The 124,516-nt window shown below is 46.9% G+C and overlaps 6 protein-coding genes across 12 annotated transcripts; 4 read left to right on the top strand and 2 right to left on the bottom strand.

Moving 5' to 3' along the window:
• The first annotated feature begins 9,462 nt into the window (after positions 1-9,462).
• VPS72 (vacuolar protein sorting 72 homolog) lies at positions 9,463-34,119 on the top strand. Of its 2 annotated transcripts, XM_007530640.3 has the most exons (6): positions 9,463-9,634; positions 19,182-19,334; positions 19,491-19,605; positions 20,725-20,901; positions 30,218-30,362; positions 33,534-34,119. In XM_007530640.3, the coding sequence occupies exons 1-6, from the start codon at positions 9,518-9,520 to the stop codon at positions 33,919-33,921; spliced, it is 1,095 nt and encodes a 364-aa protein (XP_007530702.1). In that variant the 5' UTR covers positions 9,463-9,517; the 3' UTR covers positions 33,922-34,119. The 2 variants fall into 2 exon arrangements, with proteins under 2 accessions (XP_007530702.1, XP_060057684.1); XM_060201701.1 differs by lacking the exon at positions 30,218-30,362 and having other exon boundaries at positions 33,534-33,848.
• A 3,531-nt stretch (positions 34,120-37,650) lies between these two features.
• Positions 37,651-51,093, top strand: TMOD4 (tropomodulin 4). 4 transcript variants are annotated; one of them, XM_060201726.1, is made up of 10 exons: positions 37,651-37,827; positions 40,476-40,640; positions 40,814-40,958; positions 41,627-41,743; positions 45,986-46,075; positions 46,221-46,351; positions 46,430-46,537; positions 47,326-47,469; positions 50,025-50,169; positions 50,981-51,093. In XM_060201726.1, exons 2-10 carry the CDS (start codon positions 40,518-40,520, stop codon positions 51,001-51,003), a joined length of 1,026 nt encoding a protein of 341 aa, XP_060057709.1. In that variant the 5' UTR covers positions 37,651-37,827; positions 40,476-40,517; the 3' UTR covers positions 51,004-51,093. The 4 variants fall into 4 exon arrangements, with proteins under 4 accessions (XP_060057709.1, XP_007530742.1, XP_060057707.1 ...); XM_007530680.3 differs by having other exon boundaries at positions 37,654-37,827; positions 40,814-40,970; XM_060201724.1 differs by having other exon boundaries at positions 37,676-37,803; positions 40,814-40,970.
• Positions 51,094-51,577: 484 nt separating this feature from the next.
• SCNM1 (sodium channel modifier 1) lies at positions 51,578-58,175 on the bottom strand. Its single transcript, XM_007530679.3, has 7 exons — positions 58,032-58,175; positions 57,726-57,796; positions 57,488-57,576; positions 57,306-57,403; positions 57,113-57,201; positions 54,727-54,933; positions 51,578-51,743 (listed from the first exon to the last, which is right to left on the bottom strand). The coding sequence occupies exons 1-7, from the start codon at positions 58,080-58,082 to the stop codon at positions 51,644-51,646; spliced, it is 705 nt and encodes a 234-aa protein (XP_007530741.1). The 5' UTR covers positions 58,083-58,175; the 3' UTR covers positions 51,578-51,643.
• A 160-nt stretch (positions 58,176-58,335) lies between these two features.
• On the top strand, positions 58,336-72,140 carry LYSMD1 (LysM domain containing 1). Its single transcript, XM_007530639.3, has 3 exons — positions 58,336-59,066; positions 70,327-70,682; positions 71,416-72,140. The coding sequence occupies exons 1-3, from the start codon at positions 58,887-58,889 to the stop codon at positions 71,552-71,554; spliced, it is 675 nt and encodes a 224-aa protein (XP_007530701.1). The 5' UTR covers positions 58,336-58,886; the 3' UTR covers positions 71,555-72,140.
• Positions 72,141-72,915: 775 nt separating this feature from the next.
• On the bottom strand, positions 72,916-77,356 carry TNFAIP8L2 (TNF alpha induced protein 8 like 2). Its single transcript, XM_007530638.3, has 2 exons — positions 77,282-77,356; positions 72,916-73,900 (listed from the first exon to the last, which is right to left on the bottom strand). Exon 2 carries the CDS (start codon positions 73,865-73,867, stop codon positions 73,313-73,315), a length of 555 nt encoding a protein of 184 aa, XP_007530700.1. The 5' UTR covers positions 73,868-73,900; positions 77,282-77,356; the 3' UTR covers positions 72,916-73,312.
• Positions 77,357-103,629: 26,273 nt separating this feature from the next.
• On the top strand, positions 103,630-120,604 carry SEMA6C (semaphorin 6C). 3 transcript variants are annotated; one of them, XM_060201702.1, is made up of 20 exons: positions 103,630-103,720; positions 105,653-105,702; positions 107,363-107,528; positions 111,046-111,160; positions 111,439-111,496; positions 112,285-112,341; positions 112,647-112,748; positions 112,853-112,943; positions 113,101-113,220; positions 113,369-113,457; positions 113,634-113,851; positions 114,078-114,209; positions 114,461-114,613; positions 114,782-114,955; positions 115,168-115,314; positions 115,601-115,678; positions 117,965-118,020; positions 118,154-118,198; positions 118,632-118,727; positions 118,959-120,604. In XM_060201702.1, exons 3-20 carry the CDS (start codon positions 107,417-107,419, stop codon positions 119,948-119,950), a joined length of 2,835 nt encoding a protein of 944 aa, XP_060057685.1. In that variant the 5' UTR covers positions 103,630-103,720; positions 105,653-105,702; positions 107,363-107,416; the 3' UTR covers positions 119,951-120,604. The 3 variants fall into 3 exon arrangements, with proteins under 3 accessions (XP_060057685.1, XP_060057686.1, XP_060057687.1); XM_060201703.1 differs by lacking the exon at positions 118,632-118,727; XM_060201704.1 differs by lacking the exons at positions 103,630-103,720; positions 105,653-105,702; positions 107,363-107,528 and adding an exon at positions 108,297-108,319.
• The last annotated feature ends 3,912 nt before the right edge of the window (positions 120,605-124,516 follow it).

A 124,516-nucleotide genomic window follows, 5' to 3' on the forward strand; every position in this document is an offset into this window, starting at 1 on the left:
TCAATGTAAGTTGAGAGGGCCAGGGCTTGTTCGCAGGTAGATCTTCCTGGGCGGAAACCAGCTTGGGCGGGTGATAGGAATTTCTCTGTAAGAGGAGAAATTCGTGATAGAAGCAGCCTCTCAAGGAGTTTGTAACACACGGAGAGGAGAGAAATTGGTCTATAGCTGGCGGCCAGTGTTGGGTCTTTCTTTGGTTTCAAAACTGCTATTATCTTCGCAGAACGCCAAATTTTGGGCATAGATTCGGATTCCAAGATGTGGGACAGGAATGTAGTGAGCCACTTCTTTGCCGCGGGCCCAAGTTAAGAATGAGTTCTGGGGTGATATTATCATAGCCAGCAGCTGTTCCCGGTTTAACCCTCTTCAAAGTGTCTTCCAGTTCAGACAGTGTAAAGGAAGAGGGTTTTGGAGATGGACAAGATAAATGGATGTGGGATGACCACTCATGGGAAATTTCTCTTTTCCAGACTGGGTCTTCTTGCTGAGGAACGGAAGCATGGCCAGGTAGCCCAGCAGGGCGAGGATGCCCAAGAAGCGCAGCAGCCTGAGCCATCCTGCAACCCTGAGGCGGGCGAATCCAGACAGGCTGTCGGGCAGTGGCAGCCGCTTCAGGTAGGTGGGCAGCTGCACCTTGACCACAAGCGCCACGCTCACCATCCAGCCGCAGCTCGGGGACCGCCTTCTCCTTTTTTTCCCCCTTCTAATCTTTATTAGATAGGACAGAAAGAAATTGAGAGAAGAGGGGGAGGTAGATAGTGAGAGAATGGCGGGGCTAGATAGCATAATGGTTAATCAAAGAGAATCTCATGTCCCGAGTTCCAAAGTCTCAAGTTCAATGTTCCAAAGTCTCAAGTTCAATATCCCCTGTACCACCATAAGGTAGAATTGAGCAGTGCTCTGGTAAGAATAAATAAGTAGGGGAGTCGGGCTGTAGTGCAGCAGGTTAAGCGCAAGTGGCACAAAGCGCAAAGGATCCTGGTTCCAGCCAGGTTCCCCACCTGCAGGGGAGTCGCTTCACAAGCGGTGAAGCAGGTCTGCAGGTGTCTATCTTTCTCTCCCCCTCTCTGTCTTCCCCTCCTCTCTCCATTTCTCTCTGTGCTACCCAACAATGACGACAACAATAATAACCACAACAATAAAACAAGGGCAATGAAAGAGAATAAATAAATAAATAATTTTTTAAAAAAGGAAAAAAAAATTTTTTGTTGTTCTTGTTTTTGTTTGTTTTGTTTTGTTTGCTAGGAAAAGAGAGGCAATGAGAGAAAGTGAAAGAGAAAACATTGCACCAAAGCAAAGCACTCTTGGGAGGGAGGGGGAGGAAGAAGAAGGAGAAAACTTTTGGGCCTGGTACATAATGAAATTGTATATATATGCCAATGGATGCACTGTAAAGCATTAACCCCTTCAATAAAGGAGGAGGAGAGTGGAAGGGAGGAGAGGAGAGAAGGGAGGGGAGGGGAGGGCATAGGAGGGGAGGAAAAACAGCATCAAAGCTTCTTCTAAGGCGGAAGGGAGCAGAGCTGGAAACTGGGTTGTATGCATGGCAAAGCAGCGCACTATCCATGTGAGTTATTTTGCCCTATTTTGCCCAGCTAGTTCAGTTCTCAGGACACTGTTGAGTAATTATGAGGAGCCTCACAAAGCACCCTGCATTCCTGATAATATGGTCTATCTACATAATCATTGTTTTGCCTGAGAGACCCCCACCTATTCCATTCCTTTGATCTATCTTCTTTCTACCTCAAGACCCTCCCTGCCTGCAGGGTAGTATTAATCATACCAGTTAAAACCCTTGCAACAGTTGCTAAGGAAGTTCCTACCTTTCCAGGCCACTTTTGCCTTTCTCCATCCCCTTCCTAGCCATTTCCATTTCCAACTTGCCACTTCCGGGTCTACCATTTAAAAGTGTTGGCTCTCTGATCAATAAAGATATTGCATTGCCACTCCACCACAAGTTCATGAGTCATCTTTCCTGCATCACTGAGTGAGTAGCAGCCCAGGCTGGCTCCGGTTGAGTTCTCTCCAACCCAGAGAGTATGCGCCAGGAAAGAGGCAGTAGAACACTTTTAGAGCTCAGATGGTTGGATAGAGGCTTTATTTGATGCTTGTGTGCACAGCAGCAGAGGGTGTCAGCGGTCCACTTCTTCCTTGCCCTGAGTCACAGAACGCCCCATTCTACCTACCTTTCATTCTGGAGCCACTTTGTTTTCTTTTTTTTTTTTTTAAATATTTATTTATTCCCTTTTGTTGCCCTTGTTGTTTTATTGTTGTAGTTATTATTGTTGTTGTCATTGTGGGATAGGACAGAGAGAAATGGAAAGAGGAGGGGAAGACAGAGAGGAGGAGAGAAAGATAGACACCAACAGACCTGCTTCACCGCCTGTGAAGCAACTCCCCTGCAGGTGGGGAGCCGGGGTTCGATCCTTATGCCGATCTTTGTGCTTTGCACCACCTGCGCTTAACCCGCTGCGCTACAGCCCAGCTCCCCTGGAGCCACTTTCTATAGGCCCCTGAGTAGTTGTGAGCCACTGTGTAGCAGAGGTTCTACACTAGCTGTGTAGCCTAGGACCCGCGCTTGCCTATCTGGCAGAAGAAATCCAGGTGCTTCTCATCCCAAGTGGGCTTCTCCGAGGAGTAGGTGGCAGGAAAGGCAGTAGGCTCCATCTGCAGGGCACCTTCCAGCTCCACCACTCTCGACATGGTGTGTACAGCCACCGCAGTGGGAATCAGCCCCCAGAGTGCCTGCAGCATTGCCCCCCAGAAAAAAATCTTTTAAGAATAAATAAATAAGAGGGAGAGAGAAAGAGAGACACCTGCAGACCTGCTTCATCAATTATGAAACTATACCCTTGCAGGTGTGAAGTAGGGATTTTAAGCCAGGTCCTTGTGCGTGATGATATGTTTGCTTAACCAGATGTACCACCACTAGGCTCCTATCATATGTCTTCTTTATCTACTTGTCTATTGTTAAGCATTTAGACTGCTTCCATATTTTCATTAGCATGAAAATATTTTGCAACCAAAGCAGAATGCAAGGTAAATGACTGGACAGAAAAGAAACCTGAAAATTTCCCCTGGATTCTGAGTCATAAATACCAGCAAAGGATTGGAAGAAGAAGAAGCAGCAAGAAGAAAGAATTGCAGTCAGAACTGACATGATGCCAAGCTGAGCTAAGCAGAGGACTTTTGAGAACCTGAATAAACAAAGGGAAAGGGAGTCAGGCAGTAGCACAGCGGGTTAAGTGCATGTGGCACAAAGGGCAAGGACCAGTGTAAGGATCTGGGTTTGAGCCCCCTGTCCCCACCTTCAGGGGAGTCGCTTCACAAGCGGTGAAGCAGGTCTGCAGGTGTCTTATCTTTCTCTCTCCTTCTCTGTCTTCCCCTCCTTTCTCCAGTCTGTCTGTCCTATCCAACAACGACATCATTAACAACTATAATAATAACTACAAAAAAGCAACAAGGGCAACAAAAGGGAATAAATAAACACATATTTAAAAAAAAAAAAGGGGAAAAACAATGATAGGGCAGGTGTAGTGGTTAAGTTCTCACATTACAGTGCACAAGGACCCCAAGTTCAAACCCCTGGTTCCCACCTGCAGGGGGGGAAAGCTTCACGAGTGGTAAAGCAGGGCTGCAGGTGTCTCTCTGTCTCTTTCCCTCTCTATCTCTCCCTCCCCTCTAAATTTCTCAGTCTCTATCCAACAATAAAGAATTAATATTAAAAAATTTAAAAAAGAAAAATAAAATAATGACTGGAGATGGAGAGGAAAGCATTTTCAATGAATATTTCTGACCCTTTTTACGGTCTCTAAGGCAAAAAAAACAAAAAAAAAAGCTCATTTTCATTTAATTCATTAATATACTTGTTGCTTTTATAGTATCCTCTATAAATAATAGCCTCTAATAGTTATTTTTATACTAAAAGAGGCAAGAGCTTCCTATAATTTGGGGGACATGGGGTTCCCTGTGGTAGTACTCCTATGCTTATTCTCTGATCAGGGAAACCTTGAGTCGGCTGGAGTGTGTGACACTGAGCTATTCATGTTTTAGGTAGTTTTTTTAAAAAAAATTTTTTTATTTGTAAAAAGGAAACATTGACAAAACCATAGGATAAGAGGGGTACAGCTTTGCATAATTCCCACCACCAGAACTCTGTATCCCATACCTTCCCCTGATAGCTTTCCTATTCTTTATCCCTCTGGGAGTATGGACCCAAGGTCATTGTGGGATGCAGAAGGTTGAAGGTCTGGCTTCTGTAATTGCTTCCCCAGTGAACATGGGTATTGACTGGTCGATCCATACTCCCAGCCTGTTTCTCTCTTTCCCTAGTGGGGAAGGGCTCTGGGGAAGCAGAGCTCCAGGACACATTGGTGGGGTTGTCTGTCAAGGGAAGTCTGGTCGGCCTCATGCTACCATCTGGATCCTCGTGGTTGACAAGAGAGTTAACAGGGAGTTGAACTGGCTGTAGTGCAGCGAGTTAAACGCAGGTAGCGCAAAGCACAAAGACTCATAAGGATCCCAGTTCGAGCCCTGGCTCCCCACCTGTAGGGGAGTCGCTTCACAGGTGGTGAAGCTGGTCTGCAGGTGTCTATCTTTCTCTCCTCTTCTCTGTCTTCCCCTCCTCTCTCCATTTCTCTCTGTCCTATCCAACAATGACGACAACAATAATAACTACAACAATAAAACAACAAGGGCAACAAAAGGGAATAAATAAATATTTAAAAAAAAAAAAAGAGAGAGAGTTAACATAGAAAGCCAAACAAATTGTTGACCAATATGGACCTAAGGGCTGGAATAGTGCAGATGAAGAGTTGGGGGGGGGGGCGACCTTCCATTTTGTAGATAGCTAGTAGGCATATTTTAGTTAAATTCCAAAGGGCCTATGGCAATACTAGTGTTTTTTTTTTTTCTTTCTTTTTCTTTTTGCCCCTGAGCCTGAAATCTGATATGCCAGTGGATTCAAGTTTTGTCTGGGGAGATGATGTCATGGCTGGGAAAAGAACTAGAAAGTTGAATCAGGGAAGAGAGTAGCTCCCTAATATGGTAGAGGGGTATAAATAGTGTTGACTGTAAACCCCATCGATTTGATGTGATCTGGGGCCCATAATTAGCTTAGGAGCCTATGTGACCTCTACATTCCTCTAGATCTGAGCTCACATTCTGTGGTCATGAGTAGGAACATTCCATGCTGCTGCAATATTGACCTATCTTCCTCAGGAGTAGCATAGAGTATATGTTGTCCATCCTCCCTTCGGAGGATGGAACATTCTCTACCATTGTTGATCCAAGTTGAGGGAAAGGTCCTATGGGGGCACACAAAGGGGTCTATTTTGTTGTTCCAGGTAGTTTCTTAAGTCAGGGGAGAGGTTAGGACAGAAGGAAACATAAGTATTCTCTTATCCAACTAATTTTTTTAAAAAAAATTTTTTTGGCGGTCGGGTGATAGTGCAGCGGGTTAAGTGCACATGGCGTAAAGAACTGGCTTAAGGATACTGGTTGAAGCAGGGGGTTGCTTCACAGATGGTGAAGGAGGTCTGCAGGTGTCTATCTTTCTCTCACACTCTCTCTCTTCCCCTCCTCTCTTGATCTCTATCCTATCCAACAACAATAATAACAACAATGATAATAATAACAACGATGACGACGATAAACAACAAGGGCAACAAAAAAGGAAAAAAAATAGCCACCAAGAGCAGTGGACTCACGTGCAGGCACTGAGCCCCAGCCAAAACCCCGGAGGCAAAAAAGAAATATATATATATATATATATTGTTTGTATTTATTTATGGGATAGAGATAGCCAGAAGTTGAGAGGAAAGGGGAGATATTGAAGGAGAAAGACAGATACCTGAAGACCTGCTACACCACTTGTGAAACTTTCCCCCTGCAGATGGCTACTGGGGGGTGTAATCCCGGGTCCTTGTGCTTTGTAACATGTGTGCTCAACCAGGTGGGCCACCACCTGGCCCCCTCATCCAACTAAGTTCTCTGATTTAGTACAAATAAGAAGCTAAAACCTAGAAAGAACGGGATCTACATCTAAGGTCACAGATGATATTTCTGTATCCTCACTTCCAGTTTCATTAACTCTCTATTTCAATATAGTGAATCTATCTATTATGGAAAAAAGAAAAGAAAATCTTTTGCATAGCCATATGCTATCTCTCCACCTTTTTTTTTTTTGTCTCCAGAGTTATTGCTGGGACCTGGTGCCTGCATTACAAATCTGTTGTTGAGCCAGATGCCAGATGTTGTTGTGCGCTTGGTCGATTCCAAATTATATTCCTCCATGAGGATAATTTCTGGAACCATCCGTTCCACCCCGGTTCCATGGCTGCCAGTTCTTAGCAACATCGCCCCGCCAGATATTCGTCGGGATGCGGCATCATCTAAGTTCATCTCCCACGTCTACGCTCAACCGGACCTGCCAATATACGCGGATATCTTCGCCCACCCTGTCCGATGCTTGACGTCTCGTCACCCAATCTGGTCCCCTACGCCTACACTGAACTTCTCTGTTCCAGACTCTTGGAAACAGAGTTGGCAGTCAGCTGAGGTAAAGAACAAACACCTCATCGCAGACCCCTGCGAGCGTCAACCCGGCTTTGACCTAGCACGTTATGATCGGGCCCTCCTCAATCGCTATCGAACAGGCCATGGCCGGTGCGCCGCTATGTTCCATCGCTGGGGAGCCAGAGACGACCCGAACTGCCCCTGCGGCTCCAGACAGACTATGACCCACATAGTCAACGACTGCCACCTCTCCAGATTCAAAGGAGGTCTCAAAACTTTACATCAGGCTCAACCTGACGCTGTTGACTGGCTCCGGAAGAAGGGCAAACGCTAGAAGTTGTGCGCAGGCCACGGAGAAGAGAGAGAGGGGGTCCGGAGCGAAGAGGAAACACAAATCCTTATTTGCGCTGGCACCTCAGAGTTGGGTGCTAGAGAAGCAGGTTGGGCCACGTGGAGGTAGCGAAAATGGCCGCCTCACGCAGTAACCTTTCCTGTGTCTGAACACCTGAAGTGCTGGCAAGAGAGCGAGGTTCGGAAAACAAAGGGTTTTTATAGGAGTAGCTTTCATGAAAATGGGAAGGGGGAGGAGTAACCATAGCACTCCAGGATAGGATGATAATTCTCCTGAGAATGGGAGGGGGAGGAGTAACCAAAGCACTCCAAATATCGGGGGGATATAGACAATGTCCTGAGGGCATAACATGGCGGAACAGGCACTCCCAGAATGTCCCAACTCTCACGGGAACTAGTAGCCTGAGGGGAAAACATGACAGATGTGAATGCATCTGCACAATTTCCCAGCACAAATCCACTGCTCCTGAAGGCTATTTTTCCCCCTTTGTTGCCCTTGTTGTTTATGGTTGTTATTATTATTGTTGTTGCTATTGCCGTCGTCATTGTTGGATAGGATAGAGAGAAATCGAGAGAGGAGGGGAAGACAGAAAGGGGAAGAGAAAGACACCTGCAGATCTGCTTCACCATCTGTGAAGCGACACCCTCTGCATGTGGGGAGCTGAGGGCTCAAACTGGGATCCTTGTGCTGGTCCTTGTGCTTTATGCCATGTCCACTTAACCCACTGCGCCACCGCCCAGCCTCCTGTGTTCATTATTTATTTATTTTTTCTTTTTTATCTTTATTTTTAATTTTTGGTTTCTTTTGTATTATCTATTGGATAGAGACAGTCAGAAGTCAAGAAGGAAGGGGTGATAGGGAGAGAAACAGAGACACCTGCACACTGATTCACCAATTGTAAAGCTTTCCCCCTGCAGGTGGGGATCTAGGCCTCGAACCCAGTCCTTGTGTATTGTAACATGTGTGCTTAACCAGGTGTGCCACCACCCTGGCCCCATTTTTTATTTAAGTTTTTTTTTTTTTTTCAGTCGCCAGGGGTCAGGACTTGTAAATCAGGAAAGTGCTAAGACCTGAGTTTGAGCCTCTGGTCCAGATCTGGTAGGGGGAAGCTTCATGAGCAGTACAGTTGACTGCAGGGGGCTTTCATCCCCCTCTTTAGCCCTATTTCTCTCTGCCTCCATCATAATAACTTTTTTCTTTGTATCTTTTTTTTTTTTGCCTCCAGGGTTATCACACTGGGGTTTAGTGCCTGCACTATGAATTCACTGCTCCTGGAGGCTATTTTTTCCCCCTTTTGTGGCCCTTGTTGTTTATTGTTGTTATTATTATTTTTGGTATTGCTGTCGTTGTTGGATAGGACAGAGAGAAATCGAGAGGGGGGAGAAAAAGAGGGGGAGAAAGAGACAGATACCTACAGACCTGCTTCATCACTTGTGAAGCGCCCCCGTGTAGGTGGGGACCAGGGGCTCTAACCAGGTTCTTTAAGCCAGTCCTTGTGCTTTGCACCATGTGCGCTTAACCCGCTGTGCTACCGCCCGGCCTCCAGTAATTTTTAAAAAAATATTTATTTATTTACATTATTTTCCTTTTGTTGCCCTTGTTTTTTATTGTTGTAGTTAATATAATTGTTACTGATGTCGTCATTGTTGGATAGGACAGAGATAAACGGAGAGGGAAAGAGAGGAGAGAAAGACACCTGTAGTCCTGCATCACCTCTTGTGAAGCGACTCCCCTGCAGGTGGGGAGTCAGGGGCTCAAACCAGGATCCTTACGCTGGTCCTTGTGCTTTGTGCCACTTGTGCTGAACCGGCTGCGCTACCACCCGAACCCCTAAATAATTTCTTTTTAAAAAATATTTATTCCTTTTGTCGCCCTTGTTTCATTGTTGTGGCTATTATTGTTGTTGTTATTGATGTCGTTTTTTGAATAGGACAGAGAAATGGAAAGAGGAGGGGAAGACAGAGAGGGGGAGAGAAAGACAGACACCTGCAGACCTGCTTCACCACTTGTGAAGGACTCCCCTGCAGGTGGGGAGCTGGGGACTCAAACCGAGATCCTTATGCGGGTCCTTGCGCTTTGTGCCACCTGCGCTTAACCCGCTGTGCTACCGCCCGACTCCCTATTCTTCTTCTTCTTCTTAATATTTATTTATTTATTTATTTATTTATTTATTTATTTATGAGAAAGATAGGAGGGGAGAAAGAACCAGATATCATTCTGGTACATGCGCTGCTGGGGATTCAACTCACGCTTGAGATTACAATGCTTTCCCCTCTGCGCCACCTCCCGGGCCACGGAATATATATTTTATATTCCTGACAACTTTAAGAGAGGTGCTATTGCTAGTTTCACTTGGAAGACGAAAGAACTGTGATTCAGAGAGGTAAAGTAACTTGTTCAAAGCCTTAAAAACGACAAAAGTCTGCTTGTAGGACTTCGCACTTTATCCTCAGAAGACCTGGAACAGGGAGAGGAGTACAGAGCGTGCGTGGGGGCGTGCCGGGCGGCTCTCGACGCTCTGTTGCTTCTGCCTGAAGAGGATGAACTTCCGGAACTTCCGTTGTCGCCGGCCGCCCGCAGGTAGCGGTGTGGAGCGCCGAGCGCCGCGCCGGGTGATCCTCCACCGGTGGCGGCGCAGGCTCGCTGGCCAAGATGAGTTTGGCCGGGGGCCGAGCCCCCCGGAAGACCGCGGGCAACCGGCTGTCTGGGCTCCTGGAGGCAGAGGAGGAGGATGAGTTCTACCAGACGACTTACGGGGGCTTCACCGAGGCAAGAGACGGTCCTGGCTAAGGGAGGGGAGGGCGCCGGGAGGATGGAGCGGCGGACAAAGAAGGGGGCGGGGCGTGGGCTCGCGGCGGGTCCCGGGACGGCGGCCGGCGGGTCCGGGGCTCCGGCGCCGGCGGAGAAGCGCTGCGGGCGCCCTCAGACTGGCGAGGGCCTCCATCTGCGCTCGCACCTCTCGCCTTCGCACCGTCCTCGCGTCTCGGCTTAGACCCGCGGTGTAGACCGCTTCCCTGAAGTACAGAGAAGTCGCTCTCGGGCCGGGGAGACAGCATAGTGCTCATGCATCAGACTTTCACGCCTGACGCGCAGTCCCCAGCACCGCCGTATGCCAGAGCTGAGCAGTGCCCAGGACATTTTGTATCTCTCATCATAGGTAATTTGCAAAGAAAAGAACCGCTCCAGGGGAGAGAGGGGCCGGGAGGAGAGCGCACACTTAGCTTAACGTGAGGTCTCGGGTTCGAGACTCCCTGCCACCACCTGGGAGCATCACCGCGAAGGAGAAGCTTCACGGGCGGTGCAGCAGTGCTGTGGTGTCCGTCTTCCTTCTGTCTTCGTTTTTCATTCTGAAAAAAAGAAAAGATAGGGATATAAGATCTCGCCACAGAAAAGAGAGAGCGATAGAAGAAGCTAGCCTGCGTCTTTGTCAGCAGACTGCAGTGTAAATGCTTCCCATGACTGTTCTTGAAAGAGACTCCATTTCCTTCACAGTCTTCATGCCCTGCTGGTCAGTTAACATGTGCGTGGGGCGGGTGGTGCATGAGATCTTGATATTCCCCAGCTTCACGTGTGCCAGAATGATGCTCTGGGTCTTTACTTCTCTCCTCCAACTCTCATTATTTAAACGTATGATTAATACATTGTCATTTATAAGTTTATTTCCTGTGCATAGGGATAGGTTGCAGGGGCCAGTGGAGAGTTGTTTTTTCTTTATTTTATCATTATTTTTAAAATTTTAAACCATTTAAACATTTTATTACCATTATTTATTTATTGGATAGAGACAGCCAGAAATCGAGAGGGAAGGGGGGGATGGAGAGGAAGAGAGACAGGAAGACACCTGCAACACTGCTTCACCACTCGCAGAGCTTTCCTTTTGCAGGTGGGGACGGGGGACTCGAACCTGGGTCCTTGTGCATTGTAACGTGCACTTAACCAGGTGTGCCACCACCGGGTCCCTACTTTATTTTTTGAAAATATTTATTTTTACCAGAGCACTGCTCAGGCGTAGCGTATGGTAGTGTGTGTGTGGGGGGTGTTGAACCTGGGACTTGGGGGCCTCAGGCATTAGAGTCTCTTTGCATAGCCATTATGCTCCAAAATAGTTATTTTTTAACGCTTTGATAGGACAGAGAAAAGTTAAGAGGGATGGGGAAGAAAGAGAGAGGAGCCAGACGGTGGGGTGGCACACCTGGTTAAGTGCTCATGTTATAATGGGCAAGGGCTGCAGGTGTCTGTCTTTCTCCCTGTCTACCCCACCCCTCTGAATTTTTCTATCAAATAAAATACTAAAAGAAGGGGGATAGGTGGTGGCCACGCACCAGGTTGAGTGCACAAGTCACAGTGCACAAGGACCTGGTTGAGCCCCCAGTCCCCACCTGCTGGGGGCAAGCTTTGCAAGTAAGTGGTGAAACCGTGCTGCAGGTGTCTCTCTGTCTCTCTCCGTCTCTATCACCCCCTTCCCTCTCAATTTCTGACTGTCTCTATCCAATAAATAAGTAAAGACAATACAGAAGAAACACCTTTTTTAAAAGAGAGAGAAAGGACTTGAACCTGGGTACTTGTGCCTGGTAATATGTGAACTTAACCAGGTGTGCCACTGCCCAGCCCCTGACTTTTTTTTTTTCAATATTTGTTTTATAGAGACAGAAATTGAGAAGGAGGGAGAAAACACTGGAAGCACTTCACCATTTGTGAAGCTTTCCCCATTCAGGTGTGTGTGGTATCATATTCATTAAAAATGCATTATGGGGGGGGTTTAGGTAGCATAATGGTTACGCAAAGAGACTAGTGCCAGAAGCTCCAAATTCCCAGGTTCAGTCCCTGTACCACCGTAAGCCAGAGCTGAGCAGTGCTCTGGTAAAATGAAATAAATTAATTTAAAAAGTGCACTGTGGCGGTTTGGGAGGTAGCACAGTAGATAAAACACTGGATTCTCAAGTATGAGGTCCCAGGTTTAATCCCTGGTAGCACATGTACCAGAGTGGTATCTGGTTCTTTCTCTCTCCGCCTATCATTCTTCGTTATAAATAAGTAAAAATTAAAAAAAAAATTTTATTTATTTTCCTTTTTTCTTGCCCATGTTTTTAAAAAATATTCATTCCCTTTTGTTGCCCTTGTTGTTTTATTGTTGTGATTATTATTTGTTGTTATTGATGTCATCGTTGTTGGATAGGACAGAGAGAAGTGGAAGACAGAGAGAGGGAGAGAAAGGTAAGACACCTGCAGACATGCATCACCACTTGTGAAGCGACTCTCCTGCAGGTGGGGAGCTGGGGGCTCGAACCAGGATCCTTATGCCAGTACTTGCGCTTTGTGCCATCTGTGCTTAACCAGCTGCACTACCGCCCGACTTCCTGTTGTCTTTGCTTGTATCATGATTATTATTATTACTGATGTTGTTGCTGGATAAGACAGAGAGAAATGGAGAAAGGAGGGGAAGACAGGGGGAGAGAAAGACCAACTACCGCCCAACTCCCAAGTAAAATCTTTTTTTTTTTAAATATTTTATTTATTTATGATAAAGATAGAAGGAGAGAGAAAGAACCCGACATCACTCTGGCACATGTGCTGCTGGGGATCGAACTCAGTACCTCATGCTCAAGAGTCCAAAGCTTTATCACCCCCACACCTATGGACATCTAATCTTTGACAAAGGGGCCCAGACTATTACATGGGGAAAGCAGAGTCTCTTCAACAAATGGTGTTGGAAACAATGGGTTGAAACATGCAGAAGAATGAAACTGAATCACTGTATTTTACCAAACACAAAAGTAAATTCCAAGTGGATCAAGAACTTGGATGTTAGACCACAAACTATCAAATACTTAGAGGAAAATATTGGCAGAACTCTTTTCTGCATACATTTTAAATACATCTTCAATGAAATGAATCCAATTACAAGGAAGACTAAGGCAAGTATAAACCTATGGGACTACATCAAATTAAAAAGCTTCTGCACAGCAAAAGAAACCACTACCCAAACCAAAATACCCCTCACAGAATGGGAGAAGATCTTTACATGCCGTACATCAGATAAGAGTTTAATAACCAATATATATAAAGAGCTTGCCAGACTCAACAACAAGACAACAAATAACCCCATCCAAAAATGGGGGGAGGACTTGGACAGAATATTCACCACAGGAGATCCAGAAGGCCGAGAAACACATGAAAAAATGCTCCAAGTCTCTAGTTGTCAGAGAAATGCAAATCAAGACAACAATGAGATACCACTTCACTCCTGTGAGAATGTCATACATCAGAAAAGGTAACAGCAGCAAATGCTGGAGAGGGTGTGGGGTCAAAGGAACCCTCCTGCACTGCTGGTGGGAATGTCAATTGGTCCAACCTCTGTGGAGAACAGTCTGGAGAACTCTCAGAAGGCTAGAAATGGACCTACCCTATGACCCTGCAATTCCTCTCCTGGGGATAGATCCTAAGGAACCCAACACATCCATCCAAAAAGATCTGTGTACACATATGTTCTTGGTAGCACAATTTGTAATAGCCAAAACCTGGAAGCAACCCAGGTGTCCAACAACAGATGAGTGGCTGAGCAAGTTATGGTCTATATACACAATGGAATACTACTCAGCTGTGAAAAATAGTGACTTCACCGTTTTCAGCCGATCTTGGATGGATCTTGAAAAAATCATGTTGAGTGAAATAAGTCAGAAACAGAAGGATGAATATGGGATGATCTCACTCTCAGGCTGAAGCTGAAAAACAAGATTAGAAAAGAAAACACAAGTAGAACCTGAAATGGAATTGGCGTTATTGCACCAAAGTAAAAGACTCTGGGGTGGGTGGGTGGGTGGGGAGAATACAGGTCCATGAAGGATGATAAATGACATAGTGGGGGTTGTATTGTTAAATGGGAAACTGGGGAATGTTATGCATGTACAAACTATTGTATTTACTGTTGAATGTAAAACATGAATTCCCCAATAAAGAAATAAATTTAAAAAAAAGAAAAAAAGCTTTATCACTGCGCCACCTCCTGGACCACAGATGATACATGTTTTAACTTACTGATTCTGAAAATCATTTCACAATGTAGGCATATATCAAATCATAATGTTGTGCCCTTTAAATGTCAACAATATATAATAAAACTGGAAGAATATAAATCTTATCAATATTTTATTTTCATAGTCTACTTTTTGCAGAGCTATTCATTAGGGATATGAGAGACTTACTAGTGATTATTGCTTTTTTTTTCTTTTTTTTTTTTTTTTAGATAGAAAGGCAGAGAGTGAAAAAGGTCACAGCACTGAAATTTCCTTCAGTGTAGCAGAGGCTGGGTTCAAACCTGGCTCATGTGTATGGAGAAGATACACTGTCCAAGTGAACTATTTTGCTAGTCTTATTGATAACTTTCATGATCTTAATTGTGATCTTTCTTTCTTTTTTTTGACTCTGATTTTTTTTTTTAATTGGGGATTTAATGTTTTACATTCAACAGTAAGTACAATAGTTTGTACATGCATAACATTCCCTAGTTTCCATATAACAATACAACCCCCACTAGGTCCTCTGAATCCTTAAGAGTCCGATGCTTTGGGTGATAGCGAAGTAGGTTAACCACAAGGACCAGTGGAAGGATCCCGGTTCGAGCCCCCCGGCTCCTGACTCCCACAGGTGGTTAAGCAGGTCTGCAGGTGTCTGTCTTTCTCTTCCCATCTGTCTTCCCCTCCTCTCTCCATTTCTCTCTGTTCTATCCAGCAACAAATGACATCAACAATAACAGTAATAAACACAATAAGGCTACAACAAGGGCAGCAAAAGGGGAAAAAATGGCCTCCGGGAGCAGTGGATTCATGGTGCAGACATTGAGCCCCAGCAATAACCCAGGAGGCAAAAAAAAAAAAAAAAAAGATTGAGGGCTGGGGAGACAGCATAATGGTTACAAAGAGACTTTTTATGCCTGAGGCTCCAAGGTCCCAGGTTCAAGGTGCTCTGGTCTTTGTAGCTCTCATTAAAATAAATAAAACTAAAAAAAAAAAAGATTGAAAGTGAAAAGGTTTTTTTTTTTTTGCCTCCAGGGTTATCGCTGGGGCTCAGTGCCAGCACTAAGAATCCACTGTTCCTGAAGGCTGTTTTTCCCATTTTGTTGTCCTTGTTGTGGTTGTTATTGTTTTTATTTATATATAGTTTTTAATTCTCTTTTGTTGCCCTTGTTGTTTTATTGTTGTAGTTCTTATTGTTGTCGTTGTTGGAAAGGACAGAGAGAAATGGAGAGAGGAGGGGGAGACAGAAGGGTAGAGAGAGACACCCGCAAGACCTGCTTTACTGCCTGTGAAACAAACCCCCTGCAGGTGGGGAGCCAGGGGCTGGAACCCAGATCCTTACGACAGTCCTTGCACTTTGCACCACCTGTGCTTAACCCACTGCGCTACCACCCAACTCCCGGGTGTTATTGTTGGTTATAGCTGTTGTTGTTGTTGGACAGGACAGAGAGAAGGCCCTTGAGCAGGACAGAGAGACAGGCCCTCCTGTCTCTCTCAGTAAAAGAGAGAGATAAATTAAGGAAATAGAATCCACAGACAACCCCAACTAACTACTTTAAAATAGAACTTTCTCATCCTTGCTCCAAAGGCCATTCTCCTATTCCTGTCATTTATGAGTCGTTATTTAATATGTACCCTTCATGTTTCCAAAGAGGATTTAAGGAGGCTTATGGTATAAACAAAAAGCAGGAACAGTAAAAATAGAGACAGATCACAAGTAATTATACTGGTACACTCTGTTAAACTGGTAACTGGTGATAAACATTGATAGTTAATTCTGCTGTGAGCTTTCTAACAGCTAAACCTTGGATTTCTTCTTTATTTACAAAGAAGTATGAAAACATCATTTAGGGGCAGTAGCGCAGCGGGTTAAGCACACGTGGCACAAGTGCAAGGACCAGCGTAAGGACCCCGTTCAGCCCCTGGCCCACCTGAAAGGGAGTCCCTTCATAGGTGGTGAAGCAGGTCTGCAGGTGTCTGTCTTTCTCTCGCCCTCTCTGTCTTCCCCTCCTCTCTCAGTTTCTCTCTGTCCTATCCATCAATGACAACAATAATATTAACAACAACAGTAATAATATTAACAATAGACAACAAGGGCAACAAAAGGAAAAAAATGGCCTCCAGGAGCAGTGGATTCATAGTGCAGGCACCAAGCCCCAGCAATAACTCTGGAGGCAAAAGAAAAGAAAAGAAAACATCATTTAGAGAGAAATATCTACTCAATATAAATCTTAGGGAGGATTATTTCTAAGAAATAGAGAAACGGGGGTCGGGCGGTGGCGCAGTGGGTTAAGCGCATGTGGCGCAAAGTGCAAGGACCGGCATAAGGATCTCGGTTCGAGCCCCCACCTCCCCACCTGCAGGGGAGTCACTTTACAAGCAGTGAAGCAGGTCTTCAGGTGTCTGTCTTTCTCCCCCTCTCTGTCTTCCCCTCCTCTCTCCATTTCTGTCTGTCCTATCCAACAATGAACAACATCAACAGTGGCAATAATAATAACCACAACGAGGCTAGAACAAGGGCAACAAAAAAGGGGGGGGGGAATGGCCTCCAGGAGCGGTGGATTCATGGTGGAAGAAAAAAAAAAATAGGGGGCCGGGCAGTAGCGCAGCGGGTAAAGTGCAGGTGGTGCTAAGCACATGGACCCACTAAGGATGCCGGTTGGAGCCCCAGCTCCCCACCTGCAGGGGAGTCGCTTCACAGGCGGTGAAGCAGGTCTGCAGGTGTCTTATCTTTCTCTCCCCCCTCTCTGTCTTCCCCTCCTCTCTCTATTTCTCTCTGTCCTATCCAACAACAATGACATCATCAATAACAGCAACAGTAACTACAGCAATAATAAAAAATAAGGGCAACAAAAAGGAAAATAAATAAATATAAAAAATTTAAAAAAAAGAAATAGAGAAATGGGTCTGGTCAATGTTGTGAAAACATTCAGATATCTAGTTATGTCTACTAATGACCCTTACTTGGTAAAAGCTAAAGAAATGATATTATATCTGTAAATCAGTAAAAACATTTTGATGGGGCACTAAGCTGATGTGTGATTGAACTATTCCCCTTTGGTGATATGATTTAATTCCAAGTGAGAGCCGAGAGGATTACTGTGTTCCCAGGCTATCTATTAGGAGCATCAGCCTGGAGGAGCTGACTGGACTCCGCCTGGTCCCAAGTGCTGGCCGTCTGTTATTTGCTTTGGCAGCTACTGTAGCCTGCTCAGCCCGCTAGCCCGCATCACTGCTTGAAAATAGCACCACGTGTTCTAGATGCTGCCCTACCCAGCCGCCCACCCTCCAAGTGCTTTTCTCCTTTCCTCTTCAATGTGGCTGTCATCCTAGTCCTAATATAACAGCCTAGATCCAGACAGTTTCGACTTGAGCCCAGACATTCACTTCTAAAGTTTTCTGACATACCTGCTGGCCGGTTTTCCTCTCTCTCCAACTCTTCAGTGTCTCCTCACCACATACAGTGGCAGTCTTCAACCTTTTTGGTGCCCTCAAACACCTGAGGACCGAGCCACTTTTCTGAGTTACTGTACCTCAGCAGTGATTATGGCGGAAGCATCAGTGCTGTGGTATCTTTTCCTTTCTGTCTCTGTCCCTGAAAAAGTTGATTCAGAGCAGTGTAGTAATGCCAAAAAACAAAACGAAACCAGATCATCTGTCTGATATATGTAATGCTGAGGGTATTCAGCTCTGAACCTTATACCTGAGAGTCCAGTGCTTTATCTGCTATACCACACCCTACCTCAGCTAGTGGGTTCTCTCTTTTTTTTTCTTTTTTTTTTTATTATTGGGGAATTAATTTTTTTCTATGTATTTTTTAGTTTTCCCTTTTGTTGCCCTTGTTTTTTTTTTTGTTGTTGTTACTGATTTTGTTGTTGTTGGATAGGACAGAGAAAAACGGAGAGGAGGGGAAGTCAGAGAGGGGGAGAGAAGGATAGACACCTCTAGACCTGCTTCACCACTTGTGAAGCAACTCCCCTGCAGGGGGGGAGCGTGGGCTCGAACCGGGATCCTTATGTATGTCCTTGTGCTTTGCACCACCTGTGCTTAATCCACTGCGCTTCCACCTAACTCCCCAGGTTCTCTCTTTTTTTTTTTTTTGCCTCCAGGGTTATGCTGGGACTCGGTGCCAACACTGTGAATCCATTGCTCCTAGCGGCCATTCTTTCGTGCTTTTTTTAAAATTATTATTATTGGATAGGACAGAGAAATTGAAATGGGGTAGGATGGGGAGAAAGCTAGATACCTGCAGACCTGCTTCACTGCTTTGAAGCGACTCCCCTGCAGGTGGGGAATGGGGGGGGGGGATTGAACTGGGATCCTTGCGCAGATCCTTATGCTTTGTACTATGTGCGCTTAACCCCAAGTTCTCCTTTTGTAAGCATTCCATACATTTTGTTGCCCCCTTTTTTATTGTTGTAGTTATTATTATTGTTGTTATTGATGTCCTTGTTATGGAGAGAGGAGGGGAAGACAGAGGGAGAAAGATAAGACACCTGCAGACCTGCTTCACTGCTTGTGAAACGACTCCCCTGCAGGTGGGGAGCCGGGGGCTTGAACCGGGATCCTGATGCCAGTCCTTGCGCTTTGTGCCACCTGCACTTAACCCACTGCGCTACTGCCCGACTCCCCATGTTCTTGTTTTTGCACTTTTGTTCCTGTTATTCAGCTGTCCACAGCTCTCTTTTTCCTCTTGATTGTCTAAATATTACCCACACTGGGCCAACAAAATAGCTCACTTGGTTAGTGTGCTGCTTTGTCATATGTGTGACCCAGGTTTGAGCCTGGCTACCACTGTAATGAAGAAAGCTTCAGTGATGTTGTCTTTTTCATACTCTCTCTTTTTCTGTCTCTCTAAAAATGTAAGTAAGTATGAATAAATATTTAATGAATTATACACACACACAGTCACTGCATAGCTTAGGCTATGTTGGTGTGGGGGGTTGAACTATGAATTCTCAAGCACAGGTCCATAGTTTGAACCCTAGTACCTTAAATGTTAAAGTGATGCTCTGATGCTCTGGTTCTCCAATAAATAAGTAAATCTAAAGGGGGGGCATGTGTTGGCACATCTAGTTGAGAGCACATGTCATAATGTGCCGAGGACCCAGGTTCGAGTCCCTGGTCCCACCTGCAGGGGGAAAGCTTCATGAGTGGTGAAGCAGTGCTGCACATGTCTGTGTGTCTCTCCCTCTTGTTAACTTAACTCCTTCTCAGTTTCTGGCTGTGTCTATCCAATAAATAAATAAAGATAAAAAATAAAAGATCCTCTGCCATCAAGAACCTTATCCTCCTTATGTCAGGAATCAGGAGACGATGAGTATCAAGGAGACCAGTCAGACACAGAGGACGAGGTGGACTCTGATTTTGACATCGACGAAGGGGATGAGCCATCCAGTGATGGAGAAGCAGAGGAGCCAAGGAGAAAACGCCGAATAGTCACCAAAGCCTATAAGGTGCAGGCGAGTTCTGGCCCTTTCATTCCTCTTCACTGGGCCCCACTGTACCCCCACCCCCAACCCAACCCCATTTCCTACAGTGCTGCTGTGCTCTTAAGATCCTCTTCATCTTAGCTCTTCTGCTCCCTGGTGTCTGATCAAATCTGTCCCCAGGAACCGCTTAAGAGCTTGAGGCCCCGAAAGGTCAGCACCCCAGCTGGCAGCTCACAGAAGACCCGAGAGGAGAAGGCTCTGTTGCCACTGGAGCTACAGGATGATGGATCTGATAGTAAGTAGGGTTGTTTGGGTTGATGGGCAAAATTGGAATATGATGAAAAACATTACACTTCTGGGCTAGGGAGATAGCAGAATGGATCTGCAAAAGACTTTCACGTCTGAGGATTTCCAGTTCCTGATTCAATCCCCAGCACCACCATAAGCCAGGGCTGAGCACTGCTCTGGTCTCAGTCTCTCCCCACCACCCCATCTCTTATCATTAAAATGAATACCCAGAGGTCCAGGAAGTGGCGCAGTGGATAAAGCATTGGGCTGCAAAGCATGAGGTCCCAAGTGAAATACCCAGCAGCACATATACCATAGTGATGTCTGGTTCTTGCTGTCTCCTATCTTTGTCATAAATAAGTACAATGAATACATAAATTATTAAAATTTATTACATCTGTTAGACTTTTTTTATTGTTGCATGGAGACAGAGAAATTGAGAGGGAAGGGGAAGATAGCAAGAGACACTTGTAGCACTGCTTTTGAAGCTTTCCTTCCATAAATCAGGTGCAGGGGGTAGGTAGTGACTAAGGAAGAGGCTTGAACCTGAGTTCTTGTGCATGTCACTATCCTGCCCCACATCTCTATTATGTTTACTGAAGTTGATAGTTGTACTGTGATTATATATTTAAAAAATCCCTATTTGGGGCAAATGTACCTTCATAGCACTGGGGAAAACACATGCTGAGGGGTGGTGGCACACCTGGTTGAGCGAACATGTTACAGTGTGCAAGGACTTAGGTTCAAGTCCCTGTTCCCCACCTGTAGGGGAAAAGTTTTGTGAGTGGTTAAGCAGGTCTTCAGGTGTGTCTCTTTCTCTGTCCCTCTATCTCTTCCTACCCCTCTCAATTCCTCTCTGTCTCAATGTAATAATAAATAATATTTTTTAAAAACGAAGCTGTGGTCCGGGAGGTGGCACAGTGGATAAAGCACTGGATTCTCAACCATGAGACCCTGAGTGCAATCCCTGCTAGCACTTGTACCACAGTGATGTCTGGTTCTTTCCTATCTTTCTCATGAATAAATAAGTTCTTTTTTTTTTTTTTTTTTTTTTTAAATGAAGCTTATACAACTTAAGGAGGTGGACGTATTCAAAGACTTCTTCCTCCCTGACTCCCTTCCCCAGGTCGGAAGTCCATGCGTCAGTCTACAGCCGAGCACACCCGGCAGACATTTCTTCGAGTGCAGGAGAGGCAAGGCCAGTCACGGCGACGGAAGGGGCCCCACTGTGAACGGCCACTGACCCAGGAAGAGCTGCTTCGGGAGGCCAAGATCACAGAGGAGCTCAACTTGCGTTCATTGGGTTAGTTTATGGTTTGAGGATAGGGGAGAGGGTGGACAGAGAAGAATCACTGAGACCTAGAGAACCTAAAGAACTGGAGAAAGAGGGATTTGGGACAAGGGAGTCAGGAAAAAAAAAAAAATGGAGGCCCTGGGTTTGATCCCTAGGAGCACCATGGGCAGCACACAGGGGGAACCTCATGAATGATGGAGCAAGTGTATATAGAATTAAAAAAGTAGTGGCACAGTGGATAAAGCACTGGATTCTCAACCATGAGGTCCTGAGTTCAATCCCTGGCAGCACATATACCAGAGTGATGTCTGGTTCTTTCTATCCTATCTTTCTCATGAATAAATAAATTCTTTAAAGAAAAATAAGCAGGTGAGTGAAACCACTTGCATTAAAAAAAAAAAAGAATTTAAAAAGTAGGGTGGGGTGGTCTGGGAGGTGGCGCAGTGGATAAAGCATTGGACTCTCAAGCATGAGGCCCTGAGTTCAATCCCTGGCAACACATGTACCAGAGTGATATCTGGTTCTTTCTCTCTCTCCTCCTTCCTTTCTCATTAATAAATAAATAAAATATTTAAAAAAAAAAGTAGGGCGGGGGGTAGATAACACAATGGGTATGCAAAGAGACTCTCATGCCTGAGTCTCCATAATCCCAGGTTTAGTCCCCCGCACCACCATTAAGCCCGAGTTGAGCAGTGCTATGGTAAAATAAATAAATAAAAATTTAAAGAAATCTTCCTATGTACTATGTAGTTGGGGACAAAATTAAATTACCTCCCCCCCCTTTAAAATTCTATACAGAATATAGCACATAGAACTAAAGATCTTGGGAGTCAGGCGGTAGCGCAGTGATCTTGGTTCGAGCCCCCGGCTCCCCACCTGCAGGGGAGTTACTTCACAGGTGGTGAAGCAGATCTGCAGGTGTCTTTCTCTCTCCCTCTCTGTCTTCCCCTCCTCTCTCCATTTCTCTCTTTGCTATCCAACAATGACAACATCAGTAACAACAACAATAATAACTACAACAATAAAACAACAAGGGCAACAAAAAGGAGTAAATATATATATATATTTTAAAGATTTTATTTATTTTATTAATGAGAAAGATAAGAGGAGAGAGAGAAAGAGCCAGACATCACTCTGGTACATGTGCTGCCGGGGATCGAACTCAGGACCTCGCTTGAGAGTCTAGTTCCTTAGCCACTGCACCACCTCCCAGATCACATAAATAAATTTTTAAAAATATTTATTTATTTATTCCCTTTTGTTCCCCTTGTTATTTTATTGTTGTAGTTATTATTGTTGCTGTTGTTGGATAGGACAGAGAGAAATGGAGAAAAGAGGAGGAAGACAGAGGGGGAGAGAAAGATAGACACCTGCAGACCTGCTTCACCGCTTATGAAGCGAATCCCCTCCAGGTGGGGAGCCAGGGCTTGAACTGGGGATCCTTACATTGGTCCTTGCGCTTTGCACCACCCGCTGCACTACAGCCTGGCTCCCCTAAATAAATATTTTTTAAAAATAAAAATAAATAAATAAAAATAAAAACAACTAAAGATCTTGTGGTCAGAATCTGAGACGTGATTTTGAATATTTCAGAACTGGGGTAGTTTTAGACCATGACAAAGTCCAGGCTGCAGCTGTAGTGGAATGGTGCACAGGACTTGCAGTTGTTTCCAGATTTGATGCCCCAGTATCTCCAGTAGCCAAAAGTGAACAGAATGGCCTAAGATGATAAGAGTTAGAGAAAGGGGGAGTTGGGCGGTAGCGCAGTGGGTTAAGCCCACACAGTGCAAAGCGCAAGGACTGGCATAAGGATCCCAGTTCGAGCCCACGCTCCCCCACCTGCAGGGGAGTTGCTTCACAGGTGGTGAAGCAGGTCTGCAGGTGTCTATCTTTCTCTTTCCCTCTCTGTCTTCCCCTCCTCTCTCCATTTCTCTCTGTCCTATCCAACAATGACGACATCAACAATAATAGCTACAACAACAATAAAAACAACAAGGGCAACAAAAAGGAAATAAATAAATCATTAAGAAAAAAAAGGCTTTGGACTCTCTAGCATGAGGTCCTGAGTTCGATCCATGGCAGCACATATGCCAGAGTGATGTCTGGTTCTTTCTCTCTCCTATCTTTCTCATTAATAAATAAATAAAATCTTTAAAAAAAAAAAAAGTTAGAGAAAGAGTGGAAACCATCACCAAAACCTTAAGTGAAGGAGATAGTGACTGACAAATGGGAGAGAAGGCAATCTAGACTGTTGCAGAGGTAAAGAAGTGAAGTGGCCTGAGAGGTAGTACTGGGACTCGAGCATTGGAGTATCAGGGTTTTCCAGGCCGGGTAAGGAGTGCTGACCTGATAAATACAGACATATACGAGAACTCTCAGCTTCCCCCTCAGGTTTCCAGTAAAGCACTTGTAAAAGGAATGCTGAATGAGGAACTTAAGAATATAGATGAATTGGCTGATTACAGAGCAGGAGTTCCAGAAGGAACAGGGTAGTGACAGAAGAAAATGTAGATGTTTGGCTCAAGAGAAAGAATGAACTCTCGGCTGGGGGTAGACAGCATAATGGTTCTACAAAGAGACTGTAGCCTGAGGCTCCAAAATCCCAGGTTCCATCAACTGCACCACCAGAAATCAGAGTTGAGCAGTGATCTGGTTAAGAAAATAAAATAAAATCTTAAGAGAGCAAGAAAGGAAGGAAGAACTACCAACCAGAATTCAAGTAGAAGTGAAGTCAAGACACTGACTTCGCTTCCTGGGAAATCATTTCTGGTCAGGCTTTATCTAGCATGTATGTCTAAGGACATAGAAATTGGGAGTGCTGGGGACTTAAGAGACCACATACATAATGTTTATGCAACTTGACTTTCATGCCTGAGGCTCTGGGCTCTTAAGGTTCAATCCCCATTTTCACCATAAGCCAGAACTCAGTGCTGTGGTAAAAAATAAATTAAGAGGCTTGGTAGATAATTCACTGGGTGGTGTCCCTGGCATCACATGGGAGGTACTGTACTACCAGAGGAAACTTAGGTGCAATGGTGTCATCTCTACCTGGATAGAAATGTGACGCAGAGTAATGAAATCATACTTGCACAAGGCCTTGATTTTATCATAAAAGAAGTTTGGAGTTCACTAAGAGGACACAGACCAGGATTGTCTTGATGGGTATACGCATTGCCAAATAATTTATTGAGAACTTGACAGACATGGTGCATGACTATGACGCGTAGGTGATGTGAGTCACGGTCTCGGCTCTGTAGGAGGACACAGCTAGTGCCGTGGTTCAGTGTCACAGGTCCAGCAGGACTGGGTGAATTAAGAGAGCAGCAGTCAGTCACCCAGCTCAGCCCTTGCTGCTGTGTGAAAGTGCACATTCGGCACTGCCAGGTTTCTTTGTCTTCTTTTTTTTTTTTCCTCCTCCAGGGTTATTGCTGGGCTCGGTGCCTGCACCATGAATCCACCGCTCCTGGAGGCCATTTTTCCCCCTTTTTGTTGCCCTTGTTGTAGCCTCGTTGTGGTTATTATTATTGCCATTGTTGATGTTGTTTGTTGTTGGATAGGACAGAGAAAAATGGAGAGAGGAGGGGAAGACAGGGGGAGAGAAAGATAGACACCTGTAGACCTGCTTCACCACTTGTGAAGCAACTCCCCTACAGGTGGGGAGCCCGGGGCTCGAACTGGGATCCTTGCTCCCATCCTTGTGCTTTACACCACGTGTGTTTAACCTGCTGCGCTACCGCCCAACTCCCTTCAAGTTCTTTCTTTTTTTAACTCTTTTGTTGCCCTTTTTATTGTTGTTGGAGTTATTATTGTTATTAATGTCGTTGTTGTTAGATAGGACAGAGAGAAATGGAGAGGAGAGGGGGAGAGAAAGATAGACACCTGCAGAACTGCTTCACCACCTGTGAAGCGACTCCCCTGCCAGTAGGGAGCCAGGGGCTCAATCCAGGATCCTTACGCCAGTCCCTGTACTTTGTGCCTCGTGCGCTTAACCCACTACGCTACCGCCTGACTCCCCTAGTTGTTTCTTAATTATTATTGCTATTTTATTTCCCCAAATATTTAATTATATATTAATGAGTGAAATGGGGGAGAGAGAGAGCTAGAGAACTAGATATCACTCTGGTATGTGCTGCCAAGGATTAAACTTGGGACCTCACACTTTACAGTCCAACACTATCCAGTGCACTACCTCCTGGACCACTCTTAATTAAAAAGAAATAAAAACGTATGTGTGTGTGTGTTTGCATTCTCTCTCTCCCTCTCAGTAAAGCGCACATTATGGTGCGCAGAGACCCAGATTAAAACCACCAGTCCTCGTGGTCCAAGAGATGGCTCAATGGATAAAGCATTGGACTCTCAGGCATGAGGTCCTGAGTTCAATCCCTGGCAGCACATGTACCAGAGTGATGTCTGGTTCTTTCTCTCTCCTCCTGTCGTTCTCATTAATAAATAAATAAAATATTAAAGAAAAACAACAAAAAACACCAGTCCTCATGTGAAGTAAGGAAGCTTCACAAGTGGTAGAGCAGTGCCGCACATATCTTTCTCCCTCTTCCTCCCCTCCTCCCTTTCTTTGTCTCTATCAAATAACTAAATAAAGGCCAGCAGGAGCAGTGGAATTGTCTTACAGGCACCAAGTCCTGAAGTAACCCTAGTTGCAAGAGAGTATGTAGGTATATATTAACACACACATACCCAGAAAGAAACAGTATTACTTTTTTAAAAATTATCTTTATTTAGATAGAGACAGTGAGAAATTGAGGGGAGACAGAGATTAAGATTTATTATTTATGGAAATAAATAAATGTATTATTAAGATTTATTTATTTATTTATGGAAACAAATTAAGAGGAGGGAGGAAGAGAAACACCTGTAGACCTACTTTTACTTCTCAGGAAACTTCCCCTCTCCAGCAGATGGAGACTGTATGCTTGAACTCAGGTATTTGAGCATAGTAACATGAGCACTCAACCAGATGTGTCACTACCTAACCACTATTTCCAGATTCTTTTTTTATCTATTTTTATGACTAGCTACTGCTCAGCTACGACTTTATGGTGGTGTGGGGGATTAAACCTGGGACTTTGAAGCTTCAGGCATAACCATTATGCTATCTCCCCCACTGTTTCCTTTATTTTATTTTATTTTATTTATTTTTTCCCCACTGTTTCCTAATTAAATGTCAGCAACTAATTGAAACTTCTCTTGGGGCAGGGAGGTAGTATAGTGCTTATGCAACAGACTTTCATATCTGAATTTCTGAGGTCCCAGTTCCTATGCTGTCCATCTCACCCTAATGCTATATACCCCCACCCTTAAACTTTTCTTTAAATCACAGTACAGATCAAACACTGCACACTGTCATCTTGCAAACCTGTCAGAGACTGATCACTACATAGAAGGGCACAGGAATAGCCCAGAGGGGGCAAAACAGAACTGTGTTGTTTAAGGAATGGCTTGATGAAATGGATGTTAGAGACATGAAACTAATTTCAACTACTTTGAAGATTTTTTTTCTTTTAAGATTTTTTTTTGTTTGTTTTTTTATTTCCTCCAGGGTTATTGCTGGGCTCGGTGCCTGCACCATGAATCCACCGCTCCTGGAGGCCATTTTTTTCCCCCTTTTGTTGCCCTTGTTGTAGCTTCGTTGTGGTTATTATTATTGCCCTTGTTGATGTTGTTCGTTGTTGGATAGGACAGAGAGAAATGGAGAAGAGAGGGGGAGAGAAAGATAGACACCTGCAGAACTGCTTCACCTCCTGTGAAGCGACTTCCTTGCAGGTGGGGAGCCGGAGGCTCGAACCGGGATCCTTACGCCGGTCCCTGTGCTTTGCGCCACATGCGCTTAGCCCACTGCGCCACCACCTGACCCCCGATTTTTTTTTTTAATGTGGGGGGCCAGGTGGTGGTTCACCTGGTTAAGCACACACATTACAGTGCGAAAGGATCCAGGTTCAAGCCTCTGGTTCACACTTGTAGGGGGAAGCTTCATAAGAGGTGAAGCAGGGTGGTCTGGGAGATGGCGCAGTGGATAAAGCACTGAACTCTCAAGCATGAGGTCCTGAGTTCAAGCCTCAGCAGCACATGTACCAGGGTGATATCTGGTACTTTTCCTCTCCTATCTTTCTCATTAATAAACAAAATCTTAAAAAAAAAAAAAAAAACAGGTGAAGCAGGGAGTCGGGCAGTAACGCAGCAGGTTAAGCGCATGTGCCGCAAAGCGCAAGAACCAGCATAAGGCTCCCAGTTCGAGCCCCCGGCTCCCTACCTGAAGGGGAGTTGCTTCACAAGTGGTGAAGCAGGTCTGCAGGTGTCTATCTTTCTCTCCCCCTTGGTCTTTCCCTCATCTCTCCATTTCTCTCTGTCCTATCCAAGAACAATGACATCAGTGACAATAATAACTACAACAATAAAACAACAAGGGCAAAAAAGGGAATAAATAAATATATTTTTAAAAGTATTTATTTTATTTATTTATTCCCTTTTGTTGCCCTTGTTGTTTTATTGTTGTAGTTATTATTGTTGTTGTCGTTGTTGGATAGGACAGAGAGAAATGGAGAGAGGAGGGGAAGACAGAGAGAAGGAGAGAAAGATAGACACCTGCAGACCTGCTTCACTGCCTGGGAAGCGACTCCCCTGCAGGTGGGGAGCCGGGGTTCGAACCGGGATCCTTATGCCGGTCCTTGTGCTTTGCGCCACCTGTGCTTAACCCGCTGCGCTACAGCCTGACTCCCAAATAAATATTTTTTAAGAAAGAGTTGAAGCAGGGCTGCAGGTGTCTCTCTGTCTCTCTTCCTCACTATTTCCTCCAATTTCTCTCTTTATCCAATAATAAATAATTTTTGAAAATTTTTATGTGGAAAGAAATTTCTTTTTTTATGTTTATTTAATTCCCCTTTTGTTGCCCTTTTTTTTTTTTTTGTCATCGTTGTTAGGACAGAGAGAAATGGAGAGAGGGGTGGTCCGGGAGGTGGCGCAATGGTAAAGCTTTGGATTCTCAAGCATGAGGTCCCAAGCTTGTTCCCTGGCAGCACATGTGCTAGATTGATGTCTGATTCTTTCTCTCTCTTACCTTTCTCATTAATAAATAAAATCTTAAAAAAAGAAAGAAAGAAAGAAATGGAGAGAGGAGGGGACGACAGAGACAGGGAGATAAAGAGAGACACCTGCAGACCTGCTTCACTGCCTGTGAAGCGACTCCCCTGCAGGTGGGGAGCCGGGGGCCGGTCCCTGTGCTTTGTGCCACGTGTGATTCACCTACAGCGCTACCGCCTGACTCCCAGAAAGAAGTTTCTTACTAGAGAAACTAATTCTGGTTCTTTCTCCTATCTTTCTCATCAATAAATAAATCAATAAATAAAAGCTTTTTTATTTATTTTTATTTTTTTATTCCCTTTTGTTGCCCTTGTTTTTTATTGTTGTTGTTGTTGTTGTTGTTGTTGATGTCATCGTTGTTGGATAGGACAGAGAGAAGAGGGGAAATGGGGAGAGAAAGACACCCACAGACCTGCTTCACCACTTGTGAAGTGACTCTTCTGCAGGTGGGGAGCCGGGTGCTTGAACCAGGATCCTTACGCCTGTCCTCATGTTTCACGCCATGTGCACTTAATTCACTGTGCAACCATCCAACTCCTGCTTTTTAATTTTTTTAAGTATTTATTTATTTTCACTTTTGTTGCCCTTGTTTTTTTATTGTTGTTGTAGTTATTATTCTTATTGATGTCGTCGTTGTTGGATAGGACAGAGAAGAAGGGAAGACAGAGGGGGAGAGAAAGATAGACACCTGCTGACCTGCTTCACCGCCTGTGAAGCGACGCTCCTGCAGGTGGGGAGCTGGGGGCTCGAACTGGGATCCTTACACTGGCTGGCCCTTGTGCTTTGCACCATGTGCACTTAACCCACTGCGCCACCGCCTGGCTCCCAACAAATCTTTTTTTTAAGACTTTTTTTAAAATTATTTTTTAATTTATTTATTCCCTTTTGTTGCCCTTGTTTTATTGTTATAGTTATTATTGTTATTGATTCCTTCGTTGTCGGATAGGACAGAGAGTAATGGAGAGAGGAGGGGAAGACAGAGAGGGGGAGAGAAAGATAGACATCTGCAGACCTGCTTCACTGCCTGTGAAGTGACTCCCCTGCAGGTGGGGAGCCGGGGGCTTGAACCAGGATCCTCACACCGGTCCTTGCGCTTTGTGCCACCTGCACTTAACCAGCTGCACTACAACTCCCACAAATAAAAATCTTAAAAGAGAGAGAGGGAGAGAGTTGCCTGCTTTGTCTTGTGCACAACTCAGGTACAAGCTTGGCCTCCACCATGGTGGAGGAAATTTCAGTGCTGTCTTTCTCCCTCGTTATCTCCTCCACTCCCCACTCTCTAATATTTATTTATTTATGATTTTTTAATACTTCTATTTATTATTGGATAGAGGCTGGAATAGAGATTGGTGGAGGAGATAGGGAAAGAGACAGAGAGACATTACAGTCTTGCTTCACCACTTGTAAAGCTTTCCCTCTGCAGGTTGGGAACGGGCTTGAACCCAGGTCCTTGAGCACTGTAATGTGTGCCTTTAACCAGGTGTGCCACTGCCTGGCCCCTCTATTATTTATTTATTTATTTTTATTACATTTGAAAAAAAAATTGATGTGACAGAAGTTAAGAGAGAAGGGGAGAGACACCTGCAGCCCTGCTCTACCACATGAAGCTTCCCTGCTGCGGGTGGGGACCAGGGGCTTAAACACAGGTCCTTGAACACTGTAACACATGCGCTCAACCACATGGTCTACCACCTGCTGCCCCCTCATCTGATAAAGTCGCCTGAACAGTAAAACTTGTGACAAGTAGAAGATCCAGTGTGCTGCCTTAGATGGCAAGCAGGTGAGGGAATAGCTGTAGAGAAAATGTGCAGGCACCTCATCAAAAGTGATGTGCTGAAGTCTTACAGTTCTGAGTGGGTGAGGGACCAGGTGGACTTGAGAGACGGTGTCAGTGGAGTGAACAGAACAGTGGGGAAGTGGGCGGTGTAGAGGTTTTTAGAGGGTATTTCTCATTGATTTGGGTGGGCAAAGACTATAAGCATCCAGGAAGAACAGAGGGAGGAACTGTGTTGAAAAGAAGGGAACTCATGGTCCGGGAGGTGGCGCAGTGATAAAGCTTTGGACTCTCGAGCATGAGGTCCCGAGTTCGATCCCCGGCAGCACATGTACCAGAGTGATGTCTGGTTCTTTCTCTCTCCTTCTGTCTTTCTCATAAATAAACAAAAAATATTTAAAAAGAAAAGAAAAAAAGGGAACTGACCATCCCTTGTTCTTTACTTTGACTCTAAAGAGACATATGAACGACTTGAGGCTGACAAGAAGAAGCAGGTTCACAAAAAACGGAAGTGCCCAGGCCCCATAATCACCTACCATTCACTGACGGTGCCACTCATTGGGGAACTAGGCCCCAAAGAAGAAAACGTGGATGTAGAAGGGTGAGTAAGTGGTCCAGGAAGTCATGCAGTTGATAAGCTTGACATTCCGAGTTAAGTCCTCAGCAGCACATGTACCAGAGTGATCCTTATGCCGGTCCTTGTGCTTTGTGCCATGTGCCCTTAACCCGATGCACTAGCGCCCTTTCATTAAAAACAAATAAAATATTTTTAAAAATATTTTAAAAAATAGAAGAGTTAAGACCCTGGGTCTTACACACTGGGTCGGGTGCCTGCCTTGCCAGGCATGCAGCCCAGGTTCCAGCCTCAGCACCACATGGGAGCACCACAACTACACTGGGGCAAGTACTACTCTGAGTGAAAAAATTGGCTCAGGAGCAGTTGCAGCTCTGGGGGAAAAAAAAAGGGGCTTTCTTCTTCTCTACCCCTCCCTTCTATTCAAAAAAGAAAGGAGGAAAAACGGCATCCGGAAGTGGTGGATTCATCATGTGTGCACTGAACCCCAATGATAACTCTGGTATAAATAAAATTAAAAGGGGGTTGGGCAGTAGTGCATCGGGCTAAATACACATGGCATGAAGCACAAGACCCGGTTCAAGCCCCTGGCTCCCCACCTGCAGGGGGTGGTGACTTCAGAGGTGAAGCGGGTCTGCAAGTGTCTGTCTTTCTCTCCCCCTGTCTCCCTTTCTCTTTCAATTTTTCTCTGTCCTATCCAACAACAGCAGCAGCAATGTCAAAATAACTAACAACAAGGGCAACAAAATAGGAAAAATGGCCTCCAGGAGCAGTGGGTTCATAGTGCAGGCATTGAGCCCCAGTGATAACCCTGGAGGTATAAATAAATAAATAAATAAATAAATAAATAAAGGGGCATACCTGGTTAAGTGCACCATGTGTAAGGACCTGGGTTCCAGACCCTACTCTACACCCTACCTGCAAGGGGGATACTAGTGTCTTTCTTTCTATCTTCCCCTTTCTCAATTTATCTCTGTCCTGTCAAGTAAAATGGAAGGGGGGGGATGGCCTCCACGAACAGAACAGTGGATTTGTAGTGCTGGCATCGAGCCCCAGCGATAACCAAGGAGGCAATTAAAAAAAAAAAAAGATAAAGATTTTTTCTAAAATATTTATTTCCTTTTTTTTTTTTTTTTATTGCTGTTGATGTCCTTAGATAGGACAGAGAGAAATGGAGAGAGGAGGGGAAGACAGAGAGGGGGACACCTACAGACCTGCTTCACCGATTATGAAGCAACTCCCCTGCAAGTGGGGAGCCAGGGGCTCGAACCAGGATCCTTAGGCTGGTCCTTGCGCTTTGTGCCACGTGTGCTTAACCCGCTGCGCTACTGCCCGACTTCCAAAAAAAGAGATTTTTAAAAAAAAAATTTTATTTGTTATTGGATAGAGACAGAAATTGAGAGGGGGGGGATATAGAGGAAGAGAGACAGACACCTGCAGACCTGCTTCACCACCTGTGAAGCGATGCCCCTGCAGGTGGGGAGCTGGGGACTTGAACCAGTGTCCTTAAGTTGGTCCTTGCACTTTGCACCACCTGCACTTAACCCACTGCACTACCGCCCGACTCCCTAAAAAGATTTCTCTGTCTCATTCAACTTAAATTCTCTCAGTTAAATTTCACTTTCTTCTTTTTTTTTTGTTTTGTTATTGATGTCGTCATTGGATAGGACAGAGAGAAATGCAGCGAGGAGGGGGAGACGGGGAGAGAAAGACAGACACCTGCAGACCTGCTTCATCACTTGTGAAGCGACTCCCCTACAGGTGGGGAGCTGGGGGCTCGAACCGAGATCCTTATGTCTGTTCTTGTGCTTTGTGCCACCTGCGCTTAACTGGCTGAGGTACAGCCCGACTCCCTCTTTTCTTCTTCTTCTTTATTATTTTTTCTTTTCTGCCAGAGCACTACTCAGCTGTGGTTCATGGTAGGGCCGGAGGATTGAACCTGGGACTTTGGAGTCTCGGCATGATAACCAATATACTGTCTGACCTCTCCCTCACTTGCTTTTTTTTTTTTTTTTTTTTTTTATCTTTTTATTATTTATTATTGGATACAGACAGAGAAATTGAGAGAGAAGTGGGAGATAGAGAGACAGAGAGACACCTGCAGACCTGCTTCACCACCCGTGAAGCGACTCCCCTATAGGCGGGGAGCCGGGGGCTTGAACCAGGATCCTTAAGCTGGTCATTGTGCTTTGTGCCACCTGCGCTTAACCCGAAGCGCTACCACCTGACACCCCTCACTTGCTTTTTTTTTTTTTGCCTCCAGGGTTATTGCTGGGGCTCAGTGCCTGCACCATGAATACACTGCTCCTGGAGGCCATTTTTCCCCCTTTTGTTGCCCTTGTTGTGGTTATTGTTGCTGTTCATTGTTGGATAGGACAGAGAGAAATGGAGAGGAGGGGAAGACAGAAAGGGGGAGAGAAAGATAGACACCTGCAGACCTGCTTTACCGCTTGTGAAGTGACTCCCCTGCAGGTGGGGAGCTGGGGGCTCGAACCGGGATTCTTACCCCAGTCCTTGCGCTTTGCGCCACGTGCGCTTAACTCGCTGCGCCACCAGCCGACCCCCCACACATGCTTTTTCTATCTACATAGCTCTAACACTTGGGTATCTTTCTCTTTTATCACTTTCTTTCTTAACGTTTCCTCCTTTTTCTATTTATCCATCGAACCCCACTGCCTTTTCCCACCTACCCCCTTTTTAAAATATTATTTATTTATTTACTTACTTATTGGATAGAGACAAAGAGCAACTAAGATGGAAGGGGAGTTAGAGAGTAAGAGAGACACTTGTAGCCTGCTTGACCCCTATAGGTAGGGGCCAAAGGCTTGAACGCTGGTCCTTGCATATGGTAACGTATGCTCAACAAGGTGCCCTAGCACCTAGCCCCTACTGTCTCTTTATAGATTTTCTCAAAATGTCCTTCACTGTGCTGCTTTTGCCTCTTTTTTTTTTTTTTTTTCTTCTTTACCAGAGCATTGGTTTATGCTCTGGTTTATGGTGATGCAGGGGATTTTGAACCTGGGACTTTGGAACCTCAGTCATGAGAGTCTCTGTGCAATAACTGTTATTCTATCTACCCCCGCTCCTTCACTCTGCTTCCTCATCCTCTTTTTTTTTTTTTCCACTTTTCTGATGATCATTTTTGTTTTTCACCTATTTCCTTTTCTCAAACCTTTATGCTTTTTATCTCTCCCTCAGACTCGACCCTCCACCCACAGCTTCTGCGCCAACGCCTCGTGCTGGGACCGGCCCTGTTGCTCCCCCTGCTCACTGCTCACGCACCTTCATCACTTTCAGTGATGATGCAACCTTTGAGGAGTGGTTTCCTCAAGGGCGGCCACCCAAAATCCCTGTTCGGGAGGTCTGTCCAGTGACCCACCGCCCAGCTCTGTACCGAGACCCTGTTACAGACATACCCTATGCCACCGCTCGAGCCTTCAAAATCATCCGGGAGGCTTACAAGAAGTATATCACTGCCCATGGACTACCCCCCACGGCCTCAGCTCTGGGTCCTGGCCCACCACCTCCTGAGCCACCCCCAAGCTCAGGGTCCCGGGCTTTGCGCCAGAAAATTGTCATCAAATGAGCAGAGATGGAGTCCATAGAGAACCCCTTTCTTGTCCAGACTTGGGACTCTTAATGTTCCCTCTCCTTCCTGTTTATCCCCTTTGTCAATTCTGATGTTTGCCCAGTCCATTTCTGTTTTCCTTTCTTCATCTTTTTCCCCTAGTTCCCACTGGTTTTGTGTTTTTCAATCTAATAAAATTGAAAGATCCCTCTTGTCTGGTGTCTGATCTAGGGTTGGGAGGAAGAAGTATTTATAGGTCAGGATAGAGTGCTGGACTTAATGAGCATGAAGTCTTTAGTTCTATCCTGTGTTACATGTACCAGAGTGATGCTCTGGTTCTTGATCTCATAAAACAAAATAAATCTTGAAAGAACACAACTTTTCAGCCTAGGAAGTAATATAGAGAAAGCACTGGACACTCAAGCCAGGTGTTTGATTCCTGGCATGAATTGGTTCTGTCTTTCTCCTTCTCCCTCTCACTAATAAGTAAAAATCTTTGGGAGGAGGAAGAAAAAAAGAAAAAACTTGAACTGATGAGATAACATAATGACACAAAAAGATTTTCGTGCCTGAGGCTCCAAAGTCCCAGGTTTAATCCCCAGTACCACCATATGCCAGAGTTGAACAGTGCTTTTATAGTAATAATAATAATGATGAAAGAAAAACTAAAAAGTATAAATGTCTGAGTGTATATGGGCCTTTGTATTTGTTTCATAGAATTTATGATGAAATAGCCCTTTAAAAATGTATTCTTGAGATAGATTATAAGCACCTTGAAATTAGACATCAGGAGACACTGGGTAGTGGCAAACCTGGCTAAGCACACACATAGTGTGTAAACACAGGTTCAAGCCCTCAGTCCCCACCTGAGGAGCGAAGTTTCACACATGGTGAAATAGTGCTGCAGGTATCTTGCTCCCTCTTTTTAAAAAATATTTTATTGTAATATGAGTGATACATAGAGAAAGATACAGAGACTAAAGTTTATGGTGGTGCGGGGGACTGAACCTGGGACTTTGGAGCCTTAGGCTGCAGAGTCTCTTTGTGTAACCATTATGCTATCTACCCCACCCACTCTATCCAAAATAAAAATTATTATTTTTTTAAAATTTTTTTTATTTAAGAAAGGATTAATTAACAAAACCATAGGGTAGGAGGGGTACAACTCCACACAATTCCCACCGCCCAATCTCCATATCCCACCCCCTCCCCAGTAGCTTTCCCATTCTCTATCCCTCTGGGAGCATGGACCCAGGGTCATTGAGGGTTGCAGAAGGTAGAAGGTCTGGCTTCTGTAATTGCTTCCCCGCTGAACATGGGCGTTGACTGGTCGGTCCATACTCCCAGTCTGCTTCTCTCTTTCCCTAGTAGGGTGGGTCTCTTGGGGAAGCTGAGCTCCAGGACACATTGGTGGGGTCTTCAATCCAGGGAAGCCTGGCTGGCATCCTGATGACATCTGGAACCTGGTGACTGAAAAGAGAGTTAACATACAAAGCCAAACAAATTGTTGAGCAATCATGGACCCAAAGCTTGGAATAGTGGAGAGGAAGTGTTAGGGAGGTACTCACTGCAAACTCTAGTATACTTCTGCTTTCTTACTTTGGTGCCATACTCCAAACTCAGTCAATTTCTGCTTTGCATTTCTACTTTTTTTTTTTTTTACATGCATAACATTCCCCAGATTCCCATTTAACAATACAACCCCCACTATTTCATTCATCATTTTTCGTGGACCTGTATTCTCCCCACCCACCCACCCACCCCCGAGTCTTTTACTTTGGTGTAATACTCCAATTCCATTTCAGGTTCGACTTGTGTTTTCTTTTCTAATCTTGTTTTTCAACTTCGGCCTGAGAGTGAGATCATCCCATATTCATCTTTCTGTTTCTGACTTATTTCACTCAACATGATTTTTTCAAGGTCCATCCAAGATCGACTGAAAACGGTGAAGTCACCATTTTTTACAGCTGAGTGGTGCGGGGGACTGAACCTGGGACTTTGGAGCCTTAGGCTGCAGAGTCTCTTTGTGTAACCATTATGCTATCTACCCCACCCACTCTATATCCAAAATAAAAATTAAAAAAAAAAAAAAGGGACTTGACCCACCCTACTAGGGAAAGAGAGAGGCAGACTGGGAGTATGGACCGACCAGTCAACGCCCATGTTCAGCTGGGAAGCAATTACAGAAGCCAGACCTTCTACCTTCTGCAACCCTCAATGACCCTGGGTCCATGCTCCCAGAGGGATAGAGAATGGGAAAGCTACTGGGGAGGGGGTGGGATATGGAGATTGGGCGGTGGGAATTGTGTGGAGTTGTACCCCTCCTACCCTATGGTTTTGTTAATTAATCCTTTCTTAAATAAAAATAAATAAATAAATAAATAAAAGGGACTTGGGCGGTAGCGCAGCAGGTTAAGCACATGTGCAAAGTGCAAGGACCAGCATAAGGATCCCAGTTCGAGCCCCCAGCTCCCCACCTGCAGGGGAGTCGCTTCACAGGCAGTGAAGCAGGTCTGTAGGTGTCTATCTTTCCCCCTCTGTCTTCCCGTCCTCTCTAGACTTTTCTCTGTCCTATCTAACAATGACAACAGCAATAACAACAATAAAACAAGGGCAACAAAAGGAAATAAATATTAAAAAAAAAAGTATACATCGGGATGAGGGAGGTAGACTCCAAAGTTGCAGATTTAATCCCTCATACCACCATAAACCAGAGCTGAGCAATGCTCTGGTTAACAAAAGAATAAGGGGCCTGCGTGGTGGTGCACCTCGTTGAGCACACGTTATAATGCTCAAGGACCCGGGCTCGAGCCCCCAGTTCTGCTAGAAGGAAGCTTTGAGTAGTGAAGCAGTGCTGCAGGTGTCTCTGCCTCCCTCTCTTATCTTCCCTCTCAATTGCTAGCTGTTTTTATCCAATAAATTTTTAAAAAATTAAATATAATTAGTTAAAATAATTAGGAAATCTAGACATCAAAGAGACTAGGAGATGGCTCAGTGGCTAAAGCACACAAGGCTCTGGGTCTGAGCCCCAACAACCCATGGGAGCGCCATAGATGGCACCAGGCAACTCCATAGACGTGGGTGCTGTGGTGTCTTCCATCTCTGAAAAATTACCCTAGGTGAGCACAGTGGTGTCACGCATGCTTGAGACCTGACTTTCCACTACTAATGAAAAAAAAAATTAGACAACAAAGCAAAATCATTATATTCACTTTAAAAAATTTATTTATTTTCCATTTTGTTGCCCTTGTTTTATTATTGTCATTATTGATGTCGTCATTGAATATGACAGAGAGAACTGGAGAAAGGAGGGGAAGACGGAGAGAGAAAGACACCTGCTGACCTGCTTCACTGCCTGTGAAGTGACTCCCCTGCAGGTGGGGACGGGGGGCTCAAACAGGGATCTTTACACTGGTCCTTGCACTTTGCGCCATGTGCGCTTAACCCGCTGCATTACCGCCCAACCCCCCCATATTCATTTTTTTTTAATTTTATTTATTTATGAGAAAGAAAGAACCAGACATCACTCTGGCACATGTGCTGTCAGGGATCGAACTTGGGACCTCATGCTTGAGAGTCCAAAGCTTTACCATTGCGCCACCTCCTGGATCACATAATCACTTTTTATTCAACTTGACTACAGCAGGCACCAAGTAAAGAGTTTCTAGGAAGCCAAGAGGAAGAGTTGCTGTGACTCTTAGTGGCCACTAGAGGCTCTCAGGGTTGGGCAGGGGATGGGGGCTGTGTATATGTGATCTCCCACTACCCCCCACCTGGCCAGAGCTAAAATAATAAAATGCTGAGCTCACTGCTCCCCCACCCTCTCCCCCGCACTGGACTCCTCCTGCTGTAGGGCCGGTGCTAACAGCAGAGCAGACAGACCAACCAACAGGAGGGGAGGTGAGAAAAGTGGCCTCCAGACTGGTACGTAGGGAAGTGGGGGGGCTTCTGGGGCAGAGCTTGGTGGGAATGGGGAGGCAGGGTGACTCCTGTTGGGAAGGTTATGCTGTGTCTGCTTCTGTCCTTCCTCTCCCTAAACTAGTTTCCACTGTCAGAGTATCTCACGCACTTGGTGGATCTTTCACACTCAGCACAGTAGTGGGTAGCTTCTGTATATTTTTCATATTATAAGAGAACTGAAACTGTCCATTGTTTTTACAGGAACTTTATCTTTTAGAATACACTAATTCCCCCTACCCATTGGTCTCGTGTCACCTTCTTGTCCAAAGCCAGGGACAAACTATGGGCCCTCAGTCATTTCTCCTGAGGTCATACTACCCTTCCCCCAACCTGGAAGTTCCCCAGTTCCTCTAAAAGCATTTGAATTGCGTTGGGTGTTAGGACTTTAGTAGAGACAGAAAGTGAACTCTTGATTCTCTACTATAGAAGTGAAAATGGGGTGGGGTATGAGCACTGTTTCCCTACACACTTTAATCCTCTTTACTTTCTTGAGCCAGTTGAGGAGAAATGCTGGGTTGTGGGGAAGAGAATTATCCAGAAGCTCTTGGTGTGCCCCACTTCCTTTCAATAGGATCTGGGCACGGGGCCAGCTATATTGGCAGGGGCCCTGGCAGCTGTGTCGGGGCAAGAGACACAGATGACCTCCAGTGAAGTGATAGGGGAAGGGTTTTGTGAGATTCTTCATAAAATGGTGTGTGTATATGGGGGGGGGGGCACCTGGGATCTGCATCTAGACTTGCTGAATCTGGGAAATAGGAAAGAGGAGACTCGTTCTAACTAGTCTAAACCTCCCAGCATCTTCCCATACCCAACCAGACATTTATTTATTCCCTTTTGTTGCCCTTGGTTTTTATTGTTACAGTTACTATTACGAGACTGATGTGCTACCTACTGTGCTAACGAGGCACCTGTTGTTGTCGTTATTATTGTTGTTATAGATGTTGTCATTGTTGGATAGGACAGAAAGAAATGGAGAGAGGAGGGGAAGAGAGAGAAGAGGAAAGACAGACACCTGCAGACCTGCTTCACTACCTGTGAAGTGACTCCCCAGTAGGTGGGGAGCCGGAGACTCAAATTAGGATCCTTAAGCGGTCCTTGTGCTTGGCACTATGTGCGCTTAACCCACTGCGCTACCGCCTATTTATTTATTTTTAATATTTATTTATTCCCTTTTATTGCCCTTGTTTTATTGTAGTTATTACTATTGTAGTTACTGATGTCGTAGTTGTTGGATAGGACAGAGAAAAATTGAGAGAGGAGAGGAAGACAGAGAGGGGGAGAGAAAGACACCTGCAGACCTGCTTCACAGCCTGTGAAATGACTCCCCTGCAGGTGGGGAGCCTGGGCCTCGAACTGGGATTCTTATGCCGGCCCTTGCTCTTTGCGCCACCTGCGCTTAACCCGCTGCACTATCACCTAACTCCCCTATTTATTTAATTTTTTGATTTATTTATTTTCCCTTCTGTTGCCCTTGTTGTTTTTTTTTATTGTTGTTGTTATTGATGTCGTTGTTGTTGTTGGATAGGACAGAGAGAAATGGTGAGAGGAGGGGAAGACAGAGAGTGGGAGAGAAAGATAGACACCTGCAGACCTGCTTCACCGCCTGTGAAGCGACTCCCCTGCAGGTGAGGAGCCTGGGGCTCGAACTGGGATCCTTAGACTGATCCTTGTGCTTTACGCCACCTGCATTTAACCTGCTGCGCTACCACCTGACTACCTACTTATTTATTTTTATATTATTGGATAGTGAGAAATCAAAAGAGAAAGGATAGGGAGAGACATCTGCACCACTATTTTACTGCTTATAAAGCTTTTACCCTGCAGGTGGAGACTGGGGGCTTGAACCCAGGTGTACCACTGTTTGGGCCCCAGACATTATTTTTATTTTATTTTATTTTGCTTCCAAAGTTATTGCTGGGGCTTGGTGCTTGCATCATGAATCTACTGCTCCTGGTAGCCCTTTTTCCCATTTTGTTGTCCTTGTTATTGTTGTTGTTGGATAGGACAGAGAGAAGTCAAGAGAGGAGGGGAAGGGTGAGGGTAGATAGCATAATGGTTATGCAAAGAGACTGTCATGCCTGAGGCTCCGAAGTCCCAGGTTCAATCCCCTACACCACCATAAGCCAGAACTGAGCAGTGCTCTGGTGTTAAAAAAAAAAAGAGAGAGAGGAGGGGAAGACAGACAAGGGGAGAGAAAGGTAGACACCTGCAGACCTGCTTCACCGCTTGTGAAGCGACTCCCCTGCAGGTGGGGAGCTGGGGGCTTGAACTGGGATCGTTACAGTGGTCTTTGTGCTTTGCACCACATGCGCTTAACCCACTGTGCTACCACCCAACCCCCAGCCCTCAGACATTATTTACCTATTTATTTTTACCAGAGCATTGCTCATCTCTGGCTTCTGTTGGTACCTGGGATCAAACCTAGAACCTCAGAGCCTGAGACATGAATGTCTTTTGCATCACCACTGTGCTATCTCCCTAGCCCCTAACAAGACCTTTAACCTCAATGCATCCGGTTCATTGTTCAGCGGCTGGTTGCTCTCTTTCTGTCTCTGCTGTGTTCCTGTCTGTTTTTTCCCCCGTTGTACAGTGACTTTTTCCATGTCCCTTAGGCTCTGTGAGTGCCACGCATTGGGGAAGGGGTGGGGGCCATCATGTCATCCTATCAGAAGGAGCTGGAGAAATACAGAGACATAGATGAAGATGAGATCCTAAGGACCCTGAGCCCTGAAGAGCTGGAGCAACTGGACTGTGAGCTACAGGAAATGGACCCTGAGGTAGGGGCTCCAGTCACCCCACCCCCCTGCATTTGGGGAGGGTTGGGCCCTGAGCAGCTGAGACCGGGCCACTTACAGCACCTAGAGTCCCAAGAGGGCCAGGGCAAAAGTGTCCTGGAGATGTCCCAGGTCAGAGGTGTGATCTGACTTGCTCCCCAAAACTCATCCTTAAGAACATGCTCCTGCCAGCGGGACTGAGACAACGTGATCAGACGAAAAAAAGCCCAACAGGGCCCCTGGACCGAGATGCCCTTCTGCAGTACCTGGAGCAGCAGGCACTGGAGGCCAAGGAGCGAGATGACTTGGTCCCCTTCACTGGTGAGAAAAAAGGTATAGAAACGGGGCCAGGTGGTGGCGTACCTGGTAGAGTGCACAAGTTACAATGTGCAAAGGCTGGTTCACGTCTTGGCTTCCCACCTGCAGGGGGGAGGTTTCATGAGCAGTGAAGCAGTACTACAGGTATCTCTCTTTTTCTCTTTCCCATCACCCCTTCCCTCTTGATTTATCTAATGAATAATAAATAAAATTTAATTTAATTAAAAAGAGAGACATGGACACACTCCTGCGACCAAAAGCCTGTGTCTCTCGTGCATTCCCCTCCAGCTTCCCTCTCACCTTCCAGTTCATACTTGCTCAGGAACCTAGCTACCCAGATACCCACACCCAGCCTGTCCTCTTCATTTCTTTTTTCCCAAAGATTTAGTTAGTCATCAACATGAGAGAGAACCAGAACATCACTGGTATACCTGATGCCAGGGATTGCATTCTGGACGTTGTGTGTGAGAGTGCAATGCTTTATGTACTGTGCCTCCTCCCAGGCTGGTAACTTTTCCTTTTTATAAGAGCTTGGGGCTCTTAGGAGTCCTGAGATTGTAGAGATGGGCTTCCCTGCACCCCAATGATCCTGGGGAAAGAACGAGGAAGCTAGAGACTATGATCTGGAGAGACGTAACCTCTGCATGATCCACTGTGCCTCTCCTTGCCAGGGAAACCCTTTATCCAACCCAAGAGGGAGATCCCAGCGCAGGAGCAGATCACGCTGGAGCCAGAGCTGGAAGAGGCACTAGCCCATGCCACAGACGCCGAGATGTGTGACATTGCAGGTGGGTGGCAGAGGGTGGGCAGGTGAGGGATACAGTGTGCTCTGGCAGGACACAGGACTAGCAGAGAAGACCCTGTACCAGGACACAGATGTGTCAGAAGGCCTTGGACAGTGGCTGCTGAGGTTTCTTATCTACAGGATTTCACTCATCCAGACAAGTTTTCTTTCTTGTTTCCAGATTGAATGTGAGAGACAGAGAGGGAGAAAGAAAGAGAAGGAGGGATACCACCAACCTTTCCACCACTTGTAGACTAGCACTTTGCCCCTGGGCTGGTTCTTCCTTCCACATCTCCACCACTAGTGAAGTTTCCAAACCAAGGGGTAGGATTCATGCTTGAGAGTTCAGTGCTTTATCCACCGCACCACTTCCCCAGCTAATAGTCAGGTTTTTTTTTTTTTTTTTTCTTGCTTCCAGGGGCTGGGGCTTCGTGCTGGCACTACGAATCCACCAGTTCTGGTGGCCATTTTTTCTTTTTTTAATTTTTTTATTGAACAGGACAGAGAGAAATTGAGAGAAGAGGAGATAAAGAGGGAGAGAGAAAGATAAAGATAGATACCTGCAGATCAGTGTCACAGCTTGTGATGCATTCCTACTATAGGTGAAGATGTAGGGCTTGAACCCAGTTCTTTGTGCAGGTTTACACTTAATACTATGTGCACTTAACTGGGTACACCACTACCCAGCCCCAGTTTTTAAAAATTAATTATTTGGGGGGAGTTGAGCGGTAGTGCAGTGGGCTAAGCACAGGTGGCACAAAGCTCAAGGACCAGCGTAAGGATCCTGGTTCGAGTCCCTGGCTCCCCACCTGAAGGGGAATCGCTTTACAGGCAGTGAAGCAGGTCTGCAGGTGTCTATCTTTCTCTCCCCGTCTTCCCCTCCTCTCTCCAATAAAACAAGGTCAACAAAAGGGAATAAATAAATAAATAATTTTTTAAAAAGATTTTATTTATTTATTCATGAGAAATGATAGGATAGAGAGAAAGAACAAGGCACCACTGTGGTACATGTGCTGCTGGGAATTGAACTCAGGACCTCATACTTGATAGTCCAAAGCCTTATCCACTGTGCCACCTCCCGGACCACAATAAATAAATATTAAAAAAAAATTAATTATGGGGGGTCAGGCATTGGCGCAGTGGGTTAAGCGCAGGTGGTGCAGAGCGCAAGGACCGGTGTAAGGATCCTGGTTCGAGCCCCCAGTTCCCCACCTGCTGCTATTTTTCTCTCCCCCTCTCTGTCTTCCCCTCCTCTCTCCATTTCTCTCTGTTCTATCGAACAACAAACAACATTAACAATGGCAATAATAATAACCACAACGAGGCTACAACAACAAGGCAACAAAAAGGGGGGAAAATGGCCTCCAGGAGCAGTGGATTCATGGTGTAGGCACCGAGCCCAGCAATAACCCTGGAGGAAAAAAAAAATTATTATTTTTCAGCAGATTACTGCTCAGATCTGGATTGTAGGAAATGCCAGATTCCATAATCTGGATTATTGGAATCTCAGAGCTTCAGGCATCAAAGTCTATTGCATAAACATTATACTATCTCCCTGAAACTTACCCCCACAGGTGGGGTGTGGGAGCTTGAACCTGGGTCCCTGTACATGGTAATGTGTGCACTTAACTGGATATAAACCACTGCATGGTCCCCCAATTATTATTTCGTTTCTTTTTTTCTTTTTCCTTTTTTTGCCTCCAGGATTATCACTTGGGCTCAGTGCCTGCACTATGAATCCACTGCTCTTGCAGCCATTTTTCCCCCATTGTTGTTATTGTTGCTGTATAGAAGAAATGAGAAGCTGCTTTTTTTCTTTTTCTTTCCCAGACCACTGTTCATCTCTGGTTTATGGTGATGTGGGGAATTGAACCTGGGACTTCAGAGCCTCATGCATGAGAGACTCTTTGCATAACCATTATGCTATCTATTTCTTTTTTTTTTAAAGGATTTTATTTATTAATGAGAACAATAAGATGAGAGAGCAAGAGAACCAGATACCACATGTGCTGCTAGGGATCAAATTTGGGAACTCCTCTTGAGAGCCCAACACTTTATCCACTGCACCTTCTTCTTCTTCTAGCGTTTGCCCTTCTTCCGTAGCCAGTCAATAGCGTCAGGTTGAGCCTGATGTAAAGTTTCGAGGTCTCCTTTGAATCTGGAGAGGTGGCAGTCGTTGACTATGTGGGTCATAGTCTGTCTGGAGCCGCAGGGGCAGTTCGGGTCGTCTCTGGCTCCCCAGCGATGGAACATAGCGGCGCACCGGCCATGGCCTGTTCCATAGTGATTGAGGAGGGCCCAATCATAACGTGCTAGGTCAAAGCCTGGTTGACGCTTGCAGGGGTCTGTGATGAGGTGTTTGTTCTTGACCTCAGCTGACTGCCAACTCTGTTTCCAAGAGACTGGAACAGAGAAGTTCAGTGTAGGCGTAGGGGACCAGATTGGGTGACGAGACGTCAAGCGTTGGACAGGGTGGGCGAAGATATCCGCGTATATTGGCAGGTCCGGTCGAGTGTAGACGTGGGAAATGAACTTAGATGATGCCGCATCCCAACGAATATCTGGCGGGGCGATGTTGCTAAGAACTGGCAGCCATGGAACCGGGGTGGAACGGATTCCAGAAATTATCCTCCTGAGGCATAGTTTTTAATTAGTTAATTTATTTCCCTTTTGTTGCCCTTTTTTATTGTTGTTGTAGTTATTGTTGTTATTAATGTTGTTGGATAGGACAAAGAGAAATGGAGAGAGAAGGGGAAGACAGAGGGGGAGAGAAAGACACATACAGACCTAATTCACCACCTGTAAAGAGACTCCCCTGCAGGTGGGGAGCTGGGGGCTCGAACTGGAATCCTTAAGCCAGTCCTTGTGCTTTGTGCCACGTGTGCTTAATCTGCTGCGCTACCACCTGACTCCCAGTTTTTTTGTTTTTTACCTCCAGGGTTATTGCTGGGGCTCGGTGCCTGCACTATGAATCCACTGCTCCTGGAGGCCATTTTTCCCATTTTTGTTGCCCTTGTTGTTGTTATTATTATTATTGTTATTGTTGGATAGGACAGAGGAAAGATAGACACCTGCAGACCTGCTTCACCACCTGAGAAGTGACACCTCCCCTTGCAGGTGGGGAGCTGGGGGCTCAAACCCGGAACCTTATGCCAGTCCTTGTGCTTCTACCCACATGTGTTTAACCCACTGTGCTACCTACTGCCCTGCCCCCAGGCATAGTTTTTTAAATGCAAATTCAGGGGCTGGGTGGTGGTGTAGCCAGTTAAGTGCACATAGCACTAAGTGCAAGGACCTGCTCAAGGATCCTAGTTCAAGCCCCTGGCTCCTCATCTGTATGAGGGATGAGGGTGGCCTGCAGGTGTCTGTCTTCTTCTCCTTTTCTCTATCTCCCCTTCCTCTCTCAAATTCTCTCTGTCCTATCCAATAAAATGGAAAAAGTCCAGGAGCAGTGGATTTGTAGTGCAGGCACCAAGCCCTAGAGGCAAAATAAATGAATAAAATGAAAATTCTATCTAGTGGGCTAGAAAGACAAATAACTATGTAAGTAGTATAGAATAAAGCCCTGGCACAGATAGATGGTGCTATCGCAATAGTGAGAGTTGTGGTGCTATGTTTCTTCCTCACTGGCATCTGTCTCAGTCAAAAAGTAGGCAGAGGGGAGCTGGGCGGTAGCACAGCAGGTTAAGTGCAGGTGGCGCAAAGCACAAGGACCAGCATAAGGATCCGGGTTTGAGCCCCTGGCTCCCCACCTGCAGGGGAGTCGCTTCACAGGCGGTGAAGCAGGTCTGCGGGTGCCTATCTTTCTCTCCTCCTCTCTGTCTTCCCCTCCTCTCTCCATTTCTCTCTGTCCTATCCAACAACCACGGCATCAATAACAATAATAACTACAACAATAAAACCACAAGGGCAACAAAAGGGAATAAATAAATATTTAAAAGAAAAGGAAAAAGAAAAAGAAGCTAACATCTCAAGGGAAAATTTGTAGCAATTATAAAGTATGTAACAGAGGAGCTAGTCCCTCATCCTCTAGCAGCTCCTTGGGAAGGCCTCAGTGTGCTCAAAAATCACCGCCTTAAGCAGTTTATGAAAAGGGTCCCAGGGTCCTGAGAAGGTGGGAGCCTCCTTGGAAGCATGGACGTGTTCTGGAGGAAATACATCATTTTCTGAATGAAGTGGGAGGGGGGCTTAGGAAACGCCCCCTCTCCTCACCCCTGGCCCCACTCTGCTACAACCCCCTCCCCAGCGATCCTGGGCATGTACACGCTGATGAGCAACAAGCAGTACTACGACGCCCTCTGCAGCGGCGAGATCTGTAACACAGAAGGCATCAGCAGTGAGTATGTTGCAGGGGGTGCAGGCCCCTGGCTCCTGGTCAGCAGCCTCAGAGTCAGAAGAAAGGTAGCAAAGGTAAGGGAGGTGTGGGCTGGTGAACTGCAGAGAGAAGACAATCGATGGGGCGTCCTTGCCCACCCCCACAGGTGTGGTGCAGCCCGACAAGTATAAGCCTGTGCCAGATGAGCCCCCCAATCCTACCAACATCGAGGAGATACTGAAGGGTGTTCGGAGCAATGACAAAGAGCTGGAGGAGGTGAACCTCAATAACATCCAGGTACTGGATGCCCACCCTTCAGACAGCAGGACAGCAGCCCCTCAAGTCCCCCACCCACCCCTTCCCTCTCCCTGCCAGGACATCCCGATGGTCCTGCTGACTGAGCTCTGTGAGGCCCTGAAGACCAACACCTATGTCCGCAGCTTCAGCCTGGTGGCCACCAAGAGTGGGGACCCCATTGCCAATGTAAGGCCAGCTGACACACCTAGCTCTCGCCCTGCACCCCAGTGTGTACCCCTGACAGTCTGTCCTAAGGGCTCATAGGCTAATGCCACTCACATCATGCTGTTTTTTTTTCTTTTTCTTTTCCACTGCCATGGTTATTACTGGGGCTCGGTCTCACTACTGCTCCTGGTGGCTATTTTTGCCTTTCTTTTTCTTTTTTTCTCTATTCTTTTTGATAGAGGTGAGAGGGAGACAGAGAGGAGAGGTACCAGAAGCTCCGCTCCATGGCATATGAAATTTCTCCCTGCAGGTGGGGCACAGGAGCCCTGAACCTGGTTCCTTATGCATGGTAAGGTTTGAGCTCTACTGGGCTCATCGCTACTCAGTTTCTCTATCACACAGCCTGATGGAGGCTGCTCGCCTATCAGGTCTATGATCCACAACCTAACAGTTTAGAAAATGTATGTATGTATTTATTTATTTTAACCAGAGCATTGCTCAGCTCTGGCATATGGTGGTGTGAGGGACTGACACCTTGGACCTTAGGCATGAGAATCTTTTTAGATAACCACTATGCTATATCCCCAGCCCTCAAAGCCCTGAACATTTCAGATCCTCTTCCCAAAGAGCTGCATCCTTTTCTGACATCCCAATTTTGCTGCATTCAGCCCCCCTACATTCCTCTGCCCTTACCTCCAGCTCCTTAGGGACGCTTAATGGGTTGTGTCTTCCTCTCACTTCTCTTTTCTATCTCCTCAATCATCTGTGAAATTGCTCCCCTATTCCTAACCCTGGTCCCCACTACCCAGGCGGTGGCTGACATGCTGCGTGAGAACCGCAGCCTCCAGACCCTCAACATTGAATCCAACTTCATCAGCAGCTCAGGGCTCATGGCGGTGCTGAAGGCAGTCCGGGAGAATGCCACGCTCACTGAGCTCCGTGTGGACAACCAGGTCAGTATTTGTTTCCTTGCAGGCAGTTGGTCCTCACTTTCAGCTACTCCCCACCTCCACTCCGTCCTCACTCAGACAGGATCTCAGTCCATATTTCATTTCTATTTCCCACTTCATTGGGGAGTTAATGGTTTATAGTACAGTTGTTGACACAGAAGTACAACTTCTCATCTTGCCATGATAGGTATCTATGAAGACACTCTTAAGGGCCAGGTGGTGGTGCACCTGGTTGAGTGCACATGTCACAGTGCTCAAGGATCTGGTTCAAGTCCCCAGTCCCTACCCACAGGAGGAAAGCTTCATAGGTGGTGAAGCAGTGCTGCAAGTGTCTGTCTGTATCTAGTAAATAAAATATTAAACAAAAAGATACTATCTCTCCCAATTTAGGTCCTTTTCTGTCACCATAGGCCAGGAGCCCAGTACCCCTCTGTTCCCATTCCCTCCCTCCCCAGACTCCTTTGCTTTGGTGTAATACACCACATTCTGTTTTATTTTTGCTACCAAGGTTTTTACTTGGGCTTGATGTCTGCACAGCTCCACCCTTGATGACCTCAAAGGAGTTGGGCAGTGGCATACCTGGTAGAGGGCACACATTACAATGTAAAAGGACCGGGTTTCAAACTCCAGTTCCCATCTGCAGGAGAGAAGCTTCCTGAGTATTAAACAGTGCTATAGATTTTCCTCATTTCTTTCTATGTCTCCCTTTCCTCTCAATTTGTCTTTATCCAAAATAAATAAATATGTTTTAAAAATAAGTAGAATATCTTTAGCTACATACAAAATTATTTATTTAAAAAGATACAGGGGGGGTCGGGCGGTGGCGCAGTGGGTTAAGCACATGTGGCACAAAGCAAGGACCGGTGTTAGTTCAATCCCCCCGCTTCCCACCTGCTGGGGAGTGGCCTCACAAGTGGTGAAGCAGGTCTGCAGGTGTCTATCTTTCTCTCCCCCTCCTCTCTCCATTTCTCTCTGTCCTATCCAACAACGAATTGCATCAACAAGGGCAATAATAATAACCACAACGAAGCTACAAGGGCAACAAAAGGGGGAAAAAAATGGCCTCCAGGAGCGGTGGATTCATGGTGCAGGCACCGAGCCCAGCAATAACCCTGGAGGAGGAAAAAAAAAAAAAAGATACAGGGTAGGAGTCGGGCAGTAGCGCAGCGGGCTAAGCGTAGGTGTCGCCAAGCGCAAGGACCGGAATAAGGATCCTGGTTTGGGCCCCCAGCTCCCCACCTGCAGGGGAGTTGCTTCACAAGTGGTAAAGCAGGTCTGCAGGTGTCTATCTTTCTCTCCCCCTCTCTGTCTTCCCCTCCTCTCTCCATTTCTCTCTGTCCTATCCAACAATGACGACAATAACAATAACAACTACAACAATAAAACAAAAAGGGAATAAATAAGTAAATATTAAAAAAAAAAAAAAGGGATTTGGGCAGTTGCTCAGTGTTGTTTTCCCCGGGCTGGCTTCACGGGCGGGTAACAGATGACCAGGGACTCATGGCTGAGCTGTAGGCAGTATCTCTTTATTCATGCAGGACGCAGCACAATCTAAGCCGAGCTAAGCTAAACTCTACTCAAACGAACAATGTTGTCTATATATACTTCCCAAGTAGGGCGTGAGCAGGATGTGACATAGAGAGGGTGGAGAGAAAAGTGACTGGTGAAAATCAGAGTGTGACAAGGAGGGGGGGCAGAGCAAAAACATATCATGAAACAGTGGGGATTGAACCAATGCCCTGGAGGGTGGTGCTTGTTAACAGCGGTTATGTAAATAGAATGAAATGGTTATGTAAATAGAATAGTGTTAAGCAGGGGGGATTTAAACCAAACGAAACAGAAGGGGTCTCATGCATACCAACAGCTCAGTGGGTTAAGTGCATGTGGCGCAAAGCACAAGGACTAGTGTAAGGATCCTGGTTCAAGCCCCTGGCTCCCCACCTGTAGGGGAGTCGCTTCACAGGCGGTGAAGCAGGACTGCAGGTGTCTTGTCTATCTTTCTCTCACCCTCTCTTTCTTCTCCTCCTCCATTTTCTCTGTCCTATCCAACAACGACAACATCAGTAACTACAATTAAAAAAAAATAAAGGCAACAACAACAAAAATATACAGGGTGTGGTCTGGGAGGTAGCGCAGTGGATAAAGCACTGGACTCTCAAGCATGAGGTCCTGAGTTCAATCCCCGGCAGCACATGTGCCAGAGTGATATCTGGTTCTTTCTCTCTCTCCTATCTTTCTCACGAATGAATAAATAAAATAAAATAAAAAAGCTTAAAAAAAAAATAAGATACAGGGTTAGAAATAGAGAGAACACAGATAAGCGAGGGAAAGACACAACAGCACTGATCTATTATTCATGGAGCTTCCCACTGAAAATATTCCTATATAGTGGCCGGGACTTGAACCTGGCCCTTATGCATGGTAATGTGAACTCTACTAGGTAAACCATCTGTCAATCCTCATCACCCACTCAGGCCTCCCCAACTTCCTCCAGGTAGGGGTCTGGGATGGTGAGTTACCCAGGGAAGGTGGCTGACCATCTTCTTTCCACTCCCCAGCGCCAGTGGCCCGGTGACGCTGTGGAGATGGAGATGGCCACGGTGCTGGAACAGTGTCCCTCCATTGTCCGATTTGGCTACCACTTTACCCAGCAGGGGCCACGAGCTCGGGCAGCCCAGGCTATGACCCGCAACAATGAACTCCGTGAGTAACTATAGCAGATGTGGTAAGTGGGGGAGACAGCAGAGAAATGCGGGAGCTGGTGGATGCTCCCCAAAGGTAGCCAAGTGTCTCAAGGCCGTATTCATAGAAGTTCAAATCCCTTATGTGATCAGAAAGCAGACAGGGTGGTGGGTACATAGCATAATGGTTCTGCAAAGAGGCTCTCATGCCTGAGGCGCCAAAGTCCCAGGTTCAACCCCCTGCACTACATCAGTCAGAGCAGTGCTCTGGTTAAAAAAAAAAAATAGAAAAAGGAAAAGAAAAAGAAAAAAAAAGCAGACAGTGTCCCCTGCCCCAAATATGTGCCAGTTAGGGATAGAAAGAGAGACACGGGAGTCGGGCGGTAGCACGGCAGGTTAAGCGCAGGTGGCGCAAAGTGCAAGGACTTGAGGAAGGATCCAGGTTTGAGCCCCCGGCTCCCCACCTGCGGGGAGTTGCTTCACAGGCAGTGAAGCAGGTCTGCAGGTGTCTACCTTTCTCTCCCCATCTCTGTCTTCCCCTCCTCTCTCCATTTCTCTCTGTCCTATCTAACAGCAACAATAACTACTACAACAATAAAAAACAAGGGCAACAAAAGGGAAAATAAATAAATAAATATAAAAATACTTTTAAAAAAAGAAAGTGAGACATACTTTTTAGAGACATGATATTTTTATTTGTTTTGTAATTGTGGGGTAGACATGTTTCGTGGCTTAGGACAGTAGCTTTGTGAGTTTGGCCAAACAACTAGAAAGGAGAAAACCTTGGTAAGAGGCAAGAGATGGACCAAGGGCTTGTGTTTCTTCCTTCACAGGTCGCCAACAGAAGAAGACATAGCATTGCCTTTCCCTATTCCAGCCATAGCTGGGAGCCCTGAGCTCCTCCTCCACACCCCTTCCCTGTAAATAAAAGCCCTCTGTCCATGCAGTCGGCCTCCTTCCTTGGCTGTGGGGTGGGAATCTTGGCGCTAACTCCCAAGGGTTACTGCCAGTTCATCAGGGGATTATTTATACTCTAGGGATCAGCCGGCAGGACAGTTCAAGTTACCAGGAGGAGGTGAGGGAGCCTCTCCCTTGGTGTTCCCCCATAACCCTGCTCATACCTTTAGCCTCATCTATGTTTATGGGGTCCATGGGCCTCATCCCATTTCAGATGTGGCCAGGTCACCCCCCAAGTCTCCCCACAACCTTCATGTGATCTGAAAGAGATAAGATTTTTGAGCAGAAGTGGAGAAGAAGGGCAAAGACCTTGCTCTGACAGTCTTATTAATAGGGCACCAGGCTGTGGGCAGCTGACGCTCGGCCTGGCTCTGGTGGAAGGTGGGGGAGGGGTGGAAGTATGGGGAGCCATGTACATTGCCGGGAAGGAAATGAGCAGATCTAATGTCCCAAGCTGGGACAGGGAGTCAGACTTGAGGAAAGTCAGGCGCCCAGCACCTGGTGCAGTTTATTTGTGAAGTGAATGGGGAGAGAGGGTGTCAGCTCAAGGGGAGGCCTGGGGGCTCCTCCTCATCAGAATCAAACTCAACATTCTCATCTTTTACCCATCGGCCTTGTCCATCTGGGATCCATCCAGAGCTGGAAATATCAGAGGAAAAAAAAGAATGAGTTAGGGTGTCTGGGGAGGTGGTTCAGTGGCAGAGTGCAGGACTAGCATGCATAAGGACCTGAGTTCAATCCCTAGCACAGCATATGCCAGAGTGGTTCTCTGGCTCTCTCTTCCTCTCTTTAGTTAATAAATAAATATTAAGAAGACAAGGCTCAAGAGGTGGTGCAGCGTTGGACTTAAAAGACATGAGGTTCCTTCCATTTAAGCCCTGATTCTCTTACTCCCTCTTCCTCCTAAATAAATGATAAATTTTAAAAAGAGAAAAGTTAGTGGGCTCTTCCTGCAGGTTAGCGGTTAATAAAGAGGGAGGGAAACGTATGGTGCTCAGCAGTGAAGGGAATGGCACTTTGCTGGTGAGTGGTGTACTGACAAATACTTTGGGGAGCTGTGAAATTGTACTTCTAAGACAACTACAGTCTTGTAAAACAATATTTACTATGGGGGTCGGGCAGTAGCACAGTGGGTTAAGTGCACATGTTGCAAAGTGCAAGGACTGGCGTAAAGATCCCAGCTCCTCACCTGCAGGGGAGTCGCTTCACAGGTGGTGAAGCAGGTCTGCAGGTGTCTCTCTTTCTCTCCCCCTCTCTGTCTTCCCCTCCTCTCTCCATTTCTCTCTGTCCTATCCAACAATAACATCAATGGCAACAAATAAGGACAACAACAAGGGCAACAAAATGGGAAAAAATGGCCTCCAGGAGCAGTGGATTCATAGTGCAGGTACAGAGCCCCAACAATAAACCTGGAGGCAAAAAAACAACAACACGCATTTACTTCTTGCAGCCTAGGAGAAGACCCAGTGATGGAGTGAAGACCTTCTCTACGTGAGGTCTGGAGTTCAATCCCCACCATCACATGTGCTAGAGTGATTCTGTCTTTCATAAATACATAAACTAATCTTAAAAATCATTTCTGGATGGAGGAAATAGCATAGTGGTTATGCAAAAGACTCATGCCTGAGGTTCCAAGGTACCAGGTTGAATTCCACACAACTCCATTAGCAAGAGCTGAGCAGAGCTCTGGGGAAAAATAACAATATTTCCTCAATAAAAATATAATTAAATGGACTGAGATTTGAAAAAAAGGTTTGCAGCTGGCTTAGTTGGTAGAGCACAGGACTTGCATGCCTTAGACTGTCAGATAGCCTGCTACATGTGCCAGAGGTTATGAAAAAAATCTTCCAGGTTTGAGCCCCTGGTCCCCACCTTCAGGGGGAAAGCTTTGCAAGTGGTGAAGCAGGGCTGCAGGTGTCTCTCTGTTTCTCTCCCTCCCTACCTCCTCTCTCCCTCTCAATTTCAAGCTGTCTCTAGCCATTAAATAAAGTTAAAAAAAAATTTAAAAAAAGAAAAAAAGAAAAAAGCCTTTCATGCCTACACTTCTGAGGTGTCAGGTTCAATCCCCAGCACCACTATAAGCCAGAGTTCAACAGTAACCTGCTGAAACAAATTATATATATATATATATATATATAATATTTTAAGTTATGTACTATTGAATAGAGACAGAGAGAAATTGAGATAAGGGGGAAGATAGAGAGGGAAAGAGAGAGTCACCTGCAGCCCTATTTCACCAATTGTGAAGCTTTCCCTTAGTAGGTAGGGATAAGGGGCTTAAACCTGGGTCTCTGTGGAAAAAATTTTCATATATATATATATATTTAAATTATATATGCAAGAAAGCAAGAGAGTATTTTACGTTTACTGTTACCAGGGTTATTAGTGGGGCTCGGTGCTTGCACGCTGAATCCACCACTCCCGACAGCCATTTTCTTTCTTTCTTTTTTTTTTCGTTTTCCTTTTCCTTTCCTTTCCTTTTTTTTTTTTTTTGCCTCCAGGGTTATCGATGGGGCTTGGTGCCTGCACTTCAAATTCACTGCTCTTGGAGGCTATTTTTTTTTTTTTGGAGGCTATTTTTTCCCCTTTGCTGTTTTATCATTGCTGTAATTATTATTGTTGTTGTTAATTGCTGTCATAGGATAGGACAGAGAGAGTGGAGAGAGGAGGGAAGTCAGAGAGGGGGAGAAAAAGACACCTGCAGACCTGCTTCACTGCCTGTGAGATGACCCCCTTGTAGGTGGGGTGCTGGTGGCTCAAACCGGGATCCTTAAGCTTTGTGCCATGTGTGCTTTAAACTGCTGCGCTACTGCCCAACCCCCCTTTTCCTTTTTCTTTATTTGATAGGACACAGAAAGGGGAAGGTGGGTAGTGTGGGCTCCAACCCAGGTCTTTGCACATGATAACGTGCACTTAGGTGTACCGCCACCTGGCCCACCAGGTACTGAACTGGGAACCTCAGGTATGTAAATATGATACTCTACCAGTTGAGCCATATATACATTCACTGAAGTAAATAATTTTTGTGTGGTCTCCCCCCCCCCCAGGATTATAGCTGGGGCTTGGTGCCTACAGGACAAGTCCACCACTCCTAGCAGCCCTTCCTTCCTTAGGTAATACAGAGAAATTGAGAGTGAAACGGGAGATAAAAAAGAGAGAGAGAGAGAGAGACAGAGACACCTGCATGTGGCTTTACCACTCACAAAGCATCCCCCCAGCAGGTGGGGACCAGGGGCTTAAGCCCAGGTCCTTGTGTATGGCAATGTGTATACTCAACTATGTGCACCACCACCTGGTGCCTTTTTGTGGTCTTAAGCCTTAAATGTGCAATTCCACCATACTGGACCAACTTTTTCATTATTCTGATTTCAGATAGAGAATGTGAGAAAAAGAGTGACACAGAGAGAGAGAGAGAGACAAGGGACCAGAGAGGAGTGAGAGATACCATAGCACCACTCATGTAGCTTTATTCCATGCCTCAATGTGCCCAAGTGGTGCTGGGGCTAGAACTCGAGATCTCATGCTTACCAAGGGGTGGGCTAACTCTCCATCCCAATAAAATGAATCTTAAGATGAGTCATTGACATAAGATGTTCTGAGGACAATGATTCTGCATACTCACCTGCGAAGTTTGAGGTAATGGTCCAGGGCGCGCTTTCTTGCAGGGCTCAGAGGTACAGGGGATGACTCCTGACTCTTAACAGCTGCTGACTCCTCGGTCTGGGTGCCAGCCACTGGCCCAGGGTCCCTACTGATCTTCTCCCTTTGGAGTTCAACCTCTGGGGGTGGCAAAGGAGAATGGGAGGCAGAGGGCTGGGTGGCTTCTAGTCTGGGCAGAGCAGAGAAGAATTCAAGTTTGTTCAAGGAGTAAAAGGAAGGACCAACTGTCCTCTGACTCCCTTCCTCCACAGAAGTTTCCTTAACTGTGTTCAAGATATATATGCAATTTTTTTCTCTATTTTATTTGATAGAGATAGAGAAAAATTGAGAGGGGAAGGAGAGATAGGAAAAGAGAAAAAGAGACACAGAGACACCTATAGACCTGTTTCACACCTCGTAATGCGTCCCCCCCAGCAGGTAGGGAGCAAAGGCTCAAACTCAGGTCCTTGCACATGGTAACGTGTGCTTAACTGGGTGTGCCACTACCCGGTCCCCCTGTGTTCAAGATACTAGTAAGTGTTTTGCAGAGATGGGGAGACAGCATAATGGTTATGCAAGACTTTCATGCCCGAGGTTGAGGTCGCAGGTTCAATCCCCAGCACCATAAGCCAGAATTGAGCAGTGCTGTTCTTGTCTCTCTCTCTCTTTTTTTTTTAAATATTTAATTTATTTATTCCCTTTTGTTGCCCTTGTTGTTTTATTGTTGTAGTTATTATTGTTGTTGTCGTTGTTGGATAGGACAGAGAGAAATGGAGAGAGGAGGGGAAGACAGAGAGGTGGAGAGAAAGATAGACACCTGCAGACCTGCTTCACCGCCTGTGAAGCGACTCCCCTGCAGGTGGGGAGCCGGGGTTTGAACCGGGATCCTTATGCCGGTCCTTGTGCTTTGCACCACCTGTGCTTAACCCGCTGTGCTACAGCCCGATTCCCTCTCTCTCTCTTTTTAATGTTAATTTTTTAATTTTTAAATTTTTTTAGTGTTAATGCTGGGGCTCAGTGCTGGCACTACGAATCCTTGATTCCTGGCAGCCATTTTTTTCCTTTTTAATATTTTATTTATTTATCAGTGGGAGGAATAGGCGAAGAAAGAGGAAGAACCACACATCACTCTGGTGCATGTGCTGCTGGGGATTGAACTCAAGACCTCATGCTTGAGAGTTCAGTGCTTTATCCACTGCACCATCTCCCAGACCACCCATTTTTTCCCTTTCTACTTATATTTTATTTATTTATTTACTTGACAGGACACAGGGAAGTTGAGAGGGAAGGGGAGGTATGGGGGAGAGAGAAAGATAGACACCTGAAGACCTGCTTCACAGTTCATGCTCCCTACAGATGGGGAGCAAGGGCTCAAACTTGGATCTTTGTGCATGCAGATATGTGTACTTAACTGAGTGCACCACTGCCGGTCCCCTCTCTTTCTTCTTGTTTTTATTTATTTATTTTCCCTTTTGTTGCCCTTGTTGTTTTTCATTGTTGTAGTTATTATTGTTATTGATGTTGTCATTGTTGGATAGGACAGAGAGAAATGGAGAGAGGAGGGGAAGACGAGGAGAGATAGACACCTGCAGACCTGCTTCACTGCCTGCGAAGCGACTCCCCTGCAGGTGGGGAGCCGAGGGCTCCAACTGGGATCCTTACACCGGTCCTTAAATTAATATAATAGATAATCTAAAGCTAAATAAATAAATGTGACTATTTTACTGATTGTGAGAGAAAACAAAACACCAGAGCATCATTCTGGCAAATGTGATTCCAAGGATCAAACTCAGGACCTCATGCTTGAGAGTATAAGACTTTATCCACTGTACCACTTCCCAGCCCTCCAAATTTTTTTAATGCCATGCTGGGGAATAAACTCAGGTATTTATAATACTGCTGAGCAACCTCTGGGTCCAACCTTTTCACCCATTACTTGGAAACAGAAAGGAAGAGAAAGAGAAAAGAAGAGACACCATAGCACCACTTCACCACCCATTGAGTTCCCCTAGTGCTGTCTATGATATTTCCATGGTACTCCATGGTGCCGGTTCTCAAACATTTGACAGAGTAAGTTATCTCCAGCCCCCTCAAACTTTAAGATCGCAAAATTCTAGTTGGTAGAAGGTGAGGTGCGCTAACACCTACAGTGGGGGGGGGGGGATGTGGAACTGCACCTCTGTGAAAATAACAATCTTGTAAATCCATAAAGTGGTGAAAAGATTACAGAATTCACTGCTTTCTGGAATATAAGTTATATAACTTCAAAATCGAAATGGTCCTCGGAATGCAATCGAGTCCTCGGAATGTTTCGAGTCCTCTACCCCTGTGTCTCCCTGCCCCTGCTGTCCCACCCCGCACACGCACACCTGGACTTCCGGCGGCAGCAGCTGCTGTAGTGAGGAGCTCTGTGCAGAGCGTTCTGGGTGATGAGGCGAGTCTGGGCTAACAGAGGGGCCTGGAATGGACATGGGAGGCAATGTCAGCGCACTGAAGGCCAAAATGCTTCAAACTTCAAGGGTGCAGCAGAGTCCTGCCTACAACACACTCCTCTCTGCTTACCTCAGCGTTGGCCTCTTCCCGTCTTGATTCACTCTGCTGTCTTGGGTTCTGCTCCTTTCTATTTCCTGGCTGCTTCTTGCCGTAGAAAAGCTGCAGGCCTGAGAAGGGGGAAAAGCTTCAGAGCAGAGCACCAAAAGCGATCTGCGGCGACCTGTCTCTCCCCAACCTTCCCCCAAACTTACTAGACAGATGCTTTTTGCCTGCACGATGGGCAGTCAGCATGGCCAAAGTGTCCAGGACCGGTCGGTGAGGGCAGATGGCACAAGCAAAGCTGGAGAGGAAGCGAGATGACTGGTTCTTAGGGAACTGAGATCGGCCGTAGGTCCTCCCAGCCCCTCACTCTGTGCTGAACCCCAGAACACGCAGCTCTCCAGCTTAACGACGGGATATAGGGACCCACGGGCCTGACCCAGTCCTCACCGTCCATCCCGGAGCATCAACGCCTCATCCTCTGGGATGTAACTGGCCAGCAGGTCTCCGACTCTTCGTTTCTGCCGGTGTCACAGGAAGAAGTGCGGACGGGATCAGTGGGGAAAAGGGGAAGGGTAGAAGGGAACAGAGTCCCTGGGAAGAACAAGGATCAAGGGGCCGCTCCCCAGCTCCAGGGGCCTGGATCCCTCCCGAGCCCCCCCCCCCCCCAGAGCTGGCGCTAGATCAACACAACAGCTCCACCACAGCCTGCAGAAGGCAGCCAGAGCCGGCCAGACGGTCTCCTCTGGCGCTTACTTTGAGCACATTGAGTTGACTCCAATCATCGCCTTCCCTCTTGAAAGACATCACGACTGTGAAGTTCAGAAATGATCAATTCTATTACGCCCCAGCCTCGCACCTTTCAGGCCACCGTAGCAAAGTGGGTGTGCCCTTGCTTTCCGGTCTTTTTCCGGTGGGCCTCCATACTTCCGGGGGTGCGCTTCCGGGCCTGCTTTGTGAAGTTCGTCTCTCGCCCGTTCTGGGGACTGCATTTCCCAGGGTGCTCGGCGACTGCGCAGGCGCGAAGCCTCTTGGGACAATGAAGTCTTATTTACTAGCTAATTTATTTTCCAAAGATCCACCCGGCTGCATCTCGGGCTCTGGAGATTCATTTGAAGTGACAACAGCCTAGATAGGGAGCCCCGCTTGGGGAGTGTGATTGGGTCGGTGCGGAGCGGGCCTCCAAGGGCTCTAAGTGGAAAGCGCACTAGAAACTCGCAGTCGTCTCGCGCTGCTCCCGCGGTGACCGTCCGCCCGGAGTGGGCCTGATGTGTCTCTGATCCTACGGGACCCACTGCAGGGCAGTGTGACCCCGATGCCGAGTGGCTGGACCTCTGGTCACACTGAACTGAGTGTGGAGGGAGGGAGCCTGGAGTTCAAAGGTCAGAGGTTATTGTGGTGAGCTGTGGGTGGTCAAAAGTAGGCTGAGGTGAAGACGGCCGGGTGGGTGCAGACCCGTGGACGCGGGCGAAGGGGGACGCGTGGTGCCCGGGGAGCAGGGACACTGAGCGAGGACAGAGGAGGCAGGAGTCTGCTGGAGAGGAAGGGACCTCTGCCCAGACCGCGGCCTGCCGCTCAGTCTCTCAGCCCGGCCTCCTGCAGCTGCACCCCATGGCCTCGCCCTCCAGACAGCCCCCCCTCGGGGGCTCAGGGCTGCTTCGCGGGAGCCGCGCTCGCTCTTACGGAAGCCTGGTGCAGTCTGCCTGCTCCCCGGTGCGGGAGAGACGCCTGGAGCATCAGCTGGCGCCCGGAGACACGCTGGCGGGGCTGGCGCTCAAATACGGGGTGACGGTGAGTCCTTCCAGTGTTGGGAGGCTGACAGCCCGCTGGAAGACTTTTCCTCCACAGGAGAACGTAATAGCATTATCTGTGGCCTGGGAGATGGCTCCTTGTATAAAGCATTGGACTCTCAAACGTGAAATTCTGAGTTCGATCCCTGGCATCACATGTGCCAGAGTGATACTGTGGCTTTCTCTCTCATACGTAAATAAATAAATACTATTTATTTATTTATTAGATAGAGACAGAAAAATTGAGAGGGAAGGGGAATATAGGGACAGCTGCAGCACTGCTTTATAGCTTGTGAAACGTATCCCCTGCAGGTGGAGACTGGAGTCTTTTATTTATTTATTTATTGGGGAATTAATGTTTTACATTCAACAGTAAATACAATAGTTTGTGCATCCATAACATTCCCCAGATTCCCATTTAAGACTGGAGTCTTGAACCTGGGTCCTTGTGCATTATAGCATGTGCGCTCAACCAGGTGTGCTACCACCCGGCCCCAGTACAAATATATATTTTAAATTACCATCAGAACACTTAGCAGAATAAACAGAAATATGGAACCACAAGTTAATTTTAATTTAAAATGAAACTTATTTAGTTTTATTACTTTTAGATTTATTTATTTTCATGAGAGTGAGAGACTCTGACATGCAGTGCTGAGGATGGAGTCTGGGAGTTTTTTTTTTGTTTTTTTTTTAACCAGAGCACTGTTCAGCTCTGGCTTATGGTGGTGTGGGGCACTGAACCTGGAGCCTCAGGCATGAGAGTCTGTTTGCATAACCATTATGCTGTCTACCCACCACCCCACCCTAGGATTTCTAATTTGTAAGCTCTGTTCACTACTTCTGTGCTACCTCCATGATTCTAGCATTTTTTCTGGTTTTATCTTTAAATTTTTTCTTTATTTTTATTTTATTGGGTAAAGACAGAAAAATCAAGAGGGAAGGAGAAAAGAGAAAGAGAGAGCACGAGCCAAACCTACATCACTGCTTCATCTCTTAGGAAGCTTCCCCCTTAGGTGGAGACCGGGTCCTTGAACTTGATAACTTGCACTCAACCAGGTGTGCGTCTGCCTGGCCTCCATTCTGGTATTTCTTTTCTTTTATTTTTTTTTTAAATAATTTATTTCTCTATTGGGGAATTAATGCTTTACATTCAACAGTAAATACAATAGTTTGAACATGCATAACATTCCCCAGATTCCCATTTAACAATATAACCCCCACTATTTCATTCATCATTTTTCATGGACCTGTATTCTCCCCACCCACCCACCCACCCCAGAGTCTTTTACTTTGGTGTAATACTCCAATTCCATTTCAGGTTCAACTTGTGTTTTCTTTTCTGGTCTTGTTTTTCAACTTCGGCCTGAGAGTGAGATCATCCCATATTCATCCTTCTGTTTCTGACTTATTTCACTCAACATGATTTTTTCAAGGTCCATCCAAGATCGGCTGAAAACGGTGAAGTCACTATTTTTTACAGCTGAGTAGTATTCCATTGTGTATATATACCACAACTTGCTCAGCCACTCATCTGTTGTTGGACACCTGGGTTGCTTCCAGGTTTTGGCTATTACAAATTGTGCTGCCAAGAACATATGTGTACACAGATCTTTTTGGATGGGTGTGTTGGGTTCCTTAGGAAATATCCCCAGGAGGGGAATTGCAGGGTCATAGGGTAGGTCTATTTCTAGCCTTCTGAGAGTTCTCCAGACTGTTCTCCACAGAGGTTGGACCAATTGACATTCCCACCAGCAGTGTAGGAGGGTTCCTTTGACCCCACACCCTCTCCAGCATTTGCTGCTGTTACCTTTTCTGATGTATGACATTCTCACAGGAGTGAAGTGATATCTCATTGTTGTCTTGATTTGCATTTCTCTGACAATCAGAGACTTGGAGCATTTTTTCATGTGTTTCTCGGCCTTTTGGATCTCTTCTGTGGTGAATATTCTGTCCAAGTCCTCTCCCCATTTTTGGATGGGGTTATTTGTTGTCTTGCTGTTGAGTCTGGCAAGCTCTTTATATATATTGGTTATTAAACTCTTATCTGATGTATGGCATGTAAAGATCTTCTCCCATTCTGTGAGGGGTCTCTTGGTTTGGGTAGTGGTTTCTTTTGCTGTGAAGAAGCTTTTTAATTTGATGTAGTCCCATAGGTTTATACTTGCCTTAGTCTTCCTTGTAATTGGATTCGTTTCATTGAATATGTCTTTAAAATTTATGCGGAAAAGAGTTCTGCCAATATTTTCCTCTAAGTATTGGATAGTTTGTGGTCTAACATCCAAGTCCTTGATCCACTTGGAATTTACTTTTGTATTTGGTGAAATACAGTGATTCAGTTTCATTCTTCTGCATGTTTCAACCCATTGTTTCCAACACCATTTGTTGAAGAGACTCTGCTTTCCCCATGTAATAGTCTGGGCCCCTTTGTCAAAGATTAGATGTCCATAGGTGTGGGGCCTCATTTCTGGGCTCTCAATTCTATTCCACTGGTCAGTGTGTCTGTTCATGTTCCAGTACCAAGCAGTTTTGATGACAATGGCCCTATAATACAGTTTGAGATCTGGGAGTGTGATGCCTCCGGTTCTGTCCTTTTTTCTCAAGATTGTTTTGGCAATTCTAGGTCTTTTCTGGTTCCAGATAAACATTTGTAGCATTTGTTCTATTCTCCTAAAAAATGTGCTTGGGATCTTGATGGGGATAGCATTAAATTTGTAGATGGCTCTGGGTAATATATTCATTTTGATGATGTTAATTCTTCCAACCCATGAACATGGAACATCTTTCCACTTCTTTGTGTCTTTTTCAATTTCTTTGAGTAGTGACTCATAATTTTCAGTATACAAGTCTTTCACTTCTTTGGTTAAGTTTACTCCTAGATATTTTATTATTTTTGTTGCTATAGAAAAAGGAACTGATTTCTGGATTTCAATTTCTTCTAACTTAGTGTATGCATAGAGGAATGACACTGACTTTTGAATGTTAATTTTATAGCCTGACACCTTACTGTATTGCCTGATGATTTCCAAAAGCTTCTTGCTGGATTCCTTAGGTTTTTCCATGTATACTATCATGTCATCTGCAAATAAGGAGAGTTTGACTTCTTCTCTTCCAATCTGTATGCCTTTAATTCCTTGCTCCTGCCTGATTGCTATGGCAAGAACTTCCAACACTATGTTGAATAGTAATGGTGATAGTGGGCAGCCATGTCTAGTACCTGATCTGAGTGGAAATGCTTCCAGTTTTTCACCATTGAGTATGATGTTGGCTGTAGGTTTGCTATATATAGACTCCACTATCTTCAGGAATTTTCCATCTATTCCCGTTTTTTGTAGTGTTTTGATCATAAAGGGATGTGTATTTTGTCAAAGGCTTTCTCTGCATCTATTGATATGACCATGTGGTATTTGGTCTTGCTTTTGTTGATGTGGTGGATCACATTGATTGATTTATGTATATTAAACCAACCTTGCATGCCTGGGATAAACCCCACTTGGTCATGATGAACAATCTTTTTGATATACTGCTGTATCCGGTTGGCTAGAATTTTGTTCAATATTTTCGCATCTATGTTCATCAGAGATATTGGTCTGTAGTTTTCTTTTTTGGTTGTGTCCCTGTCTGCTTTTGGTATCAGGGTGATGTTGGCTTCATAGAAGCTGGCAGGGAGTATTCCAGTGTCTTCAATCTTCTGGAAGACTTTTAAAAGCAGAGGTATTAGTTCTTCTTTGAAGGTTTTGTAGAATTCATTTGTAAAACCATCTGGTCCAGGACTTTTATTTTTGGGAAGAGTTTTGATAACTGTTTCAATTTCATTAGCTGTGATGGGCCTGTTCATGTTATCCACTTCCTCTTGACTTAGTTTTGGAAGTTGGTAGGTATCTAGGAAATCATTCATTTCTTCCAGGTTCTCTAACTTGGTGGTATATAGTTGTTCATAGAAGCCTCGCATGATATGTTGAATTTCTGCAGTGTCTGTTGTGATTTCTCCTCTTTCATTTACTATCCGATTTATTTGGGTCTTCTCCCTTTTTTGTTTTGTGAGTCTGGCTAAAGGCTTGTCGATTTTGTTTACTCTTTCGAAGAACCAACATTTACTTTCATTGATCTTTTGTATGGTTTTCCTATTCTCAATGTTATTTATTTCTTCCCTAACTTTAGTGATTTCTGACCTTCTCGTTGCTTTAGGGTTCCTTTGTTGTTCTTCTTCTATGTCTTTAAGATGTGCAATCAGGCTGTTTATTTGTGCCTTTTCTTGTTTCCTAATGTGTGCTTGTATAGCTATGAACTTCCCTCTTAGGACTGCTTTAGCTGTGTCCCAAATATTTTGATAGCTTGTGTCTTCATTTTCATTGAAGTCTCGAAACATTTTCATTTCTTCCTTGATTTCCTCTTTGACCCAGAAGTTGTTAAGAAGTTTACTGTTGAGCTTCCACATTTTGGGACTTTTACTAATCTTTTGTTGATTGTTAAGTGTTAGTTTAATTCCACTGTGGTCTGAGAAGATGCTTGGGATGATTTCAGTGCTCTTGAATTGGCTGATGCTGTCTTTGTGGCCTAACATATGGTCTATCCTTGAGAATGATCCATGTGGATTTGAGTAAAATGTGTATTCCAGTTTCTTGGGATGAATGACTCTGAAAATGTCCAATAGTTCTAGTTTATCTATCTCTTCATTTAGCTCCCTTATGTCTTTACTGATTTTCTTCCTGGATGATCTGTCAAGTTGAGATAGTGGGGTGTTGAAGTCCCCTACTATGATTGTGTTACTGTTAATATATTGCTGTAGTTCCTTCAGTAGAAGTTTGATGTATTTAGATGGATTCTCATTGGGTGCATAGATATTAATAATTATTAAGTCCTCTTGATTGACTGATCCTCTGAGCATTAAGTAGTGTCCATTCCTATCTTTTTTAATCTTATCTATTTTAAAGTCTATCATGTCAGATATGAGAATAGCTGTTCCTGCCCTTTTTTGTGGGCTATTGGCTTGTATGATAGTTTTCCATCCTTTCACTTTAAGTCTGTGTTTGTCTTGTTGAGTTAGGTGAGTTTCCCGTAGACAACATATTGTTGGGTTGTGTTTTCTGATCCATCTTCCTACTCTGTGTCTTTTAATAGGTGAATTCAGGCCATTGACATTTATTGATATCAAAGATTGAAGATATTTTAACGCCATTCTTGTAGAGTTTTAGAGTGTTTTGATATATGTCCTATTTGTGGTGGTCTGGTTGTTTATAGGAGACCTTTCAGAACTTCTTTCAGGGCAGGCTTGGTGATGGTTGCTTCCTTCAACTGTTGCTTGTCTGAGAAGGTTTTAATGCTTCCATCTAGTCTGAATGACAGTCTAGCAGGATATAGTATTCTTGGCTGAAAGCCTTTCTCATTGAGCAGTCGATAGATATCTTGCCATTCTCTTCTGGCCTGTAGTGTTTGTATGGAGAAGTCTGCTGCTAATCTTATGGGTTTTCCTTTGTAGGTGACTCTTTGTTTTTTTCTTGCAGCCTTGAGGATCCTTTCTTTATCCTTATTCCTTTCCATTCTAAGTATGACATGTCTTGGTGTCTTTAGGTCTGGGTTAATTCTGTTTGGGACCCTCTGGGCTTCTTGAATCTTTATGTCTTTGATGTTGTCTAGACTAGAGAAATTTTCAGCTATTATGGCCTGGACAATGCTTTCTTCCTCCCCTTCTCTTTCTTCCTCTGGTAAGCCAATAATGCGTATATTGTTTCTTTTGAAGTCATCCCTTAGGACTCTGTTGTTGTTTTCAGCATCTCTTAATCTCTTTTTGAGATCTCTGACTTCTTTTTTAGTTGTCTCTAATTCATCGTCAATCTTGCTAATTCTGTCTTCAGCCTCATAGATTCTATTCTCTCTGCCCTCTACTGCTTTTCTGGAGCTCATCTATTTTGTTGCCCTGCTCTGATACTGTTTTAGCTTGTTCAGCTAGTTGCCTTCTTAGCTCAGCGATTTCAGCTTTCAGCTCTCTAATAACCATGAGATAATTAGAATTTTCTTCCATTTTCTCATTTGTTGTTCCTGCATTTCTGATTACAATTTTTTCAAATTCTTTACTCACTCCTATTATTATTTCCTTAGCTAATGTTTGGATGTTGAACTCGTTTTGTGCTTCACCCTCTGGAGGCCTTTTAGCTGGACTCTTGTCCTGGTTCGAGTCTCCAATATTTTTTCTTGTTGTTTTAACCATTTTATATATGTTAACAGTTTTTTCAGTCCCTGAGTTGGAGCTCAGTGGTGTAAAAGCCTCTTTTTTTTCTTCCCTGTAGGCTATGGTAGCCTGAGGGCTTTTAAACTATCAATAGGCTTCTTGCTTAATCACTGACTCCTGACCAAGAGATAAAGCAGGGTGTGGCAGAGATAATCTAGTGGTTATGCAAAGAGACTTTCACAGCCCCTCAGCTGTGCCAAGGAGGTATAGGTCTTCTCCTGAGTTGCCTGGTTAGATCTCTGTCCCCTGGTGTCCCTCCCTGTTGCCGCTCCAGATTCTGAGGGTAGTAGCAATGGAGACTCAGAGTTGCACTTGGTGAGTCTCTGGGGAGTCCTTTCCTCCCTTCAGCTGTCCCCTTGTTGGTGGAGCAGACTGGAGGTGGTGTCTCCACTGATAAACTGCTGAATGTTAGCAGTCACTTAATCTCTCCTTAGGCCCCTCTCTCCTCTCTGTCACCAGCCACGCGTGTTTGTACTCACGGGTGATTTACTGGGTTCCTGTGGTCCTTCTAGTCCTGTCTTGTTTCGGTCCGGGTGGTCGGTCTCCTTTGGTATTCCTAGTTGATCCGGGAGAGGAGGAGATGAGAGGAGAGAAAGCGATCTGCTGCTCGTAGCTCCGCCTCCGGAAGTCGAATCCCTGTAGCTTACGTGATTCTTTCTTTCCTTTTCTTCCTTTCTTTCTCTCTCACTTCCCTTTTTTCTTTCTTTCTTCCTTCCTTTCTTCTTCTTCTTCTTTTTTTTTTTTTTTACTTTTGTTTTGTTATGTTTTATTTATTTATTTGAGAGAAACACCAGAGCACTGCCCAGCTCTGGCTTATGGTGGTGCAGGGGACTCCATTCTGGTTTTTCTTACTCAACCAGGTGTGCGTCCGCCTGGCCTCCATTCTGATTTTTCTTATTTTATTTTTTGCCACCAGAGTTGTCACTGGGGCTTGGTGCCTGTACAGTAAATCTACTGTCCTTGGAAGCTGGCTTGCTCTTTCCTTCCTTCCTTTCTTCTTCTTAGTCTTTTTTTTTTTTTTTCTTTGCCTCCAGGGTTATTGTGGGCACTATGAATCCACTGCCTCTGGTGGCCATTTTTGCCATTTTATTGGATAAGACATAGAGAAATTGAGAGGAGGGAGAGGGAGAGAGAGAGAAAGATAGATACCTGCAGACCTGCTTTACTGCTTTTTTTTTTTTAAATTTATTTCTTTATTGGTGAATTAATGTTTTACATTCAACAGTAAATACAATAGTTTGTACATGCATAACATTCCCCAGTTTCCCATTTAACAATACAACCCCCACTATGTCATTCATCATCCTTCATGGACCTGTATTCTTGGGTGTGATATGCCAATTCCATTTCAGGTTCTACTTGTGTTTTCTTTTCTGATCTTGTTTTTCAACTTTTGCCTGAGAGTGAGATCATCCCATATTCATCCTTCTGTTTCTGATTTATTTCACTCAACATGAATTTTTCAAGGTCCATCCAAGATCAGCTGAAAACAGTGAAGTCACCATTTTTTACAACTGAGTAGTATTCCATTGTGTATATAGACCACAACTTGCTCGGCCACTCATCTGTTGGCTTTACTGCTTTTATAGCATCTCCCTTCCCTGCAGGTGGGGAGCCAGGGGTTTGAACCCGGATCCTAGCACACGTCCTTGTGTTTACTACTATTTGTGCTCAACCAGATGCATCACCACTTGGCCCCCTTTCTTCCATTCTCCCCTTTGTTTTAAAAAACTTTTTAAAAATTATCTTTGCTTATTTATTGGATAGAGGCAGCCAGAAATTGAGAGGGAAGGGGGAGATAGGGAGAGAGACAGCGAGACACCTATAGCACTGCTTCACCACTTGCAAAACTTTCCCCTTGTAGGTGGGGACTGGGGGGGGTTTCAACCAGTTGTGCCCCTACCTGGCTCCCCCTTTCTTTTCATTTTTTTTACATTTATTATCTTTATTTATTTATTGGATAGAGACAGCCAGAAATCAAGAGAGAAGGGGGTGATAGAGAGGGAGAGACAGAGAGGCAAACTAAACGGCCCCTCTTTTTTTTTTTGGCTTCCAGGGTTATTGTTTGGGCTTGGTGCCTGCACCACAAATCCACTGCTCCTGGAGGCTATTTTTCCCCCTTTTTTGTTGCCCTTGTTATTATTATTTTTTATCATTGTTGTGGTTATTTTTTATTATTGTTGTTACTGATGACGTCGTTGTCGGCTAGGACAGAGAGAAATGGAGAGAGGAGGGGAAGACAGAGGGGGCTAGAGAAAGCCAGACACCTACAGACCTGCTTCACTGCAGGTGAAGCAACTCCCCTGCAGGTGGGGAGCCGGGGGCTTGAACTAGGATCCTTACGCTGGTCCTTGCCCTTAGCACCACGTGCACTTAACCTGCTGCACTACTACCTACACCCTCTTTTTTTTTTTTTTTTATTTAAGAAAGGAGACATTAACAAAACCATAGAATAAGAGGGGTACCATTCCCATAACCCGATCTCCACATCCCACCCCCTCCCCTGATAGCTTTCCCATTCTCTAGCCCTCTGGGAGCATGGACCCAGGGTCGTTGTGGGTTGCAGAGGGTGGAAGGTCTGGCTTCTATAATTGCTTCCCCGCTGAACATGGGCGTTGACTGGTCGATCCATACTCCCAGTCTGCCTCTCTCCTTCCCTAGTAGGGTGGGGCTCTGAGGAAGTGGAGCTCTAGTACACATTGATGGCCGACCCCCTCTTCTTTTCATTTTTAAATTTATTTGTTTATTTTTAATTTCTCTATTGGGGGATTAGTGGTTTTTGGTCAGTAAAATACAATAGTTTGTACATATATAACATTTCCCAGTTTTCCACATAACTACACAGCCCCCACTAGGTCCTCCTCTGGCATGTTCCAGGACCAGAACCCTGCCCCCCACCCCCCAGTGGTTTCCTTCGGTGCAATACATCCTTTCTCCTTTTCTTTCCTGAGTTTTATCCCCAGTAGTGTTTGTGCCAGAGTGATGCTGTGGCTCTTTTACTCTTTCATTAATGAATAATAAAATAAATTGTATATATATATGTATGTATGTATATTTGGGCTTGGGTAGTGGTGCAGTGAGTAGGGTGCTGAATAGGAAGCATGAGTTCAATCCCTGGTATTCCATGTACCAGAGTGATGCTCTGGTTTGTATTTTCTCTTTTTCTCCCTTTCTCTCTTTTTAAAATTTTTTTCCCCTTTTGTTGCCCTTGTTGTTTACTGGTGTTGTTATTATTGGTGTTATTGTTGTCATTGTTGTTGGATAGGACAGAGAGAAATAGAGAGAGATGGGGAAGACAGAGAGGAGGAGAGAAAGACAGACTCCTGCAGACCTGCTTCATTGCCTGTGAAGCAACCTCCTTGTAGGTGGGGAGCCGGGATCTAGATGCCCGTCCTTGCAAAGCGCCATGTGTGTTTAACCTGCTGCGCCACTGCCCGGCTCCTTTTTTTTTTTTTTTTACCAGAGCACTACTCAGCTCTGGTTTTATGGTAGTGTGTGGGATTACATTTCTCTATCTTATATTAATAAACAAAGTATTTAATATACACACATTAAAGATTAATTAATTAATTAATTTGTTTATTTATTTTGAAATATTTATTTTATTTATTCCCTTTTGCTGCCCTTGTTGTTTTTATTGTAGTTATTATTGTTGTTGTCGTTGTTGGATAGCACAGAGAGAAATGGAGAGAGAAGGGGAAGACAGAGAGGAGGAGAGAAAGATAGACACCTGCAGACCTGCTTCACCGCCTGTGAAGCGACTCCCCTGCAGGTGGGGAGCTGGGGTTCGAACCGGGATCCTCATGCCGGTCCTTGTGCTTTGCGCCACCTGCGCTTAACCCGCTGCGCTACAGCCCGACTCCCTTGATTTATTTTTTAATACCTCCAGGGTTATTGCTGGAGCTCATTGCTGGCACTACTAATCCACCACTCCCAGTGGTCCTTTTTTTTCCTTTTTCTCTTCTTTTCTTTTCTTTCTTTCTTCCTCTCTTTCTTTCTATTTTTATTTGATAGGACAGAGAAATTGAGAGGGTAGGAGGAGGTAGAGTGAGAGAGAAAGAAAGACAACTTCAGACCTGCTTCACTGCTCATGAAGCATTCTGCCTGTGGGTGTGGAGCAGTGGCTTGAACCCAGGTCCTTGCATATGGTAACATGTGCACTTAACCAAGTATGCCACCACCCAGCACCCAAGATTTATTTTATTTTATATGAAGTAGATTTTTACATGAGAGAGAAAAGCCAGACCACCACTGTGGTACACATGGCACCAGGGATCCAACCAAAACCTTAAGCATGCAAGTCCTGTACTCTTAACAACTTAAGTTATTCCCCCAGCTGCTGGGTTTGTTGTTGCTGTTTAGATTTACGTCTTTATATGAGAGAGAGAGAGAGAGAGAGATACCAGAGCACTGCTCAGCTCTGGCTTATGGTGGTGCTGGGGATTGAACCTGAGACCTCAAGAGTCTCAGGCGTGAAAGCCATTTTGCATAACCATTATGTTATCTCCTCCACCTACTCAAATGTTGATAACTGTAATCCCCATATAAATAAAAAAATTTCCCTTAATAATATTTAGACATGTAAAGAGGCCCTAACACTGAAAAGCATGCAAACTATTGATGAATAGAACAGGAATAGTGCCAGCCCTTTGTGCTTTAGCTTGGTTGTTACAGGGTTAGCTAAGACACTGTACAGTCACGTTAAAAGGCAAGAGAGTGGGGAGTCGAGTGAGAGCGCAGTGGGTTAAGTGCAGGTGGCGCAAAACGCAAGGACTGGCATCAGGATCCTGGTTCCCCTACCTGCAGGGGAGTCATTTCACAAGCGGTAAAGCCCGTCTGCAGGTGTCTATCTTTCTCTCCCCCTCTCTGTCTTCTCCTCTCTCCATTTTTCTCTGTCCTATCCAACAACAACGACAACAATAACTACAACAATTAAACAACAAAAAGAGAATAAATGAATAAATATTTTTTTAAAAAAGGGCAAGAGACTACTACTCTAGTCATTAACTGTGGTGACTTTTTTCCTTTTAAGATGGAGCAGATTAAGCGAGCAAACCGCCTTTATACTAATGACTCCATCTTCCTGAAGAAAACTCTCTACATCCCCATCTTGACAGAGCCCAGAGACCTCTTCAATGGTTTGGATTCTGAGGAGGAGGAGGGCGGAGAGGAAGAGGGGCAGCCCAGCCAGGATGCCAGGCGGCCACTGCGGGCTGAGAGGAGACATCAGGAGACTGACTCACACCTGGCCAACAGTGAAGCCGTCCCTGCACCTGGTCAGGAGCCCACCCATGACCTCTCAGCCTCGGACTTCCTGAAGAAGCTGGATTCACAGATCAGCCTGTCCAAGAAGGCCGCTGCCCAGAAGCTGAAGCAAGGGGAGAACAGGTGAGTCCCAAGTGCTTCCTGTTCCTTCTCCTGGCCTCCCTGTCATTCTCCAAGCCTCACCTGACCATGAACAGTCAGCTTGCAGGGGAGGCAGAGGCTAGGCAATGCCAGGATACAAGACAGTGAGCAGAGTGCAGGCCTGGGTTCCCATTGTTGTGAAGCCATTGACTGTTCTACTCTGATCATCTGATGATCTTTTGGGGAGCCTTAGTGTTGGGGTTTTTCCAGAGGAAGTCTTGGAGCCCAGTGCACGGTCATTCAGAGAGCACATCTCCCCTCCTGTATAACTCCTCATGGGCCCACTCCCAGGATCCTCCCTTGAACTGGTTCTCTCTCTCCACTTTCCTTTTTTTTTTTTTTTTTTAAAAGTGTTTATTACTATTATTATTTTAAAGAATGTACTTATTTATTCATGAGAAAGATTGGAGGAGAGAAAGAACCAGACATCACTCTGGTATATGCCAGGGATTGAACTTGGGACCTCATGGTTGAGAATCCAGTGCTTTATCCACTGCACCACCTCCAGGACCACTACTATTATTATTATTATTATTATTATTATTATTATATTTTTTTAAATAGAGACAGAGAAAACAGTGAAAGAGATCACAGCACTGAAACTTCTTTCAGTGCAGTAGGGGTTGGGCTCGAACCTTGGTCATGCACAGAGCAAAGCAGCATACTATTCCAAATGAGTTATTTCACTGGCCTTCCCCTCTTTCCTTACCTGCAGGGTGCCTGAAGATGATTCAGCTCATCCTCTGAACTCCCCGCGGTTACAACAACGTGCTGTCCTAGGTCCTGTGCCTCTGACCCGGACCTCTCGGACCCAGATCATTCGAGATCAGGAGGATGAAATCTTCAAACTGTGATGTCTCCAGAGCTTCTGGAGAGAAGCAGGATAAGCAAGGAGCACCTTGAGGGGGAGAGGAGCCTGAGGTGAGGCTCAAGACCCAGCCCACCTCTGTCACCCCTGCCAGCTTCTCCAGCCTCTTTCCTGGGAAGAGTCGCTAGGTCTGGCACTGTCTTGCTGAGGAGTGGAGTGTCTGGGTGAGGGGTACCTTTCCAGACAGAATGTAGATGTGGCTTGTAAATTCCCAGACTCTTTATATCCCTGTTGTTTCTCCCACCCTCTCGCCACCCCTTGGCCTTAGAGCAGGGAGACAGAGACAACCCTCCTTCAGCCTCCCATTTCCTCCCCCTCTATACCTGTATTATCTAATTTATTTGGTGCTATGTCAAAGTCATATTTATTTGCTGTATCTTGCTCCTTCCCACCCTTAGCTGAAAAAATTTTTCCATCTGGAATTTCTAGAGTTTGGGGGCCAAGGAGACCCAGGAACTGTTGGTCCCCATACCTTTCTTAGCTCTGAGAGAAGCCCAACCATAGCCATAGTGCATGGTGGACTCTGCAGTGGTACTTCTCCCCAGTCTCAGAGTAAAGGATGCTGGCTCTGTCTTGGTTGACCAGTTCATGCTAACTTTTGCACAACTCTTACTCTAAGAAGGAGCAACAATGTAAGAACTGCCACTCTGTGCCACCATACCAGTTCACTTTTTTTTTTTTTTTAATCAATTCACTTTCTAACCTGCTTCTCTGTTCAGCCTGTGGCAAGGCTAAGGAGAGGAAGAACTACCTTGGAATCTGAGGAGAAGCACAGTTGTAGTAATCTCTTTGTTAAACCCCTTCCCTCCAGAGCCTCTCACACAGACACCTCTTTTTTTCCCCACCAGGGTTGCTGCTATGGCTATATGCCTGCATGTCTCTACTGTTCTGACAGCCATCTTTTCTGTTTTAGCTAGAGAAAGGGGGGAGATAGAGAGAGAGAGAAGCAGAGATACCACAGAATCACTCCACCACTCCTAAAGCTTCCTCACATTGGCACTCTCATGTAGTGGCTGGGAGCTCAAAACCAGGTCCTTGTGCATGATGATGTGCGGTTTCTACCTGGTGAACCACCTCCTTTCTGCTGCAGCCCATCTTTCCCTTCCTTTTTCCTCACTGTGTATTTATTTGCAACTCATGGCACTGATTCCTGGCACAGTTTGTTTGTTTCCCCAAACTTCTCAGACAGAAGAAATTGGAAAGGAACCTTAGTGACACTAGAAACAGGCCTTTGGTCCCCCATTTGGCAGTGGTGAGAGGTGAGGTGAGTGGGGTTCCCAGACTCCTACCCTCTGTGACAAATATAAGACAGAGGGAGCTGGAGAGATTAAACGCTGAGCCTGTGCGTGGTTTAGGAGTTTTATTGCCCCTGCGAGAGCCCCTTGCCCTGTCCCTCTGCCTGCACTTTGGAAGAGCTGGTCTCTGCTTGAAGAGCGTCTAGATACACCAGGGGCCCTCTATTCCCCTCCTCCCCTGCGGCTCCCCGGATCCTTAAGGTCCACAGAAGGGTGAAGTGGACCGAGGCTTCTCTCCCTGCTTCTAGGGGCGTGGGGTCTTCCCTAGTTCAGACGTCCCTTTGGGGTGAACAGAGAGCCAACTTTCCCTTCCTCTTTCTCAAGCAGACTCCGTGGCTTCCTGTCCCAGGCGTGGGAGCCGGGCCTCAGCTCTCAGTCTCTGTTTTTCCACCAGCAGTTTTAAGTTTTTTGAGGGCAGGGTGTTTTCAGAGGCCAAAGCAGGGCGAGAATCATAGTTTGCCCTCATCCAGCAGCTTCCTGAGCCCATCGCAGATCTTGTCACGGTGCTGACTGAAGTCAGGCCCGTAGAGGGCGGTGAGCAGCCCGGGGTCAGAGAAGTGGTCAAACACATGGCGGATGCGGCCGTGGGACTTGGGTGTGAGGTGGTGCTGCACCAGCTCCAGCAGTGCGTCGCGGCACTCGGCCAGCAGGCTGGCCAGCACGGCCGCCTCAAAGGTGAAGTCCACCTCGCCAAAGCTGAGCGCCGTCATGGCGCCTTGCCGCAGCTTCTGGCGGAAGCGGGAGGCCTGGGCCAGCTCGCTGGGCCCAAAGCTGTCATTCCGGTGCAGCACGGCCACCTTGACGGCCACCTTGATCAGGTCCTTGATGACGCGCTGGGCCTGGGCCCGGCTGTGCGTGTACTCCTTCGACACTCGGTAGAGCTCGTCCAGCACGGTGCTGCTCGTCTCATCGATGAAGAGGTGGGCCACCGAGCGGCCAGCCATCTTGCTCAGCAGCTTCTTCTCTGCCTGCAGGGCCAGGCTCTTGGAGCTGAAGGACTCCATGGCTCCCGGGACTGGGCGTTCAGTGGTCAGTCACTAGAAAAGAGGACGCAGACTTCCTTAGAAAGAGAAATGGCTTTCCCCTTTCAGCTTCATCTCTGACTTTCTGTCAATGTCATCATCTTTCTTGGTCGCCCCTTTCCTCTGAGTCTCCTCAGTCCTTGTTCCTTTTTTTTTTTTTCTGTCTGACTTCCAAAACAGCCCAAAGGAGTAGTAATAGCTTTGGCCTGAGGATGAGGATGAGGGTAAAGGCAAGCAAGCTTACTTCAAATTAAGTCTTTTTTTTTTTTTTTTTGTCACCAAGGTTATCATTGGGGCCCCTGCACAGCTCCACTACATTTTTTTTTCCCTAGAGAGAGAGGGTAAGAAACAGAGAAATAGTGAAAGAGAGAGAGAGAGACTCCTGCAGCGCTGCTCTACCACTCATGACTATCATCACTCACACACACACACACACACACACACACACACACACCCTCTCAGGTGGGGACCATGGCCCTGAAACATGGTGATGCCACTTGCCACTTGGGCCTCAGAAGTTAAGACCTCAGGGAAAGGAGGTTTAGGGAAATAGCATAATAGTTAGGCAAAAAGATTATTTTTTAGATTTTATTTATTTTATATTTATTTATTTTCCCTTTTGTTGCTCTTGTTTTTTTATTGTTGTTGTAGTTATTGTTGTCATTGTTGTTAGATAGGACAGAGGGGAAGACAGAGAGGGGGACAGAAAGATAGACACCAGCAGACCTGCTTCACCGCTTGTAAAGCGACTTCCCTACAGGTGGGGAGCCGAGGGCTCCAACCAGGATCCTTATGCCGGTCCTTGTGCTTTGTGCCATGTGCGCTTAACCCGCTGCGCTACCACCCGACTCCCAGATTTTATTTATTTTTTAACCAGAGCACTATTCAGCTCTGTATTATGGTGGTACAAGGGGTTGAACCTGGGATTTTTGGAGCTTTAGGCATGAAAGTCTCTTTGCATAACCCTACACTATCTAACCCAAGGTGCCAGATTCAATCCTCAGAACCACCATAAACCAGAGCTGAGCTGTGTTCCAGGGAAGGAAAAAATTATGGGTGAGGAGCCATTGCTGCCACAATGAGGAGATGCTTCTAAACCTGCATATTCTCACAGCTCCCGTTCTTGACCACTGACTCGACACCAGTACCGCCCTCCAGGTGAGGCTTACATTTAAATAAATTGCTCCAGGTCAAACATGACTCCCCAAGTCTTAAATCCAAAAACCCATGTCAGGTAGTGTGTGTTTCTGCCTCTAAAGAAGTGAGAAATACTGGGGGCTGGGCAGTGGCTCAGCAGGTTAAGCATACATGGCGTGAAGCACAAGGACCGGCATAAGGATCTCGGTTCAAGCCCCCGGCTCCCCACCTGCAGGGGAATCACTTCACAGGCGGTGAAGAAATGAGAAATACAAAAACCAAGAGTCCTGAGAAAAAACGATGACTAGGGGGTTCAGGTGGTGGCACACCTGGTTAAGCACACATATTACAGTGTGCAAGGACCCAGGTTCAAGCCCCTGGTCCCCACCAGCAGGGGAGAGCTTCTCGGGTGCTAAAGCAGGGCTGCAGTTGTCTTTCTGTCTCTTCTCCTCTCTACCTTCCCCTCTCCTCTCAGTTTCTCTTTCTCTATCCAACAACAAATAAATAAAAATAAAAGCTAGGTGCTGGCTGGTGGCTCACCTGGTAGAGCACACATGTCTGTGCATGAAGACCTGAGTGCAAGGCCCTGGTCCTCACCTGCAGGAGGAAGCATCTCTGTCTCACCCTTTGTCGCCCTGTTTCTCTCACCCTCTATTAAAAAAATGATTGACAGTTATTGAGAGACCATTTTATGCCACATGCTTCATGTGATTTATCTTCATTTTCCCACCCCCTTGTAAAGGATTCCTTACTTTTTTTTTTTTAAGAATTCTTTTTTTTTTTTGTAGTTTTATTTATTTATCTTCCCTTTTGTTGCCCTTGTTGTCTTTTTATTTTATTGTTGTTGTAGTTAATGTCGTCGTTGTTGGATAGGGCGGAGAGAAATGGAGAGAGGAGGGGAAGACAGAGAGGAGGAGAGAAAGACAGACACCTGCAGATCTGCTTCACTGCCTGTGAAGCGACTCCCCTGCAGGTGGGGAGCCGGGGTCTCGAACCAGGATCCTCATGCGGATCCTTGCGCTTAGCGCCACCTGCGCTTAACCCGCTGCGCTACCGCCCGGCTCCCACTTTGTTTTGTTTTTAAAGACAAGATAGGACAAATTTCTTCCTTTTTTAAAAAAAAAGTGTTAGTTTTTTTTTTTTTAATTTATTCATTGGAAAGATAGGGAGAGACAGAAAGAACCATACGTCACTCTGGTGCATGTGCTGCTGGAAATTGAACTCAAGGCCTCATATTTAAGAATCCTATTCTCTATCCACTGTGCCACCTCCCAGACCACAAGGATTCCTTACTTTGCAAGGAGAAAAGTAAAGCTAAGAGGAATTAAACTGCTTTGCTGAAGTCATCAGCTAATGATAATGCGAAGTAGACTTGATAAAGATGATTAAAAAAAAAATCCTAAAAGGCTTTGAACTGACTAAGCTAGAGAAGGCTCCTCTTCTGGAATACCCTCCATAGGGTTGGGGCCTGCGGGGAGCAGGGGCACACCTGAAGGGCTCGGGTCTGTGGGGGCACGTTTGCTGCATGTCCAGGGCTTTCCCCATGGTCCTTACTGTGGTTCTGCTTGTTTTGCTTCTGACTTCCCCCTCCCCTGCTCCGCAGGATGTGGCTGTGACCGCAGTGAGGAACAGCCTCGCCCTCTCCCCAAACCAAAATGGGAGCCTGAAGGGGCAAGGTAGAGGGGGACAGGAGCTTCCAACCTCTGTCTGAGCATGTGTGGTGGGGAGCCTGGTCCTCAAAGTGTCCCCAGTGCCATGGGGGCTTTCTGGGCCCATGCTTTACTGCCGGAAGAGGAGATTGCTCCGTGTGAGCCTTCCTTCCTCCCAGGCCTTCCTGTCACCCAGCTCTCTGGCTGTCGCTCCTGCTTTCCTGCCACCTCACATTTGGCCCTCTGTCCTCTCCTTCTAGCCCTGTATTAGTTTCTCTCTCTTTCTCTCTTACGGGTCCTCCCCTGTGGTCCTCTGACCATGCTTTGCCAGTGGCCCCTATGCCTGCTTCCATGTCCTTTGGGGCTTACTTCCAGCTCTCAGCACTCTGTCACATACTGGAACCACCTCATGCCTGGACCCTGTCCCACCTCATCCCAAACCCTGCCTTCCTGAGGTTGCCTGGGCCCCTCAAGCATCTCTCCACAGGGGCCCTGAAAAGCCCCTGAAGTTAGAGGCTCACAATGTAGAAAGCTCCTGCCTAGCAGGGCTGGGACTTTCCTGCCCTTTTCACCCCAAAACTCTGCCTCCTTGTCACTATGGGTCTCTCACCTGCCACACAGCCGTGGGTGCCAGTCTTGCCTTGGATGTCCCCGGAGAGCTGACAGAATGGAGAAGCTCCTCTTTAGAGGCCCTGTGGCCTGGCCCCACCCCAAGCCCCGCCCACCTGCTCTCTGCTCAACCTCCGGTTCATCACTCTGTCACCAGGGTCTGTGGTCCAAGGGCCTGGGAAATGAGACTAGGGCCAGTGGCTCCAGAGGTGCAGCTTTGGACTTAAAAGCTGAAGTCCTGAGTTCAGTCAAGAAAAATAAAAAAGCCAGAAGCAACAGAACTCTGCAGAACCCATGTGCAACCCTTGTTCCCCACCTGCAGGGAGGAAGCGGGAATGGTGGAGCAGCTCTGCAGATGTCTCTTTCTCTCTCCTTCTCCTCTCAATTTATCATTGTCCTATCAAATGCATGAAAAGCAAAAAATAAATGGCTACTGGGAGCCATAGATTCCTTGTGCAGGCACCGAGCCCCAGAGATAGCCCTAATGGGAAAGGAAACAAAATCTTTTAGGGGATGGATAGTGGCACGCTTGCTTGAGTACATATGCTACAGTGCACCAGGACCTGGGTTTGAGCCCCCAGGTCCCTACCTGCAGGGGGAAAGCTTTGCAAGTGGTGAAGCAGTGCTGCAGATGTCTCTGTGTCTCCCTTCCTGTCTCTCCCTTCCCTCTTGATTGCTGCTGTTTCTATCCAATAAGTATATAAAGATAATATTTTTTATATTATCTTTATTTGTTGGATAGATACAGCCATAAATCAAGAGGGAAGGGAGAGGGAGACAGACATACCTGCCACACTGTTTCACCACTCACTTCACCACTCAAAGCTTTCCCATGCAGGTAGGACTAGGAGCTTGAACCTGGGTCCTTGCACACTGTAGTGTGCACTCAACCAGGTGTTCCACCACCTGGCACCCAATAAAATTTTTTAAAATAAAATCTTTAAAAATTGTTTTCACTTGGAGGTTGGGTGGTAGCACAACAGGTTAAGAGCACATGAGCAAAGTGCAAGGACCGGTGTAAGGATCCTAATTCGAGCCCTCAGCTCCCCAACTGCAGGGGGGGTCACTTCACAAGCAGTGAAGCGGGTCTGCAGGTGTCTATCTTTCTCTCCCCCCTCTCTGCCTTCCCCTCCTCTCTCCATTTCTCTCTGTCCTATCCAACAACAGCATCAGTGACAACAACAACAAAAATAACCACAACAACGATAAAAAATAAAAAAAAAAACTAAGGCAATGAAAGGGAAAAAAATAGCCTCCAGGAGCAGTGGATTCATGGTGCAGACACCGAGCCCCAGCAATAACCCTGGAGGCAAAAAATAATAAAAAAGTTGTTTTCATCTTGTGGACTGGGGAGACAGCATAACGGTTATGCAGATAACTTCATGTCTGAGGCTCCAAGATCCCAGGTTCAATCCTCAGTACTACCATAAGCAGTGTTTTTGGGGAAAAATAATGTCATCTTGGGGGTCAGGGGGTAGTGCAGCAGGTTAAGCACACATGGCGCAAAGCACAAGGACCAGCTAAGGATTCCAGTTTGAGCCCCCGGCTCCCCAACTGCATGGGAGTCGCTTCACAAGTAAGTGGTGAAGCAGGTCTGCAGGTGTCTATATTTCTCTCCCCCTCTCTGTCTTCCCTTCCTCTCTCCATTTTTCTCTGTCTTATCTAACAATGATGACATCAACAACAATAAAAACAACAAGGGCAACATAAAAGAAAATAAAAAACAAAAATTAAATAATGTCATCTTGCTACTGTAAGGTGAGGAAGAGGATGGCACCTACCTCCTCAGCCTCATGCTGTCTGCCTCATTCCTTGCTGCCCGGTTCCTTGAGTTTCTTTGGGGAGGCTATAAAATGCACATTTCTGGGTGTGGGGGCTATCGGGTCGTTCTGAAGGTCAGATTGAACATGGGCTGAGAACATCCGGGACCAGAAGGTCTGTGTGGATTCTTGGAGGCTTTAAGGGGAGCTGGTGACCTGGGTAGCAAAGGTCTGCCAGGGAAAGGGAAGTGTTGAGCACCTCTCACCGGCAGGGGTCAGCACAACACTGAGTCTGGAGGAAGCCAGCCTCAGGCCTGAGCAGAACTGCTGCCAAAGGAGTGAAAAAAAGGAGTCGTCATTCCTGGATGAGAACCTTACAGCTTGGTCAGAAGGATAAGTATAAACACAGGTAGCCATACACAATGATGTCATCCACTTTAATAAAAGTTTAGAGAGATATGTAGTGAGGGCTGGCTGGTGGCTAACCAGGTAGAACACACATAACTATGCATGAGTGCCGGGGTTCAAGTCCCCAGTCCTCACGTGGGAGTAATTTATTTATTTATTTATTTGTTTGTTTGTTTGTTTTTACCAGAGCACTGCTCATCTATGGCTTATAGTGGTACAGGGGCATTGAACCTGGGACTTTGGAGCCTCAGGCATGAGAGTGTCTGTGTAACCATTATGCTGTCTACTCTCTCCTTTTCTTTCTTTCTTTTTTTAAATTAATTAATTAATTTATTTATTTAAAAATTTATTTATTCATGAGAGAGATAGGAGAAGAGAAAGAACCAGACATCACTCTGGTACATGTGCTGCCGGGGATCGAATTCAGGACCTCATGGTTGAGAATCCAATGTTTTATCCACTGTGCCACCTCCTGGACCACATATTTTTATTTATTTATTAATGATAGGGGTAGGAAAAGAGAAAGAAAGAACTAGACCTCACTCTGGTACATATGCTGCCGGGGATTGAACTCAGGACCTCATGCTTGAGAGTCCAATGCTTTATCCACTGCACCACCTCCCGGACCACTACTCTCTCCTTTTCATATTTTTTCTTTTTCTTTTATTGGCTAGGACAGAGAGAAACTGAGAGGAGGGAGGGTGGTAAGGAGAAAGACACCTATTTCATGGCTCGTGAAGCATCTCCTCTGGAGGTGAGGAACAGGGACATGTAACCCCACTTTTTTTTTTATTTAAGAAAGTATTAACAAAACCATAGGGTAGGAGGGGTACAATTCCACACAATTCCCACCACCCATTCTCCATATCCCACCCCCTCCCCCGATAGCTTTCCCATTCTCTATCCCTCTGGGAGCATGGACCCAGGGTCATTGAGGGTTGCAGAAGGTAGAAGGTCTGGCTTCTGTAATTGCTTCCCCACTGAACATGGGCGTTGACTGGTCGGTCCATACTCCCAGTCTGCCTCTCTCTTTCCCTAGTAGGGTGGGTCTCTGGGGAAGTGGAGCTCCAGGACACATTGATGGGGTCTTCAGTCCAGGGAAGCCTGGCTAGGGTCCTGATGGCATCTGGAACCTGGTGACTGAAAAGAGAGTTAACATAGGAAGCCAAACAAGTTGTTGAGCACTCACTTTTTTTTTTTAAAGAATCATGAATGACCCAGAAGATGGCACAGGGATAGAGCATTGGACTTTAAAGCATAAGGTCTGGAGTTTCCTTAGATCACATGTGCCAGAGTGATGATCTGGCTCTCTCTCTTTCACATTCACCTTAAATAAATATTAATTTTTTAATAAAGAGATAGGGGCTGGAGAGATCACTAATGATTATGCAGAGAACCTTCTTTTTTTAAATTTATTTACTTTCCCTTTTGTTGCCCTTTTTTGTTGTTGTTGTTGTTATTGATGTCGTAGTATTCTGTGTGTCCAGAAGATAAGTTGCTGGAGAGCTAAGTGGAAAAGGAAAAAGACCAGAACATGACTAGTTGTAAGGTTGCCTTAGTGCTGACTAGCTTACCCAGGAGCATGTTTCCTTACCATGAATGAGTCCCTGGGTTTGACCAAACCCCAGCATCACATAGCAGCACCATAGATGTGAGTTCCGTGGATAGCGGAGTGGTGCTGTGGTGTCTGTCTCCTTGCCTTTCTATAAAATAAAATGAAATAAAATAAAATAAAGGAGCTGGCTGGTGGCTCACCCAGTGGAATACACACATTACTGTTACTGAAAGAAGCTTTTGTGCTGGTTGAGGAGACATTTAATTCAGAGGTGAGAGTCGGTTCAAGAAAAACCAGCTGGAGCACAACATAATGGTTACACCTGAGGCCCAGATTCAATCCCCAGCACCACCATAAACTAAAGCTGAATAGTTCTCTGAGAAAACAAAACAAAATAACCACAAAAGCAACAACAACCCACTTCAGATCTTAGACAGTGAGCACAGTTTGTAAGGGTAAAGAGTGCAGAGGGAGGAGGAGTTGGAAGAGGCTGCTAGTATAGACTGTTGCTCTTTCATGAAGCCTCTGCAAATTCTTCAGATAAGGTTCTGTTAGATGAAGTCGTTGTTTTTCATGTAGTAGCTCTATCTGTGCTCTGTCTGCATAAACTCAAGGCTACCAGACCCACAGCAAATTGCCAGTTTTCTCAAGGCCATCACCTAGGATTCTCATTAGATAAGCAGAGAGCAAAACTGGAGTTTGTAATGTTCACTAACATTACCATGCTCAAGGATCCAGGTTCAAGTTCTGGGGTTGCCACAAGGGAGAGGTAGAGTAGTGCTGTCCTGTCTCCCTTTCTGTGTCTCTCTTTGTCTCTAAGCTCTATAAAAAAAGGGGGGCAGGGGTAAATAGCATAATGGCTATGCAAACAGACTGTCATGCCTGAGCCTTCGAAGTCCCAGGTTCAATCCCCTGCACCACCATAAACCAGAGCTGATCAGTACTCTAGTAAAAAAAAAAAAAAAGAAGAAGAAAAGAAAGGAAGAAAGAAAGAAAAGGAAGGAAGAAAGATAGTGTATTGCACCAAAGCAAAGGACTCTAAAGAGGGAGGGGAAAGAAGGAGAGGGAGAAAACTTTGGGGACCTGGTTCATATTGAAATCATATGCATATGCAACGAATCCACTGTAAAGTATTAACCTCAATAAAAAAATAAATAAATAAAGATCACACTGTCACACACTTCGCTATGCTGGAACAGGCTTTATTACAGTTGGAGTGGTATTGTTTTTCATGGATGTTCACTAAAAATAATGCCTTTTAAAAGCAAAAAAACCGGAGTCGTATGGCAGTGCAGTGGGTTAAGCGTATGAGGAGCAAAGTGCAAGGACCCGGAGTAAGGATCCTGGTTTGAGCCCCTGGCTCCCCACCTGCAGGGGAGTTACTTCACAAGCAGTGAAGCAGGTCTGCAGGTGTCTTTCTCTCCCCCTCTCTGTCTTCCCCTCCTCTCTCCATTTCTCTCTGTCCTACCCAACAAAGACAACATCAATAAAAACAACAATAACAACGACAACAATAAAAAACAACAAGGGCAACAAAAGGGAAAATAAAGATAAAAAAAAAATTTTGAGTTCAGACTTTTCCTGTACACACTGGAGAGACATTGATGTGGTTTTCAGCAGGGAAGTGAAGCCACTAGGTCAGTAGACATGGTGTCAGTACACTGTAGTTGAAGCAAGAACATGCTAAAGCAGAAGTGACTAGTGGTATGACTTGCTCAGGCTCAGCAGGAGAACCCTTGAAGATCTTGGGATTTGGTAGTTTTATAAGAAAATGGGGAGGATTAGGAAGCAGCTAGTTGTGAGTGTGCTGAAGATCAGGAGGAGAAGCATTCAGCACACCACTGATTCAAGACCACTGATTTCCTTGCAAGTGATGGATCCTTCTTGGTTCCTTCCTTCCTTCCACCCTGCTTAGTTCAGGATCCAGGATTGAGGGACATTGATGCCAACAGGACCAGAACATACTCACAGCTCCCCTGAGGATGTGGTTTACAGTAGAGGGAGGGAAGGGATAAAAAGTAGCTTAAGGAATGGGGAGCTGGATTGAAAGAGGGACTATTTATAATTTTTTAATTCAAGTCACTTTATCTATTATTGGATTGAGACAGAAATTGAGAGGAGGGGGGCAGATAGAAAGGGGGAAGAGGGAGCTGGGCGGTAGCATAGCAGGTTAAGCGCATGCTTGTGGTACCAAGTGCAAGGACCAGCGTAAGGATCCTGGTTCAGACCCTAGCTCCCCACCTGCAGGGGGGTCGCTTCACAAGCGGTGAAGCAGGTCTGCCAGTGTCTATCTTTCTCTCCTCCTCTCTGTCTTCCCCTCCTCTCTCCATTTCTCTCTGCCTTATCCAACAACAATATCAAAAACAACAACAATAGTAACTACAACAATAAAGCAACAAGGGCAACAAAACAGAATAAATAAATGAATTAAATTAAAAATAAAAAGAGAACAATATTAAAAGAAAGGGGGAAGAGACAGATTTCTGTAGCCCTGCTTCACCACTTGTAAAGCTTTCCCTTGGCAGGTGGAGACCAGGGGCTTGAACTCTAGTCCTTGCACACTGTAATATGTGCACTTAACTAGGTGCACCACCACCTGGCTTATTTATTTATTTTGAGTAGTGAAAGAAAAACTGAGCGGGAAGTAGGGCATAAAGGTGGAAAGAGGGAGTCGGGTGGTAGCGCAGCGGGTTAAGCGCATGTGGTGCAAAGCAGTGTAAGGATCCCAGTTCGAGCCCCTGGCTCCCCACCTGCAGGGGAGTCGTTTCACAAGCTGTGAAGCAGGTCTGCAGGTGTCTTGTCTTTCTCTCCCTCTCTCTGTCTTCCCCTCCTCTCTCCATTTCTCTCTGTCCTATCCAACAACAGTGACATCAATAACTACAACAATAAAACTACAAGGGCAACAAAAGGGAATTAAAAAAAAAAAAAAGGTGGAGAGAGAGAGAGAGATATCATTGCTCTTGAAACTTCCATTCTGCCAGTGGGGAGTGGGGGCTTGAACATAGTACCTTCACACTGTAATGTGTGTGCTCTACCAAGTGAGCCTCTGGGAGTATATAGTAATATGTATGGTTTTATTTATGTATTTATGGAAACGCTAGGAGGAGAAAGGGAAACAGACATCACTCTGGTACATCACTGCCAGGGATTGAATTCAGGACTTCATGCTTGAAAGTCCAACACTTTATCCATTGTCCCACCTCCCAGACCACAGGGAATATATATATATATAATTTGTTACTAAGAGAGATAGTAGGGTGATCCAGGAGGTAGTGCAGTGGATAAAGCATTGAACTTTCAGGCATGAGGTCCTGAGTTTAATCCCAGAGTGATGTCTGGTTCTTCCTCATGAATAATTAAATAAATTTTAAAGAGAAAGAGACTGAGAGAGATAGGATGAGAACCAGAACATCATTTTGACACATAAGGAACCTTATGCTTGAGAGTCCAGTGTTTTATTCACTGTGTCACCTCCCAGACCATACTATTTAAAAAATATATTTATTTATTTATTTATTCCCTTTTGTTGCCCTTGTTGTTTTATTGTTGTTGTTATTATTGTTTTTTAATATTTTTATTATTTATTTTCTCCTTTGTTGCCCTTTTTATTGCTGTTGGATAGGACAGAGAGAAATGGAGAGTAGGGGAAGACAGAGGGGGGAGAGAAAGATACCTGCAGACCTGCTTCACCACCTGTGAAGCGACTCCCCTGCAGGTGGGGAGCCAGGGGCTCGAACTAAGATCCTTAAGTCGGTCCTTGGGCTTTGCACCACATGTGCTTAACCCGCTGCGCTACCGCCTGACTCCCTATTGTTGTTGTTATTGATGTCATTGTTGCTGGATAGGACAGAGAGGAGGGGAAGACAGAGAGGGGGAGAGAAAGACAGATACCTGCAGACCTGCTTCACTGCTTGTGAACTGACTCCCCTGCAGGTGGGGAGCCAGGGGCTCAAACTGGGATCCTTTGTTTTCCCCTTTATTCTCTCTTTCTTGGTAGAGGGCAAGACAGGGAAAGAGAGAGACATCTAAATCCCTGCCCTGCAATTGTGACTCCTCCCGGGGGGGCGGGGGAGGCAAGGGGGAAGCTTTTTTTTTATTATTATTATTTTAAATTTCTTTATTGGGGAATTAATGTTTTACATTCAACAGTAAATACAATAGTTTGTACATGCATCATATTTCCCAGTTTTCCATATAACAATACAACCCCCACTAAGTCCTCTGTCATCCTTCTTGGATCTGTATTCTCCCCACTCACCCCAGAGTCTTTTACTTGGGTGCAATATGCCAATTCCATTTCAGGTTCTACTTGTGTTTTCTTTTCTGATCTTGTTTTTCAACTTCTGCCTGAGAGTGAGATCATCCCATATTCATCCTTCTGTTTCTGACTTATTTCACTTAACATGAATTTTTCAAGGTCTGTCCATGAAAACAGTGAAGTCGCCATTTTTTATAGCTGAGTAGTATTCATTGTGTATATATACCACAACTTGCTCAGCCACTCATCTGTTGTTGGACACCTGGATTGCTTCCAGGTCAATACTATTTTTTGTTATGTATTTCTTTTAAAAATATTTTATTTATTTATTAATGAGAAAGATAGGAGAAGAGAGAGAAAGAGCCAGACATCACTCTGGTACATGTGCTGCCAGGGATTGAACTTGGGACCTCATGCTTGAGAGTCTAGTTCCTTAGCCACTGCGCCACCTCCCGGACCACTATTTCTTTTTTATTTTTATTTATTTATTTACTTTTTAAAATTTAGATTTGTCTTTTCTTTTTGTTTTTTTTAATATTTATTTATTTATTCCCTTTTGTTGCCCTTGTTTTGTTGTTGTAGTAGTTATTATTATTGTTCACCACCTGTGAAGTGACTCCCCTGCAGGTGGGGAGCCAGAGGCTCGAACCAGGATCCTTACCCAGGTCCTTGCACTTTGGGCCACGTGAGCTTAACCTACTGCACTACTGCTCGACTCCCTATTTATTTATTTCTTTATATTGCCATCAGGGCTATTGCTGGGGCTTGGTGCCAGCATTATGAATCCACCACTCCCAGTGGCCATTTTTCCTTTTATTATTTTTTTTGTTTGTTTGTTGTTTTGTTATTAGATAGGACAGATAGAATCTGAGAGGGGAGAGGGAGAGAGGGAGAGACAGAGAGAGACACCTGAAGATGGGCTTCACTGCTTATAAAGTTTTTTCCCTGCAGGTGGGGACCAGAGGCTTAAACCTGGGTCCTTGCACACTATAATTCATGCACTTAACCAGGTGCACCACCACATGACCCCCTCACACTATCTATTTAAAGATTAATTTATTGGGCAGGGAGATAGTATGGTGATTATGTAAATATTTTTATGCCTGAGGCTCCAAAGTCTCAGATACAGTTCCTGGTACCACCATAAGCCAGAATTGAGCTTATTATTATGCATTAAACACACATATACACACATATATAGTTTATTAATTAACTAGAGCATCAATTATCAATGCATGTGACTCTGAATTCAACCCCATGAGAGCAACATGAAGAATTCCATGGATGGATGCTTTGCTCTTCTCTCTCTCATTCTGGTAACAAATACAGGTAATGTTGTCAGGGAGATAGTTCACCCAGTAGAGTGCACACATTCCCACATGCGAGGTCCTGGCTTTATTCCTGATGCTTTATTTCAGACAAAACAAAACACCAGTTGCCCAGGAGGTGGTGCTATAGCAGAGGACAGGGCATGTGTGTATATGGTCCCCAGTTTTTTTTTTTTTTACCAGCGCACTGATCAGCTCTGGTTTCCGGTGGTGCAGGGGATTGAACCTGGGCCTTTGAAGCCTCAGGCATGACAGTCTATTTGCATAACCATTATGCTGTCTACCTCTGCCCATGGTCCCCAGTCTTAACATAGTGCTGAAAATGCTGAGACTCTGGTTTGCATTTCTGCTCTCCATTTCTCTCTGTCCTATCCATCCAGCAACGACAACATCAATAACAACAGCAACAATAAGAAAAAAAAAAGGGCAATAAAAGGGAAAATAAATAAATAAAAGGACCCCAGTACTAAAAAAATAAAACACTTGAGGGGCCAGGTGGTGAAGCACCTGGTTAAGCGCACACATTACAGTGCACAATGACCCAGGTTCAAGGCCCTGGTCCCCACCTGGGAAAGCTTTAGGAGTGGTGAAGCTGGGCTGCAGGTGTCTCTCTCCCTCTCTATCTCCCCTTCCTTTCTCAGTTTCTTTCCGTCTCTATCCAATAATAAATAAATAAATAAGTAAAAGATTAAATTTAAAAAAACACTTGAAAACACAGTAAGACTAAATTATTAAAAACTGAAGAAAAATGCAGGCAACCAGGGAGGAGCTTGGTGGGAAACTATAGAACTTCCATGTCTGATGCACTGGGCTCAGTCCCTGACATTACATATGCCAGAGTGATACTTTGATTCTGTTTCCCCACACACCTCTAATTAATTAATTAATTAATCTTTAGGCCAGGCTCCCACCACACTGATGGAAGCTTACCATGGTCTCTTTCCTCTTGTCACTCTATTTCTCTCTCTTTTTAATTATCGGATAGAGACAGAGAAACTGAGAGGGGGAAAGACAGAGAGTGAGAGAAAGAGAGATGCCTGCAGCCCTGCTTCACCACTTGTAAAGCTTATCCAGGTGTGCGACTGCCTGGCTCCCTGTCTCTGTCTTTCCATCTGAAAAAAAAAAAAAAAAGAAACTGACTTAGAGAAAAGAAGCCTAGTAACAACAAAGAAAGAAAGAAAGAAGCAAGAAGTTGGAAAAATAGTTCAGCTTGTAAAGCACTGGACTCTGCTGCTTTTGGTTTGGTCCCTGGCATTGTCTTGTCTCTCTGCTTCATATGAAATTCTCTCTCATGTATAACAAATAAATCATTAAAAAGGGGGGGGGAGGAGACTTCCGGAGGTGGAGCTACGAGCAGCAGATCGCTTTCTCTCCTCTCCTCTCCTCCTCTCCCGGATCAACTAGGAATACTAAAGGAGACCACCCGGACCAAAACAAGACAGGACTAGAATGACCACAGAAACCCAGTAAATCACCGGTGAGTACAAACACATGTGGCTGGTGACTGAGAGGAGAGAGGAGCCTAAGAAGAGATTAAGTGACTGCTAACAGTTCAGCAGTTTATCAGTTGAGACACCACCTCCAGTCTGCTCCACCAACAAGGGGACAGCTGAAGGGAGGAGAGGACTCCCCAGAGACTCACCAAGTGCAACTCTGAGTCTCCATTGCTACTACCATCAGAATCTGGAGCAGTGGCAGGGAGGGACACCAGGGGACAGAGATCTAACCAGGAAACTCAGGAGAAAACCTATACCTTGGTGGCATAGCTTAGAGGCTGTGAAAGTCTCTTTGCATAACCACTGGATTATCTCTGCCACACCCTGCTTTATCTCTTGGTCCGGAGTCAGTGATTAAGCTAAGAAGCCTATTGATAGTTTAAAAGCCCTCAGGCTCCCATAGCCTACAGGGAAGAAGAAAAAAAGAGGCTTTTAAACAACTGAGCTCCAACTCAGGGATTGAAAAAACTGTTAACTTCCACCACTGTAAACCCTTTAATTAACTTACTTAGACACAAGTCAATCCAGGCAATAGTGATCAATAATTTGAAAAGTACTGATAAAGGGAACTCATAACATAATATATAAAACAGTTAAAACAACAAGAAAAAATATTGGAGAATCGAACCAGGACAAGAGTCCAGCTAAAAGTCCTCCAGAGGGTGAAGCACAAAACAACGAGTTCAACATCCAAACATTAGCTAAGGAAATAATAATAGGAGTGAGTAAAGAATTTGAAAAAATTGTAATCAGAAATGCAGGAACAACAAATGAGAAAATGGAAGAAAATTCTAATTATCTCATGGTTATTAGAGAGCTGAAAGCTGAAATTGCTGAGCTAAGAAGGCAACTAGCTGAACAAGCTAAAACAGTATCAGAGCAGGGCAACAAAATAGATGAGCTCCAGAAAAGCAGTAGAGGGCAGAGAGAATAGAATCTATGAGGCTGAAGACAGAATTAGCAAGATAGAGGATGAATTAGAGACAACTAAAAAAGAAGTAAGAGATCTCAAAAAGAGATTAAGAGATGCTGAAAACAACAACAGAGTCCTAAGGGATGACTTCAAAAGAAACAATATACGCATTATTGGCTTACCAGAGGAAGAAAGAGAAGGGGAGGAAGAAAGCATTCTCCAGGCCATAATAGCTGAAAATTTCTCTAGTCTAGACAACATCAAAGACATAAAGATTCAAGAAGCCCAGAGGGTCCCAAACAGAATTAACCCAGACCTAAAGACACCAAGACATGTCATACTTAGAATGGAAAGGAATAAGGATAAAGAAAAGATCCTGAAGGCTGCAAGAGAAAAACAAAGAGTCACCTACAAAGGAAAACCCATAAGATTAGCAGCAGACTTCTCCATACAAACACTACAGGCCAGAAGAGAATGGCAAGATATCTATTGAATGCTCAATAAGAAAGGCTTTCAGCCAAGAATACTATATCCTGCTAGACTGTCATTCAGACTAGATGGAGGCATCAAAACCTTCTCAGACAAGCAACAGTTGAAGGAAGCAACCATCACCAAGCCTGCCCTGAAAGAAGTTCTGAAAGGTCTCCTATAAACAACTGGACCACCACAAATAGGAAGCTTTATTTTACTATTATTATTTTAAGTTTCTTTATTGGGGAATTAATGTTTTACATTCAACAGTAAATACAATAGTTTGTACATGCATCATATTTCCCAGTTTTCCATATAACAATATAATCCCCACTAACTGTTTGGTACTGGAACATGAACAGACACACTGACCAGTGGAATAGAATTGAGAGCCCAGAAATGAGGCCCCACACCTATGGACATCTAATCTTTGACAAAGGGGCCCAGACTATTACATGGGGAAAGCAGAGTCTCTTCAACAAATGGTGTTGGAAACAATGGGTTGAAACATGCAGAAGAATGAAAATGAATCACTGTATTTCACCAAATACAAAAGTAAATTCCAAGTGGATCAAGGACTTGGATGTTAGACCACAAACTATCAAATACTTAGAGGAAAATATTGGCAGAACTTTTTTCCGCATAAATGTTAAAGACATTTTCAATGAAACGAATCCAATTACAAAGAAGACTAAGACAAGTATAAACCTATGGGACTACATCAAATTAAAAAGCTTCTTCACAGCAAAAGAAACCACTACCCAAACCAAGAGACCCCTCACAGAATGGGAGAAGATGTTTACATGTCATACATCAGATAAGAGTTTAATAACCAACATATATAAAGAGCTTGCCAGACTCAACAGCAAGACAACAAATAACCCCATCCAAAAATGGGGGGAGGACTTGGACAGAATATTCACCACAGAAGAGATCCAAAAGGCTGAGAAACACATGAAAAAATGCTCCAAGTCTCTGATTGTCAGAGAAATGCAAATAAAGACAACAATGAGATATCACTTCACTCCTGTGAGAATGTCCTCTCTATATCTATATCTTTCTATCTAAAAAGAAAAGTTTTTCCAGGAACAAAACATGCAGAACCCCAGCAATAACCTTGGTGGCAACGTTTAATAAATAATTTTAAAAAATCACTTTCTAAATGCAAGGAATAGTTATGAAGTAAGGTGTGGGCAATTGGAAGAACGGGTTCAGAAGTGTTCATATTAGGAAGATGATAGAACAAATGGAAGCAGGACTAGTACTTGTCGAATGCATTCTGGTAGATGTCTTGTAATGAGCTCATTTATGTATTTATTTATTTTTATTATTTTATAAATATACTTTAATTTTTATTATCTTTATTTATTTACTGGATAAAGACAGCCAAAAATCAAGAGGGAAAGGGGTGATAGAGAGGGAGAGGATAGAGAGACACACCTACAGCACTTCTTAAACACTCACAAAGCTTTCCCCCTGCAGGTGGGAACTGGGGGCTTGAACCTGTGTCCCTTCACATTGTAGCATGTGCACTCAGCAAGGTGCATCACCATCCGTCTGCAATTATGTATTTATTTATCTTCCTTTTTTTTTTTTTTAATTTGACAGGACAGAGGAAAATTCAGTGGGAGACAGAGAGAAAGAAAGAGAACTCAGGCGCAGCGGGTTAAGCACACCTGGCGCAAAGCACAAGGACCGGCATAAGGATCGCGGTTTGAGCCCCCTGCTCCCCACCTGCAGGGGAGTCACTTCACAGGTGGTGAAGCAGGTCTGCAGGTGTCTATCTTTCTCTTGCCCTCTCTGTCTTCTCCTCTTCTCTCCATTTCTCTCTGTCCTATCCAACAATGACAACATCAACAACAACAACAATAATAACTACAACAATTAAAAGGGCAACAAAAGTGGAAATAAATTAATTAATTAAAAAAATTTTTAAAAAGAGAGAGAACCCAGGTCCTTGAACATGGTAACATGTGTGTTCAACCAAGTATGCCACTGCCCAGCCCCACAAACAAACATTTACAATGAAATGTGTGAGCATGTGTGAGCAGGCTCAAGTCCTTAGTGCCCACTTTCAGGGGGGAAGCTTCCTGAGTGATGAAGTGATGAAGCAGGTCTGCAGATGTCTATCTTTCTCTCTCTCAAGTGTCTTTCTATCTCCTCCCCCCTCTCAATTTCTCTGTTTCTATCCAATAATAAAGATATAAAAATATTTTTTAAAAAGAATCATGTGGTCCGGGAGGTAGCGCAATGGATAAAGCATTGGACTCTCCAGCATGAGGTCTTGAGTTTGATCTCCGGCAGCACATGTACCAGAGTGATGTCTGGTTCTTTCTCTCTCTCCTATCTTTCTCATCGATAAATAAATAAAATCCATTGAGCTACCTACAGGACCACATGATTCTTTTTTTAAAAAATAGTTTTATTTCTTTATTATTGGATAGAAAAAGAGAGACATTGAGAGATGGGGAGGAGACAGAGAGACACCTGCAGCCCTGCTTCATCACTTGTGAAGCTTCCCCCATGCAGGTGGGGACCAGGGGCTTGAACCTGGGTCCTTGTGCACTGTAATGTGAGTGCTTAATCAGGTGCACCACCACCTGGCCCCAAAATGATTCTTTTTATATATGAGTTGAAAAAAAAAAAAGGCCAGAATGCTGCTGTTTCTGATTTTCTGTGTTTTGTGTTTTTTTTTGTCTTGCTTTTATGTGGTGTTGGAGATTAAAGGAGATTAAATCCAGCAAGGCGTATGCTCCACCTCTGAGTCACTCCCTGGTCCTCTTAGCTAACACCTGCTAATCCAGAGTTCTCCTCCTAACTCCTTGTTTCCTTTTTAGTCCTGCCTCTTGTTGGTTCTGGTCCTCTGCTCTAGCTGTGTTGTCATTTTCTCAGGTTCCTCAGATACCTCCCGGCCTAGTTTCTCAATGTGCCTCTGCTCCCTCCAGTTCCTACAACCCAGACTGAATCTGTCTGGTTCTCCCTTCCCATCACATCTGTCTTCTCTGCCTCATTAACTCCTCCTTGTCTTCAGGTCTCAGCTGAAAAGTCTTGTTCTGTGAAACCATTCATGGCACCCTAAGCCACAGAGACTCCTCAGTCACACAATCCTATAGAGCCACACACCTCCCCTATTATAACTGCCACTTTTCATAGTGGCTTGAGATTTTACTAACTGTCTCCACACTGGATTGTAAACAGGGATTATGTTTTATTGCTCGAGCTGTGCCTGCCGCATGCTGGGTTTAATAAATATTTGCTGACATAATCGATTCACAGCACAATCAAGAGACACAAGGTAAGGGGGGAAGTGACAGCAACATAACGGTCACATACGACACTGGTCATTTACTTCATTCTTGGGGAAGCTTTCTTTTATTTTCTCTTAAGCTGTTCTCAATTTCTAGTAATCTTCTCCAAATCCAGGGCATATAATTAGCAGCCAATTAAAACAGGAAAAGGGAGTTTTTAGAAGCAAGAGAGCTGATAGCAAAGGAGCTAATGCAGATAACAAGGGGAGTCCAGGAAGACACAAAAGAAGAGAGTAGAAACTGGAGCAATTTGGGTCATGTGGAGGAGGGACAAACTGTGTTAACTGTATCCATACTATGCTTTGCATCCATTACTGTTTCCTGGATGGGGACATGCAGGATGCTGTCCCTGAGAAGTAAAGAATAAAGAGGTTAAATGATGGCATTTATTTATTTACTTATGAGAGAAACAGAGACTCATGCTGGCATATTATGATGCCAGGGATCAAACTAAGCATCTCATGCTTTTAGGCCCAGTACTCTATCCACTGCACTACCTCCTGGGTCACTAAGTTTCTTGTCTTTAGTTTAAGTGATAAATACCCATAAGAAATCCATGTCCTACTCCCCACCCCCCCAGCTCTGGTTTATGGTGGTGCTAGGGATTAAACCTGGGGCCTTGGAACCTCAGACATCAAAGTCTTTTTGCATAACCGTTCTGCTATCTCCCCAGGCTCCCTCTATAAAAAAAAAATCCACATGGAAGTGTCCAGCAAGTGGCTGTATACATGAATTTGGAACTCAATAGAAACACACGAATTGAATTATCCAGACTCTGGGTAGCAGAGCCTCAGTAGCTCCTGAAGACACTGGTGTGGATTATCTTGGCCAATGAGAGCCAGTGTAGACACAAGGGCTGTGAATATTGCCCTAGGAAGATCAGCTTGTAAGGAGAAGTCAGAAAGATCGAGAACCAGGCAGTGTGTCAACAGGGCTGAAGTTAATTATTTGTCTAGAATATATATTTGTTGAGTCCTTAGTTCTTGTCAAGAGAAAAGAGGTCCCTGGAGCCAAAAGAGAAGAGCCTTTAAGGGAAGGAGGCGGTCAGCAGGGTCAAATGTCACAGAGAGGGCAAAAAGTTTAATACTACCAAGTTGTTCATTGAATATGACAATGAGGTCATTAGAGCCTTGATGGGGACAATCTCAGTAGATTGAAGTGAAAATGCAAAGAACTAAGAAGGGAAAATGGATACAGCAAGGGCAGAAGACTAGACAGCTAACTGAGAAGAGATGAGAGAAATAGAGACAGCGATCAGGGAAAAGCTTAGAACTGGTTTACTTTTAATCGTGGGTGTTACCCGTGCATGGATACATGCTGAATGGAAAGTTAAATGACCAAGTGCTGATTGCGACTGGGAGACAGTTCAGCCAGTAGTCCGTATGCCTTGCTGTGCATCGTGCCCTTGGTTCCAGCCCCAGGACCATGTGGGAACACTACGAATGGTACTTGGGAAGCTGCATGGATGGTGGAGTGGTACTTTGGTGTCTTTCTTCTCTTCCCCCCTCTCTTTTTACTAATTTAGTTTATTTTTTTTAACTTTATTTTATTTGATAGGACAGAGAGAAATTTAGAGGGAAGAAGGAGATAGGGAGGGAGAGAAACAGAGAGACACTTTCACTTCTCATGAATCTTTCCCTTTACAAGTGGGGACTGAAGGCTTGAACCCAGATCCTTGCACATTGTAATGTGTGCACTTACCAGGGGCACCATCATCTGGCCCTTTCTCTATCCTCAACAAATAAAATAAAAAACTGGTTCTGGGATGGGGAGATAGCATAGTGGTTATGCAAAGGATTTTTAAGCCTGAAGCTCTGAGGTCCTAAGTTTCAATTCCAATAAGCCAGAGCCTAACAATGAGTGCTCTAGTTAAAGAGAGAGGGCTGGCGGTTCTGCAGTGGATTAAGCACATGTGGCGCCATGCACAGACTCCCGTAAGGATCCTGGTTCGAGTCCTGGCTCCCCACCTGCAGGGGGTCACTTCACAAGTGGTAAAGCAGGTCTGCAGGTGTCTCTCTCTACCCCTCGCTGTCTTCTCCTCCTCTCTTGATTTCTCTCTGTCCTATCCAACAACAACAAAATGGAAAAAATGGCCGTCAGGAGCAGTGGATTCATAGTTGCAGGCACCAAGTGCCAGTGATAATGAGAGAGAGAGAAAGAGAGAGAGAGAGAGAGAAAGTTGGTGGAACTCTTTCTGTCTTTATCTTCTTTCTGTCTTTATCCAAAGTAAATAGATAGGGGCCAGGTGGTGGCGCACCTGGTTAAGCGCACACATTACAGTACACAAGGACCCGAGTTCAATCCCTTGGTCCTCACCTGCAGGGGGGGGAGTTTCATGAGTAGTGAAGCGGGGCTCAGGTGTCTCTCTGTCTCTTTCCCTCACTATTTCCCCCTTCCCCTCTCAATTTCTCTGTCTCTATCCAATAATAATTTAATCTATTTTAAAAAACAAAGTAAATAGATAAATTAATTCTTATTTGTTAAGCAGATGCTGGAAATAGTTACTTATAGGCTAAACCCCTACCTAAGAAGATGCCTTCCCAGTCTTAGGATCCTGGACTTATCAAAGGTGTTTATCTATAAGTGCAATTTTCACAAGATCCCAGGTAGTATTCGGTAGTTACCCTTGAACTTGCTCTCAAGTTCATCCATTTCTTTCCATACCTCAGGCTACCATGTTTATCTAATTATCTGTCTCTCCCTCTTCCCATTGCTTCCTTTCTCTTTTTTTCCTTTTTTTCTTTCTTTTTTTTTTTTTTTGCCTCCAGGGTTATTGCTGGGGCTCTGTGCCTGCACTACGAATCCTCTGCTCCTGGAGGCCATTTTTCCCTTTTTGTAGCCCTTGTTGTTGTGCTTGTTGTAGTTGTTATTGTTGTCATAGCTGTTGTTGGATAGGACAGAGAGAAATGGAGAGAGGAGGGGAAGACAGAGAGGAGGAGAGAAAGACAGACACCTGCAGACCTGCTTCACCGCTTGTGAAGCGAACTCCTGCAGGTGGGGAGCCGGCGCTCAATCTGGGATCCTTACACCGGCCCTTGAGCTTTGTGCCATGTGCGATTAACCCGCTGAACTATCGCCTTCCTTTCTCTTTCTCGCCCCCACCCCCACCTCTTTTTCCTTTCTTCTTTTTCCAGAGCACTACTCAGCTCTGGCTTGTGGTGGTGTTGGTGGAGATTGAATATAGGACCCTCAGTGCCTTAGGCATAAAAGTTTTTTTGTATAACCATTACGTTATCTCCCTAGCCCCCCTCCCCTCAGCCTTGAACCTCTACATTATTTATTTATTTAATCAGAGTACTGCTCAGCTCTGGCTTATGGTGATGCTAGAGATTGAACCTTGGATTTGGCAGCTTCAGGCACAATCTTTTTGCACGATCATTACGTTATCGTATTCTTTTTTTTTTCTTTTTTGTTATTGTATTCTTTTTTTTTTTTTTTTCCTCCAGGGTTATTGCTGGGCTTGGTGCCTGCACTATGAATCCACCGCTCCTGGAAGCCATTTTTCCCCCTTTTGTTGCCCTTGTTGTTATAGCCTCGTTGTGGTTATTATTATTACCATTGTTGATGTTGTTCGTTGTCGGATAGGACAGAGAGACATGGAGAGAGGAGGGGAAGACAGAGAGGGGGAGAGAGAGACACCTGCAGACCTGCTTCACCGCCTGTGAAGCGACTCCCCTGCAGGTGGGGAGCCGGGGGCTTGAACCGGGATCCTTACGCCAGTCTTTGCACTTTGTGCCACGTGTATTCTTGATAGTAGATTTTCTTATGTTCTTCTAATATAAAGCATTTGACAAGTCCCACTGTGACTTGAGAATTTAAGATGACATCCTATCCCTCTCACATTGTCTTTCCCTACTCACCTTGTAATACAGGTTTTCCATTATGTGTCTCCCCTCTCATGCTCAACACTAAAAGCTTTTGCTTAAAATATGTTGTTCTTGGGAATATTTTCTCCTTTCTTTTGAAATCAGGGACTCCCACCCAAATTTTCCCTGCCCTGAAAGGCAGAATGTATCCACATCCTTTCTGCCTTCATCATGAATATAATTTACTATCTTTCTTTTAGGAATTTTTTTCAGTGGTTTCTTTTTTTTTTCTCCTCCAGGACCTCGTGTTTGCAAGATTTCATTGCTTTCTGTGAATATATGGATATATATGTGTGTATTTTTAAAACTCTTAAAAATATATCTTTATTATTTATTATTGGATAGACACAGAAATTGAAAGGGGAGGAGGAATAGAGCAGGAAAGAGGCAGAGAGACACCCACACCCAGCTTCACCACTCATAAAGATTTCCCCCTGCAAGTGGGCACGAGGGGTTTGAACCCAGGTCTTTATGCACTGTAGCATGAGCCCTCTAGTGGATGTGCCACTGCCTGGCCCTACATTTAGCTTTTTTTTTTTTTTTTTTTTTTTTTTTTGCCTCCAGAGTTATTTATGGGGCTCTCTGCCTGCACTATGAATCCACCACTCATGGTGACTGTCTTTCTTTCTTTTTAATATTTATTTATTTATTACTTATTCCCATTTGTTGCCCTTGTTGTTTTTTTGTTGTAGTTACTATTGTTGTCGTCGTTGTTGGATAGGACAGAGAGAAATGGAGAGAGGAGGGGAAGACAGAGAGAGGGGGAGAGAAAGATAGATACCTGCAGACCTGTTTCGTCGCCTGTGAAGCAACTCCCCTGCAGGTGGGGAGCTGGGGGCTCGCTCGAACTGGGATCTTTTTTTTTTTTTTTCAATTTCTTTACTGGGGAATTAATGTTTTACATTCAACAGTAAATACAATAGTTTGTACATGCATAATATTTCCCATGAACCAGGATCTTTACACCAGTCCTTGCGCTTTGTACCACCTGTGCTTAACCCACTGCGCTACCGCCCGGCTCCTCCATCCTTCCTTCCTTCCTTCCTTCCTTCCTTCCTTCCTTCCTTCCTTCCTTCCTTCTTTCTTTCCTTCTCTCTCACTCTCTCTCTCTTTCTTCCTTTCCATTTTATTCTATAGGACAGAGAGAAATTGAGAGGGTAGGGGGAGATAGGAAGATAGACACCTGCAGACCTGCTTCATGGCTCCTGGAAGTGTCCCTGCTGCAGGTGGGGAGTGGGAGCTCAAACCCAGATCCTTGCTTGGGTTTCTGCTCTTAGTACTATGTGTGCTTAACTGGGTGCACCACCACTGGGCCACCCCCACCCATCGTTTAGTTTATTCTTTTTTCTTCTTTTTTTTTCTTTTTTTTTATTGGGGAATTAATGTTTTACATTCAACAGTAAATACAATAGTTTGTACATGCATAACATTCCCCAGTTTCCCATATAACAATACAACCCTCACTAGGTCGTCTGTCATCCTTCTTGGACCTGTATTCTCCCCACCCCAGAGTCTTTAACTTTGGTGCTATACGCCAATTCCATTTCAGGTTCTACTTTTTTTTTTTCTTGTTTTTTTCTGATCTTGTTTTTCAGCTTCTGCCTGAGAGTGAGATCATCCCATATTCATCCTTCTGTTTCTGACTTATTTCACTCAACATGAATTTTTCAAGGTCCATCCAAGATCGGCTGAAAACGGTGAAGTCACCATTTTTCACAGCTGAGTAGTATTCCACTGTGTATATATACCACAACTTGCTCAGCCACTCATCTGTTGTTGGACACCTGGGTTGCTTCCAGGTTTTGGCTATTACAAATTGTGCTACCAAGAGCATATGTGTACACAGATCTTTTTGGATGGATGTGTTGGGTTCCTTAGGATCTATCCCCAGGAGAGGAATTGCAGGGTCATAGGGTAGGTCCATTTCTAGCCTTCTGAGAGTTCTCCAGACTGTTCTCCACAGAGGATGGACCAATTGACATTCCCACCAGCAGTGCAGGAGGGTTCCTTTGACCCCAAACCCTCTCCAGCATTTGCTGCTGTTACCTTTTCTGATGTATGACATTCTCACAGGAGAGAAGTGGTATCTCATTATTGTCTTGATTTGCATTTCTCTGACAATCAGAGACTTGGAGCATTTTTTCATGTGTTTCTCAGCCTTTTGGATCTCTTCTGTGGTGAATATTCTGTCCATGTCCTCCCCCCATTTTTGGATGGGGTTATTTGTTATCTTGTTGTTGAGTCTGGCAAGCTCTTTATATATTCTGGTTATTAGCCTCTTGTCTGATGTATGGCATGTAAAGATCTTCTCCCATTCTGTGAGGGGCCTCTTGGTTTGGGTAATGGTGTTTTTTTTGCTGTGCAGAAGCTTTTTAATTTGATGTAGTCCCATAGGTTTATACTTGCCTTAGTCTTCTTTGTAATTGGATTTGTTTCATTGAAGATGTCTTTGAAATTTATGCGGAAAAGAGTTCTGCCAATATTTTCCTCTAAGTATCTGATAGTTTGTGGTCTAACATCCAAGTCCTTGATCCACTTGGAATTTACTTTTGTATTTGGTGAAATACAGTGGTTCATTTTCATTCTTCTGCATGTTTCAACCCATTGTTTCCAACACCATTTGTTGAAGAGACTCTGCTTTCCCCATTTAATAGTCTGAGTCCCCTTGTCAAAGATTAGATGTCCATAGGTGTGGGGGCTAAGTTTATTCTTATTTCTACTTATTTTAATTTGTATTTATTGTGTGTGTTTAAAGTGTGTGTTTTTGTGATTGCATCTTTGTTCATATCTATCATTATTAACCAGGATATAATCCTAGAATGTAATTGCTGGGTCTAAGTGTGTATCAGGCTTTAAAATTACTTTAAATGCTTTTTGGAAAATGTTCTACGTTTGGGGCCAGGCAGTGGTACACTTGATTAAGTGCACACATCACAGTGCACAAGGATCCAGGTTCAAGTCCCTGGTCCCCACCTGCAGGGGGAAAACTTCACAATTGGTGAAGCAGGGCTGCAGTTGTCTCTCTGTCTCTCTCCCTCTCTAACTCTCACTTCCCTCTCAATTTCTCTCTGTTAGTATCCAATAATAAATAAAATTTTTAAAAAAGATAGAAAATGGGAGTTGAGCGGTAGCGCAGCGGGTTAAGCGCATGTGGCGCAAAGCGCAAGGACCGGCCTAAGGATCCCCGGTTCAAGCCCCCGGCTCCCCACCTGTAGGGGAGTCCCTTCACAGGCAGTGAAGCAGGTCTGCAGGTGTCTGTCTTTCTCTCCCCCTCTCTGTCTTCCCCTCCTCTCTCCATTTCTCTCTGTCCTATCCAACAATGACGACATCAATAATAACTACAACAATAAAACAAGGGCAACAAAAGGGAATAAATAAATAAATATATAAAAAATGCTATCAACCCCACTCCTTAAAAAAAAATTTAAAAAAAAAAAGAAAGAAAAGAAATCTGGTGCACAACCACTGTGTTATTACTTGTGCCCCAGCCTTTTTTGTTGTTAAACTTATTATTTGTGATTAATAGTAGTCTATAAGACTGTAGGGTTTGCAAGGACTGTTGTAAGGATCCCGGTTCGAGTCCCGGATCCCCACCTGCAGGGGAGTCCCTTCACAAGCGTGAAGCAGGTCTGCAGGTGTCTATCTTTCTCTCCCTCTCTCTGTCTTCCCCTCCTCTCTCCATTTCTCTCTGTCCTATCTAACAACAATGACATCAATAACAACAACAATAACTACAACAGTAAAACAAGGGCAACAAAAGGAAATAAATAAATACATTTTTTGAAGATTTTATTTATTTATTTATGAGAAAGATAGGAGGAGAGAGAAAGAACCAGACATCACTCTGGCACATGTGCTGCTGGGGATTGAACTCTGGGACCTCATGCTTGAGAGTCCAAAGCTTTATCACTTTGCCACCTCCCAGACCACAATAAATACATTTTAAAAAAAGATTGTACGGTTACAGGATATAGTTCTACAAAGCACCTGTCACCAAAAGTCTTTGCTTCCAACACAGTTCTCATGAAGTTTTAGAGACTGTTTGCTTGTTTTGCAAGTTCATGGGTTTAAATTCTGTAGATTTCACATATGAATGAAATCTTCAGGCCGTTGTCTTTCATCTCTATTTATTTCATTAATCAGAATCACCTCCAGCTCTATCCATCCATTTTATTTTGAAGGACAACATATCATCTTTTTTGCAGGCATAGCTAGCATAATGGTTATGCCTGATACTGCGAAGTCCTAGGTTCAATCCCCCACGCCACCACAAGCCAAAGCTCTTCAGTACTCTGGTATAAAAATAAATAAATAAAAAATTTTTAAATCTTTTTAATTTATTTATTTGGATAGAGACAGCCAGAAGTCTAGAGGGAAGGGGGTGATAGAGAGGGAGAGAAACGGAAAGACACCTGCAGCCCTGCTTCACCACTTTTGAAGCTTTCCCCCTGCAGGTGGGAGCTGGGGGCTCGAAACCAGGTCCTTACGCACTGTAACATGTGCGCTCAACCAAGTGCGCCACCACCTGACCCCTAAAATAAGTCTTTTTTTATTGCAGAATAGTGTTCCCTAAAGTATATATACCATAACCTCTTCAGCCAATTATGTTAAGAGGCATTTAGGTTGCTTCCACTCTTTAGCAGCTATGAATATAGGGGTGCATATGTCTCTTTGAATAAGTGTTTGCATATCCTCTGGATAAATCTGTAAGTGTTGTATTGTTGGATCATAAGGTAATTCCATTTTCATTTGTTTAAGGACTCTCCATACAGTCTTCCAAAGGGGCTGTACCAATTTGCACTCCATTAGTAGTGTAGTAGAGTCCCTTCCCCTCCACTCTTTCCTTTTCTTTTTCTTCCTCCTCCCCATCTCCCCTCCCTGCCCCTTTCTCCGCCCCCCCCCACCCGCTTTTAATTGCTGAGGCTTCACTGCTCCAGGATGACTTTTTCAGATACAGAGACAAAGAGGCCAAGAGAGAAAGAGACCATAGCACTTCAGCTTCCTCCAATGCAGTGGGGACTGGACTCCAACCTGGGACACAGACATGGCAAAGCAGCGCACTATTCGACTGAGCTATTTCACCAGCCCTCTTTTCTCTCCCTCTCTCTTTACTCCACCCCCACTCCTCCCCTCTGTCTTTCTCTCTCTCTTTCTGACTGGGACCACTGTGCTACAGTGGACTGTACCTGAGATGTTTAGTACTTATTGAGCTTTAGGTTCCACAATTCTAAATGAATCACACTTTAATCCATATTCATATGACATATCATGACATATTTCAGTTCTTGAGTCTGTGGTAGGCAAGGGGTAGGATTTCCTCTGACTCCAGTGCTGCTGCTGTATTTTGAAGTCATTCTCCTGGAACTGGTTTCCAGTGTCTTAAGCAGCCCCTACTGGTCACCAGATTGCCTTGGACTCAAGGTTCGCAGGAATTAATCTTCTGTAAGTGTTGCTTCATTGTTTCCATTTCTGTTTATTCATTAGTTCACCTGGGCCCAGCTCTCTCTGGCTCTGCCTGTGTCTATGTTATGCCTGGTGCCCAGTTGATGATGCCACTTCAGGAAGACTGGCTAGAAGTAGCAAGTCCTTGGTCTCCTCCCCTCTAGTCCAGAGACCTGGATGCTGGGGGAGGGGAGGTGCTCACTCAGTTATAACAATCCAGTAATTCCAGTGTCTCTCAGGCCACCCACCCTCCCTGGGATTTTGAGAAAAACTTTTGTCTTGGCCCCCATGCAGGGAGGAATCCTAGCATGCCTGAGACCAAGGTGCTGCCTACTGGTGCCTCATTCTTCCTCTCTATTACATTCCCTAAATCAAAGGGGCTTTTAAAAACATTAAGAGAGAGAGAGAGAGAGAGAGAGAGAAGGAAAGAAGTGGAGAGAGGAAGAGAGCCAGAATATCACACTGGCATATGTGGTGCTGGTGCTTAGTGCCAGGGATCCAACTCATGCTTATAAATTCTGCACTCTATTGGCTAGGCCACCTCCCGGGCAGCTCAAAGGGTCTTTAAGGAAGGAGGTAGGGGTGGAAAGGGAGCAGTTTAACTGTTTGGGGGTGGGTGGGTGTCCAAGGCCTTCTGAACAAAGATGAATCTATCACTAATCCTGCCTTTGTGACAGTAAGGCTGTGTGGGCCTGGGGTTCTGGTGGCTTCCCTTCTCTTCGGGCACTGTGGGGCTCTGCTCTCCATGATTCTCTGAGTCACTTTGTCTTAATCTGCACTTCGTTGTGAGCTCCAGCCCTGCTCACTTGTGCTCTGCCACCCACCACCAGCAGCCCCCCAGCCTGGTGGCCAAGCCCATTCAGCTCTGACAGGAGGGGAGGCGGGGAGGGGCGGAGGAGAGGCTCTGGGCCAGGTCTTGCTTCCCTTATCCAGGCCTCCAACCTCCAACGTACGCTAGGCCTCCCTTACTGTGGTCAGGGTGAGCCAGGAGGGTCACGCGGAGAGAGAAGGGGGTTGAGGTAAAACGCAGAGGACGAGGCTTGCTGCCGTGGAGGGAAAGCGGGAAACTCTGGGGACAGGGGTCCCCAAGACCACTGGAGAGGGCCAAGGGAGGGTGGCGCCAGCTGGGAGCCCGGCCTGCACGAGGTCCCCGGACTACTGGCCGGTCTCTCGTCTCTCTGCCTTCCTTTCCTGGGGCCTCTGCTGCAGAAGCGCTTGGCCTGGGCCGGGTCTCCGCCGCCGTCCACGGGTCTCCATCTCGCGCCAGCCCTCGGTTCCCCTCTCACCATCCCGGCGGGGCCCGGCCCTCTCAGCTGGAGGTGCCCCCTGACGCCACGCCCCCCGATCTTCTATTGGTGGAGAGGTGTGGAGGAGGCAGGGCCTCGTCGGGCTCCGAGGACGGGATTGGTCTCGAAGGACCGGGGGCGGGGCGGGGACGGGCTGGGGGAGGCGGGCGAGGCGGCAGGGCCCGGCCCAGAGCTCCGGGCGGTCGCATTGTTTTCCTCCGCGGAGCGGCAGTAGCACTGGGGGCTGCGCCTGGGACCCTGGACTCGCCCGCCCCGCGGTGCCCGCTGCCCACAGCCCGGCTCCAGCAGGTCCGGCCTCGGGCCGGAGCCAACGCCACGGCCAGCGAAGGTGAGCTGGGGGCCCCGCTGCGGTCTCGATCCTGCGGACGCAGAGCTCGGAGCTCGGATCAAGTAGCGGGCTCTGGCACTGGGGTGCGGGGCGGGCGCGAGGCCGGGGGCGTGCAGAGGGCCGGGAGGCGCCAGCGTGCCGGGCCGACGGAGTTGGGGTGCGCCCAGGTGGGGACCCCGGACCGCCGGGCTCCCGGGAGCTGCGTGTCGGGGTGGGGAGCGGCGGCTGGGTCTTGAGGTGCGCAGCTTGTAAATACGTGAAGAACTGGCTCCATGCACCCCTGGGAAGTGGGGAAACTGAGGCTTGGGGACCAGCGGGGCGGGCTCACGACTTTCCCAAGGCTTCTGCAGAGATGGGCACGGGGAGCGGCAGCCTGCTCTTCGGGGTCACGGCTGCACCTCTGCTCTTGTGCAAACCGGAGTCTGAGCTCCGGGAGATGGGGTGCTTGGAGTCTGGAAGCCGGGCTCCTGAGCAGCAGCAGCTCCGCGCCCCGCTCCGCCCTCGCCCCTCGCCCCTCGCCCCTCGCCCCTCGCCCTGGGCTTTGTTGTACCTAGGGCTCCCTGGAAGCAGCCCGAACTGGCGCACCGCTCCCCGCCTGCCCCCAGCCCGCCCTCGGCCGCCCCCAGCCTCTGGCCCTATTTCCCCGGCGCGGAGACCCGCCCCCGCCAGCCCCGCCAGCCCCGCCAGCCCCGCCAGCCCCGCCAGCCCCGCCAGCCCCGCCAGCCCCGCCAGCCCCGCCGCCCGCGCCTGAAGGCCCCTCCGGCCCCTCCTCCCGCTAACGTGGCTCTGGGACCCGGTCCCGGCCCGGACTCTGCAGCCCGCCCCCCTCGGAGCCACGGATCGGGGAGGGGGAGACGTGTCTGCTCCCGGGCTCGGATCCCCCCTCCCCGAGCGGCTCTGACACCTGGATGTCCCCCTCCTCGCGGGGGCGGCGGTGCCCAGCCGGGTCTGAGTGCTGGGGAGGGAGGCGCCTTGCAGAAACGAACGTGCCCCCCTTAGCGCCCCCGCTCCCCCCGAGGAAGGTGGGCTGGGGCGGGCGACCCGCTGGAGGGCTTCCTGCTATTGTCCCCAGCTGGGCGCCCCATCTCCATCCTTCCCCAGCCCCCGCTGGACTCTGGCTGTGACCCGGCCACTCCCCAGAGGTGACTCCAAGGCCCTCTCCTCCCCTCTCTTGTCTCCTCCCAGGGAAGGACTCCCCCGTTAGCCTGGGATGTGGGGTGTGAGCAGCTGGGAGTCATCCCGGCCAGAAACTGCCTCCTCCTAAGCCAGGGATGGGCTAGGGGCACTCAGACACTGCTCCCCCAAACAACTACATGAAGCATCCCGAACATCTGCGATAAGTCTAGGGGGCCAAGCCAAAGGCCAACCGAGTGTTTTGTAGAGGCTGGATTAATCCAGCCTGAGGTGGGGGGGGGGCGGGAGGCCACCCGGGAGAGGAGGAAGGGATTGGGGGTGCCTGCTATCAGAGCGCCTGCCTGGAAATGAAGAACATGTAAATGAGATGCAAATGAGCCTTTATTGTCCCCAGCCAGGGCGCTTTAGCTGCTGGTTTCTAGGGGTTTCAATATGGGAGTGGTTGGCAGCCCCCCCCAAGTCTCCCTGTACCCCCTTTCCAGAGGCTGATTGGGCAGTCCCAGGAGTTTCTAAGTAGGGGCCGGTTGGTTCCAATCTTCCTCATCTGGGTGTGAAGTGCACCACTTTGGTACCCAAGTTCAGTGCAAGCATGCCCGCCTTGTCTGCAGAGGGGATGAGAGAGAGAACCAGAGCATCTCTCTGGCACATGTGATGCTGGGGACTGGACCCTGGACCTCATGCTTGAGGGTCCACACTGCTTGCTACATCTCCTTGGCCACATGTTCAGTTAACTTTTAAGGGAGGTGTCATTGAGGTGTCACTCAGTCTCTTCCCTCCATTTGTCCTTCCCTTCATCAGGTCAGAGATCTCTTGCCTCCCTCAACTCCCTCCAGGAGTCGCCACCCCAGGTAAGGGACAGTGACACCATCCTGGTGGGAGCAGATGTGACTCAGGAAGAGGGTCTGACTTCTCTCCCCACAGCCAGGGACCAAAGTTGTTTCCTGGGTGAAGAGACAGACCAGTTGCCCAGAGCAACTTGGGGGAGGAGGGGATGTGAGCTGGCTGTGTCCCTTTCTCTCCCCCTGGGGCAGAGCACCTGGAAGCAGGGAGAGATGCAGGGAGGGGTGCAGGGGGGAGGCCTGGCCTTGCAGCAGCAGAGGGTCGTTAGCTGGCTGGCTGCGAGTTCCCTGGAGAGGGGTCATCATTAGGTGTTCTACCCCTTCCCTCCTCCCGCTCTCCTGGGATCCCAGCTGACGTCAGCCTCCCCACCAGTGACGCTGGGCTGGGGGTGGGGTGCACTTGGGTCCTGTCTCTGAGAATGGAAGTGTTGGGGTGATGATGTGATGGGCTGGGCCTGGAGTGGACCGGGCAGGATGGACAGTTAAGTCCGCTGAGGGGCAATTGTTTGTCCAGGGAGACAGGTTATTATGCTTCTTGACCTGATTTCCGGGAGCTGTTGTAGCCCCTCTGGTCCGTGTGGGGGCAGGAAAGAAGCTGCATCCATAGCCCACTGGGTGTCCCCACCAGGGCTGGCCACAGGCAGGAGGAGGCTTGTCTCAGTGTCCCTGCCACCACCTTCCATCTTTACCTGGACTTGGGTCCACAGTGCCTGCCTGTCTCTGAATTGTTTATACTTCCATTTCAAGGCAGCCCAGAAAGAGAGAAGGGGAAACTGCCTTCAGCCACATCTTTCCCCCCACCCCCCCACCCCTTGGGCAGCCCCCTCCCCCCTGGGTGTGTGTCTGCCCTGCTCCTACCATGTCCAGCCACTGGTGCTCAGGAGCCAGGGAGGGGGGGGCTCACAGACTGGCAGGGGGCATGGTGGTCTGGCAGACAGCTGCAGGCCGAGCTAAATTTAGCCTCTGATCTGGCTTTCATACAGATTCATTTTTGGCTAAGACAACCCCCCCCCCACTTCTTTTATTACCAGCCAGCTACTTGCAATGGTGAGGGCCCCCCAAAGCAGCCCTTTAGGCCAGAACAGTGACCCATAAACTGTCTCCCCCCAGCCCTGGAGGTGCTGGCTGCCTGGCGGCTAACTAGGCCAGGAGCTGGTGCTGGTGCTGCTCCCAGGGTTGGGGTGGGGGTGGTCTTTGAGGGTGGGGAAGGCAGCATGGCGCCCTCTTCCTTCTTTCAGTGCCAAGGAGTCACTATTTATAATGTGAAGGCTTTGGTGGCTAATTATAGCTGAGGAGGGGTTGGGGGGGGCCTCCCGGAGGTATCACCTAGCGGGTGTCCCAGACCAAATCAGAAGGGGAGAAGAGGCAGAACTGTAGGGTGTGTGTGTGTGTGTGTGTGCGGGGGGGGGGGGGGGGGACAGGGGGGCTGGTGTGTCTTATCCTCACCTGGGGTCACACTGGCAGGCCTCACACTAGCCAGTTGGGGCCAGTTGTAGATGGCAGGGCCTTGAGTGACAGTGACAGCCGGCTAGGGTACAGGCGTTGCCAGAAAAAGGACTCTCCTCCATCCCCTGGGGTCTTATGGGGTGAGGGTTGGGAGGAGCCGGCTGCCCTGCTGGGGTGGGGGGAGTTGGCTCCCTCCCCCACTTCTTGCTGTCTCCTCTTTCAGGACTAGCATATGGGTGAGGGGGCACCCCCTGGGGCCTGAGCTGCCCCGCCCAGGATGCCCCGTGCCCTTCACTTCATGCCCCTGCTGCTGCTGCTGCTCTCACTGCCCCCTTCCCAGGCTGCCTTCCCCCGGGACCCCCTCCCTCTGCTCACCTTTGACCTGCAAGGTGAGTGCCTGCCTGTGCTCCCTGTGTTCTGCACCCCTGTGTGTGACCCCATGTAGGAGGCCAGGTGTAGCTGTGAAGAAAGACCGAGCAATAGAGCAGCAGGTAGGGTATCTGCCCCAGGTTCGAGCCCCAGCATTGTATGGGGAGTACTAATGTGTCCCTATGTGTCTGTCCATCTTAGGGGTGGGAAACTGTCTTTTTTTTTTTTTCCTGCTAAGGGCTCTTTGGATATTTCTAGCATCATTAATGCACAGGCCATACATAATTATCAACTTAAAAATTAGCACTGAGGGAGTCGGGCTGTAGCGCAGCGGGTTAAGCGCAGGTGGTGCAAAGCACAAGGACCGGCATAAGGATCCCGGTTCGAACCCCGGCTCCCCACCTGCAGGGGAGTCGCTTCACAGGCGGTGAAGCAGGTCTGCAGGTGTCTATCTTTCTCTCCTCTCTGTCTTCCCCTCCTCTCTCCATTTCTCTCTGTCCTATCCAACAATGACGACAACAACAATAATAACTACAACAATAAAACAACAAGGGTAACAAAAGGGAATAAATAAATAAAATTAAAAAATAAATTAAAAAAATTAGCACTGGATGTTGGTATGAAAAAAGCTCCAGAATTATTGAATCGCAAGTCCTGCCTGTGGTTTGCCTTGGCAGAGTCAGGCCAAATGACTGCACGTTCCTCACCCAGGGTCTGTCAGAATGAGAAAGGTGGTCCGGAGCAGTGAAGTCATGCATTCATGAGGTCCCAGAGACACAAAGGAAAATAAAAGATCCTGAGCAGTAGAGGGGTGCAGACAGGTGCCTCCCCTACCCCACCATGTCCCTTCACCTGCAGTCACTGCTCATCCTGAGGTCTCCTTCAGTGGTTGTGAAATGGACTCTCAGTCAGGCCCAAACTTAGCAGTCTTGATTTTTCCCTCTTTTGTTGCCCTTGTTGTTTTACTGTTGTGGTTATTATTGTGGTTGTTACTGATGTCGTCATTGTTGGATAGGACAGAGAGAAATGGAGAGAGGAGGGGAAGACAGAGAGGGGGAGAGAAAGATAGACACCTACAGACCTGCTTCACCGCCTGTGAAGCGACTCCCCTGCAGTTGGGAAGCCGAGGGCTCGAACCGGGACCCTTACGCTGGCGCCATGTGCGCTTAACCCGCTGTGCTACCACCCGACTCCCTGCAGTCTTGATTTGTTTGTTATCACTAGGTCTTTCTATTCTGGGTTGACTTTTTTTTTTTTTTATTTTTTAGATAGAGAGGAAGAGACAGAGGCAACACTACATCACAGAAGCTTCCCCTAGTGCAGTGGGGGCCAGGCTTGAACCTGGGTCATGCTCATGCAAAGCAGGTACACTATTCAGTGAGCTGTTTTTGCCGGCCTCTTAGTAGTTCTGAATCCTTTCTCACTGGCTGTGTGACTTGATTAAACTATGTAGCCATTCCTGTGCCTCCATCTCCTCAAAGGTAAGAGGAAGATAATAATGACCTTCTTCCTGATAGTTCTTTAGGGATTAAGTAAGGCATTCAGTGGAAACTGCTGAGAACATTGTCTGGCACAGAGGAGAGAGACAATTAATTGTTTGCTACAAATGAAGGGTTTAGATGAGTTGAGAGGCTGCCAGCCCCTTGCTTCTTCTCTACCATTGGTACCACTACTGCTAAGCCTTGGTAGGTCAAACCTGAAAGAAACCACACACCCACCTGTTCTTAGAAGAGCTTTTTTTTTTTTTTTTTAATATTTATTCTCTTTTGTTGCCCTTGTTTTATTGTTGTAGTTATTATTGTTGTTATTGATGTCGTCATTATTAGATAGGACAGAGAGAAATGGAGAGAGGAGGGGACAAGAGGGGAGAAAAAGATAGACACCTGCAGACCTGTTTCACCACTTGTGAAGCGACCCCCCTGCAGGTGGGGAGCCGGGGGCTCGAACCAGGGTCCTTACACAGGTCCTTGCGCTTTGCGCCACCTGCATTTAGCCTGCTGCGCTACCACCTGGCTCCCCTTAGAAGAGCTTTTATGGGGGCCGGGCTGTGGTGCACTGAGTTAAGTGCACATAATACTAAGTGCAAAGGACCTGCAGAGGGGATCCCTTCACAAGTAGTGAAGCAAGCCTGCAAGTGTCTCTCTTTCTCTCCTTCTCTATCTCTCCCTCCTCTCTTAGTTTCTCTGTCCTAGCCAATAAAATGGAAGAAAATATCCACCAGAGTAGTAAATTTGTAGTGCTGGCACCAAGTGCCCTAGCCATGACCCTGGAGGCAAAATTTTTTAATTTAAAAAAATTTTTTTTAGTTACCAGAGCACTGCTTAGCTCTGACTTATGATGGTGCTGGGGATAAAACCTAAGACTTTGGACTTTTGTATAAACATTGTGTTATCTCCCCAGCCCAAGATTTGGTTATTAATGAAAGAGAGAGAGTCAGAGTATCATTCTGGTACATGTGATGCCAGGGATAGCACTTGGGACATTGTACTTGAGAGCCTAGCCCTTTTTCTCTGAGGCACCACTTTATGGCCACTGAGTAGGGATGCATGCAGTGAGACTGTGTTTGTGCAGTGCTGACATGGTGCTTGGCAGAGTGAAGGGTCCAGAGCTAGCTAGGATTTCTTCTTCTTCTTTTTTTGCCTTTAGGGTTTTCGCTGGGGCTTGGTGCCAGCACCATGAATTCACTGCTCCTGTGGCCATTTTTAATGTTTTATTGGTTAGGACAGAGAGAATTTAAGAGGAGAGGGGGAGAAGGAGAAAGATAAACACCTGCAGACCTGTTTCACAGCTTGTGAAGCGACCCCGCTGCAGGTGGGGAGCCTGGGGCTCAAACCGGGATCTTAGCTGGTCTCTATGCTTGGTACTATGTGTGCTTAACCCAGTGTACCACCACCTGGCCTCCACTAATATTTTCTTTCTTTCTTTCTTTCTTTTTTTGCCTCCAGGGTTATTGCTGGGGCTCAGTGCCTGCACCGTGAATCCACTGCTCCTGGAGGCTATTTTTTTCCCCTTTTGTTGCCCTTGTTGTTTTAGCTTTGTTGTGGTTATTATTATTGTTGTTGTTGATGTCGTTGTTGGATAGGACAGAGAAAAATGGAGAGAGTTGGGGAGACAGAGAGGGGGAGAAAAAGCTAGACACTTGCAGACCTGCTTCACTGCCTGTGAAGCAACTCACCTGCAGGTGGGGAGCCGGGGGCTCGAACCGGGATACTTCCGCCGGTCCTTGTGCTTTGCACCATCTGTGCTACCGCCCGACTCCCTCTTTTCCTTTTTTTAAAGAGAGCACTGATCAGCTCTGGCTGATGGTGGTACAGGGGATTGAACCTGGGACTTTGGAGCCTCAGTCATGAGAGTCTCTTTGCATAACCATTATGCTATCTACCCCTGCCCCCGCTAGTATTTTCTCATCTGACACCTCCATCTGTGTTCCATATGGTTGGAGGGGATATTGAGGAGGTGTGTGTGTGCGCGCGCGTGTGGGGGTAGAGGGTGGGGTTGGGTAGCTGGCTCTCAGTGCTCTCTTCTCTGTGTTTCCAGGTACTTCTCCATCCTTCTGGTTTCGGGGCCTGGAGGATGACACTGAGGCTGCTGAACTTGGGCTGGACTTTCAGAGGTTCCTGACTTTGAACCGGACCCTGCTGGTGGCTGCCCGGTAAACTGGCCACAGCACAGTTGTGGGGATGACATGCATGTTTCTGGGCAGACATGGGACCTGCATGGCCACTGTGGCACCTTACAGGTGTACAAGCCATGGGACCAGGACATGCTTGGACCAAGAGCACAAATGCCAAGGCCTGGAGTCGGGGAGGGCCATGTAGGAGGTCTGCACTGTTTCTCCCTGAGCAGCTGCACCTGGGGTGGGTTGAGGGGCTGAGATACAGGCCATGGGCTTTGGACATGGTTCTTATACCTCTTTTCCTGTCCCTTCAGGGATCATGTTTTCTCCTTTGATCTTCAAGCCCAAGAAGAAGGGTTGGTGCCCACCAAGGTGAGGAAGAGGCACAGACACAAAGATGAGGTGGGAGATGTCTAATTGGGTCAGTGGTAAAACAGTCATCCCAAATACAGTCACAGGGTGGCTGGGCAGTGGCTCAACTGATTCAGACTTTCACGCCTCAGGTTTCTGGTTCCATCCCCAGCACCACATGTACTAGAGTGATGCTCTCCTTCTCTTATGCTCTTATATGTGATAAATAAAACAAATATTAGGGCAGAGGGTAGATAGCATAATGGTTATGCAAACAGACTCTCATGCCTGAGGCTCTAAAGTCCCAGATTCAATCCCCCACATCACCATAAGCCAGAGCTGAACAGTGCTCTGGCTTAAAAGTAAATAAATAAAATAAAACAAATATTAAAGAAAAAAAAAGGTAACCTAGGTGACTCATGGCTAGAGCTTTAGATTTCAAAGCCTGAGATCCTGAGTTTAATCCCTGGATTTGCTTGTGCCAGTGTGGTGCCCTGACTCTTCCCCCATTCTCTTTCTTTCTCTCATGTTAATATAGAAATCTTGAGAGAGAGAGAAAGAGTGTGTGTGTCATAGGGCCAGAGAAAGAGAGCACATTAGATGGGGTACCACATGGAAGGTGCTATGACACCAGAGGAAGGCCTGGTGCTGTGGTGTTTCTCCCTCTCTGTCTCTCTATCTGAATGAAAAAAATGGCCTGGGCGTGATGAGACTGCATGCAGCTCCACAAAAAAGAAAAGAGAAAGGAGCTGAAATGTGAGGTGGGGTCCTGGTTGCCCCGTGATTCCCTCTTCTACGTGTGCCTTCAGTACCTGACATGGAGGAGCCAAGACATGGAGAACTGTGCAGTCCGGGGCAAGCTGACGGTGAGAGAAGGGGGGTGAGCCCCTGCCTGCTCCCTGTCTGGTCCCAGCATCCCATCCTGTGCCCTACTTCCTGTCTGCTTCTCCCTTGTCGGGCCACACAGGAAGATGTGAAGGAAAGGGAATTAATGATTTTTAGCTTCTCTGTGCCTTGAGGAAAAAGAAAAGTAAGGCTCCAAAGGCCCACAGGCTATGGGGACATGAGCCAGTTGAGTGGCCCCCTTCCTTCCCATGCCCTGACTTTGCTTCCTGGGGTTCTCTCCCCACCTGGGTAGCCCTCTGCTGACCTGCTGTTTTGGCTCCCCTAGGACGAGTGCTACAACTACATCCGCGTCCTCGTGCCCTGGGATGGCCAGACACTCCTGGCCTGCGGAACAAACTCCTTCAGCCCTGTGTGCCGCAACTATGGGGTACAGAGAGAGTGGGGTGGGGGGATGAGCACTTGATTTGAAGGTAGGAACAGTCAGCGCTTAGGGGTGGCAGGGCCACAAGAACCTGTCCCCTTTGCCTGCAGGTCATTTCGCTACAGCAGGAGGGTGAGGAACTGAGTGGGCAGGCCCGGTGCCCCTTTGATGCCACGCAGTCCAATGTGGCCGTGTTTGCAGGTGTGCTGGAGCAAGTACCCACCTTCGCCCACCCCCATCACTCTCTTCCGCATGCTGAGTGGAGAGTTAGAGGCAGGACCCAGGATTGAGTCTGGTGTGGGTGTGAGAGGCTCTTGATCCCCACCTAATCTCCCCTTGCAACCCCCTCTCCTCTCAGAGGGCAGCCTGTACTCAGCCACTGCTGCAGACTTCCAGGCCAGCGATGCGGTCGTCTACCGAAGTCTGGGGCCTCAGCCCCCGCTGCGCTCCGCCAAGTATGACTCCAAGTGGCTCCGAGGTCAGGGCTGGTCTGGAGCATGACTCTTGGGAAGGAGGAGCAGGGGAGGATGGTGGTGTTGAGGGCATACAGAAGGGGAGAGGCCCAGCATGTCTGGGCAGATATAGAGACACTGCCCTGCCTTGGCCTTTCTCCCCCAACCCCCCAGAGCCACACTTTATCCAGGCCCTGGAGCACGGAGACCATGTCTACTTCTTCTTCCGAGAGGTTTCTGTGGAGGATGCCCGGCTAGGAAGGGTAAGTGGGCTCTCGGGTAGAGGGCTGGAGGTCTTTATGATTCTGAATGCTCCCAAGACTAACTCCCCAAAATGCTTGGGCTCCCAATCTCCGTTCTCCCTGCTGTCCCCAGTTCAGCGTGGTCCTATGGCTTTCAGCCTGGCACTGTCACCTGCCATGTCCCTCCCTCCTCCCAGGTACAGTTCTCCCGGGTGGCTCGAGTGTGTAAGCGGGACATGGGTGGCTCCCCCCGAGCCCTGGACCGCCACTGGACCTCCTTTCTGAAGCTGCGGCTCAACTGCTCGGTGCCTGGGGACTCCACCTTCTACTTTGACGTCCTCCAGGCTTTGACAGGTCCTGTCAGCTTGCATGGCCGCCCTGCTCTCTTTGGGGTCTTCACCACCCAGACCAACAGGTTGGTACAATACTCACTGCTGTGCTCAGCCACCCCTCAGTGCTCACCTGAGGCAGGAGAGGAGGCTCTGTTCAAACTGGTCTGTTCTCCTGTCCATCTGTTTCCTCCTAGTATGGCACCAGGGCTGGCCTTGCCCTCTCAGGCTCACCCTGCCCCAGTGTGGTGTCTGCAGGGGGTTGCCCCTGCCAGCACCCACCTAGCACTCATCCTTTTCTGGCTCCTTCAGCATCCCTGGCTCTGCGGTCTGCGCCTTCTACCTGGATGATGTTGAACGTGGGTTTGAGGGCAAGTTCAAGGAGCAGAGGAGTGTGGATGGGGCCTGGACATCTGTGTCTGAGGACAGAGTCCCCTCTCCCAGGTACCCAGGCTGGGGGTGGTTTTTGTGGGGGCAGAAGCAAACCAAATCTGCTCCCCAGATAGAATTATGAGGAATGGGTGAGCTTGGAGCAGTTGGCAAGGAAGGAAGGAAGGAAGGGTGGAAGGAAGGAGGGAGGGAGGAAAGGAGCAAGTGGTGTCTGTCCAGGGAAGCCAGGGTTTTCTGTCACATCTTGGAGGTGTGGGGGCCAGTGCCCAATGAAGTCCCTGCCCCTGTGTGCCCCTCACCCCCAGACCAGGATCATGTGCAGGAGTAGGTGGGGCTGCCTCATTCTCATCCTCCCGAGACCTCCCAGATGAAGTCTTGACCTTCATTAAGGCTCACCCACTGCTGGACCCTGCCATTCCACCCGCCACCCATCAGCCTCTGCTCACCCTCACCAGCAGGTATTGTCTTCTCTGCCTCCATAAGGGGAAGTCAGATCATTTTGGGGAAGGGCAGATGAAGCAAATGGGAAAGAACCCAGAAGGTAGGTGGGCACCTGGGCTGCCCTTTAAAACACTCACAATACCTACTAGTGGTCTGGCCACCCTGACCAAGGCCCGTCTCTCTAGGGCCCTGCTGACTCAGGTAGCTGTGGATAGCATGGCTGGCCCCTTCCACAACACCACGGTCCTATTTCTTGGCTCCAGTGATGGGACGGTGCTGAAGGTGCTCCCCCCAGGGGGGTCTTCTGGGGGGCGAGAGCCCATCATCTTGGAAGAGATCAATGTCTACAGCCCTTCTCGGTGAGGCTTTGTCAGGGACTGCATGTGCCATGGATAGGGTGGGAGGCCAACACTGGTTCTACAGTGGCAGCTAGAGGGATAAATAGTGTGGAGGGACGAGGGGGTCAGTCAGAACACCAATCCTGTAAGCTCTACTCAGTCACACCTCCCACTGCCTGCCCTTGAACTTGGCAGAGAATCAGGGTCCTCTGCTGCCCCTTTTGCCCCCGCAGGTGCAGTGGGAAGCGGGCAGCCCAGGTGGCCCGCCGGGTGATCGGGCTGGAGCTGGATGTGGAAGGTCACAGGCTCTTTGTGGCGTTTTCAGGCTGCATCATCTACCTTCCTCTCAGCCGCTGCACCCACCACGGGGCTTGCCGGAGGTGAGAGGGGCCTGAAGCCAGGCCCTGTCTGGGTGCCCACGGGGTGGTGGGAACATGGGAGCATAAGCTTGAGGTCTGGGGAGGTCAGGGAGGTGGAGGGGATGGGTGGCAGGAAACTGCCGCCAGCATTCTGAAGACAGGCTGTAAGGGGAGTTGGATGTGAGGGGAATCTTGGGCTAGGAGCCTCCTGGAGGGGAGGGTGAGAAGCGGCAGGGTGAGAAGTGGCAGGGTATTGGAATGGGGTTCAAGAGAGGGTCCCAGCCTCACATGGCTCAGTTTTCCGTAGGAGCTGCCTAGCTTCTCAGGACCCCTACTGTGGATGGCATAGTTCCAGAGGCTGTGTGGATATCAGGGGGTCTGCTGGGTAAGTGAGGGATTCCTGGATCTCCTGAGAAAGTTTCTCAACACTAAGAGATGAAGATGGTGGGGGCCAGGTGGGGACGCACCAGTTTGAGCACACACATTAACTATGCACAAAGGCCAGAGTTGAAACCCTTGGTTCATCCTGCAGGGGAAGCAGGGTTACGGGTTTCTCTCTTTCCCTTCCCCTCTCAATATCTCTATCAAATAAATGAGAGAAAGAGAGGTGAAGTGGGGTCAGAGAAAATAACATATTGGTTTATACAACAGACTTTTAGGCCTGAGGCTTGGAAGTTCAGGGTTTTTAAAAAATTATTATTAATGAGACAGGAGGAGAGAGAGAAAGAACCAGACATCACTCTGGTACATGTACTGCTAGGGATGGTACTCGGGACCTCATGCTTGAGAGTCTAATGCTTTACCCACGGCGCCACCTCCCAGTCCACAGGAGTTGTTAGCATCACCATAAGCCAGAGCTGAGTAGTGTGCCCTGGTTAAAAACACATGAACAAATGAAAGTTTTTTTGTTTTTAAGTTATTATGCGAGTGGGGAGTGGCATAGTGGAAACAGTGTTGGACGCTCAGGTATGAGGTCCCAAGTTTTATCCCTGGAACTTCATGTGCCAGAGTGATACTCTAGTTTTTTTTCCTCTCCCTTCCCATCAATTAAAAAATACAAATATATATATTTAGAGGCCTGGCCATGGTACATGGTATTCTTGGTTGAGCACACACATTACCATGTACAAGGACCCAGCTTTAAGCCCCCCAGTCCCCACCTGCAGGGGAGGCTTCATGAGTGGTGTCAATCAGTGCTTCAAGTCTCTCTTCCCCTCTCTATCTGCCCTTTATCTTTCAATTCCTCTGTCCTATAAAATATATACATATATTTAATTTTTTTTTTTTTAGTTTTTATTTGCTATCTTTATTTATTAGAAAGAGACAGCCAGAAATCAAGAGGGAAGGAGGTGATAGAGAGGGAAAGAGACAAACACCTGCAGCACTGCTTCACCACTCTAAAAGCTTTCCCCCTGTAGGTGGGGACCAGGGACTAGAACCCAGGTTTTTGTGCACTGTAATGTGTGCGCTTAACCAGGTGAGCCACCACCCAGTCCCAACTTATTTATAATTTTTTTTGGATTTTTTTTTTTTTTGCACCTCCAGGGTTATTGCTGGGGCTCAGTGCCTGCACTATGAATCCACTGCTCCTGGAGGCCATTTTTCTCCTTTTGTTGCTCTTGTTGTCTATCGTTGTTGTGATTATTGTTGTTATTGATGTCGTCGTTGGATAGGACAGAGAGAAATGGGGAGAGGAGGGGATGACAGAGAGGGGGAGAGAAAGACACCTATAGACCTGCTTCACCGCCTGTGAAGTGATCCCCCTGCAGGTGGGGAGCCGGGGGCTAGAACCAGGATCCCTACGCCAGTTCTTGCACTTTACGCCATGTGCACTTAACCTGCAGCGCTACTGCCCAGCCCCCTCCTTTTTTTTTTTAAAGAAGCTTACCTGGATAGTGTGCTGTGTCATATGATCCAGGTTGGAGCCTGACCCCCACTGTACTAAAGGAAGCTTTCATGCTGTGGTGTCTTTCCCTCTCCCTCTGTCCTCTGTCTTTAAATAGTTTTTTGTTTTTTTTTTAAAGATCTTATTGATTGAGATCTCAGTACATACACTGCTGGAGTTTTTTTTTTTTAATCTTTTATTTATTTTTTAAATATTTATTTATTTACTCCCTTTTGCTGCCCTTGCTGTTTTATTATTGTTGTTGTTACTGATGTTGCCGTTGTTGGATAGGACAGGGAAAAGGAGAGAGGTGGGGAAGACAGGGAGGGGGAGAGAAAGATAGACACCTGCAGACCTGCTTCACCGCCTGTGAAGCAACTCCCCTGCAGGTGGGGAGCCGGGGGCTCAAACCGGCATCCTTAGGCTGGTCCTTGTGCTTTGCACTACGTGCGCTTAACCCGCAGTGCTACCGCCCGACTCCCTATTTATTTATTAATGAGAAAGATAGGAGGAGAGAGAAAGAACCAGACATCACTCTGGTACATGTGCTGCCAGGGATTGAGCTCAGGACATCATGCTTGAGAGTCCAGTGCTTTATCCACTGTGCCATCTCCTGGACCACACTGTCCTCTGTCTTTACCAGTCTATCCGAAAAGAGTTCAGAGCAATGAAGCCCAGTGATAAAAAGAGAGAAAGAGAGCATGAGTGAGCACAGGCTGGATAGAAGGGCAGGGCAGGGTTGGTGGTTAGTGTGTAACCGCTGCAAGCTACCCTTTTCCCTCCTAGGACTGATGTCGTTCCAGCTGGGGACCAGAACTCCATGGAGCATGGTGATTGCCAAGGTAAACCGAAGGCACAGTGCTCTGATGACTGCATGCCCTTCCAGGCCTCCAGCCTCCTCTTCTCCTCCTCTTCTGCCTTCATGAGGTTCCCCCGGGCTGGCCTGCATCTTCATGGTCTCTCTGTTCTTCATAGATGGAGCTACTGGGAGTCAGTCTGGTATGGGCGACCCTGCTTATGGTGAGTGCTCTTTCAGGCTCCACCTTCCCTTGCTTGGCCACACTCCCCCAAGTCTCTGTGTCCACACTGCACCATCAATCCTGCATTCCTGACACCCCCCAAGAAGAGGCTCGGAAAAGGGTTAGCACCCTCTATATGCCCCGCATGTTGCAGGGTCCTTAATAAATAGTTGTGAATGAAAGAAAAATAAAAGAATGTCCTGCCTGGCCAGGGTGGTGATTCAGTGGTGGAGCACAGGACTTGCAAGCAAGACTGTCCTGCATGAGGAGCCCTTCCCCACACCCAGAGGAAAGCAGAGGCTGGATGCTGAAACCGTTGGGTTCCCCAATGGGGAGGTGGGGGTGTCTCTGTGTGCCTGTGTTGGGGGCTCTGAATGGGTGCCAGGGGTGGCGAGCAGGACCCTCACCGGCTCTGACCTGGTCTCTGTCACCAGTGCTTCTGGGTCCTGGCCCTTCCCTTGAGACCCCCAGCCCCCCCAGTGATGCCCATCCCAGGTCCCAGTCTTCCACTCTTGGAGCTCACACGCAGGGTAAGGGGGCAGGCTGGGAGGGGCAGGAGTGAGGTGTGGACGAGGTCTGGACCCCTCGCTGACCAGTGTTTGCTGCTCACTAACACCTGTGTGGAGCGTCCCCTGGCCTGGGCCGGGCACCATGTGGCAGCGGCTCTTGGCATGGCTGCAGGGGCCGAGCTGCAGGCTTCAGGCTGTGTTGAGCCCGCACCCGACCTGGCCCCGGCTGATGTCCCCTCCCTTGGTCGGCAGGCGTGCGCCGGGAGCTCCCCGCAGCCTCCGCCTCGCGCTCGGTTCCCGTCCCTCTGCTCCTGGCCTGCGTGGCCGCGGCCTTCGCCCTGGGCGCCTCGGTGTCGGGGCTGCTGGTGTCCTGCGCCTGCCGCCGCGCGCGCCGCCGCGGGAGCAAAGACCTGGAGGCGCCCGGGCTGCCGCGCCCGCTGTCGCTGCGCAGCCTGGCCCGCCTGCACGGAGCCGGCCCCGAGCCGCCGCCGGCCGCCAAGGACGCGGACGCGGCGCAGACGCCGCAGCTCTACACCACCTTCCTGCCGCCGCCCGAGCCCGTGCCCCCGCCCGAGCTGGCCTGCCTGCCCACGCCCGAGTCCACGCCCGAGCTGCCCGCCAAGCACCCGCGTCCCCTGAGCGCCGCCGCCGCTGCTGCCGCCGCCGCCGCCAGGCCCTGGGAGTGGAACCAGAACGGCAACAACGCCAAGGAGGGCCCGGGCCGGGCCGCCGGGGGAGGCCCCGCGCCGCGCGTGCTGGTCAGGCCGCCGCCGCCCGGCTGCCCCGGCCAGGCCGTGGAGGTGACCACGCTGGAGGAGCTGCTGCGCTACCTGCACGGCCCGCAGCCGCCGCGCAAGGGGCCCGCCGCCAACCCCGCGCCCGCCCCGCTGGCCGGTGCCGGCCCCGGCCCGCTGCCCCGCGAGTGCGCCCCGCCGCTGCGGCTGGACGTGCCCCCCGAGGCCCGGCGCCCCGGCCCCGCCGCCCGGCCCGCGCCCCGCCTGGGCGTCGGAACTCGCCGGCCGCCCTGCGCCGCTCCGCGCGCGCCCCCGGCTCTGCTCACGCGGGTGCCGTCCGGGGGCCCCTCCCGGTACGCGGGGGCTCCGGGCAGACACCTCCTCTACCTGGGCCGGCCAGAGGGCTACCGGGGCCGCGCCCTCAAGAGGGTGGACGCCGACAAGCCCCAGCCGCCCACCAAGGCGCCCCTCGCCCAGCCGGCCGGCCCCGGCGGCCATTTTAACTTCTGAGGGAGCGAAGGCCTGGCCGAGGGCCGAGGGCTCGGACCGCCCGTCCTGGACTCCGAGAGTCCCCGGGGCCGCCGCCCGCCCGCCCCGGCTTAATTTATTGACTGTCTCCCCTTCCTCGAGAGGGGCGTGGGAGGTGAGAGGCTCGGCCCCCGTGAGCCACCTTTTTTTGGGGGACCTGCCCGCTCCCACGCCCCCCTCCCTCAGCCAAGCTGCCTTAACTCGCCGCTCCGCTCCGGGCTTCCTTCACGGACTGGGCCCCGGGCGGGCGCGGGCGGGGCCCCGCGCCTCGTGAATCAGTCCCCTGGCCTCCGGGACGTGCTTCCTTCTCCTACTGTGTAGGAGCCTCCGCCCCCAATACAGCCGTGTCCCCAGCCGCTGCCTGACTTTCCTGGGTGGGGGGCGACCGAGCCAGGCCTGGGCCTCGAGCTCCCCACGGAGCCATCGCGAAGACTGGCTTCCTACCGGGGTTAACCAGGAAAGGCTTCCTGAAGGAAGCCCGCGAAGAAGTGCGTGGAGAGGCGCCAAGGGCCCGGGGGCAGGGGAGGGCACTCGGAGCACGAGTCTGGATTAAGGTCGGACGAATGTTCTCGAAACTTATTGGGGGCGAAATAAAATGAAGCTGCAGCGGATGTGGCTGGAGTTTCGCAGCAGGAAGTCGTGTCCTAGAAAGAATCTGGTTGGAAGGGTCTGCGGTGCATGGGGGTAGGCGGCAAGCAGGCTGAGGCTGCAGCCCCGTCGGAGGCAGGAAAGTCTCCGCAGGTCCCGGAGGAACAGTTGTCCTTGGCTTCGCCGAAGGGGGCGTGGCGGGCCGGTCTGTTACAGCACGTTTGCGCATGCGCACTGGGCATTGTCTCCGTGCTCCGGCCACACTACAGCCCCGAATGCCAGAAATCAGCCAGCTTGGGGGCATCATCATTGGAAGTTCCGCGGGCTGCGCTGCCTGTCCGTTACCCCAGAAACCAATGGGAGGGGCGGACAGGGCCGCCCGTCCCGCCCACTGCCCTAGCGGTAAGGACACTTAAGACCTGACGCAGGCGGTGGCTGCTCTAGCAGATTTACAAGTCAGGTTTCTGTCGGCGCGTGGCCTGAGGTTTCCGCCCAATTGCTACCCTAGGCCGCCCACTTTCTGGTGCCACCTGGAGGCCGGACCTGGTGCTGCACCTAGGAAACCTTGCCAGTCCCCCTTTGCTAAAATGTTAAGGACAAGTTGGTAAAAACCCTAGAGACTGTTTTTAGCAACACCCTTTGTTGGTGACGCTAATAAGTCAGAGGTCTGCCCTAAGTTGCGTTTTCTTATCTGGAAAATGAGATACTGAGATGCCCAAATACAAGAATGTAAAAATGTTTTCCAAAGCAGAAAACATGGTACTTTTCTGAGTGGGGCAGGGAGGGGGTTCCTCCTAACATACCTTCCTCTATTCCTAACTTTGCTATCAGCTTTAAGCAGTCTGTTTCGTTTCTAGCCTTATGACTTTCATTTACAGATTTTAAAAAATATGTATTAATGATGGAGAGATCCACAGCATCACCATTACTGAAGATATTTTATTTTGGGGGGCCGGGTGGTAGCACAGCGGGTTAAGCGCACATGGCACGAAGGGCAAGGACTGGCGCAAGAATCCCGATTTGGGCCCCCGGGGTCACTCCACAGGCGGTGAAGCAGGCCTGCAGGTGTCTTATCTTTCTCTCCCCCTCTCTGCCTTCCTCTCCTCTCGATTTCTGTCTGTCCTGAACGACAGCAATAATAATTTCTTTTTTTATCTTTTTTTATGTTTATTTCCTTTTTGTTGCCCTTGTTTTTTGTTGTTGTAGCTATTGTTGATGTTGTTCATTGTTGGATAGGACAGAGAGAAATGGAGAGAGGAGGGGAAGACAGAGAGGGGGAGAGAAAGACAAGACACCTGCAGACCTGCTTCACCGCTTGTGAAGCGACTCCCCTGCAGGTGGGGAGCCGGGGGCTCGAACCGGGATCCTTATGCCGGTCCTTGCGCTTTGTGCCACGTGCGCTTAACCCGCTGCGCTACTGCCGGACTCCCTCAACGACAGCAATAATAACAACAACGATAAAACGAGCAACAAAAGGGAAAAATGGCCTCCAGGAACAATGAATTCGAGTGCAGGCACCGAGCCCCAGCAGTAATTCTGGAGGCAAATTAAAAAAAAAAAAATTATTTTATCTATTTTAAACACACATACACACCAGAGCCCTGCTCAGCTGGCTTATGGTGGTACTTGGGGTTGCCTGGGACCTTAGAGCCTCCTCCGGCATGACAGTCTTGCAGAACCATTGTGACTTCTCCCCAGCCCTAGAGTCAGTCTCCAAGCATATGCTCTAGCACGTGCAATGCTGGGGATCAAACTGGGGGCCTCAGGCTAAGTCTAGAACTTTAGCACTACATCACTTCCCAGTGATGGATCTATCTAGATTAAAAAAAATTTTTTTTTTAACCTCCAGGGTTATCGCTGGAGCTCAGTGCCTGCACTACAAATCCACTGCTCCTAGAGGCCATTTTCCCCATTTTGTTGCCCTTGTTGTTATTGTTACTGTTATTGTTGGTATTGCTGTTGTTGTCGAGAGAGCAGGGGAAGACAGAAAAGGTGAGAGAAAGACACCTACAGACCTGCTTCACTGCTTGTGAAGTGACACACCGCTGCAGGTGGAGAGCCGGGGCCTCGAACCTGTGTTCTTGAGCTGGTCCTTGCGCTTTGTGCCATGTGCACTTAGCCCACTGTGCTACCACCCAGCCCCCATCTATAGATTAAAAAAAGTATTTTATTCCCTTTTGTTGCCCTTGTTTTATTGTTGTAGTTATTGTTGTAATTGATGTTGTGTTGGATAGGACAGAGAGAAGTGGAGAGAAGAGGGGAAGAGAGAGGGAGAGAAAGATAGACACCTGCAGACCTGCTTCACCGCCTGTGCAGTGACTCCGCTGCAGGTGGGGAGCTGGGGGCTCAAACTGGTAGCCTTACACTGGTCCTTGCTCTTTGTGCCACCTACTTAACCCTCTGTGATACCACCCGACTCCACATGTATAGTTTTTTTTTTTTAACATTTTAAAAATATTTATTTCCCCATTTGTTGCCCTTGTTGGTTTTTATTATTGTTGTAGTTATATTGTTGTTATTGATGTTATTATTGTTGGATAGGACAGAGAGAAATGGAGAGAGGAGGGGAAGACAGAGAGGAGGAGAGAAAGATAGACACCTGCAGACCTGCTTCACTGCTTGTGAAGTGACTCCCGTGCAGGTGGGGAGCCGGGGGCTAGAACCGGGATCCTTACCAGGATCCTTGTGCTTTTAACTCACTGCACTACCACCTGACTCCCCATCTACAGATTTTTTTTTATAGGTATTAACTGTTTTCTTTTTTTAAAACTATTTATTTATGAGAAAGATAGGAGGAGAGAGAAAGAACCAGACATCACTCTGGCACATGTGCTGCTGGAGATCAAACTCAGGACCTCATGCTCGAGAGTCCAAAGCTTTATCACTGTGTTACCTCCCGGACCACCATCTATAGATTTTGGTGGCCAGCCAAATTTGGTGGCTCTCCAGCATTTACTCTTTCTCTTGGAGTTGGTTTCACTGGTTTAGAAAGGTCTTCCAGGGGCCAGGTGGTGGCGCACCTGGTTGAGCGTACATGTTACAGTGCTCAAGGACCTGGGTTCGAGCCCCCGGTCCCCACCTGCAAGGGGGAAAGCCTTGCAAGTGATGAAGCAGGGCTGCAGGTGTCTCTCTTTGTCTCTCCTCCTATCACCTCCTTCCCTCTCAATTTCTGACTTCTCTATCAAATAAATAAAGATAAAAAAATTAAAAAAAAAAGAAAAAAGGTCATAAGGTGGTCCAGGAGGTGGCACAGTGGATAAAGCATTGGACCCTCAAGCGTGAGGTCCTGAGTTCAATCCCCTGAAGCACATGTACCAGAGTGATGTTTGGTTTTTTTCTCTGAGTGATGTCTGGTTTTTTTCTTTTTTTTTTTCTGCCTCCTATCTTTCTCATTTATAAATAAATAAAACCGTAAAAAGAAAAAGAAAGGTCTTCTAGGTTTTTTTTTTTTTTTTTCTCCTCCAGGGTTATTGCTGGGGCTTGGTGCCTGTACTACGAATCCACCGCTCCTGGAGGCCATTTTTTCCTACTCTGTTGTTCTTGTTGTCATCATTATTGTCATTGCTATTGTTGGATAGGACAGAGAAATCGAGAGAGGATGGCAAGACAGAGGGAGAGAAAGATAGACACCTGCAGACCTGCATCACCAACCATGAAGTGACACCACCCCCTGCAGGGGGGGAGCCAGAGGCTCAAACCAGGATCCTTACTCTGGTCCTTGCGCTTCAACCCGCTGTGCTACCACCAGACGCTGGGTCTTCCAGGTTTTGGTCCCGCCTCGCTTGGTTGCCCAGTAGCAGCCCAAAATCCTTAGAGGCCATTGTGACTTACTAGATCGTGAAGAAAGCAAGAGAATGAAAAGCTTTTCAGTCGTCTGGCTTCGTTAACCTCTTCAAACCAAAGCTTTAAGGCAAAGACAAGAATTTCAAGGCTGCAGCTTTTTTTTTTTTTAAAAAAAAA

The sequence above is a fragment of the Erinaceus europaeus genome, chromosome 11 (genome assembly GCF_950295315.1).
Source record: "Erinaceus europaeus chromosome 11, mEriEur2.1, whole genome shotgun sequence".
NCBI classification, from domain to species: domain Eukaryota; kingdom Metazoa; phylum Chordata; class Mammalia; order Eulipotyphla; family Erinaceidae; genus Erinaceus; species Erinaceus europaeus.

Excerpts from the sequence above, each read along its gene's own strand:
- VPS72 (XM_007530640.3), top strand. The coding sequence starts at position 9,518 with ATGAGTTTGGCCGGGGGCCGAGCCCCCCGGAAGACCGCGGGCAACCGG. Across the intron at positions 9,635-19,181 it reads CTTACGGGGGCTTCACCGAG|GAATCAGGAGACGATGAGTA; the intron begins GCAAGAGACGGT and ends TCCTTATGTCAG. Across the intron at positions 20,902-30,217 it reads GCTCAACTTGCGTTCATTGG|AGACATATGAACGACTTGAG; the intron begins GTTAGTTTATGG and ends TTGACTCTAAAG.
- TMOD4 (XM_007530680.3), top strand. The coding sequence starts at position 40,518 with ATGTCATCCTATCAGAAGGAGCTGGAGAAATACAGAGACATAGATGAA. Across the intron at positions 46,538-47,325 it reads GTGGGGACCCCATTGCCAAT|GCGGTGGCTGACATGCTGCG; the intron begins GTAAGGCCAGCT and ends CCCACTACCCAG. Across the intron at positions 47,470-50,024 it reads AGCTCCGTGTGGACAACCAG|CGCCAGTGGCCCGGTGACGC; the intron begins GTCAGTATTTGT and ends TCCACTCCCCAG.
- SCNM1 (XM_007530679.3), bottom strand. The coding sequence starts at position 58,082 with ATGTCTTTCAAGAGGGAAGGCGATGATTGGAGTCAACTCAATGTGCTC. Across the intron at positions 57,577-57,725 it reads TTGATGCTCCGGGATGGACG|CTTTGCTTGTGCCATCTGCC; the intron begins GTGAGGACTGGG and ends CTTCCTCTCCAG. Across the intron at positions 57,202-57,305 it reads GGGAAGAGGCCAACGCTGAG|GCCCCTCTGTTAGCCCAGAC; the intron begins GTAAGCAGAGAG and ends TGTCCATTCCAG.
- LYSMD1 (XM_007530639.3), top strand. The coding sequence starts at position 58,887 with ATGGCCTCGCCCTCCAGACAGCCCCCCCTCGGGGGCTCAGGGCTGCTT. Across the intron at positions 59,067-70,326 it reads CGCTCAAATACGGGGTGACG|ATGGAGCAGATTAAGCGAGC; the intron begins GTGAGTCCTTCC and ends TTTCCTTTTAAG. Across the intron at positions 70,683-71,415 it reads CTGAAGCAAGGGGAGAACAG|GGTGCCTGAAGATGATTCAG; the intron begins GTGAGTCCCAAG and ends CCTTACCTGCAG.
- TNFAIP8L2 (XM_007530638.3), bottom strand. The coding sequence starts at position 73,867 with ATGGAGTCCTTCAGCTCCAAGAGCCTGGCCCTGCAGGCAGAGAAGAAG.
- SEMA6C (XM_060201702.1), top strand. The coding sequence starts at position 107,417 with ATGCCCCGTGCCCTTCACTTCATGCCCCTGCTGCTGCTGCTGCTCTCA. Across the intron at positions 111,161-111,438 it reads ACCCTGCTGGTGGCTGCCCG|GGATCATGTTTTCTCCTTTG; the intron begins GTAAACTGGCCA and ends CTGTCCCTTCAG. Across the intron at positions 112,342-112,646 it reads CAGTCCGGGGCAAGCTGACG|GACGAGTGCTACAACTACAT; the intron begins GTGAGAGAAGGG and ends TGGCTCCCCTAG.